A 144,179-nucleotide genomic window follows, 5' to 3' on the forward strand; every position below is an offset into this window, starting at 1 on the left:
GTGGCACTCAAAGGAAATTAAAAACCAAAAAGCTACCAAAGTACCTTTAGAAAGGTACTGATTTCTTTCTTTTTTAAAAATAGCATTTTCTGATTATAAAATTTGAAGAAGTCAGAGAATTTTTATATACTGGCAGATCTTTTACACTTGAGCCCTCAAAAGTGAAACACTAAGGCCATTATAGCTATGTCACCTTTTAAACCTGAAATACAGAAATCCGATTTATGAAAAGGAAAAGTGCCTACTTTTCTTATAAAGGTGCTTCAATAAGCACATACTACTATTTAAATTTTTAACATGTAAAAAGTGCACCTACATCATTTAAGTGAAAAAAAAAAAAACTCCTAACACAATATCTTAAACAGGATAAAACAAAAGCAGTGTTTGTACAACAATACGTGGCAGTATTGTATATAAAGTAAAAATATAAATATTCATCAGAAGTTAAGGGGCATCCACATAATTAAATACTGTGGTATTTTTGTACTTATATATAACAATTTCCAAAACACACCATTCAGTGCAAGAAGCATAACACTGTGTATACAGAATGTTATACCTTATGTAAACAACAAAAAGTATACAACATATGCATGCTTCTACATGTACAGGTAATTTCCAGGAGGCACAAGTTGAAAAAAATAGTTACCATTGGGGAGAGCAGCAGGGCTAGAGGACAAAGCAAGGAGGCTTACTTCTTTGTGTTACCCTTTTTTTATCTATTGAATTTTGTTTCATGTTCACTTATATTTTTTTAATTTTAATGATTTAACCAAGTTTTTAAAAAATTACACTTCAGTCATAAAGTAGCTAAGTATGACCTAAAGCACCTTTAGTATTTGGCAACTTCAACACATAACATGATAATACTGGAAGCCAATGAAAAATATGCTTTTCTTAAAATAGCTATAATACCTAATTTCTAGTTTTTTAAGAACAATTTTCTTTATGCATAGCTGAAAGTTGTTTTTTTAATAAAAAAGGAGGGACTCTGGCAATAACAGTTATTTTAATGCTTAAAATAATCTCCAAAGAAAATAACCAGGTACTTCCCTGGTGGTGCAGTTGGATAAGACTTCACGTTCCCCATGCAGTGGGCCTGGGTTCAATCCCTGGTCAGGGAACTAGATCCCGCATGCATGCTGCAGCTAAGAGTTTGCATGCCGCAACTAAGGAGCTGGCGAGCCGCAACTAAGGAGCCATGGAGCCGCAACTAAGGAGCCTGTCTGACACAACTAAGACCCGGTGCAACCAAATAAATAAATAAATAAATATTTAAAAAAGAAAGAAAGAAAATAACCAAAGGGGAAAAGAACAATCCTTAAATACCCCAGTTTTCTGAAGCTTTGCTATGATACAAACTATTGCTATATACATTTACAAAAATCAACACAGACAACTAACCAGTGTCTGAGAAGGAAATTCTACCTGTACTGTTTGAGGTAATGGGTATCCTGATATTTACTTAAAGTAAAAAAATATGGCAAGTTAAGTAATTAACAAAAGGGTTATAAGAAAACTTTAATATTAAATTACATTTCAATACTGGCTATTCTAATATAAATCACTATTATTAAGGTTGCTTACATTCAATAAATTCTATTATAAGAAAACCAGACACGTTGATATGAAAGAAAATGTAATTCCTTAGTGGCAGAGAACCAAGTTAACATTAGCTAGCCTACCTAGTGATTAATTTATAACTTTGATGCTCCCCAGCAGCTGTAATTTCACAAATGAAGAAAATATTTCCCAGCCTCATTAATCAAGTCAATATCATGCTTCTTTGTATGCTAATTAGCACTTACTAATAACCTCTCATTTTAACTCCTGAATATTTTATCTCAATTTTTCTTTTGGTTTTTACTACTTTTACTTTCTGTACCTTAATTTGAGTCCACGTCCCAAGTCCCTAACTAAAATTTCCTTGACACAGTCACAGGGTCACATCTATCTCCCATAACTCTACCAGTGCTTTGCATAAGTAGCAACTGCTCTGTAAATCACTGGAAGAAGGACTGCATCTATGAATGCATATGTATGTATGTATTAAACATTACTTTATGGAAAAAAATCCATGCCTCCTCATTTCCCATTCAGCTTTCTTTTCATAATATCATTAAACTGAAAACCTCTTAAATTTGTAATGCCTAAGAACTAAGGCATAATTGCTCAAAAATAAGGTAGTGGAGAACATTTTCCTACCTGTATACATCACATCAGTAATCTAGAAGACATATTGGTTTCCAGTCTTCCTAATGCTTGAGAATATTCCTAAAACATTAATGCCAATAATCTCCTCTAAAGATAAAACTATTTCTCCAATGGATATATTTTCTATACATTTTGATTCAAAGCCTTTGATACAGCCTATGTCCCCCCAATTCATTATAAACATTCTTAAAACATCAGCTTATACTGAAATGTAATGTGGACCAGCACATTAAACTAGATTATAAATTATTCAGATGGTTAGGTTCTGGGTTCTAATTTCAGGTTTTATACTGTTTGGTACTCTAATTTTTACAAGATGGAGGTATTCTCTTAAGGTATTTTAAGAATACATATAAACAGCTAAATACGTAGTGATTTGATTTGATTTTTACCCTACCAACAAAAACATTTTTCATCCTTATAATCAACTACTTTTTAAAGATTTTAATATTTCTTGAAAAAAATGATAGTTTAATCAATGTAAAAGTTCTAAGAAACTAAATGTGCTATCATGCAGTACATTTGCAAACATTAATTAAAGAATTTAAAAGAAAGTAAACAGATGTTTGATTATGATTTCCTTTTGCATACACTGATTTTGTCTTTTGATAGAAAGTACTGTTAAAACACACAAATTAAGAAGTTGCAAAATTCTACATTTAATCTACATACCAATGATAAACCACCATATTTTAAAGTTAGTGGGTAGGAAAACCATCCACCTGTAACTTAGATTACCGAAAGATCATATACCTATATTCAAAATTTTTATGGCCTAAAAATTGAGAAGTATATTGTATTAAGAATTGTCTGAGGAAAACAAGCAAAAATAAGGGAAAAAAACCCAAAAACCCTAACATATCATTTGGGCATGTGAATCAAATCTAGCAAGAAAGTTAAGTTGATGAGCATAATCAAATGATTCTCAACTTTTAAAAACCTACAGAAATTTCCAAAGTAATTTGTGCAAAGCTGTCACAGCCAGTGAATAGTTAATTGTGTGTATATATTCTGAGATAATCTTCATTGAGTTGTGTTTTGATGAATATAACCCCTTCATAATGATCTGAAAGAACTTTTTTTCCCTAACCCCTTAAAACCTATTTCAAAAAACCCTTCAAGCTTCTTCCAGTCACTACATTATTAGAATCATCTGAGAGCAAAAGGATGATTGATAGAACTGTTGTAAGCACACACTGCAGTAATAGTTTTTCAACTATAAACAAGTATTAATAATTCAAAACTACATGGATATTAACATTTGATCATTACATTTTAGTGAAACAATGAATCTGGAATCTAAATGTCTGTATCTGATTCCAGAGAAATGCTCTGAAACAGACAATCTAATTCAGAACTATGAAACTGCTTATAAAACTAGAGCACAATAGAGTACAACGACCTGCAATTAGAACTCAGAATCAAATCCATTTGTTCTTGGGTGTCTTTAATTTCTAGTTCTCTTTTTGTGCCACTAAAGAATCCATTCTTAAAAGGTCACGGATAAAACAGAGGTCTTAACTGTCCCCAGAAGAGGTCATTTGGAAAATAAGCAGAAGGAAAAACATTACTACATATAGCGAACATGAGAGCAAAATACATCTACATATTTCCTTTAAATACTCAGAAGGTAGTAATATCATTCCCATGACCACAGCTTTTCTTCAGGCTAATTACATTATAGCACTTTCTAGTATACTTTACATAGCAGCATGAATTTTCCTTTGGAGAAAAGTTTAGTTATTATTCCCTTTCGTAACTGCATTCCCAAAGGCACCAGATGTCTTCAAATCAAACTAAACCACCTCAGCAGAGGATTAAAGACTCCATAAATTCCTGACCCAACCTACTCTAGCTTTATCATCCTGCAGTCAATACACAGGAAACTACATTTTCTATTGTAGTCAAGACAGTGTACTTTTCATCTCTCTAGACTTCAACCATTGTACATAATCTCTCTTCTGTCTCTTCAAAAAACACAAGACTAAAAGCACAGGCAACAAGAGAAAATCAGATAAATTAAACTTCCTCAAAATTAAAAACTTGTGCATCAAAGGATAGTATCAATATAATAAAAAGGCAACTCACAGAATGGAAGAATGTTTGCAACTCACGTATCTGATAAGGGACTAACATCCATAACATACAAAGAACTCCTACAATTCAACAAAAAACAATTTAAAAATGGTCAAAACATGAATATACACTTCAGCAAATAAGATACAAATGGTGAATAAACATATGAAAAGATGTTCAACATCAGAGAGAAATGCATCATAGGGAAATGCAAATCAAAACCAAAATGAGATACCAGTTCACCCACTTGGATGGCTATTATCAAAAACAAACAATAAAGGGATTTCCCTGGTGGTTAGGACTCAGCCACTGCTGTGGCCCAGGTTCAATCCCTGGTCAGGGAACTAAGATCCCACAAGTGGCACAGCCAAAAAACAAACAAGCAAACAAAAAATAAAAATTGTTGGTGAGGGCTTCCCTGGTGGCACAGTGGTTGAGAGTCTGCCTGCCGATGCAGGGGACACGGGTTCGTGCCCTGGTCTGGGACGATCCCACATGCCGCGGAGAGGCTGGGCCCGTGAGCCATGGCCGCTGAGCCTGTGCTCCACAACGGGAGAGGCCACAATGGAGAGGGGCGCATGTAATGCAAAAAAAAAAAAAAAAAAATTGTTGGTGAGGATGTGGAGAAATTGGCACCCTTATGCATTGCTAGTGGGAATAATGAAGTGGCTGAGAAAGACGGTATTGACAGTTCCTCAGAAAATTAAACACAGAATTACCATATGATTCAGCAATTCCATTTCTGGGTATATACTGAAGAACTGAAAGCAGTAACTTGAACAGATACTTGTACACCAATGTACATAATAGCAGCATTGTTCACAATAGTCAAAATGTGGAAATAATCCAAATGGCCATTAACCAATGAATGAATAAAGAAAATGTGGTATATACATACAACTGAATATTATTTAGCCTTAAAAAAAAAAAGAAAAAAAACTCTGATGCATCCTATAATGTGGCTGAACCTGAAAAACATTACGTTATGTGAAATAAGTTTGACACAAAAGGACAGATATAGGAGTCAGTCCACTTATATGAGGTACCTAGAATTGTCAAATTCAAAGGCACAGAAATTAGAATAGTGGTCATGAGAGACTGGGAAGAGGGAGGAATGGGGAGTTAGTATTTAATGGGTAGAGAGAACCTGTTTGGGATGATGAAATGTTCTGGAGATGGATAGTGGTGATGGTTGCACAACAATGTGAATATACTTAATGTCACTGAACACCTGAAAATGGCTAAAATGGTAATGTGAATATACTTAATGTCACTGAACACTTGAAAATGGTTAAAACGGTAAGTCTTACATATATTTTAACACAATATAGTAATGAAGATTCAACTGAAATCTCCCAACTCCACTGAACTTCACAGTACTTAATACAGATTACTAATTACTATATACTGACTGGTTTGTCAATTTGGTATAAAATGAGTCTCTATAAAGTTAGAAACACTTCTAAATTAGGCACTTTATTTTTTAGGATATCTTTAAACATTGATCAGTGTTTAAAATTTGACCTATAAAATGAAAATTAAGCAATTTATCAGAGAACAAGCATACGTGAGAAACTGTGCTGTGTATTCTTATTCTCTACCAGTTGCTTATTTTCTTCTATTGCTCTTTATGTTGTAGTAGTCTCCTTCATGACACAGTGTATCATTTTATCCAAACTAGCTAAAATTTAAAAGCAAATAATTACATAAATGGAATGATGGCATATAAGACTCAAATGCTAGATCTGAATTGCATAGACTTTTCAGTATAAACAAAAGGAAAGGGAGGGAGAAGGTAGTACTGCTTTAAGAGTCTAAGACATACTTGCATTTCTAGGTCTAAAACAAAAGGTAAAAAATTTTAATTTAAGTTGCAAAAAGTTAAGAGCTATCATGGCATACATTGTAACACAGTGCAAGAAGAATTTGATATAACAAATCCACATTTTATCAAAAGGAATTTTTCCAAGGATTATTACATAAATCTCAGAAATTCTGATTCCATGTTACCAAGATGTACATTTAGCTATATAGACTTACTAAAGATAAACTAAAACCAGTAAACTACTTTTAGGAGCAAACTAAATGACATGCATAATTACCAAAGCGAACCTAAATTTTAAAAATGTTCATTAAATATAAGTGAACAATTAAAACAGCGTAATACATTACAAGGATGGAAGCAACTGACTAGATATAAGCACGGAGGAATCTGGGCATACAAATAACATCAGTCAACAAAATGTGTTGCCATCTTAAAAGAAATTTAGTATTGTAAGAGATTATTGCAAATGATCCAAGAAATAAGATAAATATTTGAAGTTTCACATTTTAAGATAGTCCAAAACAAAGGGTCACAGTCATTCTAATCTTGCTTCTATATCCTAGAATATAGCACACACTTAATAAAAGTGTATTGGCTAAATGAAGGTCATTAAATAAGAACCTGGAACCATTACTAGCTAGGGAACTCAAGCCAAATATAAACCTGAATTTAAAAGATGTGCCATGGGGTAATTAATTATCTTAGTCACAATCATTAACCTTAAAATTTTGTGACGAATAATGATGGATAGATACTTCAATTCCTAAAGCAGCATATGTAACCTCAAATCAGAAAACTCTTGTTATCACAGTAGAAGAGAGGTTGAAATATTGAGGCAACAAAGCAAAAAGTCATCATCTTTCCAGAGGGAAAATGTCAGCTCTTAAAATCACTAAAGATGGAGATATTAAGAAATAGGTCCAAGAGGGCAGACAGCAGAAGCAAGAACTACAATCCTGCAGCCTGTGGAACAAAAACCATATTCACAGAAAGATAGACAAGATGAAAAGGCAGAGGGCTATGTACCAGATGAAGGAACAAGATAAAACCCCAGAAAAACAACTAAATGAAGTGGAGATAGGCAACCTTCCAGAAAAAGAATTCAGAATAATGATAGTGAAGATGATCCAGGACCTCGGAAAAAGAATGGAGGCAAAGATCGAGAAGATGCAAGAAATGTTTAACAAAGACCTAGAAAAATTAAAGAACAAACAAACGAGATGAAAAAAACAGTAACTGAAATGAAAACTACAGTAGAAGGAATCAATAGCAGAATAACTGAGGCAGAACAGATAAGTGACCTGGAAGACAGAATGGTGGAATTCATGGCTGCGGAACAGAATAAAGAAAGAAGAATGAAAAGAAATGATGACAGCCTAAGAGACCTCTGGGACAACATTAAACGCAACAACATTCGCATTATAGGGGTCCCAGAAGGAGAAGAGAGAAAGGACCCAAGAAAATATTTGAAGAGATTATAGTCAAAAACTTCCCTAATATGGGAAAGGAAATAGCCACCCAAGTTCAGGAAGCGCAGCGAGTCCTATACAGGATAAACCCAAGGAGAAACACGCCGAGACACATAGTAATCGAACTGTCAAAAATTAAAGACAAAGAAAAATTATTGAAAGCAGCAAGGGAAAAATGACAAATAACATACAAGGGAACTCCCATAAGGTTAACAGCTGATGTCTCAGCAGAAACTCTACAAGCCAGAAGGGAGTGGCATGATATACTTAAAGTGATGAAAGGGAAGAACCTACAACCAATATAACTCTACCCGGCAAGGATATCATTCAGATTCGATGGAGAAATCAAAAGCTTTACAGACAAGCAAAAGCTACGAGAATTCAGCACCACCAAACCAGCTCTACAACAAAGGCTAAAGGAACTTCTCTAAGTGGGAAACAGAAGAGAAGAAAAGGACCTACAAAAACAAACACAAAACAATTAAGAAAGTGGTCATAGGAACATACATATCAATAATTACCTTAAATGTGAATGGATTAAATGCTCCAACCAAAAGACAGAGGCTCACTGAATGGATACAAAAACAAGACCCATATATATGCTGTCTAAAAGAGACCCACTTAGGACCCACTACAGACTGAAAGTGAGGGGATGGAAAAAGATATTCCATGCAAGTGGAAATCAAAAGAAAGCTGGAGTAGCAATACTCATATCAGATAAAACAGACTTTAAAATAAAGAAGTTACAAGAGACAAGGAAGTGCACTACATAATGATCAAAGGGATCAATCCAAGAAGAAAATATAACAATTACAAATATATATGCACCCAATACAGGAGCACCTCAATACATAAGGCAACTGCTAATAGCTCTAAAAGAGGAAATCAACAGTAACACAGTAATAGTGGGGGACATTAACACCTCACTTACACCAAAGGACAGATCATCCAAAATGAAAATAAATAAGGAAACACAAGCTTTAAATGACACAATAGACAAGACAGATTTAATTGATATTTATAGGACATTCCATCCCAAAACAGATTACACTTTCTTCTCAAGTGCACATGGAACATTCTCCAAGATCGATCACATATTGCATCACAAATCAAGCCTCAGTAAATTTAAGAATTTTGAAATCTTATCAAGCATCTTTCTGACCACAACTCTATGAGATTAGAAATCAATTACACGGAAAATAACGTAAAAAACACAAACACATGGAGGCTAAACCATATGTTACTAAATAACCAAGAGATCACTGAAGAAATCAAAGAGGAAATCAAAAAATACCTAGAGGGCTTCCCTGGTGGCGCAGTGGTTGAGAGTCCGCCTGCCAATGCAGAGGACACGGGTTCGTGCCCCGGTCTGGGAGGATCCCACATGCCGCGGAGCGGCTGGGCCCGTGAGCCATGGCCGCTGGGCCTGCGCTCCGCAACAGGAGAGGCCACAACAGTGAGAGGCCCGCATACAGCTAAAAAAAAAAAAAAAAATACCTAGAGACAAATGACAATGAAAACACGACCATCCAAAACCTATGGGATGCAGCAAAAGAGGGAAGTTTATGGCTATACAAGCCTACCTCAGAAATAAGAAAAATCTCAAATGAACAATCTAACATTGCACCTAAAGGAACTAGAGAAAGAAGAACAAACAAAACCCAAAGTTAGCAGAAAGAAAGAAGTCATAAAGATCAGAGCAGAAATAAATCAAATAGAAACAAAGAAAACAATAGCAAAGATCAATAAAACTAAAAGCTGGTTCTTTGAGAAGCTAAACAAAATTGATAAACCATTAGCAATACTCATCAAGAAAAAGAGGGAGAGGACTCAAATCAATAAAATTAGAAATGAAAAAGGAGAAATTACAACAGACACCGCAGAAATACAAAGCATCCTAAGAGACTACTACAAGCAACTCTATGCCAATAAAATGGACAACCTGGAAGAAATGGACAAATTCGTAGAAAGGTATAACCTTCCAAGACTAAACCAGGAAGAAATAGAAAATATGAACAGACCAATCACAAGTAATGAAATTGAAACTGTGATTAAAAATCTTCCAACAAACAAAAGTCCAGGACCAAATGGCTTCACAGGTGAATTCTATCAAACATCTGGACAAGAGCTAAAACCCATCCTTCTCAAACTCTACCAAAAATTGCAGAGGAGGGAACACTCCCAAACTCATCCTATGAGGCCACCATCACCCTGATCCCAAAACCAGACAAAGATATTACAAAAAAAGAAAATTACAGACCAATATCACTGATGAATATAGATGCAAAAATCCTCAAAATAGTAGCAAACCGAATCCAACAACATATTAAAAGGATCATACACCATGATCAAGTGGGATTTATCCCAGGAATGAAAGGATTCTTCAGTATACGCAAATCAATCAATGTGATACACACTAACAAACTGAAGAAGAAAAACCGTATGATCATCTCAATAGATGCAGAAAAAGCTGTAGAGAAAATTCAACACCCATTTATGATAAAAACTCTCCAGAATGTGGGCATAGAGGGAACCTACCTCAAAATAATAAAGGCCATATATGACAAACCCACAGCAAACAGCATTCTCAGTGGTGAAAAACTGAAAGCATCTCCTCTAAGATCAGGAACAAGACAAGGATATCCACTCTCACCACTATTATTCAACACAGTTTTGGAAGTCCTAGCCATGGCAATCAGAGAAGAAAAAGAAATAAAAGGAATACAAATTGGAAAAGAAGAAGTAAAACTGTCACTGTTTGCAGATGACATGATACTATACATAGAGAATCCTAAAGATGCCACCAGAAAACTACTAGAGCTAATCAATGAATTTGGTAATGTTGCAGGATACAAAATTAATGCACAGAAATCTCTTGCACTCCTATACACTAGTGATGAAAAATGTGAAAGAGAAATTAAGGAAACACTCCCATTTACCATTGCAACAAAAAGAATAAAATACCTAGGAATAAACCTACCTAGGGAGACAAAAGAGCTGTATGCAGAAAAGTATAAGACACTGATGAAAGAAAGTAAAGACAATACCAACAGATGGAGATATATACCATGTTCTTGGATTGGAAGAATCAATATTGTGAAAATGACTATACTACCCAAAGCAATACACAGATTCAATGCAATCCCTATCATATTACCAATGGCATTTTTTACAGAACTAGAACAAAAAATCTTAAAATTTGTATGGAGATACAAAAGACCCTGAATAGCCAAAGCAGTCTTGAGGGGAAAAAACGGAGCTGGAGGAATCACACTCCCTGACTACAGACTATACTACAAAGTTACAGTAATCAAGACAATATGGTACTGGCACAAAAACAGAAACACAGATCAATGGAACAAGATGGAAAGCCCAGAGATAAACCCACACACCTATGGTCAACTAGTCTATGACAAAGGAGGCAAGGATATACAGTGGAGAAAAAGACAGTCTCTTCAGTAAGTGGTGCTGTGAAAACTGGACAGCTACATGTAAAAGAATGAAATTAGAACACTCCCTAACACCATACACAAAAATAAACTCAAAATGGGTTAGAGACCTAAATGTAAGACCAGACACTATAAAACTCTTAGAGGAAAACATAGGAAGAACACTCTTTGACATAAATCACAGCAAGATCTTTTTTGATCCACCTCCTAGAGTAATGGAAATAAAAAATAAATAAATAAACAAATGGGACCTAACAAAACCTCAAAGATCTTGCACAGCAAAGGAAACCATTAACAAGACGAAAAGACAACCCTCAGAATGGGAGAAAATATTTGCAAACGAATCAACGGACAAAGGATTAATCTCCAAGATATATAAACAGCTCATGCAGCTCAATATTAAAAAAACAAACCCAATCCAAAAATGGACAGAAGACCTAAATAGACGTTTCTCCTAAGACATACAGATGGCCAGGAAGCACATGAAAAGCTGCTCAACATCACTAATTATTAGAGAAATGCAAATCAAAACTACAGTGAGGTATCACCTCACACCAGTTAGAATGGGCATCATCAGAAAATCTACAAACAACAAATGCTGGAGAGGGTGTGGAGAAAAGGAAACCCTCTTGCACTGTTGGTGGGAATGTAAATTGATACAGCCACTATGGAGAACAGTATGGAGGTTCCTTTAAAAACTAAAACTAGGATTACCATATGATCCATCAATCCCACTACTGGGCATATACCCAGAGAAAACCATAATTCAAAAAGACACATGCACCCCAATGTTCACTGCAGCAGTGTTTACAATAGCCAGGTCATGGAAGCAACCTAAATGCCCATCGACAGACAAATGGATAAAGAATTTGTGGTACATATATACAATGGAATATTACTCAGCCATAAAAAGGAACACAATTGGGTCATTTGTTGAGACGTGGATGGATCTAGAGGCTGTCATACAGAGTGAAGTAAGTCAGAAAGAGAAAAACAAATATTGTATATTAACACATGTATGTGGAACCTAGAAAAATGGTACAGATGAACCGGTTTTCGGAGCAGAAGTTGAGACACAGATATAGAGAACAAACCTACGGACACCAATGTGGGAAAGCCACAGGGGAGTGGGGATTGTGGTGTGATGAATTGGGCTATTGGGATTGACATGTATACACAGATGTGTATAAAATTGATGACTAATAGAACCTGCTGTATAAAAAAATAAAATTAAATTTAAAAAAAGAAATAGGTCCAGTAGGAAAAAAAGGGAATTAAGATTATTTAATTGGAAAGGCCACGGATGGGAAGGTGATAAGCTTTAATACATGAAACACGATCGTGAGCCAAGTTTTCCTTGCGAACAGTGTAGAATGTGAGGAGTCATGCTGCCTTGACATTTTATGAAGTTATCGTATCTGCTGAATCACTGTGCTTTTGAAATGTACTAGAATATTGTCATTCTACATGATAAACCACACTAGAATATTTAAGATTATCTCCTAGTTAAAAAAAGAATGAAGTACAGAATAAGAAAAGCTAAAGTTCTGTTCATTTAGAACAAACTTAAAGAAAAGAGGTCTACCAGTGTAGTTCCATATTTAAATGTTTCCCCTTATTCTTATTAAATATATCTAAGCTTGGGTTTACTAATCAGTTCACTAAATTAATTCTAAAGGCAGTAATTCCTATACTTCAGTTTTAAGTTTTAGATTTTAAAAGACTATTTTCATTATGCACACATAAAATGGGATACTGTGGGATCTAAAAAATCTTTTATCTTCAATTCTAAAAATATCACCAATCAACAGGTAATAAGAACTGAGACAGAAAGTGATGTGCATCTTTTATTTTTAATCACAGCACTAACATTGGAACTCTTTCCAATGATAACCAGGAGTGAGTTCCAATACAGTGTAAGGTATAACTTTCTAAGTGCTAATTCTAGTTCTTAAAAAAAGAACTCTAATTAGACATAAAGCAAAATCTTATACTACAGAATTCCCTTTTCTTTTCTAAGAGGACCAGAATAAAGAGATCACCACCTGTCTTTGAGAACAGAAATAATAAAGTGACAGCTAAATATTCCTATAAACTGAGAAGACAACTGGCTTTTATTATGCTTAGAACAGATTTATCACTTGTTATTTAAGAAGAATAATCTTTATGATAAAAATTAGTAAGAAGCACTTAGTATACAGTTCTTTGAAGAACATTAGCATTTTAATGGTGAGATTAATCAAGGACAGTGAAACTGCTTCTTCCTTAGGAAAAGTAAACACTCACTATACAAGAAAAGCAATGACTAGAAATCTTAAATGATTTTCTATTATGAAGAGAGTCGATTTAATTTAATGATTTAACTTTTCCGGAGAATTATCACTATGACTTCCATATCAAAAGAGATATATAATTTGGGGGAACGAGTAAATGTATGAGAATTCTGAACTTTTTCCTATCCACTTCTCGTTTTTAAGATATAATGATTTATGGATCTAATAGAGATTACAATATTCAGGAAATATATAAGAAATCCATGTTAAATAACAACAGTGAAGCATGAAGACATGAGCTTTTGTCACTTTATTGTTAATCAATGAATGTTATCCAAAATTATAGATGTAACTTAATTGTACAACACAAAATTATGCTAATAGTATAAGCCTGTTGGAATTTACCAAATACTCATTAATATATTTTTACATTGCTATATGAACATGTGCTTCTCAAATGCTAATAATAAAAGTTATAATTGGTTTAATGAAAACCCATATTGCAAATAGTTGTTCCTGTTTAGAAAAATTCACACAGCTTTAAAAATGGATTAAATCCATTTTAATTCTAATCTACAAATAGATTATAAACAGCAAATATAACTGGTAATTTTTCAACACTGATATCAAACTGATGTAGGAATGGTAGTGCACACAATTCAAAATGAAGCAAATTAACAAAAATCCAATAAAAATCCAAGTTTTCACCTATTATGGCAATTACTTTAATGTTTTGGAAGAGTGAACACATGCTTTAAACCATGAATAGTAGGGCTTATCATCTGTTCCTCTAATGTGCTGCAAGGAGAAATGTCCTCTTCCACAGTGCTTTGAAGCATGTGCACAACCACCATACAACAGTCACTTCAAGGTTAACCAGTTATCTTTTGTCCTACTAAATCCAAAAAATATATTAAATGCAACCTTTCCTTTTCATAATGTCTGCCCAGATTAATCCTTTTAAAGTCAGCAAAATCAAAAAAGCACAGAGATATTTTCAGACACAACTTGAATCTATTGTGCATGAAAAATGTCTAACAAAATGGCAATTTTAATAGATAAATGTAAATTTGAATGCATAATACCAAATGGAAAGTAGCTGAACCACACAGAGAAAACAAGGCTTTCCTTATTCCCAAATCTAAATGTTTTATAATAAAGAAAATGTTAGAACCTGTGAATATTGAACATCTTTCAAACTGGAAAGATTTCTTTGTAAAACATAACTGAAATTAATATAACCTATAAAATTACAATTTCTAAAATAGAACTAACCAAATTTAAGTATTTTTAGTTAGATTGAAAAAAATAAGCACAATGATTTAGAAACCAAATATGTTAAAATGATTATGTAATAATTACATCAAGAAATGAAGGTACAAACATTCATCGTCATATGCTACAAGGGCAATCTCTCTCTCTCAAACACACACACACACACACACACACACACACACACACACACACACACACACTTCCTTAGACATACAACACCCCTCCAGGAAGACAGTATACCAGTGAGCGCTAACAATTTTAATACAAATCAGAGTCCCACAGTTCAGTTCAACAAAAAGGCAGTTAAAATTTAGCACTCTAAGATATTCTGAAGGAAAAGGAAATCTCAAAAATATTCCTTCATGATTGACAGTATCACTATGTATTATAAAACATATAGCTTACACACTTCACTGTGTTTGAACGACCAGTCATCGCAGGTATAGTAGTGAGGTAGTATTACTGTCCCCTCCTCGGGACTGCTGTTTTCATATGCTGCCTTTCTAGCAAGGTCCAGGGTTTTATTAATGATGATAATCAATTACCAACAAATGTGCTTTTTCTTTAATCAAACATCTGTTTTTCTAAATCAATCTATGAAAGAATCTTTCAGAGACAACTGTTATTTGCAGTAGTGTTTCATCAGTAAACTTTCCTAGAGAACTACTTACTACCTGCTGTCTATACCTTCGTAAGATCAGTGGGCAAAGAAAACCAAATGATGACAGGAGATGAAACACCAATCAATTCAGCTGTCAAAGATGACCATAATTAAGTAAGCAAATAACAAATATCCAATAATGTTATTAAATTGGGATTTAAAAAATTAACCACTAGCTGTACACTACACTATTAAACATTCTAATCCTTTTCATGATTCATAGCCATCTTCTACACAATGATGAAAGACTGTCCACCCTGCCACCTATGCTCATTTTAATCACTGCCAATGATCTGTATAGTGGCAGTGCTATGGTTACAGGGCATATCAAGGTATGAGAAGTACACACTGAGAAAACATGAATGAGAGAGAATGTGGAAATACATGCAGGTAAAATATGGAAGAAGAAAAAACAGAGTGTCCTACCGAAACACTCATTAAGTCACCACCATCCTTTAAAATGTACAAAGTGCTTAAATCATACATACACATTTGTCAGACATGATAATTAGTGTTAATTTTCAACAGAAAAAAAAAATGGAAAATGAAAAATGTGAAAAAGGAGGTGATGGAACACTGTTCTCCATTCCCTGGCCCAAAAGAAAAAGAAAACCAAGCATGATATCACACTGCCTTAATGTTGAAAAGCTCCCCTTAAATGTCTTTTAGCTACCACAGTCAAACTGGTGTAAGTGCTTTGGCAAGGTGAGATGCATTCCATCACATCTGCAAAGGCCTGCTTTTCTCTGTTGGTGGTTCAGCTTATGAAGAACATGTATGCAAAATAACAGCTCTCACATTGCTTCAAACTCATCAATACGTTGCTTTGTATTGCCTTGCCGAATCTGTCGCAGAGTCTTGTACTTATCACGGCCTGCTTTAACATTCTCAGCATGAAGAACATCATTTTGTGTTTTCTTGGTTTCATCTCTGGCTTGGGCTAATTCTGAACTTAATGCCTATGTTTAAAAAATAAAAAGTATGACCATTATTAACTTTTTTTTTTAGATTTTAAAAACCTATGGAAGAGGTTTAAAGACACAAAATACATATATAACAAATCTCTGACTTTTTAGTATATTAAAATTTCCACTGTGAAATCTTTTTCTTTAAAGTGTTTACGTTTGTTGTACTTTTAGTAATGATGGGGTGTAGTGGTTAGAGAGGAATACCCATGGCCTTTCATTTCTACACTCTGCAACCGTGATGAGTTTGTGTATTATTCTAAATTTCCTTGAACTTTCTCATCTAATACTTGAAATGACTTACAAAAGGTTCAATATAGCTGTTATTGAATGTTACTGTAAGTTCTAAATTCTACACCATGAGAGAAGCTTTCTCCAAAAGTCTTAATACATTTATTACAACTATCACCCCATTTTCTTTTATTAATATTTAAAGATTTCACAAATTTAAAAATTAGAGAACTGATTCTATTAAGTTCTCTAATAGGTGTAATATTAAAATTTACTATTTTAATCTAATTATGTACATTTAATATACTGACCTTTTGCCATTACAGAATTTCAACAAAAAAATTCAGATTATGTAATGTCATACAGGTAGTCTATTAAATTATCATTTCTTTTAAATGTATACTGTTTAAAAAAGAAATTTGTTTTTTAAACACAGTATTTTATGTTTTACTTTTAACATGGCTCAAGTTATAATTAAATAATAGCTTACTAATTAAGGCCTCATTACAACAAACTAACAAACATCTGGTAACAAGGACATACAACAGAAAAATGAAGTAACGTGACTGTAGGCCAAGTACTTACAAACCAATCACAAGGCCAGCTAGAGGTAAAGGCTTCCAAAAATCAAATGTTCCTTTTTTAATAAGTTTGTCTTAACAAATGGGGAAAATGCAAACTATATTTAAATGTGCATACAACTGCAAATTTTAAATACCTGGAGTTGTTTTTTAACACGCTCATTTTTCTGTGTTTCTGTTACACGTTCCTCCTCACTTCTATGGTTCATTACCCCGTCATTTGATAACTCAGCACTAGCCTCAGCATTATTCTCATCATGTTCATCATGTTCATTTTCTGTCGGAGGAATGACTGGTGGTGGTGGAGGTGGAGGAGGGGCAGACATCACAGTCTTTAACTCTTCTTTGGTCTTTTCCAAGTCTTCCTGGGCTGCAAAAGCCTGAACATAAAAAATAAGTTTATCAGCAACTTACTTTGAAAATTGGTAATTAAAAGAATCAAGTTATCCTGGGACTTCCCTGGCGGTCCAGTGGTTAAGACTTCGCCTTCCAATACAGGAGGTGCGGGTTCGATCCCTGGTCAGGGAGCTAAGATCCCACATGCCTCGCTGCCAAAAAACCAAAACAGAAGCAATATTGTAACAAATTCAATAAAGACTTTAAAAATGGTCCACATCAAAAAAAAATCAAGTTATTATTCTTTCTTTCTAATATAAACTATATTTCAGGGTAATGAAAACAGGCCCTATTGATAAAAGCTTACTTTTATAGAAGAATGCCAGCAGGTACATGACAGAATTAAAGACACCACTGTGCAAAACCCTAATAAAATTATTAATTCTGGCAAGGATTATCAACTGTTGCTAAAATTGTTATAAAAATGGTTGATGAGAAAATGGATATAAGTATAATGCCAAAGAATTCCACATTGAATAGATTACATTTTAGCAACGATAAAATATAACCAGACAATGGAGAAAACAGACTGTTATTACTCTAGTCCAATGATCAATTAAAATAACTAATGGTGGGTTAATCAGATATTAAATGTCTTCTGATATAATACAACAGGAAGTATCCAACATCACCAATTATTTGAGTAATTATATTGTGCTGGTTTGTCTAGAAAAGTACTGCTTTACACTGTTGTCCTGGTGTAATTATTAACAACACCCGCTTTCACTCTCAAAACTGTTCTAGTTTGGATGATAAATTATCTGAAAGTCTCACCTATGAGGCATCATAGCCAGAAATTTTTAACTTGAATCCTTCAAACTTTTAGGTTTATCTTCCAGCTTACAAGAAATATTGATGATAAAAAGACAAGCTGAATGACACCATAAGAAAGGAATTAGACAAATACAGGAGGAGGGACAATCTGTGGGTCGTTTTAATAAACCAATATCATAAAAAGAAGAACTGTCCTACTTTAAAAGAGACTTAGAGCAAACAGATGCAATGCAAAGTCCTACTCTGGACACTGGCCTGGCAAATTAGCTATAAAACACTTTTTGGTTCAATTCTGAATATAGTCTGCCCAGAAATAAACCCACACATATATGGCTAATTAATTTACAACAAAGCAGCCAAGAATAGGGGTTGGGGAAAGGACAGTCTCTGCAATAAGTGGTGCTAGGAAAACTAGAGAGCCACATGCAAAAGAATGAAACCAGGCCCCTATCGTACACCATACAGAAAAATCAACTCAAAATGGATCAAAGATTTGAACGTAGGACCTGAAACCATAAAACTTTTGAAGAAAATACATGCAGTAAGCTCCTTGATATAGGTCTTGGTGATAAATTTTTGGATTTGACACTGAAAGCAAAAGCAACAAAAGCAAAAATAAACAAGTGGGATTACTTCAAACCAAAAGGCTTCTGAAAGCAAAAAATATATATATCAAGAAAATGAAAATGCAACATACAGAATGGGAGAAAATATATGGAAATCATGTATCTGATAAGGGGTTAATACTCAAAATATATAAAGAATTCATACAACCCAACAGGAAAAAAAAAACAAAAATCCTAATTCTATTTTAAAAACTGAGCAGATGATGTGAAAGGACATTCTTCTAAAGACAACAGAGGGATGGCCAGCAGGCACATGGAAAGGTGCTCAACATCACTAATCATCGAGGAAATGCAAATCAAAACCACAATGAGGTAACACCTCATACCTGTTAGAATGGCTATTATCAAAAAGACAAGAAATAACAAGTGTTGGTAAGGATGTGGAGAAAAGGGACCGCTTGTTCACTTTCACTGGGAATGTAAATTGGTACAGCCACTGTGGAAAACAGTATGAAGATTCCTCCTTAAAAAACTCAAAAATAGAACTACCATATAATCCAGCAATTCTACTTCTGGGTATTTATCAAACAAAAACACTAACCTGAAAAGATATATGCATCCCCCCACGTTCACTGCAGCATTATTTACAATAGCCAAGATACATATGGAAGCACCCTAAGTGTCCATCAGTAGATGAACAGATTTAAAAAATGTGGTATAAATATTAGTATATAGTGAAATACTATTCCGCTATAAAAAAGGAATTTTTTTAAGATTTTTTTTTGATGTGGACCATTTTTAAATTCTTTATTGAATATGTTACAATATTGCTTCTGTTTTTTTTATGTTTTAGTTTTTTGGCCCCAAGGCATGTGGGACCTTAGCTCCCCAACCAGGGATTGAATCTGCACCTCCTGCATTGGAAGGCGAAGTCTTAACCACTGGACCACCAGGGAAGTCCCAGGAAATCTTGCCATTTGCAACAACATGGATGGACCTTGAGGGTATCATGCCAAGTGAAATAAGTCAGACAGAGAAAGACAAATTACCAAATGATCTCGCTTATATATGGAATCTAAAAATAAACCAACCAACCAAACAAACAAACAAACAAACAAAATAACCGAGCTTATGGATACAGAGAACAGACTGATGGTTACCAGAGGCATAAATGAAGAGGAATGGGAGAAGGGAGTTAAAAAGTACAAACTCCCAGCTATAAAATAAATGAATCATGGGGACATAATGTACAGCATATGGACTACAGTTAATAATACTATATTCTATATTTCAAAGTTGCTAAGAAAGTAAATCTGAAAAGTTTACATAACAAGAAAAAAATTTCTGTAGCTATATATGGTGATGGAAGTTAACTACACTTACTGTGATGATCGCTTCACAATAGATACAAATATTGAATCATCATGCTGTACACCTAAAAATACGTTATATGTCAATTATATCTAAATGAAAAAATTTTGAATATAGTCTAATATTAGATGAGATGAAAACTGACTAAAACAGAATAGTATGTACAGTATGATCTCACTCTGTATATAGATCCCTATATAAAGGGATATAGATTGTATAGATCCCTATATAAAGGGATCTATACAATTCTAATAAAGAAAGTAGTGTTAAAAAAAGTTAAGTGTTTTTCCTTTTGTAGAGTTCTATTGATATATACATATATACATAACTCCCAACACCAAAAACTTCCCTATGAAATCCGAAGTGCTACAAAGAAAATTTAAGAGGGAAACAAAACTGCTTTCTGTAATAAGTACATTTTGTCGTAGAAAAATCAGAGAACTATATACCTTTGAGTGTAAAAAATTGTCATTATTATAGTTCCATTTAAGAGTTAAAATTAAAGTTTGAATTAAATTCTCATTATCTTATATTCCCTCCCTACCCCTCCAAATAAAGCCTAATTTTTCACTTTTACGCCATTTCGGACAACAGTGGTTTCATCTACTTAGGAACTCAGAAATCTCAGTATCATCTTCATTGCATTCTTATAATTCAACTTTACATCCAGTCATTTGGTTGTCATGCCCCTTTGAGTCTACCACAAAATGTCCTTCAATAATTCTTGTTCCTCTTTTTTCTCAATGCCACATCCTTAGTGAGTCATTAGCTCTTAAGTAATCCTGCCCACTATCCCAATCCATCCTTCATGATGATTATTAAGCTGTTTTTATAAAACCATGCTTGATCATGTTACAATCCTGTTTTGAAATCTTCAGAGCCCAACGTCTACAGATATTTCCCAGCATCTTGCCTTAGCAGGGCATTTATTTAAAGCCTTTCACAACTTAATTCCCTCTCTAACTTTCTAGCCACAACTCTCAAAATTTCTGAAAACAGACTCTAAGTTTTGCTCACTTACTAGTTGACCTCAAATCTGTCGTGTGCTTTTATACTTGTTATGCTCATTCACTTCCCTCCATCTGGAATGACTTCCTCTTCAGTCCCCATCTTTTCTACCCCCAAATTGAATGTATTATTCAAGAGCCGGCTTAAATTTATAAGGGTTTCCCCAACACCTGCCTCATTCCCTCAGAAATTAAACATTTCTTCTGTGTTCCCAAAGTACTTAGCTTATTATCACTAGATTAGTATTTACTACAGTACATACAAATTCATACAGAGGTACCTCTTCCCCTCTAAATCATGACAGCAACTTATGTTTATCTCTATAAATTCCACATACGGCTGGGTACAAAATAGATGTTCAATAATTTATAGTGATGAACAAATGATTACTTTGTGTTGCCACTCAGTAGCTTCCTCCTCCTTTTTTTTCTTGGCTTCTTCTAGAAGCGCAATCTTGGCAGTGAATTCGGCAAGTTCTGCTGCCTAAAATAAACAAAACAATTACCAATACTAAAAAGTAATATATTTTCAGTCATTTATATTAAGTCAAAAAAGCTTTAATGTACATGGACTGTTTTTTTTTTTTTTTTTGGTCATGTCGTGCAGCTTCCGAGATCTTAGTTCCCCGACCAGGGATCAAACCTGTGCCCCCTGCAGTGGAAGCTCAGAGTCCTAACCACTGGACCGCCAGGGAATTCCCACATGGACTGTATTATATGTTTTTCATAGACAGTCTTCTGTTTAAAAAAAGGAACTATTTCTTTAAGAGCATAAATATCTTACTTGTACTAGGTATAATGAGCTAATGAGACAAAGTGAAAAAAATTTTATTATTCTATATACATGTAGTTATTCCTGTTTTCATAGCAGGAACCTAGGAGCTATTTTTAAACTTTCATCAATAAACTATCTGTTAAAGCCTACAGAAGGAAAAAGAATTCTATTTACATAACACTTTATAATTTAAACAGCACTTTGTCAAATAATCTCATTTGATTCCCCAACAATACTATTAGGTGGCATTATTCCTTTTTTCAAAGGGAGGGATCTGAGGCTCAGAAAGACCCAGACACATAGCAAGGAAATGCCTAAACCAATATTTAAATCCCAAATCTTCTAGGTGTCATGCCTACTCCTCATTACTTGCAAGCCCACTAAATACACAAAAAACCCCAATCAATTATGATCTATCTTATAGTTAACCTACGGCTATCTTACAGGGATTAGAATATACGTAATTGTCAACTTATCTAAAGCAAAACATGCCAGTGACTTATACAAAATCTAAGCAAATCAGAACCTTTTGTTAGCAACAGGCTCCAGGTATCTTTTATGGTTTTATTTTTAGGTTTCCTTTTAAAAGAAGAAATAAACATTTTAGGTTTATTTCCACACTTTGTTATTTCCACACTTGTCTCTTTGGTTTGCTTTCCAGAAGGTATAATATACTTAATTTTACAAAGGTGCTTTTTTTTTAAGTTTCCATTATTTGAACTTATTTTATTATTTTATTGGTACTCATTGGCAAACAAAATTTTACTGTTGATTTTGGATACATTACAACACACTTTTGGTAGTGGCTGCACAATACTGATCATTTATTTACTGTACTAAATACTGCAACCTCCAAATTGTCTATTTTTACACTGGTATTTCATTTGTGATGATGGGTATTCCTCTGTCTGAATACAGAAAATGATCCATGTGGTCTATGGTTTTCATAATTGTTATTCTACTTACTGCTTTAAAATACATTCGAATAAAAAGATATGAAGTTCCTTGCAGTGAGTGCACACATCCCACAGTGAGGGGATTTGAAAACATAATTAACCAACACCTTTGTGCTCAGAAAATAAACACTCTGAAATTGCAGGACCGATTTCGTCCATGCTTTTGTCTGAATTTTTCTTTTCCCCTAACAGAACCCAGGTTCCCTACCAGCTGCTCCTGATTCTTCATCTGGTCGGCAGCCTGTTTTGCTATAGCAGATTTGGCCTCTTCAGCAGCTCGACGCTCCTTTTCAAGCCTTTCGGCTTCTTCTTTTGCTCGTTTTCGTTCCTGGTCCAGTTCTAGAGCTTTTCGAGTCTGTTCTTCTAGTTCTGTCAAATATATGTATCCCCCAAAACAATGATTAATTCTAATTTTCTCACTATCAAAAGAAGTCAAAATAGTAGCAAGGAATCTAATCTGTACAGTTTCTTAAAATTAGCACATACACAAATGAACATTACCTCGTTTTAACTTGGCAAAAGCCTAATAACTTTTAAAACTCTATTACACAATTCAAAAATGCAAAGAAATGAAAATTCTCTGTAATTCAAGTTATGTCATAAAGCTAGAAGCACATCCGTTATTTTATTTTTTAAAAATACTCTCCAAAAGGGAACCCTCCTACACTGTTGGTGGGACTGTAAGTTGGTACAGCCACTAGGGGGAACGGTATGGAGGTTCCTTAAAAAACTAAAAATAGAACTACTATATGACCCAGCAATCCCACTCCTGGGGATATACCCAGAGAAAACCATAATTCAAAAAGATACATTACCCCAATGTTCATTGCAGCACTATTTACAACAGCCAGGACATGGAAGCAACCTAAGTGTCCACTGACAGATGAATGGTAAAGATGTGATACCTACATACAATGGAATATACAATGGTACCTATATACTCAGGCATAAAAGAGAACAAAATAATGCCATTTGCAGCAACAGGGATGGACCTAGAGCTTGTCATACTGAGTGAAGTAAGTCAAACAGAGAAAGACAAATATCATATGATATTGCTTATATGTGGAATCTAAAAAAAGGTACAAATGAACTTATTTACAAAATAGAAGCAGAGTCACAGATGTAGAAAACAAACTTATGTTTACCAGGGGATTGGGGGGAGCGGGGAGAAGGGATAAACTGGGAGATTGGGACTGACACGTACACAATACTATATATTAAATAGATAACTAATAAGAACCTGCTGTATAGCACAGGGACCTCTACTCAATATTCTGTAATGGCCTATATGGGAAAAGAATCTAAAAAAAAAAAGAGGGGATATATGTATATGTATAACTGATTCGCTTTGCTGAACACGTGAAACTAATACAACATTGTAAATCAACTATACACCAATGAAAATTTAAAAAAAAACCTCTCTCTGAAGTTTTGACCTAAACAAACTGCCATCTGTTTCAAAAGTCTATAAAATAACACACTTTAAAACTTAAATAAGTTTTTACTTACCTAAACTAAGTATTAGATAAGTAAACCCAAGACATTAAGACTGAAAACAATACTTACTGACTAAAATAGGAATTTTGATATGAATTATATGAATTACTGAAAATTTTCAGTTATTAGTACATATCCATTCCTCAAGCATGAAGACAAGTAATATTTGGAGATAAATGAGGTGAATTTTTATCCATAAGTGTACAGATCATAAAGTTAATTCTCCTTTCTTATTCTAATGAGTTGAGAAAGGAAAATATTACTAGCACAAAGCCAAAAGATTTGAAATCACTTTGAAAGTACTAATTTTAAATATTATTCTGACAATCTTTGTTCAATAGCAAGGACATTTGTGACAGAAGACAAGAGAATGTCATCTATTAAGATGGGTGCAATGTCCTACAAAGAATGACTCTCCCTTTCTGTATACTTTAGAAAAAAAGAAAAACTGAAAATCTATATGTCAAAAGATTTAAAAGCTAACTGTAATGTACAAATCACCTTACTGTTCTTCATTTTGTTGTTCTTGGTCAGAACTAATTTAAGTAACTGCAGTTAAGACTTGGGAGGTTTTGAGAAGACTGGGAAGAAAAATGACTTTAAATTCTAGATAAAATGTAAAACTTCTATGAGACTATTTGGCTATAAAGATGAAATGTATATAACGAAGGATGTTACTGAAGCTAAATTCTAGGATTATTCATTTTAGTATACGTCTTCTAAAACTTGGACATCAGAGCTAGCCCATCCAACTTTTTTTATGATCATTCTTTCCATCTGGCTTACTAATAAATAAAATAAAGCTCACAAAGTTCACAGCTGTATCCTGCTTCTAAACAAGCAAACAAATAAGAGAAGTTTACAAATGAAAACAATGCCTTATTTTCTCTCATAATAAAAATTCTTTCTGTACTATGAGCCAATAAAGAAAAATAAGTCTGGGTTACAAAGTTAAATTTCAAAATATTATTTATTTTCTAACAGTTTTTTTGTACTAAGTATTAATTTGAGGAATAGTAGACAGAGCAATGGTTGTTTTGTGGTATATTAAGAATTACACAAAACTCTAATTTTTTTTTAATGTTGAAAATGAACTGAAAGCTTCAAATCTACTCTAGTCTCTAGTCTAGAAAGGAACGTTTTGAAGTGTCATATATCCCACAATGATCTCTTTCTTTCCTCTCCAGTTAACTATGATTGGCAAACTATGGCTCAGTGACCAAACCCAACCCAATGCCGTATTTTTGTAAATAAAGTTTTACTGGAACACAATCTCATTCGTTCAGGTATTGCACATGACTGCTTTCATGCTGCAATGGGAGAGTTGATAGCTGTAACAGACCATGTAGCCTGCAAAGCCTGAAATATTTACTATCCAGTCTTTTACAGAAAAAGTTTGTGAACCCACAAATTAGAATATTTCAGGAGTTCCCTGGAGGTCCAGTGGTTAGAACTCGGCACTTTCACTGCTGTGGCCCTGGGTTGAATCCCTGGTCAGGGGAACTAAGACGGAAATAAGACCCCTCAAGGTCCGCGGCATGGCCAAAAAATATATATATATTTAGATGAAACAAACATCCCTCCAGACCTTGGATCCAGTTAGAAGCCCTTGAGGAGAAGAATTAGATGAGAAATGTGAATAGTATCAATGTTTTGCCTATCTGGGTCAAAAAAATCGAGAACCTACAATTTTTGAGGTCTGGCATGTGAGAAGAGAGTATGAAGGAAATCTGGCTTCTTTTAGAATCTCAGCTCTTTCAGGACAAAGGTGAAAGGTTACAAGAATAAACTGTTTCTCTCATTAACAGTACACAGTATATTGATGTAGATGGTTATGGAAGTTAATTAGGTGTAGACCAGGGAAGTTATTCTAAGTTCAAGCTAATAAAATTTGTGAAAGCTTCCCTTTCTCAATCAGGTTTGAACACAAGCATCACTTGATTTTGACAGGTCTAAGACTTGGCAAGCCAAATCAACTCTTATGTCACCCCCAAGGGCAAAGATTGGAAGCTATAAAAATTATAACGGGGGCTTCCCTGGTGGCGCAGTGGTTGCGAGTCCGCCTGCCGATGCAGGGGGACACGGGTTCGTGCCCCGGTCCGGGAAGATCCCACATGCCGCGGAGCGGCTGGGCCCGTGAGCCATGGCCGCTGAGCCTGCGCGTCCGGAGCCTGTTCTCCGCAACGGGAGAGGCCACAACAGTGAGAGGCCCGCGTAACGCAAAATAAATAAATAAATAAATAACAGTATTAGTAAAAAAATAATAATAATAAAAAATATCTCAAGATTATAGATTTTTTTATTCCTCTTTCCAGTCTAGGGTAATAGTTTATTTTTACCCTGGGAAAAGCACTATTATATATAAAAAAAAAGCAAATAAAAGTTATAATATCAAGATTCTTAGAAATCATAGAATTAAGAATATGATTACAAATTACTTACTGAAAAAGCAATTTTAGAATACCTGTACTACATCTAAGCAATGGTAACTGAAAACAGCAAGGTGCAAAAGGATATATGTACCTTTTGTTTAAGAAAGAAGTGGAAGTGGAGAATTCTGAGCCAGATTAAAACCCTATAAGCCCTCAGGCATTGAAAAATTGTATCTAGTGCCTTAGTCCCAGCAATCAAACTAAAAACAAAACAAAGTCATAAAAAGACATAAGGAAGGCCAAAAATGTTTTGCTTTTTCTAATAATGACCATTTTGGTACTTTTAAAAAACATTACCCAAAATGAAGATTTTAAAAATATGTATTATATTTATATAAAAATCTATATTTATATAAGTGTACTTATTTATATAAATATATTTATATTTGTTTTTTCTGCCCCTGCTTGGCAGATGACAGAAACATGTGCGTAGACAGACTGCATATTGGGTAATGCAGCCTGGGAGATGATTAGGAGGAAATGGTCAATCCTACTTCTTTCTCTACAGTGTCCATATGCTGAAGAATTTACAGATCTGCCCAAGACAAATGTACTTGGGGTTTTACACTAACGTAAGCCCATGGAAATCAAGCAGAAGAGAGGGGCAGTTCATATGTATCTGAATAGAACCAGTGTATGAGTCTCATTCATGGCTATTCTTGTTCTGTACCCATTTAGAGTCAAAGCACTTAGGCCACTACTTATTTTCTTATTTGATATATTCCCTCACTTCCATGTCTGCCTGTCCATTAAGTAAATAGCACATGTTTCTCATATGCCACTGTTTCTCAAATGGTTTCTATCAGAATCTCCTGGATGACTTGTTAAACCAGATTGTTGGGTACCACCCCTACGGGTTCTGATTCAATAGATGTGAGATGGAGCCAGAGACTTTACTTTTCTAACAAGTTTATAGGGGATCTTCTGGTTGCTGGTCCAGGCAGTGCAATCTAATATGCCAATTTTCCACAGCCAAACAATTAGAAGAGAATTGAGACAATAAATTAATTTTTAAATTTACTGAAGTAGACACAAGGAAAAATTTTTTAGAAGTAGGATATGTTCATTATGAAGGGATAACCAGAGGAATTGGGGTGGGTGGTCTTGCTTTTGAATAATATCTGAGATTATTGCCAACAAAAAAAAAAAAGAAGAAAGAAGTGGAAAGAAAAACATATCTTTGTGTGTATATCATGTATTTGCTTATTTTATATGCAAAAAAATAGGTATATAATATTCCCAGTGGAGTGGAATAGAGGCAGAGCCTGTAGTATTCTATCAGGCTAAGAAGACAGAGATTTAGACTTTGGGGCTGCCAAAGCATCCAAGGCTTGAAAGGACAAGATCCTGAAAAGGAGTAAACAGAAAAGTCTCAAAATCTATGTGTATTTCTCCTCAAGATATTTGCCAACTCCTAAAATGTACACATAGGGAAACAAGCAAAAAGCAGCTGTAAGAGGGTAAAGAGGTGATCAGAGAGATTAACACTCTCTTGCAGCTTGGGAGTCAAAGGTTGGAGTTCAAGGCCCTCTAAGACAGAAGGGCCCCAGTAAATATGCAGTCTTTCAGATGACACCCCAAAGGGCTAGACTAGCAATGGGAAAACCAGAAAGAGACCAACGTTAACAAAGCCTGAAACCCAGGTTAACTCTATCCAGGTGATCTGCACATATTCTGCCTGTCAAAAGCAAATTAAATCCTCTCTAAAGGAAAATAACACCATCCAAAGTCTCTATAACTTTTCACATACAATGTTGGGCATTCAATCAAAATTACCAGGTATACCAGATAGGACCAAATGAGCCCCTGACACCCTCCCCCAACCCCAAAAAGAGAAAACAGACTACAGAATAGGCCCATAGATTATCCAGACATTGGAGTTTGCAAGCAAGGTCATTAAAAAAAACTATGATTGACACTGCTCATCTAGGAGAGGTGGAAAAAAAGCAAAGCACGGGGAAAGAATCAAAGGCCAGAGGAACACTGACAATAACGTAGAAACAGATTGTCAGGGGTCCTACAAACCCTCTGCAAAGATGCCAAGGGCCAGAGTCCCCTTTATAATTATAAAAGTTCAATTTATCAATCTTTTCCTTATGGTTATGAACACATTCTCTCCTTTACTAACTTCTAGCAACTTCATTCTACCTACATTTAGGTTCACAATCCACAGGCCCTCTATAAAGAAAAACCAGCTAAAAATTCAGGACCTCTTTGACAGGGACCCAAATACACTACTAATTTTATTTTAGCAAAACAGTAAGCCACTGCACTAGAATCATGCATTGAAGGAAAAAAAAAAAGCCCCCTCCCCACGTCAAAAAAGATAAAACATTTATAACCACCAAATAAACAGCAATACTGCAAATGTGAAGAGCATGTGAAGCTCCTCCTGTGGCTGAGAATGAAAGATTAAAGGAAGAAAATCTGAAAAGACCAGACTTGGGCAGCGGTGGGAAACCCAACAGAAAAGCTGTATTATAAATGCCAACTTAGAAGATAAATCAGAGTTACAGAGCTTGTCATTACACTGAGAAACTGTTATCACATCCTCAACCCATAGAGGTTTGCAGCAAAGACATTTCAACAGCTGATCTTCCTCTCTTGGATTTTCCATCTCCAGAACTTCCTCTCCAGGAGCTCTCTATTAAGAAAAGGATTGTGAATAAGTAGAAAAGGAAGCTACCAGAGATGAGAGGAAAGGAAAAGTATAGTTAATACAGCAAACAAAGAGAAAACTACCAACACAGGGATGATCCAGGAGGTGCATCACCTAGCAATACCATGGGAGGAGAGGGTTTATTCTGTGAAATATGCAGAATATTCAGTCCGTTGACTTAAATGGAGAAGTCCAGTCTTGGCAGATATTAAACTCTTCTGGAGACTTAGTTTGTCCTGTTATAAACTAAATGGCTCTCTGTATTAACTTTTTCAAGTAATTATTTTCCTTTTCTCAATTTCAGGATTATAATTTATGAAAGTATATAATGTGTAATAATTAACAACTAATACCATAAAAGATTAAAGATAAAAGATAAAGTTAAGTAACATGGGAGCCCAAAAGTTGCCTTGTCTTTGAAACATGCTTCCTACCATTTTATTATATACCTATGACTTATTTATGACACGTCAGTTAAAAATCTTTTTAGGTACAACTAGTAACTGAACACTGTGGCATTGGCAATAGGATAGATAAATAAATAAGTGGAACAGAACAGAGTCTAGAAACAGATCCATACATATAGACTTCTGGATTTGTGACAAAGGTGATGCTATGTATGGTACTAAGTCTTTGCAATAAATGGGTCTGGGTCAGTTAGAAATATGTAAGGGAAAAAATAAACCTTGACTCTTATAAAAATCACTTACATATGGACTGTGGACCTAAATGTGAAAGGTAAAACAAAGTTTCTAGGAGGTAGTAAACAATAATACATTCACAACCATAAGGAAAAAGAGTGATAAATGGAGCTTAAAGTTAAGACTGTCTTTTCATTAAATGACACCACTAAGAGAGTAAAAAGGTAAACCACGGAGAGATGTTTTTACAATACATGTAAAGAACTCCTACAGATCAATAAGAAAAAGAAGAAAATCCAATTTGTTTTTTGAATGGGCAAAATAAGTGAAAAGGCACTTCACAGACAGCTATAAGCATTTGCTAAGGTGCTCAAAATCATCAGTCATCAAGAAAATGCACTGTACTCATTGTATATTCACCAGAATGACTAAACAAACAAAACAAAAAAGAAACCCTGATAATAATGAGTGGTGAATGTAATGATGAAGATGCAGAGTAGTGGTAGGAATGAAATTTGATACAACCACTTTGGGAAACTGTTGGCAGTATCTACTACAGCTCTATACAGCTGTGATCCCGAAATTCCACTCCTAGATGTGTACATCCCACAAACTAGTAGGTATGTATACCAAGTGCTATGTTCAAGAATGCTCATAGCAGCCTTATTTTATAACAGCCCCAAACTGGAAATATTACAAATGTCCATCACCAGTAGAATGCATGAACTGCGGTAAATACATGCAATAGACTATTACACAACGATGTGAAAAAAACAAACCACAGCTACCTGCATAAGTTTGAGCAAAAAGAAGCCATAAGTAAGTACACATGAATTCATTTCTATGTAACTCAAACATAGGCAAGATGATTCTAAGGCATTACACTGAAAGCATAAGCAATAAAAGCAAAAATAAATAAATGAATAAATTGGACTTCATCCAAATTTAAAACCAAATTTAACACCATCAACAAAGTGAAAAGATTACCCATGGAACAGGGGAAAATATTTGCATATCATATATCTGATATATGATAAGGGATTTACACACAAATATTAAAAAAAACTCTTATACCTCAACAAAAACAAAAAAAAAATGATGGAGAAATGGGCAGAAAATTTGAAAATACATTTTTCCAAAGAAGATATATAAATGGCCAATAAGGATATGGAAAGATACTCAACATCATTAGCCATTAGGAAAATGCAAATCAAAACCACAATGAGATACCACTTCGCACCCATTATCATGACTATAATCCAAAAGATAAATATTAGCAAGTGTTGGTGAGGATGTGGAGAAAACATGCCTTGCTGGTAGGAATGTTAAATGACATATAATTGTTTAAGAAATCAGATGCACATGTCCTCAAAAAGTTAAACATATGACCCAGCAATTCCACTCCCAGGCTTATACCCAAAAGAAATGAAAACGCACATATACACAATAGCTTGTACACAAATGTTCATAGCAGCATATTCACAACAGCCAAACAGTGGAAACAACTGATGAAAAAGTAAAATGTAGCATTATACGCATAAAGTCCTTGATACACGCTAAAACGTGATGGACCCTGAAAACATTATGCTCAGCGCAAGTCACAACAGATCACATTTTGCATGACTGCATTCACATGAAATGTCCAGAAGGCAAGTCTATAGAGATAAAAAGTAAATTAGTAGCTGCCTAAGGCTGAGGGAGGGAGAATTGGGAATAAATGGGAGCAACTGCTAACAGGTATGGGACTTCTTTCTGGGGTGATGAAATTGTTCTAAAACTGTGATGGCGGCTGCACAACTATGCAAACATACTAAAAGCTATTAAATTGTACACTTCAAATTGTTGTGTGGTATGTAAATTATATCTCAACAGAGCTATTAGAAAAAAGGTAAGACTAAACCTCATGACGATATAAATCAGAATGGTATGTCACATCTGGGGTGAAAAAATGACTGCAAAGGGACACAAGGTGGGGTTCCCTGAGGGCAGGTAATGTTCTCTATCCTGTTCTGGGTAGTTACAAAAATAAATTCACTTTGTAAAAATTCATTGAGCCTTACACCTAAGAGGTATGCACATTAATATACCTATGAAAAAATTTCAGCAACAAAAAACTTTAATATAACTTTATATATCAAAAAATCTCAAAAAGCTAAATTAGGGATTATTTACCTCCATTTTAGAAATTAGGAACATAAGGAAATCTAGAGGCTAATATGACTTGCTTATGGTCATAAGTTAATGACAGAATTAAAGCTTGGCTCCTATTTGTAAACAATGCATACCTAAACCCCCTCCTACTTACTATTACTACTTTTATCACATTATCCTGTTTATCTCCTTCACAGCACTTAGAACTATATAAAATGATTTTTATTATCTGTTAATTTTATTACTGTCTTTCCTCAATAAACTGTAAGCTACATGAGAGTAGGAAAGTTATCTGTTCAATACTATATCCCCAATACCTAGAACAATGCCTAGAACAGTACTGGGTGTACTTATTAAGTACTAGGTGCTTAACAAGTATCCAGAATGAATGAAATCACTATACCGCCAACTCTTTCCTGTGGTTTGTCTTTGTGAAGGTGGAAATTCACTTTGATATTTGTTGGAATAGTGACTAAATGCAAGTTTGGCTGTATTGTATCTCAAAGATAGTCACCAATATATTTTAAAGATGGTTAAAAGAATGATAAAGGAAGCTAAATAATTTAACAATGATGAATTATGACAATGCAAAATGTCAGAATGGTTCTATTTAATGATTTATGACATTTCAAATAATGACTTCAATAAAACTTTTTTTCAAGAAAATGACAATAATGAAGTATGGAAGTTTCTTTTCAAACAAAAACTTACAGGTTTATCTACTAAATATCATGATTTAGATATGACCAGAGTTACTGCATTTGAATGAGAATTTAGCATAAATTACAAGACAACCATGCAGAGTTTAGAGTTTACAGCCTGGAAAAGCTGTATTATGAGAAAAACAAAACAAAACAAACAAAAAAACAAACTGGATGTCCTTTGCCTTAGAATGACTGATTTGAAACTGTCTTGACAGGCATGCTCTGTATGCTTTCTTATGTTTTATCTTCCTTATATTCTTTGGTGCTTCTTTACTTGAGCACTTTTCTGTATGTAAACCATTAATATTTTTATTATACATCCTAAATAAATAAGATTGAAAGATTCAGTAAATAGCTATTATCTAAGAAAATGTATTATGTAAATGAAAAAGTGCTATCTTTCAATCTTCTCTTTAAAATCAGAGCAGTATCATACATTTCTTTAAACTTTCCTTTTTTTTAAAAAAATTATTTTATTTATTTATTTTTGGCTGCATTGGGTCTTCGTTGCTATGCACGGGCTTTCTCTAGCTGCGTTGAGCAGGGGGTTATTCTTCGTTGCAGTGCGCGGGCTTCTCACTGAGGTAGCTTCTCTTGTTGCAGAGCACGGGCTCTAGGTGTGCGGGCTTCAGTAGCTGTGGCACGTGGGCTCAGTAGTTGTGGCTCACGGGCTCTAGAGCACAGGCTCAGTAGTTGTGGTGCATGGGCTTAGTTGCTCCAAGGCATGTGGGATCTTCCCGGACCAGGGCTCGAACCTGTGTCCCCTGCATTGGCAGGCGGATTCTTAACTACTGCGCCACCAGGGAAGCCCTAAACTTACCTTTTTTAAAAAACACACTTTAGTATATTCCAGATTTTTTTTTTTACAGTATTCTTCCTCTAAGAGTATTGCTCGTACTCTTCACATGGTGCTTAGTACGTTACCTCACTTTATTAATATTTTTAATGTATACATCTCATTTCTGTCAACCACACAGGCTTCACTCCCATGCATGCTATGTATCTATCTTTCGAAAACACAGCACAAAGTAGGCGCATCACAAATGTCTGCTTTTTTAACTGATGAAAAAGCACCTAGAGTGGGAGAAACAGCATCAAGTTGGAATTCAGGAAGCAAGTTCTACCCTTGTGTTATGGTCTGCAAATAAGTCTCTTTACTACCTCTGGGCTTTAAACTAAATACTTTCTAGGTCTTTTCTAGCTCTGAGAAATAAGGCTTCTAATGAGTCAGAATAAAATCCAGGTTTTTTTTTTTTTTCTATTTCTTCTCTTAGAAATATTATTTCCAATCATCTTGCAATTGGAATGATCAGTTTGTGGATTTATAAGTCTCTGTTACTTCCTCCTCTAGCTACCCATCTCTAAGTTATTCTACCCACTTCTCAACAGCATCTCCCCACCACGGTAGGTTGATGTAAGGAATGAAAATAAACCTTAAATAAGACCATTAGCTATTTCCAACAGAAGTGAATGGCTGGTCCTACTAGTTGTCAGGAAAGCAGGTATTAATTTAATTTTATAAATAATGTAGATTTTTATGTTATCCCCTAGATCCTACTGCTTAGGAAGGAGCATAACATCTTATTTTGCTCAATATCTTTTTTCTTTTGTTCTCCCCACTATTTCTTGTTTGAAATTAGTATATTCTAGAGTTACTTTATATAAACCACACTCTCTAAATCCAATGTATCCTTTCTATATATACACTGTAGCATTTTGGTTACCTACTGCCTAGGTTGTAGGTTCTTCCAAACATGTTACCAAAAACAAACAAACAAAGCACTTCTACTATGTGTTGTGCATTTTTTTAATATACTGAAATTAAATTTAGAGACAGTTCTAGAAGAGTTTAAATAGTCAGAATAGCTTAAAATGCCTTTAATTACCTAGATGCCTTGAAGTTCTTACATATCCATAAAATACTTTTGTTTAAATACCAGAAAGTATTGAAAACATGTTTTTGTTTATGGAACCCTGAATAGTGACAGGAATAAATTACTACATACAGGCATTCGTAATATATAATAAGGGTACACATAAAAATATTTGAGTGCTTAAGTAAATGAAAGACAAAGAATATATGAGCCTTGTATAGTTGAATGTGCCTTAAATGTGTTTATGATGTAATTCCACAAGTATTAAATTGGCAATTAAATGTAATTATTCTAGATAAGACAGATAAGATTTAACAGTAGTAAAAAATATTATTAGCTGATGACAGAGCAACAATTTTGAATCCAGTGTCAAAAAGAAACTTTTACCTTTCTGGGCTTTCATTGTCTGTTCTTCAATTTGCCTCAGACGTTCCATTAGCTCTTCCTTTTCACGTTCTATTCTTTCCTTTTCCTTTTCTGCTATTTCTCTTTTCTTCTTTTCATTCTCTAATTGCGCCCTTAAAAGGAATTACAATTGTGCTTTTACAAATTAATATATGCAAATATTCATATGAAGCCTAAGAAGAAACTACAGCATAAATATTTTAACAGAGTCCTCATTATACTTAGATTTGTTCAAAACTCATATAGTTAAGAATATAGGACTACACTGTTACATACACAGTTGTGAGGCTGCAAAAAGTTTAGTCAATGACTGTTTAAAATGAACTCTTGACAGTAAATTATATGTCAGCACAAAAGGAGTTAACTGCACAGCTGCTATACCCAAGGACATGTCTTCTTTAGATTAGCAGGAGCCCTCCACTGGGGGAAGTAACAAAGGCTTGAAGGGAGTAAACAAGGCTGTTTCACTTTAAACAGCAAAATAACCTGGGAGGGCAACAATTTTCAACCATTAACAATTAATAGAAGTTTAATTTCTAAGGTAGTACCAACTTATGCTTAGATACAAGATGACAAACCAGTTTAATCTCCTTTGACAAATCCCTTAGAATGATAGTACATATCTAAATATAGCCAAATTCATTCATCAAACATCTACCAAGGGCCTACTGTGTGTCGGACTCTATGTTGAGGGCCAGAAGTATAATGATGAAAAAGAGACCCTATGTTAATTATCAGATAATACTGTCTACTTTAATGGGAATAATTTTCTCTCATTAAAAAAAAATTGATTATGATTTCATCTGACACTTATCTGAATATACCTAAATATTTCTAAAAGACATTGCTGCCATTTGATGTCAATTCTGAATTTCAGGCCCAAACCATGTAGTTTCTCAACCTGCAGTCTCTGATAAGCTTACCAGCAAAGTTCTGTTATCAATTCCTTACTCAATAAACCTAAACTTAAAAGTTCCTACAGCTCCTAGTACCTATATGCCTCTAACATGAAAAGAGAATCAACCCAGTTTTGGGATAAACAGGCACAGTTGTGGCAACTCAGCAAGAGATAGACCCTTAAGTGTAAGGGTGACCATACCTGTCCAGCTGGTTTTAATGAATCCTCACAGCATTTAATAATCTAGGGCTTGGAGTTCATTCATGCGAGGGGAGCTCCACCTCTGTTCTAGAATTCCCTACAAGGTACTTTCTCAACAGCCAGGAGTCAGTAACTAAGCACCCCTCTGCTGCCAAGACTTGGACTCACTCTGCAGCACATTCACCTCTTTCTTCCTATCCTATTCAACCCATAAGAGTATACACAGATAAAGAGACGTAAGAATTTGGGAGCCCCCACCCCTCTAGAAGACAGGGGTGCTTGAGGTTTAAGGACATGTTTGAGTTTCCCAACTTCCTTGAGCAAAGCAAGGGCCTGGTGGCCTCTGCAGAGGCTGCTGACCTTTCTGTATTCTTTAGAAAGCTGAAAAGGCAGGCTTGTCTGTGAAAGCAAGAGCACAGTACTTTTCAAGGAATTGCTAGTATAGCCAAGAGCTACTTTTTTCCGTGCCAGGCTGTCTGCTACTCTAAGATGCTGAATAGCCTACCCCCAACATTCCCCAGCCTCTGCTCAATCAAATCCAGTGTTGCCACAGTTCTCCAAGACAGTTAGTTACCTTCCTCCCTCCCTCCCTGAGGCCCTGAGACACTTTATGAGGACTTACACAACAAAACAGATCTCAAGACAAAGGCTGTAATAATATTCCATGAACTCAGAACCTTTCAGGTCCAGCTCTGGCACACAGATGGCCCCTTCTGGAGATAGGCACTGGTGTTATTTAGCTTTTCCCTATTGATGTTTCATTTGTTCACCCTCAAGGACAGAGGTAAAGGAGATATGGAAGCAGGAAATAAGACAGAAGGTAACAAACAAGTTGGGGGGAAAATTCAGTCTTTGTACTGAAAAAGAGAATAAATGTATAGCCGATATTTAACTTGACTATAATATTTAAAGCATTTTGCAAAGTTTACTCTGCTGCGCTCTTATGAGGCTTGTGTCTCATATCTTCCGTTGCGGAGCACAGGCTCCGGACGTGCAGGTTTAGCGGCCATGGCTCACCAGCCCAGCCGCTCCGCAGCATGTGAGATCTTCCTAGACCAGGGCACTAACCCGCGTCCCCTGCATCGGCAGGCGGACTCTCAATCACTACGCCACCAGGGAAGCCCGTGTCTCATATCTTAATAAGAATTCTCACCTGACTACAGCCATCACCAACTAACATCCCATTCAATTAATACAAATGCCTTTGGCTCTCCACATTTCTTAGTGACACCTAGTTTTTGCAGGCCTGTCGTCTCCCTTATGAAACTGAAAAAGCTTGCTTCTCCCCTAAACCTTGTTAGAGGACCAAACTGGTCCATTCACAGGCCACTAGGCATGCCGTGCATATCCTTATCTTTACACATTTGCTTAGGTTGGCTTCATCTACTGAAAATATCGTATCCCTGTCTCTTAACTCTCAAAATGAAGTCCCACTTTTCCCATGAAGCAAGCCTCTTGTGATTACTCTAAACCACAGATGTAAATATTTTTACTTAGAGTTTGGATTTGGAAATACTCATTTGACCAAGCTGTTCTATTTTAAGAAATAAATAACACATTAATAAACTATCAATTCTCTGTACTAATATGCAAAAAAATATTTTAAAATATACTACTTTTTAAAGAATATCAGATGGCCTCAATTACATTTTTCTTAACGTGAAGATTAAAACATATTCAGACTAACTTCTCAAACTAACTTCTATTCAGACTATGTATTCATAATATTAAGAATTATTTACTGCTACTATTTATTAAAAACATCAGGTACTTTGTGAAATGTTTCTATACTGACACTAGTATTTCTCACAAAAACTCCTGAAACTAGGACTATTATTTTCATAGTAAGGGCAAGAGAACAGTGGGTCAGAAGTTACTTTTTCAACAAGTGTCAGAAGAGAATTCAAACCCAGATTTATTTAATTCCAAAGCCTGTATTCTTTGCATGGCACCAGCTGAGTCCTAGTGATACAGGCAGCCAGCCATGACACAGAATATCCCATAGCTAACCTACAACTGACATGTAGGTACCTGGCTCTAAACTGTAAACTCAATTCAATTTGGATGCAAATAACTTAAGAACACAGACTACAGGGACCAATAACCCTGTAAGATCATTTTCACTATAAGAAAAAAAGTTATCAGAGTTATGGGGAGAGAATATGGCCACATATGCCAACGTACTGTAGGGAAAGAGGCCTCTTGCTGCCCCTTCCCAGCTACTGTTCTTGCCCAAGAGATTCCAGCAGCACAGGCAGCATACCTCTGAGCATTCCCCAAGTATGTCTGCTGGCTACTTTGTCATTGGGCTTGACCAAAATTGTTTCCACAAACACAGCTGTCATTTTTCTCTGACCTGTAAAGCAGGGAATAAATGAAGACTTGGAATGCCATTTCTGAAAGACTGCCAATCCCTATGTGGCTGGACTAATAAAAAACATCCTCTAGGCATTCAAATGAATTAAACAATTACTGAATTCCCACTATGTACAAAGCAGTCAATAAATGCTTGCTAATGAAATGCTGGAACCTTTCATGGAATCCAAGAAAGGAACCATGGGGTTGTTACCGTTTAAAAAAAAAAAAAAAGAAAGAAACTTAAAATCTTCCATTTTCATCTAGGCCTTAGAGTAACTAAAATATAGCACCATCACCAAATGGTATTTATTAATTATACTACACTCCTCTCTATGTGTGAGAAACAAAAGACAAATATATTTACGTTAAGAATGTAAATAATACATCAACATCATAGACAAGCAGATTGGTCAGGGCATATTACAGCTTGATGAGTATGAGATATAATTTCTCATATATCTCATGAGATATAATTTCTCCTATCTCCAGATAGGAGACCTTAGAGGGATGGGAAGGGAAGCAAGGAAGAAAGAGAGGGGGAGGGGGAGAGAGAGAACGAGAGAAAGAAAAAGTTTTGTCTTTTGAGAGAGAGAGGGAAAGGCTATGCTGGATAAGAAAAGAGAGAAAGTAAAGCCCAATACAGAACTATTTTAAAAAGTAGGTAAGACTAGAACTACAATGTGATTCTAAGCTACATGAGAGCAGTGAAAAATGATAGAGCCCAAAGTAACATTCCAACTTAGCATCTTTAATGGTGGGGTCAGGAATTACTGGAAAGTTTCATGCCTGTACAAAAAATGTTTTGTGAAGCAGTAAACTTCTCTAAGGCAGACAAATTGAGGGGAGCAATATGAATTACTAAAATATTTGAAATACACAGAACATTTAAGAAAAAATATATCTAATACAAACACTGAAAATATAGGTAGCAAAGTTATATCTGGGAGAGGGCCAATTTAATTGCTGGATTCAAATAATGTTATTGACAACATGACACATGTTTTTATATATATGGTTAGGGGTCATCAATTTTTTTTTCTTTAGGACCTACTCTATTCTTAGATTATTGTGTTATTCTCCAAAGATTTCCTCGATAGAGGTTAACTTTAATTCGGTCTCTAAATGTTTTCAAATAAAGCATAGAGTCTGAATTAATATAGAATCAGATTTAGGAATTATGTTGCTGGACCCAGTAATGTGGTTCCAGGGTCGACAAGGATTTTATTCAGTATTTTTACATTTCAAAAATCTCAATTTAATATATTTAACACCCTTTTCAAAAGTCTAAGTGAACCATGGTTAAAAATATCAGTGTCATTGGTAGGGAGTGCTATTGTTATTCAGCTCTGTATAGTGTGACTGTTCACTTCAGTTCTACAATGTCACTGACACTGTTTCAAAGCAAATACTCAGCACATTCTTACCCTGAAAAATTAAGACACACAAATCACAAGCAAAACAAACTTGAAAATTTCAAACTACTACATCCATACCGAAGTCTGTCAGTAAAAAGCAAGCACAATAAAAGAAAAGCACATCCTTGGAGTCATGAAAAGCCATTTTCTCAGAAATATTTGTCAAAGATTTCTAACTTGAAAATTATACATACTCATTTTAAAAGAGGATAGTGATAATACATGCTACCATTCCATTTTTTAAAAAATATTTATTTATTTGGCTGTGCTGGATGGTAGTTGCAGCACACAGAATATTTACTTGAAGTATGCGGGATCTAGTTCCCCAACCAGGGATCGAACCCTGGCCCTCTGCATTGGGAGCAGGGAGTCCCAACCACTGGACCACCAGGTAAGTCCCTGTCATTCAATTTTAATAACAATGAATCTAATGTAAAAATGTCAATTTAAAGTATGTTAAAGAAACTGATGAGGGTTCTTAACTTTTAGATAACCTATTCCTATCAATTAAAAATGAAAGGCTATAAATTCCATACCTTTCCAACTGCTTCTGATGTTTCTCCTCCCTAGCCTGAGCCTTCATCTGCTGTACCTCAATAGTATCAGGCTTCCTTCTTCGCATGTATAGTTCATGGTTTCCCATGCATAAGGCCAAAATCCGCTTATTGATTCTCAGACGAGGCGCATAAAAAACAAAATCCTAAACATAAAGGAGCCCAAATTTAAAATCTTCATGAAGGACAGTCACTCACAATAATCTGTACTAAATTTCAACCTGTGCTATGACTTCTAATGTCATATTCCATATAGTTTAGAAATCATAAAATTTCTTCACTCCTCATGTATATGCCATACTTTCACTAACTGGTTCCTCACCTTTTCATTCCCTACCAGTTTCGTGGAGAAGCTAATGTTCTTACCCTCTCAGTGTATTAAATGTCATTTATTCTTTTTTCTTCTCCAAAGAAACTATGAGCATCAGTTCCTTCACGTCAGAGGAGGATTTTTTGTTTGTTTTGCCTCTTGCCATTAATCTCAAAACTGGACCTTTGTTCAAGGCTGTTAAGCTTTTTAACCTAGAAATGTTCTTCATATCTTTGTCTTTCCAATACCTGAGTTAAAATACTGGAGTATACTTGACACTAGAGGAATCAAAAAATCTATTTAAATATAAAGATTTCTTAAGTTCAAGGCTTCAAGTTATGAAAATACAAAGTTCATAATGCAAAGCTCTATAAACAAGTTAATTTAAGAGTAGGGCAACCTCTACTAATTCTAGCCACCAACATGTTCTTTTAAAATAGGAATGCTGATTGTTTTCAACCACCTCCTAATAAATATTACCTACCTTATAGTTAAATCTCAGTTAAAATAAAACTCTAGTAATTTACATGTTGTAAAAAGATTAAAACCTTGTATTCTTAATGTTATTTCATCATTGGGAAAGTTAAACTATGAAAAGAGAATATTCCTCAGAAGCAATTCAATAAATGAACAATGCCATTCTTCAAGTGGTACCATAGCAAAGTGGCAGAAATTTAGAGTTAATACATAAAATGAAAGAATTTTACTTACAGGTGCCTTTTTGTCAATCGGCTTTATAACAAATTTTTTGTCATTAAATGAAATATTTCTTATCTCACTCCAGGGAAAACCAATTTTAGGTGTTAACCTTAAAAAATGAAAGCATCCCTTAAGATGAATGTATTCGCATTATAAAAAGAAACTGAACCATTCCAGTTAAGTCCAAAGTCCCCTTTGTCCATAATCCCCACTCCCAATCCCTCCCATCTTGAGCTAACCCCTCTTTCACATTCCCCATCTTTATCTGTAGTCATAACTATAATAGGTACTCTTACAGAAACTCATTCAAAAATTTTCCAAAGGAAGAAAAAGAAGAAAAGATTTCATCCACAAAAATTACTCTTGAAGTCATTTTTGCTTTTCATTCAAAAATTTCAAAATTTTCTCTTCTGAATGATATAGCATTTTAACTTGCTTTGTAATATATGAAAAAATATATCAGAGTAAAATTAGTAAAATCCTCTCTTTTGGAGTTATTCTATTTGCTTAGGAATGTGTATTTTATTAGATACTTGTAAATAATGAAAATAAAATTCTGGAGCCAACCCAGAATAAAAAGAAACATCTTAGGAGAAGGCATTACTGGCACAGACTTGGACGCTTATGTGATACAGTAAATTAAAGAAAGGAATAGGGGGCCTCCCTGGTGGCGCAGTGGTTGAGAATCCGCCTGCCGATGCAGGGGACACGGGTTCGGGCCCCAGTCTGGGAAGATCCCACATGCCGCAGAGCAGCTGGGCCTGTGAGCCATGGCCGCTGAGCCTGTGCGTCCAGAGCCTGTGCTCCGCAACGGGAAAGGCCACAACAGTGAGAGGCCCGCGTACCGCAAAAAATAAATAAATAAATAAAAATAAATAAAAAGAAAGGAATAAAGCAATTGTAACTATCATTACTGAAAAGTGCTCTAAGAGCCTGACATATATATTCCTGGTCAATTTCAAAGTAAAATTACACTGTCCATTATGCATGATACAGGAGGAATATTCTACTTCATTGATGTCTAAAAATATTCAAAACAATTCCTATAAGATAAATGTTCCAAAAAAAGTGTTACAAAATACAGTAAATTATACACCTATTAATTCATTGTCTCACGGCTCCTGATGTATACATGTTAATTTCAATTTCAACCTACATGCCAGGCATAACATTTAAGGAATCACTCTTTATCTACGCAAGAACAAATTTTAATTAAGTTACTAGACATAATTCACAAGACATCAAGAAGCACACTTCAAATAAAAGTCAATCATTCTATTTAAAAAATACACTTGAGAACTCTGAAACTGCAAGATGTTGAGAAAACAGATATATGTTATCTGAGAGCCTATGTGGCACTAATAAATTTTTTAATTTGGGAGGGAAAAAGCAGTTAAGAGTGATTTAGCCCAAAAAGAACTTTACAAACATAAGAGCAAAGCCATATAGACCAATGAATAATGACTAGTTCACTATGCAACTAATTTACTTACTTGTCATCATGTTCATAAATATTCAGACCCAAAGCATCAACGCCTAGCCACAATTCAGTTCCCTTTTTATTTTTTATTTCAAAATAGTTGACTCCATACATTTCTAGATCCTGTGCAATCTTCAGGTATTCCATCATAGAATCTTCCCTATTGAAATAAAGCTAATTTTAATATATATAAGTAAAAGTAATACCAAACAAATTACAAAAACAATCTGGATTAAAATTTAGTGCTTTATATTTATTTATATGTCAATAATCTGTTGGGGATAATCTGATGTAATAATAAACGCTATGGAAAAAAAAAACTTAATTTGAGAAAAAATACTAAGAAAATAACCACCCATATACCTTAGCATTCCTCTATGTTCTTCATGCCAGTTCTGTATTCTTTCTTCCCACTGTTCTTTTGTCAGTTTGTGTTGTTCCAAAACACTGCAAGGGAAAAAAAAAATCTATGAAAATGCCTCTAAGGTTCAAATATTCTTTTTATTTTTATTTATTTATTTATTTATTTTCCCATTCACGGATGGGTTTTTTAAACCCACTTTTATTCATTAATTGTAAGTAGTACAAATATTCCAAAAATATAAACAGACACTTAATGGCGTCCTACATTTCAAGTTTTTGAATACAACAAGTTTATCAAACCATGAACCTGTAAGCAAGGTAGTCAGAACCCCACAGCCCAGTCACAGTGGGAAGCAGATCTCCCCCACCCTCCGAACGGTATCTTGAAGGGGGTTACGTGGCACGACATGGAACATGTAAAATCTGAGATACTACAAGCAAAGAAGCTCACGGGGCGCAAAGAGGAGGGTCTGCTCCAGGGGCAAGCCCCACAGCAGTAAAGGAATGGGGCAGGGGGCCAGACCCCTGCCTTCCCTCCCCTGCTTGAATGCAAGTATTTACCAGTATTAAAATAAAAGGACAAAACTAAAAACCCCATTTTACAAAAAAGGCGACTGAGGGACAGTAGTGGCAAGTAACCGACTGAAGACCTGAAGGGGAAAACAAGCTTACTTTCCGCAGACGCCTGACGTGTCTGGGACATGGGATACAGGACAGCCTTACGCGGGGGTTGCCTTACTGAATGAGGCCTCATGAACAGGGTAGGGGTAGCAAAACAGAACGGGATCCATTTCCCAGGGAATGACTGCCTTTAGACTTCCCATGCTTTTCGCACAGAGAAGTTTCTGGGCCACTGTTAACGGAGGGGAATTTATAAAATGGTCAAAATCTTTGGGAGGCAGGAGGGAATTAAACAGAAGGTCCCAGGTTAACTGAAGGCAAATTCACTCAACCTCGCTATAGTAAGGGACCCATGGACCTACAGAGTGTCCCCTCTACAATGTGCAGAGTGGAAACTCTTACCTGACCCTTTCCAAACCGGTCCTGTGTCCAAAGCTCCCCCTATGAGAGGGACACGAACATCAGGCTTTTGATTTAGAAGCCCAATCAGAGACACACTGTGTCCCTGAAGAGGCACCTTAAAGAACTGAACCTGGCAGGTGGGCAGATTCCTGGCACGGCGTGAACTGGGGTCGACCAGGCCTGGTGGCCTATTGCTTCCCGAAGACCAGCCTCAAACAGGAAGGGCTGGTAGGAAACCCCGGAAGAGATCCTGGGGTGAACTGGCTCCCTCTCAATCTTGCCTTCCTCCCAAACTGAGTCTGGCCTGATTCCTCTAAGGAGCAAGTCTTGCAGTCATCTCTTGCCCCTAACACACTGTGAAACTGGAGACCAGAAGGTGCATAATGACTTCAGGCTGGCTCTGGTCCACACCGATGGACCCTGCTTAGACCTATTTGGCTGAGCTGCCTCTCCAGCAAAGGGAGGAGAGGGTGAGTGGGGGGTGCGGCATTTCCGGTGAGGAACTGCATGGGGGCAGGGCAGGGTTCTGGCGAGAATGAGGCCTCTGGAGCCGGGCTTCATGCAGAAGCAGCGGGGACACTCCCACCGAGCCATCCTGGGCTCTGGTCACGAGTCCCTTGGAACACTTGGACAAGTCTGATAGGAAAGCGGGTGGCGCCAGCTCTTCCTTCACCTGGAGGCAAGGAGACCCAAGGCAGGGCAGAAAGGGGCCTCAGAACTGGATCAGCTTAGAGCCTCTTATTGCTTATTTAGTCAGAAAAGCATGGCCGGACCCCATGGCAGATGTGGCCCAAGGGCTAACCCTTAGGATGGGGCTTGGGAGAGAGGCCCCTCCTGCAATATTAGGATAGAGGCCTAGGCCAGGGCCTTAGAATCAGAAGCTCCCATTTTCCTTCAGGAGGTGTCACTCCTGGCCAGCCCTGGAGCCCTCTTCCCCTACCTGCTTGAAGCAGAATCACACAGGCACCAGGGAATGATGCCTGGGAAATGATCACATGGGCTTTGGGGACCCTGTTCTACTCATGTGACACCAAAGGGAAAGACAAAGCCTCACAACCTTGGGACAAGGAGGGGAGGTGGCATCACAATGCTAGAGAAGGATGCTAGGCAGTCAGAACACCAAGCTGCTACTCCACCACCTGGTCCCGGCTAGCTCCTCAGACTGCACTAGTGTGTGGCCAGTCTGAAAAGGATAATGGGGCTAAGTCCTGAGTGGGCGGTGTTCTTGCACCTGAAGCAACTTACAAATGCTTTGTGACATCTGCCTCCAGGGAAAACAGAGAGGGAGATAGGAACCCCCTCCCACCCGAGGGAGGGAGCGGAGGCCATGGCTAAGGCAGTGATGCTGAAGTGGGGCTCCCTCTGGGGGATCCCTTGTGCTCCCAATTACAGCAGCACTTCCCCTTTTGTTTTCCATTCTGGGGAAACTTCCTTTTTGTGACTTATTTTTTAAAGCATTCACTATTAAGAAACTTTGAAAGCAAAGAGACACGCAAAGCGCAGGTGTGTGAAGAGCTCACTCACACCTGTTACCATTGGCAGGAGGCACGTGCGTTACGTTGGCAAACTAAACGGTGAGAACACCCAGCCCCTCAGCCCAGGAAACGCAAGAGTGCCTGAGACCCTGGAGAGAAAAAGCAACAGCCAGGAAGGATGAAGACACCTGGCCCTGGGGGAAGACACGAGAGAAAAGAGCCCTGCCCAAGAAACAGGTGGGTGGGACCCAGAGCGCCCTTCCCAGACTTGGGGACAAAGTCCTTGCAGCAGCACCAGCAGAGAATGCCTGAAGAGCAGACTTAGGGACACATCCCGAGCCCAGCTGACCTACAAGCCAAGGGGACACACACACTCATGCCCTTGGGATTTTCCTCTTCCCTGCACCCCCAGGGCCTCCCACACTCACCTCAGGCCCAGGACTGCAGCTCTGTCAGAAACAAAACAGCCCCAACACTCCACATTTTGAAAGAGAATTTTAAAACAGAGTCAAAATAACAGAAATCAGTTATCTGTCCTCTTCAAGGGCAGGGAGAAGACCTCCTTCCCCACAGGTTCAAGACTATGGCTAGGTGGTGAGGAGGGCAGGCCCGGCACCCAAGCCTTGGGGAGACACAGAAAGGGCCCGAGCCAGGCACTCGGCCAGAGGCTAGTGCAGCCCTTGGGCCACAGGACCTGATGGCCACTGGGGCTACCAGTTCTGGATACAAGCTTTCATCTTCCCAGAAATGTCGTCATTCTGTCTGCAGCAGTTGGCTAGAGCAAGGCTTCAGGGAGATGTGTGCCTGGGGCACCCGAAGGCAGCCTCTGACCCTACCTTTCTCCGTGGCATAAGCCTTACAACACTGAGGAAAGGCCATAGGTTTGGCGACGGAGCCTTCAATGGTCTTCACCCCTATAGAGCTCGGTGGCTCTCAGGGGGACAGGAGAGGAGACAGACTAACTTGGGGAGAGTCTTGATCATCCGCTTTCTCCCCCAGCCTGAAACACTTATATCCCAGGACCACAGTTCAAGGCAAGACACACTCATACACACACACACACACACACAAATACACGCACTTACTCACATCTCAGGAACCCAACTCAGGGAGCAGGCAGCTCTGGGTATCGCTGGTCTGATATCTGCCCACTCAGCATCTAACCTGTCCTAAAGCTCTTTCCGATCACTTCTAGTTCCAGGTCTCATTTGGTGAGATACTCCAGATTCCACTCTGTCAGGCTGATCATAAAGGCACAGTGTAGGAAAGTCCCCAACTGGGATGTCCATTGCTTGGCAGCAGGGAAGGCTAAGGGGCCTGCAGCTGCCCAAGGCTGGTGTAGACATCCTCTGCCGCACTCAGCTCCTCAAAGACTGGGATCAGGTTCAGCAACTCAGTGTCTGCCATGTCGTCAAACCAAGACTGCACGGGCACTGCATTCTCCGGGTGGAAGATGTAAGAAGCAGGCGAGTTGTCCAGAATGAGGGTTTTCCTCAGGTCCCTTCCCACGCGGCTGAGGTCCTTGACATAGCAGCCCTGGTGAAACACACAGGACTCACGGAACAGGCGGGCCCGGAATACCCCGCACCTGTCCAGCAGATCCGTCACAGGGTCAGCATACTTAGCTAGGCTGGCAGTGAAGAGAACACATTCAAAGAGTTCCCCCATTCGTCTCAGGAACTCATCCACGTAAGGCCTCTTGAGCACGTACACCTGCTGAGTGGTCCCTTCGATCTCTACAGGCACTATGAAGTCAGCATTGTTGATTGGCTTAAGGGAACTATGCACAAGGGTTTCATCCAAGTCAATGAGCACGCAGATTCTTCCTTGATCTTCCTCTGTCACCTCCGGGAGCAGACAGGTCCCTGGAATCTGATAAAACTGGTACTGGAGACACTGGAGCAGATCCGACTTAGCAATGGTGTTGGCTTCCTCCTTGTATGCGGAGAGCTCAGTGGAGGAGCTTGACTGGCCAACATGCTGGGCGCGAAAACAGCAGAAAAGGGCCTTGAAGATGTTACGTCCACGAGGCTTCTTAGGAGAGGACTTGGAGACCAGGCCTTGCTTGGTGAGCACCAGGGCGTCTTCCCTCCACGCCTGGGTGATGATGGAGCCGTGTTCCATCTAACAATCCCGCGGGCCCGGGCTCGCTGGGCGGGAGGACGCGCGGGCGCACAGACTGGGCTGGGCTGGGCTGGGGGGCCTGGGCGGGGGCCCGCTCCGGCTCCGGCTCCGGCTCCCGAGACTCCGACTCCCACTGCTGTTCACATCCCTGCTCTTGTTCCTCCCCTGGGCCGGGAAGGGAGGCGGCCTGTACGGAGAGCGGGAGGCCCGGGCAACGGCTCCCCCGGTTGCCCCCGGCCCCGATCCCCCGGCGGCAGCTCCGGGCTCCTCAGTTTGGGTCCAACATGGAGAATCCAAATATTCTTTTTAAAAGTCTAGAATCATTCAGTACCTTAACTGTGGTGGTCACACAAAGCTATACACATGATAAAACTGCACAGAATTAACAAATATATATATACACACAAATGACTGCAGTAACACTGATGAAACCTGAATGGGGTCAGTGGATTGCATCAATGTCAACATCCTAGTTGTGATACTGTACTAAAGTCATGCGAGATGTTACCATTACGGAAGGCTGGGAGAAGGATACTCAAGACCCAGACCTCCCTATCGTTTTTTACCAGTGTGTGCGAATCTACAACTATCTCAAAATAAAAAGATTCTATGATCCTGAAACTATTTTACATAATATATGTTTTTAAGATAGTTATATGGCTAGTTTATGGGAATTCAAATATTTGAAATGAATAAAATATTGGGCCAAAAAAAGGGAAAATGACTTCCTCATGATTAATAAAAAAAATTAGACAAGAACAGACTGAAAATCAGAATTCTTGGGTCTTAATTCTTCTATGACTCTATGTATTTACTTTCTTTGCTGCTAAATTTAATTTTGTTATTTTCTATCGGTAATACTTTTATATAAGAAGTACACAAGTGAAAAGGCATTTTTTTTCACCACCCCCCAACACTTCAAATAATTTATTAGTTTCTTTTGTATCCTTCCAGTGTTCCTTCTGCAAATGTAAGCAAACACAAACATTCTCATTTTCAACGACAAATATTTTAACACCAAATGAGCAAATTCAGCATGCATATAATTTACCTGCTGTGTTTACTATCCTGCTATGTGTTTCTATTCTCCTTGGGAATTATGATGACAATTATCCAACTTTATTGATGAATACTCAGATCCTATTTTACTGATAGCAAAAGCTGTGGTATTAAAATATTATTTTTTTACTATGTAAAAATTTTAAGGTAAACCCACGGATTTCTTAGCAGCATAAAGGAATCTTGGAATATAATCTTCCCTTGGACAAGTTACTCACTATTTAGAGTGAATTCCTTAATGAGGCCTCAGACAGACCATGATGTTTTTACTACACACCATTTTCTCTATGTATCCTTTTAAGCTCTTGCTTTTGAGGAGATTTTTGTCTTCCTCTTTACAGCATTTAAGTTTCCACATTTTTCTTGTCTTTATACTCTCTTGCCATCTGGCCTCTGTGCTCACCAAGAGGCAAGGCTTGAGGGCATAATCAGTGCAGCCAATTGCAGATATTACAATGTTAACTAAATCTGAAGGTATGGATTAATTAAATTAAATGTCACTAAGATTTATGTTCTAGCTTTTTATATTCTGAATTTCAAATCTCATTCGTTTGCATTTTGTATAATGTGCTTGTATTATTAATCTGCATGACTGGTTTGCAGGTATCCAAAAATTCCCACTTTGGAAAAGAATCTGAAGAAGAATGGATATATATATTTGTATAACTGAACCACTTTGCAGTACACCTGAAACTAACACAACATTGTAAATCAACTATACCCCACTATAAAATAAAAATTAAATTTAAAAAAAAGAGATAATAACTAAAAAAAAAGAGGAAAAAATTCCCACTTTTTCTTTTCTTCTGTCCAGGAAAAAGGAGATCTTCTTCACGGTAAGGCTAATCTGTCCCACCTGGCTTTAAATCTGTCTATTTGAGACTTTAAAAGACTTATCCCTCTATTTTCTCAGGATCTTCACTCCATCATTTATTGTCCTCTGCCTACATATATTACCAGATACAGGCATACCACAGAGATATTTTCGGTTCATTTCCAGACCACAATAAGAAAGCAAGTCACACAAATTTTTTGGTTTCCCAGTGCATATATGGTTATGGTTATACTATACTGTAGTCTATTAAGTGTGCAATAGCATTATATCCATAGAGACAATGTACATACCTTAATTTAAAAATATTTTATTGCTAAAAAATGCTAACCACCATCTGAGGCTTCAGGGAGTCATAATCGTTTTGCTAGTGGAGGGTTTGAAATATTGCGAGAGCTACCAAATGTGACACAGAGACATGAAGTGAGCTAAAGCTGCTGGAAAAAACAGTGCTAAAAGACTTGCTTGATGCAGGGTTGCCACGAACCTTCAATTTGTAAAAAACACAATACCTAAAGCACACAATAAAGCAAAGTGAGAAAAAAGGAGGTATGCCTATATACTTATTTGTGTTAAGAGGGCAAAGATCACATCCATGTTGCTCACCACTTATGCCCAGTGCCAGAACAAAAGAGGCAAAAATCTGTAAAGTGAATAAAGGAATTAATTCTTTTCCATCTTTTAAAGAACATGTCTATAAACTCATGCTTCCCTCCTCTTAGTATTTTTCTTTGTCACAGCCAAATTTCTTTCGTGAACTGTTCATATTCACCACCCTTCATTTCCATACCTCACATCATCACCCCCAGTCCACCACAATCTGGCTTCAACCCCCAACAATCTACTGAAACTGCTCTTATACTAGAGATATTTCAAACTCAATAGGTTCAAAACTGAAATCTTCCTCCTCTGAAATGTGTTCCTTCTCCTCTTACCTTGAAAAGGTATTACAAACCACCCAAATGCCCAAGTCAGAAACCTGGTACACAAAAATTTATGCATATCTAGCTCTTTTTAAAAGAGAGGGATACTATCTGGTGGAGCTGATTATTCCTATCAGCAGATTGCTAAACTCTACTGTGGGAGAACAGATTGCTTATCTGGGTTTTTCAATACAAGAATTATAAACATCCAACAAAATCAAATTATTGTGTTTGATTTAGGTTCACCAAATAAGCTGATTACTAATTTTCCCCCAGATACTTAGTGATAAAAGTTTGTTATATACTATACATGGAATAAATCAACGACTGAAGGTTTCTTCTCCATTCTAAACCAACAACTTAGTATTCTGACTTTATGAGTCTCTTTTAAACTTAGATAACTTGAATTAGTCCTCCTTAGACTAACAACTTGAAGGACACCTGACTGGACCTTCAAAGTTAAAGACCAAATCTTGAACAGCCTGTGCTATCTTCCTTCTTCTAAATAGAATGGGTTACAGCACATATGCATGTAAAAGAAGTTAAATTAATTGTGTTTAAGTGATTCCAGTATCAAAAAAAATTTTTTTAATCACATGACTATTAAATGTAAGCCAATTACTTCATCTGGTACTCACCCAAACAGCAATCTGATCTAACACTGAAAGAACAACTATCTATGTTATACTTGTTGAGATGAAACATGACTATTTTATGAACAATTAAGAATTTTAAGGGTAATTTTGATTATATATAACCATTACCTTATGTTCTGATTTAAAAGCTAACCTGCTGGCGTTTTACTATATATAAATTATACCTCAATTAAAATAAAAACTTTTAACTGAAATGAAATTCTACTGTACCAGTAATCAGTTACTCAATTTAGTGCTTAAAAAATCTGAGAAAAGGAACTTTGGGCTGGAATAATCATCAAAAAGAAACAGAGACTAATAAGTATTTCATATTCCTGATTCTTTCAGTGAACAACATGCATTATTTTACCTTCTAAGATAACTATTATTGTTGTAATATTAAAGAGCAGAACAGTATAACATTTAATAATCAATTATTAAAGCTACTGTACTTAAGGGTACCTATAAAGCATATAACAACAGAATATAATTTATTAGCCAAAAATAATCTTTAATGCTTACAACCAAAGGAAATTAATAAAAAGTAGACAAAGTAGTTTTGTCTTTCTTCATATTTAGTACCTATGAAAAAGAAATTATACCTAAGGGCTTAAATACTATGAGGAGGTGATAGAGAACTGAAATTTTAGGTTAATATACAGTTTTGCCTTTAAATAGAAATTTTGAAATTCAGGAATCTGAGCTAAGAATTGTAATAACTTCTCTGGATTCTAAAGAAGAATCCCCATGTACATTCTAGGATCAAGGTCATGTACACTACTATAATTAAGAACTGAGATATTTAAAAGTAACATTTGATGTACTTTCTAGATTTTATAACTAACACTACTAACTAACACTTGTATTCACAATTAAAACTGTAAAGCATACAGTTCATGAACTATAATCATAAACAGAAAGGTTGACAGAGCACAACTGTTATCCCCTGTTTGCAGATTCAGACATTGAGGCTTAGAGAGTTTAAGTTATGTACTAAGGCCCCATAATTAGCAAAGGGTAGAATCAGCATTCAAAATCTAGGTCTTCTGCTAATGATGTTTTCCTATGCCATACTATTTTAAAATAACTGTTATACTGAAACCGAGTCCCCCTAAACCAAGTTCTCTTACTGAGTTTTTGATTAATCTCTCTATCCAAAACTTTATTCCCTTTCCTTGTCCCCTCTGACCTCAATCCTGTGCTAAGTGAACACTAATCAACCAAGTCAGATGACTAAAGTTGCTACTGTCCTACTGTCGCTAACATTGTTAATGTACTAAAGTTGTTATTATAGATATCATCATTAATGTACAAACTCAGGTTGTTTCTCCAGGGCAAGATGAGCTAACAGACCCTCAAGCCACAGACCACTGGCCAGAGAATCTTAAACCAGACTTCTGACTCCCAAACTGTCACAAGACAATGATCAATTCTAGCCTCTTTGTTCTTCCCCTTTAAAAAGCCCCTGACTCAAAGACCAAGTGGCAGTGGATCTGAGGCTTGTCTCCCACTCCCTTGCTTGGCACCTGCAATAAATGCTACACTTTCCTTCACCACAACCAGGTGTCAGTAGACTGGCTTTCCTGCCTGGTCTGGTGAGCAGACCCGAGTTCAGTAGAGACAGCAATATGCTGCAGATGAGAACAGAGCCCTAGACTAGGAGTCTGAAAACCGAGTTTAAAAAGCCTTTTGAAAAGTTAGAAACTTAATTTTAATTCTACGGAGGAAATATAGCCTGGCACTTATTATTTTCAAAAGCATTTATTAAGCATCTGCCTGTGTGAGAATTTTTACTAATGAGCAACAATAGTCATGTCTTCCTCCAGCCCAAATTATCACTGCCTCCATTTATTGCTTATCTTGTGGGAATGAGAAGAGGCAGAAACTTTAAGTAATTATAGAGTACATAAATCTATGTAGCTTCTGGGTCATAACTTTTAAAACTATACTCTCTGATCCAGCTGGCAACTTAAAAATCTAAAACGAACGAACAAAAAACACAACCATTTACAAACTTCTAAAATATGATTTTTCAGAGACTATTAACATAAAAGCACGTTTCACTTACCGCTGGGGTAGGAGTCTATCATTAGCCAGGTAGCCTGGCTTATGAATCTCTTTATTAAAATCTCCATACTTGGCTTGGACAGCATAGGAAGCCAAAAGAACTGCAGTTTCTGGTGGACAATATATCTCATCATTTAAGATAGCTTCTTTAACTTGCAAGAAGAAAAGTCTCTGGGTTATTTCTTGAATTAATTCCTCAGAAACATCTTCAGGAAAGAATTTAGCTCTAAATTTGAACTGCAGAGGATTCTCTTTTTTAACATCTTGCTGTGTCACCTGAAACAGTTATTTCAAGTACTGTCAAAAATATTAAGTTCACAATAACTGACCACAGTCACATAAACTTCTCTTTGGAACAAAGTAGGATGTAAAACATAAGTAAGATTCTAAATCCATTAAGATTCTAAACCTGTAAAAAATGTATGTGTGAAAAAGATTCTATGCTCATGAATGTGACCGGTAGTTCACAGATCCTAACTAATAACTAAATTGAAATTTCTCTTGAGAAGCTTATCCTTAAGATGTTTAAATTAAGGTCAAAGTACTAAGTAACACCTCATAATATTTTTTACTTCTGAGTTTTCAAATAGCAAAAATGAACATTTCTGTTTTCGAAGATGATAAGTTGATGGTACCTTACTAAATTAAAAGACATGATACCTCTAATGATTCAGAGATAACTGTAAAAGAAAGCTTGAACTCAGTCAGATTCTGAGCTTTTCTGGCACAAATTCATGACCATGATAACTTCAAAGAAGCTTAATTATTAGCTGGATGTTATCATACATGCTTTACCTTTTTATTTAGTTTAAGCCACGTAGAATAGCCCTTGCTGTCCACATACTGCAGCCCAAAAAACCAGACTTCACGCAAACCAACCGTTTTCACCACCTTAAAAAAAAAAAAAGCCAATTTCAGTTCAACACTCACATTATAACTGGATGGCACTATACTTCAAAAGAACAAAACTACATAGAAATTATAGGTTTATTCTTTTGCTACAGAAAAGATCTTTCCTAAATTTAACACAGTAATTAAAGGAACGTTTCTGAAAATTTAAATTCAGGTTTTGGTTATTAAATTTTGTAGTTTCATTTCAATCTTATTTGATCCACTTTTTTGTATGTCCTTTTCCTTCTCATCTCCCATCATGACCCAAACAGATAAAAAGAAGAATCTGGGGAACAGACACAGAGCTGTCATAATCCCACTTTTCCTATTTCAGCTTAGCACTCCACCCCCAAAACTATACTATTAGGTAGCCCAGACAATAGTATCATTTTGGCAATAAGAGTCTCTGAGGACATGTAAATGCCATGCCTCAGGGTATCCAGCTGCTGATTTCACCCCCATTCCTACTTCCCTTCATTCACCATCGTAAATGCTATGTTCTACCCGCACTGAGCAAAAAAACATCCTTGGCACATGCCATAAATTTTACACTTCTACGCCTCTGGTCATGCTTCTTCCCCTGTCTAGAATGTTTCTTCTGTACTTTTACCACCTGTTAAATAATGTATTCCTCAAGGCCCAGCTCAACTAACATGCTTCCATGAATGAAGCTTTCCTATCATCTAGATAAAATTAATCACTTGATCACTGATAATCCCATAGTACTTTACCGATACTGCTATTTGAACATTTATTTTATCATAATTAACTATTCTTAGTAGAGTGTCTATTTACCCTCCTTGGCTGTTTAAAACTAAGGACAGAGATTACTGCCTTATTCATCTTAATATCCACGTCATCTCCAAGAATGATTAGCCTATGGTAGGTACTCAGGAGTATTAGGGTAAAAAAAGTGGTAAACTAGGATTATTAATCCACACCTAGCATGAGGCCAACAAAAGCATATTTTTAATTCTATATTTAAAATAAAATGAGGGAGGTGAGAGTTTATTAAGATTTCAAAAGCTTTACAAAAAGATTCAACATTAGTTCTTAAGTAATAAACATTCTTGGTTTAAAATAAACAATAAATATTTCTTTTTACTTTTTTTGGCTTTAAAAACCTTTTTATTATTGAAAACTTCAAACATATACAAATAAGCAGTTAGAATAGTACAATAGTGCAAATGTACTCATTAGTCAGCTTTAATAGATAGAAACTCATGGCCAGTTTTGCTTCATCTACAGCACCTCTCCCCTCTCAGATTGTTTTGAAGCATATCCCAGATACACCATTTTATTTGTAAATACTTTATTTTAAAATTCTTAAACATAAGGAGTCTTATAAAAACAAAAATAAAACATTACAATACCATTATCACACCAGAAAGACTTACCAGTAGATCCCTAATATGTTTAAATTTCTGTGGATATTTTTAAAATATGTATTTTTTTACAGTTTATTTGTTCCACTTAGGATCCAAATGAGATTTACAAATTGCATTTGTTTATCATTTTAAGTCATTTTTTAAAATTGTTTTATGTTGTGGTAAATTTGTATTATAACAATTTTAAAACATGTTTTGTTCATTCATACCCTCAGAGAGTTGTAGAATCTTTCATTTTTTAAACCATAGTTAAAATACCATTATTCACACCTAAAAAAATTAGCAGTTATTTCTTGCTATCAAATATCTAGAGCACAAGTTTTTCTTACGGTCTTATGAATTTTTCTTAACAGTTGGCTTCTTGAGCCACAATCCAAACTCCACACTTTTTATTTGATTGGTATATCTTTTTTTTTTTTCGGTAGGCGGGCCTCTCACTGTTGTGGCCTCTCCCGTTGCAGAGCACAGGCTCCAGACGCGCAGGCTCAGCGGCCACAGCTCACGGGCCTAGCCACTCCGCAGCATGTGGGATCTTCCCGGACCGGGGCACGAACCCGTGTCCCCTGCATCGGCAGGCGGACTCTCAACCACTGCGCCACCAGGGAAGCCCCGGTATATCTCTCTTAATGTTAACTCTCTCTTACAGTTTTCTCTTTCGTTTTTTCCCTTTCTATCTTATTTCTGTATTTATTTTTTCACATCTTTATTGGAGTATAAATGCTTTACAATGTGTGTTAGTTTCTGTTGTACAACAAAGTGAATCAGCTATATGTATACATATATCCCCATATCCCCTCCCTCTTGAGCCTCCCTCCCACCCTCCCTATCCCACCCCTCTAGGTCGTCACAAGGCATCGAGTTGATCTCCTTGTGCTATGTGCTTCCTACTAGCCATCCATTTTACATCAGGTAGCATATATATGTCAGTGCTACTCTCTCATCTCATCCCAGCTTCCCCCCACCAACTCCTGCCGTGCCCTGAAGTCCATTCTCTATGTCTGCGTCTTTATTCCTGACCTGCTACGAGGTTCATCAGTACCGCTTTTTAAAATTCCATATATATGCATATGGTATTTGTTTCTCTCTTTCTGACTTACTTCACTTTGTAAGACAGACTCGAGGTCCATCCACCTCACAACAAATAACTCAATTTCGTTCTTTTGATGGCTGAGTAATATTCCACTGTATATATGTGCCACACCTTTATCCATCCGTTGATGGACATTTAGGTTGCTTCCATGTCCTGGCTATTGTAAACAGTGCTGCAATGAACATTGTGGTACACGACTCTTTTTGAATTTTGGTTTTCTCAGGGTATATGTGGGATTGCTACATAGTGGGATTGCTGAGTCATAGAGTAGCTCCATTTTTAGCATTTTAAGGAACCTCCATACTGTTCTCCATAGTGGCTGTATCAATTTACTTTCCCACCAACAGGGCAGGAGGGTTCCCTTTTCTCCACACCCTCTCCAGCATTTACTGTTTCTACATTTTTTGATGATGGCCATTCTGACTGGTGTGAGGTGGTACCTCATTGTGGTTTTGATTTGCATCTCTCTAGTAATAAGAGATGTTGAGCATTTTTTCATGTATTTGTTGGCCATTTGTATGTCTTCTATGGAGATATGTCTATTTAGGTCTTTTGCCCATTTTTTAATTGTGTTGTTTGTTTTTGTGATATTGAGCTGCATGAGCACCTTCTATATTTTAGAAATTAATCCTTTGTCAGTTACTTCATTTGCAAATATTTTTTCCCATTCTGAGGGTTGTCTTTGAGTCTTGTTTATGGTTTCCTTTGCTGTGCATAAGCTTTTAAGTTTCATTAGGTCCCATTTGTTTATCTTTTTTTCTTATTTCCCTTACTCTAGGAGGTGGGTCAAAAAGGATCTTGCTGTGATTTACGTCATACAGTGTTCTGCCTATATTTTCCTCTAAGAGTTTTACAGTGTCTGGCCTTACATTTAGGTCTTTAATCCATTTTGAGTTAATTTAGTGTGTTCTAACTTCATTCTTTTACATGCAGCTGCCCATTTTTCCCAGCACCACTTATTGAATAGACTGTCTTTTCTCCATTGTATATTCTTGCCTCCTTTATCAAAGATAAGGTGACCATATGTGCATGGGTTTATCTCTGGGCTATCTATCCTGTTCCATTAATCTATATTTCTGTTTTTGTGCTGGTACCATACTCTCTTGATTACTGTACCTTTGTAGTACAGCCTGAAGTCAGGGAGCCTGATTCCTCCAGCTCCTTTTTTATTTCTCAACATCGTTTTGGCTATTTGGGGTCATTTGTGTTTCCACACGAAATGTAAAATTTTTTGTTCTAATTCTGTGAAAAATGCCATTGGTAATTTGATAGGGATTGCACTGAATCTGTAGACTGCTTTGGGTACTATAGTCATTTTCAAAATACTGATTCTTCCAATCCAGAAGCATGGTATATCTCTCCATCTGTTTATGTCATCTTTGATTTCTTTCATCAGTGTTTTAATAGTTTTCTGAGTACAGGTCTTTTGCCTCCTTAGGTAGGTTTATTCCTAGGCATTTTATTATTTTTGTTGCGATGGTAAGTGGGATTGTTTCCTTAATTTCCCTTTCTGATCTTTCGTTGTTGGTGCATAGGAATGCAAGAGATTTCTGTGCATTAATTTTGTATCCTGCAACTTTACCAAATTCACTGATTAGTTCTAGTAGTTTTCTGGTGGCACCTTTAGGGTTTTCTATGTATAGTATCATGTCATTGGCAAACAGTGACAGTTTTACTTCTTCTTTTCCAATTTGGATTCATCTTATTTATTTTTCTTCTCTGACTGCCATGGCTAGGAATTCCAATACTATGTTGAATAACAGTGTTGAGAGTGGACATCCTTGTCTTGTTCCTGACCTTAGAGGAAATGCTTTCAGTTTTTCATGACTGAGAATGATGTTTGCTGTGGGTTTTTCATATATGGATTTTATTATGCTGAGGTAGGTTCCCTCTATGCCCACTTTCTGGAGAGTTTTTATCATTAAATGGGTGTTGAATTTTGTCAAAAGCTTTTTTTGCATTTTATTCTTTAATTTGTTAATATGGTGTATCACACTGATGTTTTTTTGCCTATACTGAAGAATCCTTGCATCCCTGGGATAAATCCCACTTGATCATGATGTATGATCCTTTTAATGTGTTGTTGGATTCTGTTTGCTACTATTTTGTTGAGGATTCTTGTGTCTATGTTCATCAGTGGTACTGGTCTATCATTTTCTCTTTTTCTGATATCTTTGTCTGGTTTTGGTATCAGGGCAATGGTGGCCTCACAGAACGAGTTTGGGAGTGTTCCTTCCTCTGCAGTTTTTTGGAAGAGTTTGAGAAGGACAGGTGTTAACTCTTCTCTAAATGTCTGATAGAATTTGCCTGTGAAGCCATCTGGTCCTGGACTTTCGTTTGTTGGAAGATTTTTAATTACAGCTTCAACTTCATTACCCGTGATTGGTCGGTTTATATTTTCTAATGCTTCCTGGTTCATTCTTGGAAGGTTGTACTTTTCCAAGAATTTGTTCCTTTCTTCCAGGTTGTCCATTTTATTGGCATATAGTTGCTTGCAGTACTCTCTTATGATCTTTTGTATTTCTGCGGTGTCAGGTGTAATCTCTCCTTTGTCATTTCTAATTTTATTGATTTGAGTCCTCTCCCTTTTTTTCTTGATGAGTCTGGCTAATGGTTTATCAATTTCAGTTATCTTCTCAAAGAAACAACTTTTAGTTTTATTAATCTTTGCTATTGTTTTGTTTCTATTTCATTTATCTCTGCTCTGATTTTTATGATTTCTTTCCTTCTAGTAACTTTGGGTTTTATTTTTTCTTCTTTTTCTAGCTGCTTTAGGTGTGAGGTTAGATTGTTTATTTGAGATTTTTCTTGTTACTTGAGTTTGAATTGCTATGAACTTCTCTTTTAGAACTGCTTTTGCTGCGTCCCATAGGTTTTGGATCGTCGTGTTTTCATTGTCATTTGTTTCTAGGTGTTTTTTTTTTATTTCTTTTGATTTCTTCAGTGATCTCGTTATTTAGCAGCACACTGTTTAGCCTCCATGTATTTTTGTTTTTTACTGTTTTTTCCTGTAATTGATTTCTAATCTCATAGCATTGTGGTTGGAAAAGATGCTTGATACAATTTCAACTTTCTTAAATTTTCCAAGGCTTGATTTGTGACCCAAGATGTGATCTATTCTGGAGCACATTCCATGTGCACTTGAGAAGAAAGTGTATTCTTCCGTTTTCCGGTGGAATGTCCTAAAAATATCAATTAAGTCTATCTGGTCTATTGTGTCATTTAAAGCTGTGTTTCCTTATTTATTTTCTGTCTAGATGATCTAATGGCGTAAGTAGGGTGTTAAAGTCCCCCACTATTGTTGTGTTACTGTTGATTTCTCCTTTTATGGCTGTTAGCATTTGCCTTATGCACTGACATGCTCCTATATTGGGTGCATAAATATTTATAATTGTTAAGTTTTCCTCTTGGATTGATCCCTTGATCATTATGTAGTGTCCTTTCTTATCTATCTCTTGTAATAGGCTTCACTTTAAAGTCGATTTTATCTGATATGAGCATTGCTAATCCAGCTTTCTTGTGATATCCATTTGCATGGAATATCTTTTTCCATCCCCTTACTTTCCGTCTGTATGTGTCCCTAGGTCTGAAGAGGGTTTCTTGTAGACAACATATATAAGGATCTTGTTTTTGTATCCTTTCAGCCAGGCTGTGTCTTTTGTTTGGAGCATTTGTTCCATTTACATTCAAGGCGATTATCTATATGTGTGTTCCTACTACCATTTTCTTAATTGACTTGGGTTTGTTTTTGTGGGTCTTTTTCTTCTCTTTTGTTTTCCGCTTAGAGAAGTTCCTTTAGCATTTGTTGTAAAGCTGCTTTGCTGGTGCTGAATTCTCATAGCTTTTGCTTGTCTGTAAAGCTTTTGATTTCTCCATCAAATCTGAATGAGATCCTTGTCAGGCAGAGTAATCTGGGGTGTAGGTTTTTCCCTTTCATCACTTTAAATATGTCCTGCCACTCCCTTCTGGCTTGCAGAGTTTCTGCTGAAAGATCAGCTGTTAACCTTATGGAGATTCCATTGTATGTTATTTGTTGCTTTTGCTGCTTTTAACATTTTTTTTAATTTAATTTTTGATAGTTTGAGTAATATGTGTCTCAGCGTTTTTCTTCTGGGTTTATCCTGTATGGGACTCTGCACTTCCTGGACTTGACTATTTCCTTTCCCATGTTAGGGAAGTTTTTGACTATAATCTCTTCTAATATTTTCTCAGACCCTTTCTTTTTCTCTTCTTCTTTTGGAAACCCTATAATTCCAATGTTGGTGGGTGCATTAAATGTTGTCCCAGAAGTCTGAGACTGTCCTCTATTCTTTTCATTATTTTTTCTTTATTCTGCTCCCCGCCAGTTATTTCCACCATTTTATCTTCCAGCTCACTTATCCGTTCTTCTGCCTCAGTTATTCTATTGATTCCTTCTAGAGTATTTTTAATTTCAGTTATTGTGTTGTTCAGCACTGTTTGCTCTTTAGTTCTTCTAGATCCTTATTAAACATTTCTTGTATTTTCTCCATTCTGTTTCCAAGATTTTGGATCATCTTTACTATCATTACTCTGAATTCTTTTTCAGGTAGGTTGCCTATTTTGTCTTCATTTATTGGTCTTGTAGGTTTTTACCCTGCTCCTTTCATTTGTAACATATTTTTTGTCATTTCATTTTTTTTTTTTTTGATGAGTAGGGCTGTATTCCTGTCTTACTGGTTGTTTGGCCTGAGGCGTCCAGCACTGGCATTTGCAGGCAGTTGGGTAGAGCTGGGTCTTGGTGCTGAGATGAGAACCTCCAGGAGGCCTCACTCTAATTAATTTCCCTGGGGTCTGAGGTTCTCTGTTAGTCCAGTGGTTTGGACTCGGCGCTCTCACTGCAAGAAGTCGGGCCCAACCTCCGGCCTGGGAACCAAGATCCCACAAGCTGGGTGGCATGGCCAAAAAAAAAGAGAGAGAGAGAGAGAGAGAGAGGGAAAGGAGCAGTACAATAACAAAGAATAAAAAAATAAAGATAAAAATATATTAGGAAAAATAAAAATATAATTGAAACAACTGCAACAAGGTAAAACTAAACCACAACAGCAAAAAAAAAAAAAAGGGGGGGGGGGAACAAGCCAAAAGGAGCAGAATAACAAAGTATAAAGAATAAGATAAAATTAGAAAAATAAAAGATTAGAAAAAATAAAAATATAAATGAATCAACAACAAGGTAAAACAGAACCCCAATCTAAAAGAAAAAAGAAAAAAGAAGAAAAAAAAGTCTTGGTTATGGGCAGCAGAGTTTAGGTGGGGGGTGGAACTTAGGCAGGGGCGGGGTATAGGGTGGAGCAGGGTCCTAGTTGGGGTGGGGGTGTGACGTTTGAGCGTGGGGCGGGGTCTAGGCTCAAAATATATATATTTTTTTAATTTCATTTTTTATGTAGCAGGTTCTTATTAGTTATCTATTTTATACATATTAATGTATATATGTCAAAAATCTAAAAACATGTCAGGCTTTTGGTTTCAAGAGAGCAAACTGAACCCTTCAGTTTACTTTCCCTGTTTAAAAATTTCACGGACATGACATACGCAAAAAATTAAAAATAAGAAAAAACATTTAGCTGTGCTAGGAAAGGTTACATTAAAAAAAAAAACTGAGAAATTTCTGAATGGTATAGGATATAAAGACCCATACTGATGGCAAATGCTGATCAATGGCAAACAACCAAAACTTTTCTTTTCCTTTTTTTTTTTTTTTTTTTATTGGCTGCATCGGGTTTTCGTTGCTTCATGTGGGCTTTCTCTAGGTGCTGCGAGCGGGGGCTACTTTTCATTGCAGTACACAGGCTTCTCATTGCCGTGGCTTCTCTTGTTGCGGAGCACAGGCTCTAGGCCCGTGGGCTTCAGCATTTGCAGCACGCGAGCTCAGTAGTTGCGGCACGTGGACCGTAGAGAGTGTGGACTTCAGTAGTTGTGGCACACAGGCTCAGCAGCTGTGGTGCACAGGCTTAGTTGCTCCATGGCATGTGGGATCTTCCCAGACCAGGGATCCCACCTGTGTCCCCTGCATTGGCAGGTGGATTCTTAACCACAGCACCACCAGGGAAGTCACAACCAAAACTTTAATGTGGACAAAAGAGACCCCAGATAATTCAACTTTGGCAAAAGACAGGTTGTCCCAACAGCTCCACAGAAAACACTCCAGCTCAGAGTGGCAGGAGTAGGAAATGTCAAGAGCAGCAGAGAGAAGTGTACCAAAGCACAGGCCTCAGCTTCTGTTTCCAGGCTTTTTGTGATTCACAATGCTGCTAAGTAAAAGGGGGATTTGCCACAGCGGGGCACAAGGGACAGTCTCTTAACTAACTTCAGACTATCACACACACACCAGGAAAAATGAGAGCACAGTTGTGAAATTCCTTAAGAGGCCCCATCTTTCCCTACTTCTAAAAGTGTTCTAGGAAACTTTAAATCATGAACTTACAAGTAAAAACATACTTGGGCACATAACTACATTATATGTATATTTATTTAGAAGTTATACAATGCTATCACACTAATATATTAGCATATTTTAAAAAAATAATTTGAAAGAGGAAAGACAAAAATATAGACAAACATTTTAATATTTTTTCTTGCATCCTAACAGATCATGTTGAGTACTCCTTGGGGGTATTACTATTCTAATCCCACAAGCAGAAGCTGGAAGAGGAGGCCAGTGAAGAAAGAGTCAGCAGGGAGCAAACCAAAGGACCTCAAGCACTCAACTAGAGTCCTCCACAGGGCAGATGGCCTCAAGCTGACATCCTAATCAGAAGTGAGGTTTTGTTACAGGTGGATTCATTTGAGAGAACTCCTAACCCTAGGTCTGCTCCTGCCCTGACCCTGAACCTACTGACCTGACTGACAGCCCACCCATATGCTCACTACACCCAAGGTAAACGCCTGCTTTTAGATCCTAGCATTTTGGCTCTCGTTATCAGGAAATAGAACAGGGACTACAAGAATTAATTGCTGAGAGAGCCTATAAGAGATAACAATACTCTTTAATTTAGACCTCTTCATTTACAATATGAAATGTGTATAGCAAATACTGTTCCACATACTTTACACGGAGTCTCAATTAGTTCTCACAAAAACCTTCTGAAGGAGTAATGTTATCATCATCCTAATTGTACAAATGAGAAAAATGAGGCAAAGAAAAGTATTTGTTTGTGTGAAGTCAAAGAGCTACAGCTGGGATTCTACTACAGGTAGTGTGGTTCCAGAGCCCACACTTTCATCTACTACATATTACTGCATTATAATATATGTAATTTTATTTTCCCTCGTGTCCAAACTAAAGCAATTCTGCTTAGTAAAAAACAAGTATTTTATTTCTCACTATCCAATACCAAAAAGGCCCACTTGCTGATTAGTTTTTGAGTAACGCAAAACATTTTGCTCACTATAAATAACATTTCAATATGCTATGAAGTAGTAAATGCTAACTGCATCTACATTTTTATTCAAATAAGATAGACTATGTATTTACAAAACAGGAGACCTAGAGAAATCAACAGAAGTGAATATTAGTTCACAAAAGTAAAATATCTATAATGTATGGTGCATGCAGCTGTTTATGTTGTTGTCTTAAAAATTTGCTCACTCACACCAAAAAAAGCCTTTCATCTTCCAAACAGACTTTATCAGGGCGTTCAAGTTCATTAATTATCTAATCAAGAGATTAAGTTTACTACTTTGTCAAGAGAAGAAACAACTTCCCAGGGGTTTTTAAATTCTATTTCATCATATTTTGGATCAGCAGCTATCTAATATGTTATTTATTGCTGTTATGCCAGAAACTCTCTCTCCCATATTCTAAGGTCAATAGTAAGCTTGATCACAGACTATTGCTCTCCTGCTCATATGTATCAATAAAAGTTTATGTAAAAGTTACCTTCCTCCTTTTTGCAATCAATTCACTTCTTAACCACTTGACCTCTGGTCACCAATCTCTTTCCTCCTTTTCTCAGTGAAACTTGATTACTTACAGCATTACCTAGGGAGCCTAAATAAAAATACTAATAGTTTAGAGCAGGTCCCAGACTAACAGAATCTCTAGAGGTGGTTTCCAAGCACTGCTTTTTTTTTTCCTCTTGAAAGCTCCCCAGGGTGCCTCAAATGTGCTCTCAAGAGTGAGAAAAAAAAAAGACAATATCAGTAGTCCAAGTTCTTTAACATGTTCTAACTCCAGGCTAGCATATTATGAGCCGACAACATCAAACTGCTGTCAGGTGCCTGTTTATAGCCTGTGCCTTTGCTCCTGCCATCCCCTTGAAACCAAGTCCCCCTAAAACCGAGTTTAGGATTAACCTCTCTATCCAACTTTATTCCCTTTCTTGTCTCCTCTGACCTTAATCCTGTGCTAAATGAATACTAATCAACCAGAGTCAGGTGACCAAAACTGCTGTTGTTGATAATATCATTAATGTACTAAAATTGTTATTGTATCATCAGATATCATCATTAATGTACAGCTTACTTCTCCAGGGCAAGATAAGCTAACAGACCACCAAGTGATGGACCACCTGGCTAGTGAATCATAAACCAGAGACATCCTTTCTTCTACGATTAAGAAATGTCACAGAAAATGTCACAAGATGATGATTAACCCCAGCTTCTTTGTTCTTTCCCTTTTAAAAAAAACCTCTAACTCAAAGACCAGGTTGGACTGTATCTGAGACTTGTCTCCCACTCCCTTGCTTGGTGCCCTGAAATAAACCCTTACTTTGCTGCAAACTCTCACTGTCAAGAGTTTGGCTTTCTGTGCTGAGGGAACACAAGCCCATTGCTTGGTTACACCCACTGTCTAGGATCTCCACCTATTCCACTCATGGACTATGGAGAATATCTTTTTTTTTCTTTTTTTTTTTTGGCAGTACGTGGGCCTCTCACTGTTGTGGTCTCTCCTGTTGCGGAGCACAGGCTCCGGACGTGCAGGCTCAGCGGCCATGGCTCACGGGCCCAGCCCCTCCGCAGCATGTGGGATCTTCGCGTACCGGGGCACAAACCTGTGTCCCCTGCATCAGCAGGCGGACTCTCAACCACTGCGTCACCAGGGAAGCCCTGGAGAATATTTTTGAACTCCTTTTAGTTCTCCTTACAATGATTTGCATAACAGATGTTAAATAAATACCTGCTAATAATTATTTTTAAAAAGTCCTATCTCTCAAAATCTAGGAATGAGAAAGACTATCCCCAAGACATTTGAACAGGTACTGTGAAATATTCCAAGTGCTACATTGGTGCATTATAAGTAAAGGTATAGAAAAACACAGAAAGAAGTATGCAGTAGCATCCACACTATGGTGTCAAAATGACATACTTCATTTGGTAAATGATACCTGGTCAAAAAGCTGTTTGCCAGTTGTGTTGGGCTGAATGGCAAATTCCAGCTCAGCATCCATTGTTGTTACTCTTACATTGATCTGCAATAAAAACAAAGGGAAAATCAGTAGAAAAGAGAAAATACTTTTATCTGATTTATAAAATAAAGTGGTATCATATGTAGGCAGTAAAACGCAACTCTATAATGTACCTAATATTTTCTTTATTAAAGTGATAGTTTGATTTATTTATATTTGTTTTTGATTTATTGAATACTTAACATACAGTAGGCACGAGGACCTGCGCTTTTCATTTTCTTATTTAGCCTCTGCAACAATACTAGGAGATATGTGCATTTCTATAGAAAAGTTCATTTCTATAGAAAAGTTTCCATCACTTGCCCAAGGACACATGGATATCAAATGGCAGGGCAGAGGTATAACTCCAAACTCTTTGAATGTCATTCACTATTCCATATTTCTTTCAATACAAAAATCAAATATTTAGTTTTATTTATACTGCAAATGTATTATTCTTCACTTTATAAAAACCATACATCTATTGCCTTTTATTTGCTAGCCGTTTTTAAATTCCAATTTTGGGGTGTAAATACCTTTCTAGTTGGATATCTCACCAAAAACGTAACATGCCTTAACCAAAATAATTTTTACTCCAGAATAGCATTTTCACCTAGAATGCACCATGATATGGTAAAAACCTATCTTTTTAACTTTTAACTCACACTATTAGAACTCTAAATCAGACTTATTTCCCTTTACATTTTACTCATGCTAACAACCACATGTACCTCCACACATGTACTTTTATCTGAAATACCTTCTCTAATCAAAAAAATCTTATAGAGCTCCTTCTTAAAATAATCTTTTAGGAAATATTAATACACATAAAATACTTGCAACATATACAGACAATGAAGCATAACAAAATAAAACCCACTGTAACATAACAATAAATATATATTTGGTCTTCATCCTGGTTCCTGGCAGAGCTCCTAAAATCGCTGGAATTTCCTGAGTGATAGATGTGAGAGGAGGATCTTTTGTTATTCATAATAAGCTCCTTTCAACCATAAAGGAGTTTATGCTAATGAGGTGACTCCAGATGGGCCCTAATAGCTTCAGAATGGAGGCTGGTAGCCAGAGAAACCAATCACATGATTAGAGGATTGAACCTTTTAGACACCCACCCCGACTGCCCAGGAGGGGAAAGGCTGGGGAATGAGCTGATCATCAATGTCCAATGATTTAATCAATCACACCTATGAACTGGAACCTCCACAAAACCCTAAACAAAAGGGTTCAGAGAGCTTCCCTGCTTCTTCCTGCCGAGAGGGTGGTGCACTGCAAACTCCACAAAGACAGAAAGAAACTCCTTCACTCAGGACCCTTCTGGACCTCACCTTCTTCATCTGTTTCATTTGTATCCTTTATAGTACCCTTCATATTAACTAGTAATAGTAAGTAAGTAAAGTGTCTCCCTGAGTTCTGTGAGCTATTATATATAGCAAATTAGAGAATCTGAAGAGGGGATCGTGGGAATCCCCAAACTTTAGCCAAGTTAGAAGTGTGAGTCACTTGCACTACCTGTGATTAGCTTCAGAAGTCCAGAGCAGTCCAGTGGGTCTGCGTTAATTTTGGGTAGTTGTGTCAGAACAAATTAAATTGCAGGACACACAACTAGTATCCACATAGAATTGGAGAACTGCTTGGTATGGAAAACCCACATATTTGGTATCAGAACATTCTGAATAAAGGAAATGTTTTCCTTTTTGGTGTCAGAACATTTTGAACAAAGAAAACGTTCTCCTTTACCCATAAATCTACCATTCAACTTAAAAACTAGAAATGACAAAAAATGTCACCAGTGTATTTCTTCTTTGTGAATTTCCCTGACCCCAATGCCCACAGGTAAGTACTAACCTAAATTTTGTGTTTGTCATCCCCTTAGCTTTTTAAAAAACAATAGTTCTGTCACAAATGTAGGTATGTATATGTAAAATATTGTTTAGTTTTTGATTTTTAGCAATATAGCTGTACTAAAATTGTATAATACTTGCTAATAAAGTCTTTCTTGATGTGGGCAATGATTACATATGTATATTTTATGAAAATTCATCAACTACACACTTATATATTCTTTTGCATATGTATATTCTATGTCAATAAAAGGTTTAAACAAAAAGTTTGCTACACTATAGTTTGCCTTTTCACAATTATATTTCTAAGATTCATTGATGTTTTTCTGAGTAGTTGCAATTCATTCATCTTTATGTGACTACACAGTAATTCATTTACCATTTTCCTATCGATTGACATTAAACTGTTTCCAATTTTTTGGTTATTAAGAACAATACTGGTATGAACATTCTTGTACATGTCTCCTAGTGCATGTGTCTGAGTTTCTCTAGAAGTATAACTCAGAATTCCTGGGTGATAAAGTATACATAGCTTCAACTTTACAATGTAATGCTGAATTGTCTTCCAACATGATTGTATCAATTTATACTCCCATAAATAATAATTCCTGCTGCTCTATATTTTCACTAATAGTGGATATAATCAGATTTTTTAATGTTTAACAATCTAGTGGGTACAAAATGATATCACAGTATGGTGTAAATATGCAGGTTCTTGATCCCTAATGAAATTGGGAACATTTTCTTATGTGTGATATGCAGAATTATAAGACAGCCCCCATGATCTCCTCCCCGCCACCCCCACTTTACTCCCATGATTATGTTAACATTACAAGACAAAAGGGATTTTTCAGATGTACTTAAGGTTACTAATCAGTTGACCTTAGGATAGGAAAATCATTGTGGGTGGGCCTGAGCTAATCACATGATTCCTTTAAAAGCAAAGAGTTTTCTCTGACTGTTGCAGAAGTCAGAGAGATTTAAAGTGTGAGAGGACTGACATTAAAGAGGTTCTCCACTGCTGAATTGGAGGGGGCATGAGCAAAGGACTTGTCACACACACCACACTCTAGGACTAAGAGAGACCCCTGGCCAACAGCTGGCAAGAAAATGGGGACTTCATTCACCAGTAAAGGATAGATCATTCTGCAAGGAAATGGATTCTGCCAATGACAGAGAACCCCAAATTCCAGATGAGAATGCAGTTGAGCTACACCTTGATTTCAGAGTAGTGAGACCCTGAGCAGAGAACCCATTCATATCATCCCATATTTCTAGTGTATAAAACTGTGAGATAATAGATGTGTGTTGTTTCAAGCTTCCAAATTTGTGATAATTTGTTATAGAGCAATAGAAAAGTAATATAATATGCTTATTGACCACTCAGTCTCCTCATCTTTCACAATGTCTGTTCACATGTATTGCTTATTTTTCTATTGGGTTGTCTTTTTCTTACTCATATGTGGGAGATCTTTATACATTCTAGATATTAGTCCTTTGTCAGTTAGTTTGTAGCTTGCCCTTCTATTTTATGAAGAGTCCCTCTCTATGATAAACATTTTTAAAATATTAATGTTGAATTTATCAGTTTTACATGGAGATATCAATTTTTTGCCATATTTAAGAAAACCTTTAACACAATATTGTAAATCAACTATACCCGAATATAAAATAAAAAAATTTTTTAAAGAAGAAAAGAAATCCTTCCCTAGTCTGGAGTCATAAAGATATTCCTATATTTCCTATCAAAGTTTTGTTTTTCATAGTTTGTCTTCAATGATTTTTGCTTATGATTTAAGGTAGAAATCCAATTTCATTTCCTAATCCCCAGAGGGATAATAATACAGTGATTTTAAACATCCAAACATGATGTATATTGATTACCTCATTCACTCTCCAAAGACTGCACTGTCACAAATCTAATGTCCATAGGTATGGGTCTTATTTTGTGCTATTCTGTTGCACTGTTCAATTGAACTATTCTGCCAATACCATACTGTCTGAATTACTGTATCTTTAAATAAGTCTTGATATCTGGTATGGCAAGTCATCCCTTATTATTTTCATAGCTGTTTTGGCTATTCTTGTCTCTTTGTTCTTGCTCTTGACTCCACATATAATTATAAATTTTTCAAAACACCACATTATGATTTAAATTGGAACTACACTAAATTCATCAGCCTCTTGGGGTAAAAAATGACATCTTTTCAATATTGACTCTTACTATCCAAGTGTATGGTTCTTTCTATGCATTGATTTAGGTCTTCTTTAAGATCTTTTTAAAAAATGTTTATAAATTCCTCCAGAAAAATCATATTAATCATTTAAGATATCTTTCTCCTATGGTTTTATAGCTATTATAAGTTCATAATCCCATGACATCCTAAATGCACTGAAAACTCTAGTTTATTAGCTAATTTCTAGCAAAAAGAATTGAAATAAGTCCAACTGGGGAATTAATTTATCCCACCTCAAATGGATATTCACACACCGATCTATAGAAATACTGATGTGATGCAACAGACCTTGCTGGAAATTTCATAATACTACATATGCACATAATACATTGTATATTCACCTTTCTAAAATCCAAAGAATTCCAAATACTGAAACTCATCTAGCCTAAAGCGTTTCAAACACAGGGTCATAAATATGATGAAGCATCTTTCCAAAATTTTTTCTGGTTTTACTTCTGTAGAAATGCAATTGATTTTTATATTGATCATTTTATCAGCTCCCTTGCCAACTGTTAAAATGAGTCTGTGTAAATTCTTGTATCTATATAAACCAGGGGTCAGAAAACTTTTTCTGTAAAGGTACAGATAGTAAATATTTCAGGCTTTGCAGACCATACTGTCTGCTGCATCTACTCAATTCTCCTGCTATAGCAGAAAAGCAGTTATAGATAATAAACAATAAGCATACTGTGTTCCAACAAAACTTTATGGACATTGAAATGTGAATTTCATGTAATTTTCAAGTCATGAAATATTACTATTCTTTTTATTTTTTTCCAACCATTGAAAATGTAAGAATCATTCTTAGCTTGAAGGTTGTACAAAAACAAGTGGTGGGCTGGCTTTGGCCTATGGGCCATAATTTGCCAACCCCTGATATAAATAAATACCTTAACATCTTCAAAGTGTTTCCTCCTTTCCAGTCCTAGAGTTTTTAATTTTTCTGCACAGGCTTTCTGTTCAATGTTGAACAGCGGCAGTGATAGTCGGTACATTTTGTCTTGTTCCCGATCTTAAAAGAAAAGCTTCCACTGTTAACACATTAAGAACTATTTTTGCTATAGGTTTTCTTCTACACGTAGCTTAAGAAGTCTTGGTTTTTATTTTTAAATCATAAATAGTTGTTCAATTTTAGCAACTGCTCTGAATTTATTATATGATTTTTCTCCTTAAAACTAACGATATGATTGTAGCAGAGACTACCTGTTGTTTGACCACCAAAATCTAACAGAATTACATGGCTACTGAGCTACAAGAACATTTCTCAATGTCTCTTGCAATTAGGTATGGCTATGTGACTAAGGTCTCACCAACAGAATATGAGCAGAAGAGACAGATATAAGGTTACTTTTCAGCCTAGGCATAAATAGTGAGCATGCTTCAGTAGTTGCTCACGGGCTCTAGAGCAGAGGCTCAGCACTTGTGGCGCAAGGGCTTAGCTGCTCCGCACCATGTGGGATCTTCCTGGACCAGGGCTCGAACCTGTGTCCCCTGCATTGGCAGGCAGATTCCTAACCACTGTGCCACCAGGGAAGCCTTATATATAATTTTGAATCCTTACTCTTAGGAATAAAAAATGTTCTCCACTCAATTATTCAGACAGTTTTCCAAACTACTTTTAACTTTCACATTCCTACTAGAAATAAGAGTTCTAGTTGATCCACATCCTTACAGGCAAGGTATTATCAGTCTAATTATAGCTCCTCTAGTAAATATAAAGTGGTATCTCACTGTAGTTTTAATTTATGTTTCCCTGATAACCAAAGATATTGAGGATATTCTCAAGTGCTTATTGGCTATTAATATATTTTCTTTTGTGAGGTATCTGTTCAAAGTTTTCGCCCACTTTTTAAAAACTGGGTTGTCTTATTGAGTTCTAAAAGAATGCTATACTGCAATTATTTTCTCCCATTCTGCCTTGCCTTTTTACTTTCTTACTTTTGTCTTTCCAACGGCAAATTTTTTTTTTCAATTAACCCATTTTATTTTTTTAATCTTTTTCTTTCTTTTAGGTTCAATGCCTTTATTGAGGTATAATTTTTTTTACACCTTTATAGGAGAATAATTGCTTTACAATGATGTGTTAGTTTCTGCTTTATAACAAAGTGAATCAGTTATACATATACATATGTTCCCATATCTCTACCCTCTTGCGTCTCCCACCCTCCCACCCTCCCTATCCCACCCCTCTAGGTGGTCACAAAGCACTGAGTTGATCTCCCTGTGCTATGCGGCTGCTTCCCACTAGCTATCTGTTTTACGTTTGGTAGTGTATATACGTACATGCCACTCTCTCACTGTCATAACTTAACCTTCCCCCTCCCCATATCCTCAAGTCCATTCTCTAGTAGGGCTGTGTCTCTTTTACTGTCTTACCCCTAGGTTCTTCATGACATTTTTTTTTCTTAGATTCCATATATGTGTTAGCATACGGTATTTGTCTTTCTCTTTCTGACTTACTTCACTCTCTATGACAGACTCTAGGACCATACACCTCAATACAAATAACTCAATTTCGTTTCTTTTTATGGCTGAGTAATATTTCATTGTATATATGTGCCACATCTTCTTTATCCATCCATCCAATGATGGACACTTAGGTTGTTTCCATCTCTTGGCTATTGTAAATAGAGCTACAATGAACATTTTGGTACATGACTCTTTATGAATTATGGCTTAATCAGGGTATATGCCCAGTAGTGGGATTGCTGGGTCATATGGTAGTTCTATTTGTAGTTTTTTAAGGAACCTCCATACTGTTCTCCGTAATGGCTGTAACAATTCACATTCCCACCAGCAGTGCATGAGTGCCCCCTTTCCTCCACACCCTCTCCATCATTTATTGTTTCTAGATTATTTGATGATGGCCATTCTGACTGGTGTGAGATGATATCTCATTGTAGTTTTGATTTGCATTTCTCTAATGATTAAACATGTTGAGCATTCTTTCATGTGTTTGTTGGCACTCTGTATATCTTCTTTGGAGAAATGTCTATTTAGGTCTTATGCCCATTTTTGGATTGGGTTGTTTGTTTTTTTGTTATTGAGCTACATGAGCTGCTTGTAAATTGTGGAGATTAATCCTTTGTCAGTTGCTTCATTTGCAAATATTTTCTCCCATTCTGAGGGTTGTCTTTTGGTCTTGTTTATGGTTTCCTTTGCTGTTCAAAAGCTTTTAAGTTTCATTAGGTCCCATTTGCTTATTTTTGTTTTGATTTCCATTTCTCTAGGAGGTGGGTCAAAAAGGATCTTGCTGTGATTTATGTCATAGAGTGTTCTTTCTGCCCATGTTTTCCTCTAAGAGTTTGATAGTTTCTGGCCTTACATTTAGGACTTGAATCCATTTTGAGCTTATTTTTGTGTATGGTGTTCGGAAGTGTTCTAATCTCATACTTTTACTTGTACCTGTCCAGTTTTCCCAGCACCACTTATTAAAGAGGCTGTCCTTTCTCCACTGTACATTCCTGCCTCCTTTATCAAAGATAAGGTGACCATATGGGTGTGGGTTTATCTCTGGCCTTTCTATCCTGTTCCATTAATCTATATTTCTGTTTTTGTGCCAGAAACATACTGTCTTGATTACTATAGCTTTGTAGTATAGTCTGAAATCAGGGAGCCTGATTCCTCCAGCTCCATTTTTCGTTCTCAACATTGCTTTGGCTATTCGGGGTCTTTTGTGTTTCCATACAAATTGTGAAATGTTTTGTTCTAGTTCTGTGAAAAATGCCAGTGGTAGTTTGATAGCGATTGCATTGAATCTGTAGATTGCTTTCGGTAGTAGAGTCATTTTCACAATGTTGATTCTTCCAATCCAAGAACATGGTACATCTCTCCATCTATTTGTATCATCTTTAATTTCTTTCATCAGTGTCTTATAATTTTCTGCATACAGGTCTTTTGTCTCCTTAGGTAGGTTTATTCCTAGATATTTTATTCTTTTTGTTGCAGTGGTAAATGGGAGTGTTTTCTTGATTTCACTTTCAGATTTTTCATCATTAGTGTATAGGAATACCAGAGATTTCTGTGCATTAATTTTGCATCCTGCTACTTTACCAAATTCACTGATTAGTTCTAGTAGTTTTCTGGTAGCATCTTTAGGATTCTCTATGTATAGTATCATGTCATCTGCAAACAGTGACAGCTTTACTTCTTCTTTTCCAATTTGGATTCCTTTTATTTCCTTTTCTTCTCTGATTGCTGTGGCTAAAACTTCCAAAACTAGGTTGAATAAGAGTGGTGAGAGTGGGCAACCTTGTCTTGTTCCTGATCTTAGTGGAAATGCTTTCAGTTTTTCACCATTGAGGACAATGTTGGCTGTGGGTTTGTCATATATGGCCTTTACTATGTTGAGGAAAGTTCCCTCTATGCCTACTTTCTGCAGGGTTTTTATCATAAATGGGTGTTGAATTTTGTCAAAAGTTTTCTCTGCATCTGTTGAGATGACCATATGGTTTTTCTCTTTCAGTTTGTTAATATGGTGTATCACATTGATTGATTTGCGTATATTGAAGAATCCTTGCATTCCTGGAATAAACCCCACTTGATCATGGTGTATGATCTTCTTAATGTGCTGTTGGATTCTGTTTGCTAGTATTTTGTTGAGGACTTTTGCATCTATGTTCATCAGTGATATTGGCCTGTAGTTTTCTTTTTTTGTGACATCCTTGTCTGTTTTTGGTATCAGGGTGATGGTGGCCTCGGAGAATGAGTTTGGGAGTGTTCCTCCCTCTGCTATATTTTGGAACAGTTTGAGAAGGATAGGTGTTAGCTCTTCTCTACGTTTCATAGAATTCGCCTGTGAAGCTATCTGGTCCTGGGCTTTTGTTTCTTGGAAGATTTTTAACCACAGTTTCAATTTCAGTGCTTGTGATTGGTCTGTTCATATTTTCTATTTCTTCCTGATTCAGTCTTGGCAGGTTGTGAATTTCTAAAAATCTGTCCATTTATTGCAGGTTGTCCATTTTATTGGTATATAGTTGCTTGTAGTAATCTCTCATGATCTTTTGTATTTCTGCAGTGTCAGTTGTTACTTCTCCTTTGTCATTTCTCATTCTATTGATTTGAGTCTTCTCCCTTTTTTTCTTGATGAGTATTGCTAATGGTTTATCAATTTTGTTTATCTTCTCAAAGAACCAGCTTTTAGTTTTATGGATCTTTGCTATCATTTCCTTCATTTCTTTTTCATTTATTTCTGATCTGCTTTTTATGATTTCTTTCCTTCTGCTAACTCTGGGGGTTTTTTGTTCTTCTTTCTCTAATTGCTTTAGGTGCAAGGTTAGGTTGTTTATTCGAGATATTTCCTGTTTCTTAAGGTGGGATTGTATTGCCATAAACTTCCCTCTTAGAACTGCTTTTGCTGCATCCCATAGGTTTTGGGTCGTCGTGTCTCCATTGTCATTTGTTTCTAGGTATTTTTGAATTTCCTCTTTGATTTCTTCAGTGATCACTTCGTTATTAAGTAATGTATTGTTTAGCCTAGACTGTATGTATTTGTTTACAGATCTTTTCCAGTAATTGATATCTAGTCTCATAGCGTTGTGGTCGGAAAAGATATTTGATACAATTCCAATTTTCTTAAATTTACCAAGGCTTGATTTGTGACCCAAGATATGATCTATCCTACAGAATGTTCCATGAGAAACATTGTGTATTCTGTTGTTTTTGGATGGAATATCCTATAAATATCAATTAAGTCCATCTTGTTTGATGTATCATTTAAAGCTTGTGTTTCCTTATTTATTTTCATTTTGGATGATCTGTCCATTGATGAAACTGGGGTATTAAAGTCCCCTACTATGAATGTGTTACTGTCACTTTCCCATTTTATGGCTGTTTCTATTTGCCATATGTATTGAGGTGCTCCTAGTTTGGGGGCATACATATTTACAATTGTTATATCTTCTTCTTGGATCGATCCCTTGATCATTATGTAGTGTCCTTCTTTGTCTCTTCTAGTAGTCTTTATTTTAAAGTCTATTTTGTCTTGATATGAGAATTGCTACTCCAGCTTTCTTTTGGTTTCCATTTGCATGGAATATATTTTTCCATCCCCTCACTTTCAGTCTTTATGTGTCTCTAGGTCTGAAGCGGGTCTCTTGTAGACAACATATATATGGGTCTTGTTTTTGTATCCATTCAGCCAGTCTGTGTCTTTTGGTGGGAGTATTTAATCCATTTACATTTAAGGTCATTATTGATATGTATGTTCCTATTCCCATTTTCTTAATTGTTTTGAGTTTGTCATTGTAGGACTTTCCTTCTCTTGTGTTTCTTGCCTAGAGAAGATCCTTTAGCATTTGTTGTAAAGCTGGTTTGCTGGTGCTGAACTCTCTCAGCTTTTGCTTGTCTGTAAAGGTTTTAATTTCTCCATCAAGTCTGAATGAGATCCTTGCTGGGTAGAGTAATCTTGGTTGTAGGTTTTCCTCCTTCATCACTTTAAATGTGTCCTGCCAGTCCCTTCTGGCTTGCAGTTTCTGCTGAAAGATCAGCTGTTAACCTTATGCGGATTCCCTTGTGTGTTATTTGTTGTTTTTGCCTTGCTGCTTTTAATATGTTTTCTTTTTATTTAATTTTTGACAGTTTGATTAATATGTGTCTTGGCGTATTTCTCCTTGGATTTATCCTGTATGGGACTCTCTGTGCTTCCTGGACTAGGTTGACTATTTGCTTTCCAATATTAGGGAAGTTTTTAACTATAATCTCTTCAAATATTTTCTCAGTCCCTTTCTTTTTCTCTTCTTCTTCTGGAACCCCTATGATTTGAATGCTGGTGTGTTTAATATTGTCCCAGTGGTCTCTGAGACTGTCCTCGGTTCTTTTCATTCTTTTTTCTTTAATCTGCTCTGCAGTAGTTATTTCCACTATTTTATCTTCCACGTCACTTATCCGTTCTTCTGCCTCAGTGATTCTGCTATTGATCCTTTCTAGAGTATTTTTAATTTCATTTATTGTGTTGTTCATCATTGCTTGTTTCATCTTTAGTTCTTCTAGGTCCTTGTTAAATGTTTCTTGCATTTTCTCTATTCTATTTCCAAGATTTTGGATCATCATTACTATCATTATTCTGAATTCTTTTTCATGTAGACTGCCTATTTCCTCTTCATTTGTTAGGTCTGGTGGGTTTTTATCTTGCTCCTTCATCTGCTGTTTTTCTGTCTTCTTGTTTTGCATATCTTACTGTGTTTGGGGTCTCCTTTTTGCAGGCTGCAGGTTCATGGTTCCCGTTATTTTTGGTGTCTGTCCCCAGTGGCTAAAGTTGGTTCAGTGGGTTGTGTAGGCTTCCTGGTGGAGGGGTAGTGCCTGTGTTCTGCTGTATGAGGCTGGATCTTGGCTTTCTGGTGGGCAGGTCCACGCCTGGTGGTGTGTTTTGGGGTGTCTGTGGACTTATGATTTTAGGCAGCCTCTCTGCTAATGGGTGGGGTTGTGTTCCTGTCTTGCTAGTTGTTTGGCATAGGGTGTCCAGCACTGTAGCTTGCTGGTCATTGAGTGAAGCTGGGTGTTGGTGGTGAGATGGAGATCTCTGGGAGATTTTCGCCGTTTGATATTACGTGGAGCTGGGAGGTCTCTTGTGGACCAGTGTCCTGAAGTTGGCTCCCCAACCTCAGGGGCACAGCACTGACTCCTGGCTGCAGCACCAAGAGCCTTTCATCCACACGGCCGGCCCGCAGTCCCTTGTCACAGCTGTTGCGGCTTCGGCCGCCGGGGCCCCTCCAGAGCCGGCAGCCTCAGGGAGGCCGCCTCCCCTCGGGCTCCAGGGCAGTTCCGTGGCGGCAGAGGGAAGAGACCCCAAACCGGGAGTTCTCACTCTGCAGAAACACGGGCTCCGTTCTCCAAATAGTGAACTTTTTAATTTTGAGGTTTAATTTTTTTTTTAATGCTTCCAACTTTCTTTGTACTATCAAAGAAATCTTTGCCTACCCCATGACTGCAAAAGTGTTTTCTATTTTCTTCTAGAAGTCTATAGTTTTGGCCTTTTAATTTAGGCCTGTGATCCATTCAGAGTTAGTTTTTTGTGTAAACTGAGATATAAGAGTCAAGATTCGTATTTTTCTGTATGGATAACTCTTTGTTCCAACATCATTGCTTGAAAAGAATTTAATTTCCCCATTGAATTGTGTGACAACCTTGTGTGTGGAGATGTATATTTGTTCCACTGATCCTATTATCTAATATTTTAATACCACACTGCCTTATTTTTGTTGCCTGAAAATAAGCGTTGAAATCCAGGAGTATAAGTGCTCCACCCTTGTTCTTTTTTATTTATTTTATTTATTTTTTTAAAATAAATTTATTTATTTATTTTTGGCTGTGTTGGGTCTTCGTTGCTGTGTGAGGGCTTTGCTTTTCTCTGGTTGCAGCGAGCGGGGGCTACTCTTTGTTGCAGTGTGTGGCCCTCTCACTATGGTGGTCTCTCTTGTTGTGGAGCACGGGCCCTAGGCATGCGGGCTTCAGTAGTTGTGGCTCACGGGCTCTAGAGCTCAGCCTCAGTAGTTGTGGTGCACCGGCTTGGTTCCTCCGCAGCATGGGGGATCTTCCCGGACTAGGGCTAGAACCTGTGTCCCCTGCACTGCCAGGCAGACTGCTAACCATTGTGCCACCAGGGAAGCCCCACCCTTGTTTTTTTTTTTTAACATCTTTATTGGAGTATAATTGCTTTACAATGCTTTCTTAGTTTCTGCTGTTCAACAAAGTGAATCAGCTATACTATAAATATATCCCCATATCCCCTCCCTCTTGTGTCTCCCTCCCACCCTCCTTATCCCACCCCTCTAGGTGGTCACAAAGCACTGAGCTAATCTCCCTGTGCTATGCGGCTGCTTCCCACTAGCTATTACTTTAGCTATTCCACATAAGTTTTGGCTCTTCCATAAACATTTTATCATCAGCTAGTCAATTTTTACCAAAGGGATTCAACTGGTTAGAATTACATTCAATCTACCAATATATTTGGGGAGAACACATTGTAGTAATATTTTCTAGACATATCTATGACCAATGTTTATTTTTGTATATATTTTGTTGTTTTTAAGTACTTATAAGTTTTCAGTGTAGAGATCTTGTACAGCCTCTGTAAAGTTATTCCTAAATACTTTGTTTTCGATGTTATTACAAATGGAATTTTTACTTCATTTTTTGAATTTTGCTGCGAGTATATAAAACAGAAAACTGATTTTTAAAAAATATAACCTTATGTCCAACAATCTTGCTAAATTTTGTTATTAGTTCTAATAGTTGTTTTGTAAATTCCAGGTTATTTACATAATTATATCATCTGCAAATAGAAAAATTTAATTCTTGCTTTGTATTGATTATGCCTTTTACTTCTTTCTGTTCTTCACTCCCTCCAACAATGCACTTTTTTACCTGCTAAATCTTTAAAAGTAATTCAAAAGTGACATTCATGCCAGAAAATTCAAATAACCACAACCAATGATTTTCTTAAAAAGATAACTGGCCAAAAAATTCTTGAAAAAAATCCCCCGATTTTGTTAGGTGAAGAAAAGTACATTTATCCTAAGATAAAAGGATAAACTTTAGTCACAAATTATATAATTATAAAACTTAATAAAATGATCACATATAATATACCATTAAATCAAAAACCTAGGACTATATATAGTATCAGCACTGGTATCACTAGCATCAAAGCTAGAATTATGAGACAATTAATACTGCATGGATCCTTCTGACCTCTCATTATTTTCTCCTGTTTAACACTAAGTTACTTTTTACTGAGCACTGAATGTATATGTACCAGGATCTTCTAATCCTCACCAGAATCTCCAATAAGTAACTAATTATATCTCCAATTTTTTTTTTTTTTTTTTTTTTGTGGTATGTGGGCCTCTCATTGTTGTGGCCTCTCCTGTTGTGGAGCACAGGCTCCGAACACGCAGGCTCAACGGCCATGGCTCACGGGCCTAGCCGCTCCACAGCATGTGGGATCTTCCCGGACCGGGGCACAAACCCGTGTCCCCTGCATCGGCAGGCGGACTCTCAACCACTGTGCCACCAGGGAAGCCCTCCATTTTATATGTGAAGATATTAAGAATTGGAGAGACTGAACTAATCTAACAAAGGTCAGTCGGGTTAAGTGGCAGGGCGAGGATAAGAACTAAGTTTGACCCCATATCCTGTAGTAATCTTAATTACAGTGTCACCTAAACCTCTTCATCACTGGCCCACATAACACCGTACTCTAGCCACATTAATCTAAAACAAACAACAGTAATATCAGTGCTTTTTTTCCCCCCAAAACTCTACCATAATACTTTGCCTTGTTCCGAAAGGAACTTAATGCCACTGATATTTATTAAGTAAGCAGTGTCAAAAGTAATAAAATACACTTACTGGTTTCGGCATTTTCCTTCTCTTTTTGTCACCCTCTTTAAAAATTCTTCACTTTTATGAATTCTGTTGTTCTTCTGTTAAAGAAAAGAAAGCATAATTGATCTATTATCTTTTTATATAGTAATGTTTTTGCTTAACAATATAATTTGTATAAAGAAAACTTAAAACTAACATTTTAAAATGTTACAATTAACATGGAGCTCTCATTTTATTCTAATTTTCAATGTCTTCTATTATTTCACATTCTTTAAAATACTTATATCTGTGATTTAAAACAGCACACATCTCAAATAACATAGTATAAAGCATCTCAATCATCAACTAAAAGTTTTCGTTTAAGTACAGACAACACATAGCAAAGGAAAGATTACTAAGGGCCAAATGCTTTCTCTTTCTGAATCAAGTTCGCCCCTATACCCAGACTGGTAGAGAAGAGGGACGGCAAAGAAGAGAACAGATAGATTCAGATTCTAAAGAAATGAATTTAGGAACACTTCTCAACCTTTCTTCTGTACTGCCAAAGACAAAGAAGTAAATACTGATTAATGTAAACTACAAAAAGGTAACTTTTTAAAGAAAATTTTTTTTCTTCCTTGAAAGTTTAAAAGTCCAAGTAGAGACAAATAACATAAGAGTAACTTTTTCACCTAAGGTGGATAAAACAGCCATAGTCTGCACACCAGTAATCTGCATGCTACTCATCAGCAAGCTAATGGCCTTCACGGAAATACAGAATTGTCCTGAACACCAATGTTAAATTATATCTTCTCCGGCTCAGGCAAAAGAAGTAAATCTTAATCCAGGAAAAACAATGGGCTATTTTAGGGTAAATGTTCTCACAAACATTTAACAGAAGTAGATTTTCCCCCTACAAACCTACCAAAAGATGTAACATTTTTAACCATTTAGCTGTCCAGAAAGAAATGATTATCATTCCAATTTGAAAACCTATAGTAAGAAATATATTATTTACCTGAAAATCAGCTTATATAAGTAATATCTTTGCCAAGAAATGTTATTCATTACACTATCAACTAAATTAATATAGAATTACTTTTGTATTTAAGATACTATTATTAATAAAACTGAAAATTCTCCAAATTGAAATAAAAGCAAAGGATCGAAGTAAGGTCATTTCTCTAAATTTTAGCCAATCACATGTCAATGAACCTCTCCCTATACAGGGAACTTCATCAAGAGAAATTTCTTACCTAATACAATGGGCTATGGAATTCAGTTAGAAGTATTAAATTCCTCATTTCCTAACTCTTAGCTATGAAATGATAAATATTCCCTACCTACAATCACCTACCTTCATGAACCTAACTGTACTTCAGTCCTATCTTCCACTTCTAAATCCTCTTTTCACCCCTACTATCAAATTCATCTCAGGTCTTAAAACAGTCTCAAAAACCAACCTTTTACATCATTTATAAACTAGTAACACCCAAAACTGTATCTCCAGACTTGCTTGGCTAACTTGGCTTGCTAAATATCTCAATGATACCTCAAATACAACATGGCTAAAACATGACTTAAATCCCTACACCCCACAGTGTAGGGAAAAAATCTGCTTTTTCCACAAGTCTTAGTGACATATTTCTATAAAGTTATTCATAGTATTCTCTCATGATTTTTTATATCTCTACTACATCTACAGTTATGATCCCCTTTCCATTCCTAATACTGTTAATTTTTGCCTTCGTTTTTGCTTGATTAATCTTGCCAGAAGTTTGCTTCATTTATTGGTCTAAAAACCAGCTTTCAGTTTTGTTGATCTTCTTGTTTCTTTTATTTTTCTGTTTTGTTAATTTCTGTCCTTTTTCTCATCATTTTTCTTCTCATTAATTGGCTTTTACTCTGAGGCTCATATTCTAATCCCTGAAATTGAAAGTTTACCTAAGTAATTTCCAAACTTTTTTTCTAATAACATGCATTAAGGTCACAAACTAAGTATGTCCCACCATAAGGCAATTCCAAACATGAAATGATCTCCCTATTTTGCCAGTGAGACTATTTTCAAGTAATTATCATCTGATTATGTAAAATAATCTAAATTCCTCACACACCAGACATGAGCATCTATATCAAACTTCTGAATCACAGTAAGTTTTCCAGATTACATAAAGTACTTTTTGTTTTTGTTTTTGTTTTTTTGCGGTACGCAAGCCTCTCACTGTTGTGGCCTCTCCCATTGCAGAGCACAGGCTCCAGACGCGCAGGCTCAGCGGTCATGGCTCACAGGCGTAGCCGCTCTGCGGCATGTGGGATCTTCCCGGACCGGGGCACAAATCCATGTCCCCTGCATTGGCAGGCGGACTCTCAACCACTGCACCACCAGGGAAGCCCCATAAAGTACTTTCTGAATCTATCACTAAAATTAACATTTTTATCCCAAGCCACAATTACCCATTTATAGAAAACATTAGTAGGATGTTGTTTTTTCCTATTTGTATTGTTGGAATATATTTTAATATCCACAGTATAATTAGATGTGTTATTTTTAAGTGACTTTTAAAACCAGATCTCCTCTAGACTTCTTAGCCTCTTTTTTACATTTAAATCACTTATCAGATGAGCTCCATGAGCTTTCCAAACTGACATGTAGTAAAGGTATTTCAGGTCAATGCACCTTTCTAAAACAGTACTTCCATGCTCAAGAAAAAGAGAACATCTTGCAATGCGACAGTTCCTATGAAACAAATATAAATCTTCTTTTGGAGGGAATAATTTTGGGGAAAATACCTTATATTTAAAACTCCACTATTTTTCTAAGTATCACTTTAGTGGCTTCCCACATAGGTTTTTATATATGTTTTTTTCTTTTTTTTTTTTTTACAGTACACAGGCCTCTCACTGTTGTGGCCTCTCCTGTTGCGGAGCACAGGCTCCGGGCGCGCAGGCTCAGCGGCCATGGCTCACGGGCCCAGCCGCTCCGCGGCATGTGGGATCTTCCCAGACCGGGGCACGAACCCGCGTCCCCTGCATCGGCAGGCAGACTCCCAACCACTGCGCCACCAGGGAAGCCCTATAGTTTTTTCATTATTGTTTAGCTCTAGGTGTTTCAGGTTTCCAATTATGATTTCTACTAATAGTAAGTTTTAAATTTTCAAATAGAATGGTCAGAGGCCTGGGGGCAGAGTGCTGTCTTTTTATTATTTATTTCTAAGTTTACTATATACTCTAGTCAAAAAATTCATTAAGATTTCCTTTATGTTTAGTGCTTGGTCAGTTTCATTTCTTTTTTTTTTTTTGCAGTACACGGGCCTCTCACTGTTGTGGCCTCTCCCACTGCGGAGCACAGCCTCCGGACGCACAGGCTCAGCGGCCATGGCTCACGGGCCCAGCCACTCCGCTGCATGTGGGATCTTCCCAGACCGGGGCACGAACCCGTGTCCCCTGCATCAGTAGCTGGACTCTCAACCACTGCGCCAGCAGGGAAGCCCTCATTTCTTTTTTGATTGTTCCAGGTATAAATGAAAATAATGTATGTTTTGCATCTGATAAGTTAGATCAAGCCAGAGTAAGTATTTAATGTTTTCTTTATAGTCTCTCTACTCTCAAAGTTTAGGCTAGTTAATCAAATTGAGAAAAAAAATGTATTGAATTTTCCCAACTCAGATTGTGGAAGTTAATTTCTTCTTATAAATTGCCCGTTTTTAATTTATATGCTTTTAGGCTATGTTATTGGGTAAAGGTTTAGAATTATTATATCTAATGAATATTTCTTTTCATTAAGTAATAATTTAATTGCATATAGAATTATAAAGTAACTTATTCCTTCAGCATTTGGAAGATATTAGTTTTCTTCTGGCATCTGTTACTGATGAGGAGAAGTCTGCTGGCAATTTAACTCATTTCTCTGAGGTAATATGCCTTTTTTCTCTGCTTTCCTTTAAGATTTTGTGTGTGTGTATGTGTGTGTGTGTTCTTCAGATTTGCTTTTATTTATCTTGATCAAGATTTGGTAAGCTTCCTTATTCTGAAGACTCATGCTTTCCTTAAATTCTGGAAAATTATTAGCCATTGTCTCTCCCATTCAGCAATTCTTATTAGATACATACTGGATATCTTATTCTCTAATCCATGCCTACTCTTTCACACTTTCCACCTATTTACCTCTCTTCAACATTCCTCCACACACTAATTCTCTGCAGGTGTTCTTAATGGTTTACCTGTCCACTAGTTTAAATTTTCAGTGATTATATATTTTAATTTCTAGAAATTCACTTCTGGCCTTTCAAAAAAACTTTAATGCTATACTATTTTATAATTTGTATTGAATCCTCCTTTTACTCCTATAATATTTTATAATTTGTACTGAATCCTCCTTTTACCCCTATAATGTTTATTTTATGTCACTATATAATTTTCTATTTCCAGTTCATTATGACTTGTTCCTTTATGGAGTTTGTAATTTTGGACAGAAAGCTCATGTCCCTGTCCCACTCCCCAGTGTGGGATTCCTGCAAGCCCTGAGCTGTCTATGTCTCCCTATAGAGGTATTTCAGGTTTGTTCCTACCAGCGTACAGTACCAGGAATTTTAATTGTCCTAGATCAATTTTTACATTACCTTCTTGATTTAGCATTCCATTACCATATCAGGCCCCATGGCCACACCCTAGAGAAGTTAGCAGATACTCAAGAGAGCTTGCTCATGTACTGATCATTCTTGTTTGCTAAACCATTTGGCTGCTCTGCCCTTCCTGTGCCATTTCTCACTGGTAAGGAAGAACAAAGGGAAAAAGTGAACACTGACTGGATGCCAGACTATAAACTAAGTTACAGCACTCTAATTACAGAAAGAGTACTCATCAAACATAGGACCAGCTAGGCAGGTAAATAAACATCACGTATGTCAGGTTTTGCCGACTTTCTTAAGTTTTGTATTACTCAAATACTGGAACTAAATAAAGGTAGAGTTTTTTCCTTCTCCTTTAAGAAATAATTTATCCCAGTTTTCTATATTAGAGTTACTTCAAATTATACTCTATAGAAAAGGACCTTTCAAGCAAAATAATCCATATTAAAGTTTCAGGTTTAATATGAGTGCTCTGGTGACATAAAAGTACAAATATATCACAGGCCAACATATACAAAACCAAGTTTATACACATTAAGCTTTTAAAATCTCCAACAAGCCTAAATGATCTATATGAACTGTGGGGAAGTGAGGGGCCTAACAAAAAGCCTTTGCAAATAAGGATACAGTTGACTTCTAAAAGAAGCTTCTAAAAATGTGTATTTTCAGACCAGTGTTCTCTCCTAAATATACCACAAATAAATAAATATAAAACAAAGTAATCTGTACCAAGATGTTCTCAGCAGTACAAAGATATTATAACAGCCAATGATTAAAATCAAAATCACAATTAATGTTGAAATTATGTAATAACAAGGGGGACAAACTGTCAACATTTACATAAGGATAAGTGACAAGGCAGAATACGTAGCCATCTATTATAACTAAGTAAAAAAACAGGGACCCTTACAAAGGATATATGGATATACAGAACTGAGCACTAATACTAATCAGGGTCTTATTTTTGTTAAGTTACTAATTTTAAAAATCAGGTAAGAATTTTAAAAATATATTTCACTAAATTGTCTATATACCAGTTTATTCATAAGATATCATGACATACATAAGAATTCTACCTTAAATTTTTTAGGATGAAGCTGTGTATAAATGTAGTTAAAACCTAAGTTTTTAGCCAACTTAGTGATCATAAAAAATACTTATATCGCGATAATATTATTTAACCTCAATAGTACATTTCTAGTCCTCCTTTGATTGTATTAGCCTATTTTTTTCCTTGAAAATGGCATCTGTTAGTAGTAGAATGGACAATTTAATAAAATGTCACATGAAAAGCCAAGGTACCTAGATATATGTCCTGAGTTTGTACCTCTAACTGGTTCATCTTGAAAACTGTGTTTCGGTGCCTTCTTTTCTTCTCTAAAAAAATGACACCATGTAATCACCTAAACCACTGTATACCAAAGATATATAATAAAAATCAACTCTTCTCCCCTCTACCCTCATAATAAATAATTACTGAAACAAAATTTACTCCTTCCTCCCCACTCTTCCTAAATTTCTTAAAGTGGTCTTACCCTACCTCTTTTCCACTCTGACTCCCACAGAACCAATGAAGCACAGTCATGGCAAGCAGTATTAAGAGATGCCACCAGCATATATATATATATATATATATATATATATCCCATTTCCAGAAAACGTATGAATACGTACTAAAACACAGTGCCACATTTCTCAGATGAAACATTCACATAAAACATTCTCTTTGTCCTTTAACTCTGAGGGTGACCCTAAAACAGCCTCTTTTCTGCAGTACAATGGAAAAAACAGCCTCACGCTTAACACCTTGAGCTCTATTAGTCAGTGACACAACAGACTCTCCCCACCTGTCAGGTGGTAAAACAGGTGTTAAGTCTGTCCATACTGGGCCTACAGTGATGCTTCAATAATTTATACCAGGCTGCCTAATTTTACTCTTAAGAATTTCTTTTCCCCAAGCCTAACTGTACTTATTTTTCTGTCTTTTGAGACACCTTCTCTGAACCTAATTGTGGTCTCTCTGCAGTCCTCTGCCAACTTACTGTGGGTTTGGAAAGCAGGGTAACAAAGAGAAGTATAAACTGAATTAATAAGGTCATTCTGGCAGTCAAATTAACACAATAATGGCATCTACAAAAAAAAGTTCTTAATCATTATTTTCCCCAACATGGGCCCCTCTGGTAAAGCCTATGAACCCCTTCCTAGAAAAGTATTTTTAAATGCACAAAATAAAATACACAATATTACATTTAAAAAAAATCAATCATACTGAATTATAATACCAAAAATATAAAAAGCACGAATATATGATACAGTAATATATATGCTTCTTTGTTAACCTTTAAATCACAATATCTACCAGTGTAGCTAATAATTAAACTTTAAGTAATAATGGGTATTAAATGTCATTTTGAGATCTGCAATAACAGTTATGCATCATGAAAATATCTGCAATTTCTATTAGAAACAGTCTCTGCTACTGCTGCCCACATTCGTAATGGAAGAAAATGTGTAAATAAAGATGCAACTTTTTCACTATTCAAGTTCACAGACCCACAGGTTTAAAACCTCGAACATACAAAGAACTATGCTTATTAAACTTTTTAGCTCTGTTAAGTACTGAATTTAATAGCAATAATAATGTACTTTTACCTATATAATGCCATGTGACTCCACAAGTGAAGGAGAGGACAAGAATTTTTAGTTCCATTTTGCAAAAAAGAAATAAGGCCAAAAGCAAGGATAAGGGTAGTAAATGGAATTATGTGTAGAATGCTCACTCTTCAGCCACTTCACCTACATTATCTGATCTTCCTAATAACTGCCCTTCCTCCCTCGGCCCAAGATAAGTATCACAATCCCTTGTTCTTCTAATTAAGGAAATTAAGATTCAGATAAGTCACTTGCCCAAAGTAATAAGGCTAGTCAACAAAGTCATAGGTCCTTCTAAATTCAAGTCCTGTGCTCTTTTGGCTATCTTATTCTGCCTTCCTCTGACATCATTTTAGACAAGCTCATCCCAATTACCAGAGCTTTTCAAGAAGTTAAAGCTCTATGCTCTGTTGTTTTCAGGTCAAAAAGACTACCTCTAAAGACTTGTTGTAAGTGCACATTAATACTGGTATAGTCACCTCTGTAAATTAATATCCTGTAAGGGTGACATGCAGGTCTAAATAAGGTATTAAGTGCTTGCTTTTGTAGGAACTGACTTTTGTTCAAGGAAATAAAATATTCAACATTTTAAAGCAATACACACGTTACTGGAAATGCAAAGCAAATTTCCAGCACTTAAAACAAATATAAGGCACAAAGCAAAGTTTTACACTGAAGTTAAATTCTTTTCTAAATGAATTTTCTAAATTTCAAAGAAACCCCATACCTGTATTGCTTCCTAGGAGGGTGGAAAAACAATACATTACCATTTGCAAAAATTAAGTTTAAATGTTAAAAGGTAAGAAAACTAAATCCAGTCCAATTTCTTCATCTTACAGTTAAGGAAACATCAAAAATTCATATAATAAATGCTTAAAAATGGAAAAACAAAGATAGGTTCATATAAGTCACCTAGGTAGAAGGAAAGAAGAAGTCTCAAACTGACCTGAGGAATTCTCACAATTCTATATATGTTTTGAAACACTAGATATTACAGTAGTTTATTTTCAAAACAGAATAAAGTTAATGTTTCTTAACTATCTTTAAAATTAGATAGTATTTGCTCACGCAGTCAATAAAGCTATATGGCAGTTCTATCATTAAGTTTCTAACTTTTGAGATATTCAATCCCCCTTTTGAGAAACTGGAATGGTGTCTGGCTCACAGTAAGGCCTCAGATGTTTGTTGATTTTGTAGGTAAATTAAGTTCATATATAATACTCACTTGATTATTATCAAGGGTAATACTTTCCTCTCATCTTATACATTGTAAAGTAAACGAACTAGAAAGCAATAGGCTATAGACAGCAACCATGAACGTGGTAGGAAAAATAAAAAAACTTCTCCCAATGAGGTCTCCCAAATTCAGGACTTCATCATCTCTACCTAAGTCTCTTTCAATAATCTCATTTAATTTGACAATCAAATTAAATTTAAAGGCCACCTAATTAGACACATTTAATAATATCTATAATTATCATGCTGCTTGATGATTAGATGTAAATAGTAAGCACTTTAGGTATACAGTCATCCCTTGGTATCCACAGGGGATTGGTTCCAGGACCCCTCTGCAGATACTAAAATCTAGGGATGCTCAAATCCCTTACACAAAATATATGCACATTTATATACATACATAAATACATATATATAAATATAAAATATTATATTTGCATATAACCTACACATATCCTCTCATATACTTTAAATTATATCTAGATTATTTACAATACCTAATACAATATAAATGCTATGTAAACAATCGTAAATACAATGTAAATGCTATGTAAATACTTGCCAGCATGTGGCAAATTCAAGTTTTACTTTTCAGAACTTTCTGGAATTTTTTTTCCAAATATTTTCAATCCAAGGTTGGCAGAACCCACAGATATGGAGTGTCAACTGTATATACCAACTTTGCTTAATAACCAAACTAGGTTTTTATAGTTTCCTTAAGTCTAGAATCTAGAGACAGCTTAAATATCAAGAGCTCTCATGATGTCTAACAAAAGTTTAGTCCATCCCACACGCTCAATAGAAGCCAAAGGGTGATTAGATTCAATTAACCATGGCTGAGCTTTCCTATGTCCCCATTCTCCCTTTTATTAATGGTCCCTCTATTATACTCGCACCCACATCATTCTGAGTACTAACAGGATTTTCAGTTACAAACAACTACTCTGGTTAATTTATCAAAAGGTTATTAGTTAATTTACAGAAACAACAAGAAGTTTTGGGGTTTTTTTTTAAGTACAAAACAAGAAACACCCAGAATTCACATCACAGAAGACTATGCTTACAACACTGTTACACTGAATATGAACTCCAGTTTATACACACAAAGAGCACTTAAGCAAAAACTTTATGGTATACATAATGGCACAAGTATATCCCCATTAGAGTGTGACATTCTCATTATCTTACTGAACAAATGCAAAGAATATTTGGCATATGATTATAAATATCTGAATGTATGAATAATACCTTAAAGCAGGGGTCAGCAAACTTTTTCTGTAAAGGGACAGGTTAAGTAAACGTTTTAGGTTTTGTGGCCCATACAGCCTCTGTTGCAACTACTCTGTTGTTGTAGCACAATAGCAACCACAGATAATATGTAAGCCAATGAGCCATAATGTGTTCACATAAAACTTTGTTTACAGAAAAGGTAGTAGGCTGAATGTGGCCTTCAAACCAGTTTGCTGACCTCTTCTCTAAATGGTTAACAGTAAAGAAAATATCATTTTCAAATAAATCAACTTTACTAGAACCCAAAAGTTTCTTATTTCAAATGTATGTAAATTATGTAGAAAAGCAGAAGAGGAAGCAGTGTTACTAGAGCATCCTATTCATATGCATACCGTATTTACATATATAACTAGCCTCTATAAAATGTACTTTAGAATTCTTCTAAAAGGTAACTGATACTGCAATAGGAAAAAAATAACTTTGTGAATTTGCAAGAGTTTCTATACATACTGGTTATTCAAAGAAAAAAAAAAAAAAAAAAAACCTATACAACTACTAATAACCTGAAAGAACCCCTCTCTTCCAGGAAGTTAAAGCTAGGATTCACCATTAAATGGAACAAAGAAACAAAGAATTGAATCATATGGACCGTATTTCCTTTCCAAACAGTTCCCAGGTAAAAAGCTACATATATAATAGGGACATTTCACTACTCAAAACCATAAACCCTTTTTTAAAGGACACCACCTTTCAGTGTCAGTTATATACTATACCCTAGAAGAAAAAAAAAAAAAAAAAGTGAATTCACCTTCAATCATTAATCAAGAAAATTTGCACATGTATATGAACACTTTTGAGATTACCAGAAATTCCATTTTTATTTCATTCAAATGATGAAAATCTGAGAAATACTAATTACTTAAGCTCAACACAGTAATAAACACCCTTTCAGTGTTTGTTACAAAATAACCTTATTTTTAAAGACTTTAAAATCGCAAATAAGGAATATATATAAAGTATATGTTTACCCTTGCATAAATATTGGCATTTTCTATATACTATAAGGAATAGTTAATAGCAATTACCTCTGAAAAAGAGACCGGGACTGGGAGAGGTGGGGGGGTGGGTTCTGGGAAGCTGGGGAGAACTTTTACTTTTTCCTCAACATCTTTTTGGGTTTTTAAAACTTTGTCATAAAATTTATTAATTTTATAGTCTTTAAAAATGATTTAAAATATGTTCATTATAAGTTAATATTGAAAAATATACCAGGAACTAATATGAACAGTAAAGGCAGGATTCTTCTGAAAGAGGCTAGAAATTCAGGAACTCTCTGGGGTCAGACTGGCCATTTCTATCACGCAACAGGTGAGGATATATTTGCTGCATAAGTTAGGGAAGTTCCCTGAAGGGCTTTTAACACCATGAGGTTTAAAATAACCTTGTAAAGCTGGAGTCTACAGCAACCCAATCCAGTTCCACTAAATCCAGTACCCCAAGGATAATATCAGGGTCGTGAGAAGTGCCCACTAGCTCCTGGTCTGCAGAAGGTCCAAGCCATCCAAGAAAGGGTGACTTCCTCAACTTCCCAGATTCACAGCAATAGCACGATATGATATTAACTCTACCCTATCAAGTATGTTCACCAACATGCCTGGTGAATCTTAATAGAACACATATTAATAGAACACATATTTTTAGGCTTTGGTCTTTGGGAAATATTGGTTAAAATTTGCCATTTTAAAATTGTACAAGTTGAACTGAATCAAGTTAAAAATGGAAGAAAAAACAAGACTCCCATCATCATTCAAGATTTTAGGCTCCATTGTATTAGACTATACACAGATTACATTAGAAGATTGAGAACTGAAATTAAGATAAAAGTACATAAAGACTTTCATTTCAACTGCCTGCCAAAGATAAAAATGAATAATAAAATCCAATTCTGCTCTTGGGAATAGTGAAGCAAAAAAAAAGAAATAAGCCTTGTTCTCTCCCTGAGACTGAGAGTTAACAAAAAGAGAGAAAGAACAGCAGAATCTGTCATTTCTCACCGCCACAGAAAAAAGGATATCAGTTTAATTTCCAGTTAATACAAATGTCCAAAACAAAGGACAGACTAAACATACTTTCCCCCACGCTGAAATTAATTACATTTAACTTCTGAGCCCCTCCTACATGCTCTGCCATGCTTGGGAATACAGGAGTGAACAAAACAATGTATAATCCACTAGGGCAAGAATTTAACGTTCCAAAATGCCACAAATTTTGTCTCATTTAAATAAAACTGTAAAGAATTTCAATGCATGTCTATTCATTCCTCACTAATAATGTATTGTTTATTAAATCCCATCATATATAAAAAAAGTGGTTTAGCAAAAGAAACAAAGTCAGTGCAATCAACTTTACAGGATACCATTAACTTCAAAAGAAATGTTTTATTCAATACATTTTACCACATTTGAGGTAATTAGTCTCTGGAAGATAAAGCCCACTGGTTAAAGTAATGTAATACTGAATTTTTTTTAAAAAAATGCAATCCTGAATATTAGTCACTCTTCTTAAATCCATAGATAATAATGCTGTTATGGCAAATGGATTAAGCCATTATTTATCCAGCAAAATGAACGGGGCAATTGTTCATTCAGATCTCCGTCCGAAATATAAAAGAGTATTTAGTGTTCTAAAAAATGTATGCTCCATAAACAATAGATTGCAATGTCTAAGTCCAAGTGCTCGTTTATCAAATAAACCCTTATTATCTTGGGTTTTTACATTTACATCATGCCCGTCTTAGTGCCACAGAACTCATTAAAATGTCTTCTACACAAATCTCAACTGTATTTTAAAATGTATCTTTGATGAAGTTGACTTTTAACCTATTTCCAGCCTCATTAATAACCACTCCTTAATGGTAAAGAACGCTAAATACATGTTGTGAATGGTTAAAGAACCATGCCACATCTGTATAAAAAGTAAAGTGCTCTATTTAAACTGCAATAATGCAGTGCCCCCCCCTCTTTCAAAGTTAGCCCGGGAATTAAGTTTACAACCCTTTAAAGGAAGGGGGGACTGTAATGTACTCAACTTGTCTACTGGGGTCTAAGATACTAAACTGGGCTGCCTCAAAGGCCGAAGAAAGTTATGGGGCTCGGAGGCCGCCTTCAGCAGTAGAAGCAGCAGGTAGAGCCGGGGCCAGAACGGCGGCCCTCGCCGCGCGAGTGCGGGTGGCTGAGGGCGGTTCGCGCCCCAAACCCCGTAATGCAACATCCCTTTGCCACCAGGGCGGAACACACGTTCTCTAGTAATTCAACACCCTTACTTTCAAACTGGAGGCCGGGGAGAAGAAGTTGTAATAAATTCCTTCCCTACATGGCAAAACGTAATTTTTCCTAGGCTTAAATCTGTATTCTCAAACTGCCTAGAAGGGCCGAGCCAGGCCGAGCCCGGGGCCGCAACCGATCGGCGGGAACCCGACCGAGCTCGAGGCGGAGGGGGTCCGGGGCGGACGCTGAAGGCGGACCCACGCCCGAAGGGAGGAGAAGCGCGCACCGGCGTGTTCAGGCCGCAGCCACGACTCGGGCAGAGCCTCGCGGCTCCCGCGGCCCCGGATGCGGCCTGGCCAGCCGGGCTGTTAGGGCAGCGACACCGCGGCCCTCGCGGCGCGGCCGCCGGGCAACACTGGGCCCCGAAACTTCTCGCCGCCACCTCTGCGTCTCCGGCGAACCCCGGGAACGGGAGTGGGGGAAGGTAGGGCGCCGGCGGCTTACCCCGAGAGCGGGCGGCTCCTTCCCGCCCTGAGTGTGGCCGGGGCGCTGCGCGGCGTCGCCGGGTGTCGCGGCTGCGGCAGGAAGGGAGAGGCGGTGGAGGGAGCGATGGGCCGCGAGAGACGAGAGGCGCCGCCGCCACCGCAGACAGCTCCGCAATATGGCTGCCTGGCGGCTCCTCGGGGGAAAGGCGGGGCTGCCCCACGCCCCCCGCCTCCCCCTGCCGGCCGGCCGGCCTAGCGCCGCGTCCCGAGCAGCAACGCCGCAGTCGCCGCCGCCGCCGCCACTGCCGCTGCCAGACCTCCCGCGCCCCGCCCCTCCCAGCCCCGCGGGCTCGCGGCCGCCCGCCGCGCGGGGCGTCGCCTGGGGTTCCCGTCCCGGGCGGGGACGCGCGAGGGCAAGGCTGCGGCTCCGGAGCCCCGAGGGAAAGAGAGAGAGCGCGGAGGTGGGGGACTCCTTCCGGGGAGGACTGGACTTGAGCTAAGCCCTGTGCTCAGGGAAGAGGAGCCGCCCAACCCGGAGCTGGGAGTGGGCCCGCCGCCTCCCTTCGTCGGGTGGTAACTTGAAACTCCCGCTGGTGCCAGAAAACTCACCGAGGGCGTTTCTATCGCCCCCAAGGAGGAATTCTTCCCCGAGGGAATCCAGAACCGAGTCGAGCGTGTTACTTGGCTGTTCAGCTTGAAAATCCTGGACCTGGAGAGAGAAAAAGACCTGCCTTAGAGGAATTTATGCATGCAGTAAAGAACTTTACATTATTTTGGCAGAATTTACCCAACTAGAAAAACTTGCTTTTTCAGGGGCAATTTTTAAACCGCCACCGAAACCTCAATGGATATGGCCCCAATCGAGAGTGCAGATTTTTATCCAGGCAAGGATATTTGATAAATTTTTATTATCTCTGGCATTCTCCGGCAGTTGGAAGAAGTCGGTTAAAAGGAAAATGTTGGAAGTGGGACCCCAAAGAGCAGCCAAACCTAAATTATCCTAGGCTTTGTGAAAGTTAGGCATTTGATCATGGTGTGACTCTAGACAACTGACTTTAGTGGTCGGGACTAGATAGACTTCTAGTCGATGTTGTGTCATCTACTCCCAAGCCCCTGGTATTTTCTGCTGGGATTCAAAGAGCAAAACTTGCTCTGAGTATAGAAAGAGAAAGTGCACAAAATCAGATTCGCCGAGCTTGCTCTGTTTGCAGTGCTTTATATACTTTTTATTAATAAACTTTAGATTCAAATAAAACCTCACGAGTGTATTTAACTTCTATAGAACAAATAATTCATATCCTTCCTGCCTTAGCATTTGCCTTCCCTGAGACAATAGCTTTTCCAGGAACTCTCTCCCCTGATTACTTTCACTAAATTTACTCTTTAGTGAGTTTCCACCATTGCCCTTTGAGACCTCTCTGAACAATTAAAAGCCCCAAGAGTTAACTCAAAGGCCTTTAGATTCCTCAAGAATGGGAACCAGGTGTGTGCTTTTATTTTTAACTATAAGATTACTCCCTGACCTTCTCCCTGGGGTGCAAGAATTATCCAGGTGATTGTCCAGCCTTCCACAACAAGCTGCGTGGATAAAGATAGTCAAAGTATTGTGTAAATTCCTAGATAGTACACTAATCAAACATACTTTTGCAACAGAAAATGAAGCATTCATTATCGTTTGTCACATGCTAGGCATGGTGTGAAATGCTTTACCTGACTATTTCTTTTAATAATTACAACCCTGAGTTTGGGGTAAATATTATTATTGACCTTTTAAAAAAAAAAAAACGATGAATAAAGAAAGCCTCAAAGGAGTTAAGTAGGGACTTCCCTGTTGGCACACTGGTTAAGAATCTGCCTGCCAGTGCAGAGGACACAGGTTTGAGCCCTGGTCTGGAAAGTGTGCCACGACTACTGAGCCTGAGCTCTAGAGCCCGCGAGCCACAACTACTGAAGCCCACGCGCCTAGAGGCCGTGCTCCGCAACAAAAGAAGCCAACGCAATGAGAAGCCCGGGAACCGCAACGAAAAGTAGCCCCTGCTTGCCGCAACTAGAGAAAGCCCACGGGCAGCAACAAAGACCCATCACAGCCTAAATAAATAAATAAATAAATAAATTCATTTAAAAAAAGGAGTTAAGTAATTTGCTTGATGTATTATAACACAGCTAGGAAGTTGCAGAGCTGTGAGCAAACCAAGTATTATTTGACTTCAGAGCCTTGATTTTATCCTATACTCTTCAACAGCAAGCAGAACAAAAACTGTAATACTTCAGTCAGCTATCATATTAGTAAACATTTAAGTAAAGGATAATATTCAATGCTGGTGAGATTAAAAGGGTGCTCCCAGACATTGTGAGTGGGAGTGTAAACTGAAACAGCCTATTTAGAAACAATTTGGTGCTGTGATTCAACCTAAAAAAATGTTCGTACTCTGTATCTGAGATTTTATCTGAATGAAATAATCTGAAATAGAGCAAAAGTTTTGTTCATAGGCTGTATGTCACAATATTATTTATAAGATGCAAAAATAAAGATTATGGAAACTAAATGTCTTAAAAGTAGCCATAAATACTTTGTAGCATTTTAGATAACAATTTAAAAAGTATAGTATGAAGTGAAAAAAAACCCCACAAGTTATGAAACTAACCATGTAGTATGATCACATCTATGTTAAAAAAAAAAAAAAAAACTATGAAGTGTTAGAAAAAAGGAAAAATTGATAGCCAGAGTTGTCTCAGGATAATGTTTCTATGGGCACCCCTCCCCCGCCCCTTATTCTATTCTTCAGTATTTTCTGTATTACTTTTGCAGTAGAAAAAAAAAAATAAGGCTTAATTGAAAATTTTCTTTCTCAGTTTAATTCCAACACTTCAGATTTTAAGTGGTAAAATCACATTTGCTAAAACTACTTTTTTTTAGAAAACATCTGATGAACAATCTATTGCTAAGTCTTCCATGCTAGAATCCTGCTCTACCCCACCACAATATATTGGCTAATTCTGAATTCTGGGATTCCAATGATTAGTTATAAAGCATTTGTCTCACTAGCACATATAAGTCTTTCTTAAAAATGAAGAAAATTCATTTTTGCAAGTATGGTTTATAAATGGAAGGTGTTTTGTTTTTTTTTTTATCTGGAACTAACATTGAGTTCCAGGCCTTTACTAATTTGAACAACACTTGGTCATCGCCCTCTAGATTCAGTAATACAAAAGGCAAACAAACAATGCTGTGTAATATGCACCATAATAAAGATAAACCCATTATTGTCAAGGAGACAGAAGAGAGGGTAATTAACTCTGCCTAGAGAAGAGAAAGATAAGCAGAGAAGGGGAGAGTAAAGGAATGAGTAGAAGTTCCCTAAGAGAAGTGAGGGGAAAGGCAATTAGCTTGGGAGACACAGTGGAAAGATGGCATTGATGTTTAGACATAAGAATATTTACAACCAGAGACTTCAGAAAGGTAAGTTGAGGTCCGTTCGGGAAGTTCAGAATTTGTCCTTCATCCTTGAGGAAATAGGAGTCCATAACAGGTGTTATTTTTTTGTTTGTTTGTTTTTAGTTTGTTTGTTGGCCACGCCATGCAGCTTGTGGGATCTTTGTTCCTGGACTAGGGATCGAACCTGGGCCCTTGGCAGTGAAAGCACAGAGTCCTAACCACTGGACCACCAGGGAATTCCCATAATAGATATTAAGAAGAGGAATAATGTGACCCGATTTATGTTAGCAAAGTAACTGGCAGCCGTGTGGATTGCTTGGGAGAGAGGTTCCATGACAGTGAAAGTGGATGTTGAGATTCTGAGGGATGCCTTATGTAGACAGTTTTGCCTCTAACACAAGAGGATGAGGGTCTGAACTTGGGAGGTTTGTGAGGATGAAAAAGAGGAAATAGAATCTTTCAAAAGATTTGAGAAGTAAGAGAAAACTAGAAGTGAAAATGTTTTCAGGGTTTCTGATGGGTACCATTAAGATAAATGCGGATTGTAAAAACAGTAGAACTGAGAGATGAAGATAATTAGGCAGGTTAGGAAGATGCTGACTTTTAAGTGTCTACAGGCACTCTAGGACTCAGTAACTGGAAATATATGAACTATAAGTACAGCAAATGAGACATCCAATAAATACTTGTTAGAGAAATGAACATAGATAACACGATAAAATAGGCCTTTCATTTCCCACTATTTCTTTGGAAAATATAGTTTCGTTCCAGCCAAGGATTTTACTACAGTTTAGAATTAAATTAATCTGGAGCACCATAACATACTAAAATATTTTTCCATCAAAAAGTTTTATTCACAGGACTTCCCTGGTGGCGCAGTGGTTAAGAATCCTCGTGCCAAGGCAGGGGACATGGGTTTCCCTGGTCCAGGGAGATCCCACATGCCTTGGAGCAACTAAGCCCGTATGCCACAACTACTGAGCCTGCTCTGTAGAGCCTGCGAGCCACAACTACTGAGCCCACGTGCCACAACTACTGAAGCATGTGTGCCTAGAGCCCATGCTCCACAACAAGAGAAGCCACCTCAATGAGAAGCCCGCACACTGCAAGGAAGAGTAGCCCCCGCTCACCACAACTGGAGAAAGCCCACGTGCAGCAGCAAAGACTGAACACAGCCAAATTAATTAATTAAGTAAGTAAGTAATTGAAAATTTTATTCACTATTTTTAAAAAGCTACAACAATGTAAAATCACTATTTTTAAAACCTATACATAGAAAAAATACAAATAAGAATCTTCTGTTGTAAACTGTGATATTTCATACTATTCACACTATCTTACATATTTAAGTACATATTCACAATGTGTTCACCAATATAACAGACTTCAGTAAAAACAGGCAAAGTAAATAAAACTATCTTATCATCTGCTTTGTATGCCTAGTAAGCCATACAAATTTAACTGCTGATATAAGCTATAAAATTTCAGTACAGTCAATAGAGGTTTGATGTCCAATGTACCTAAACTAAGAGTCAAGAAACCACAGGTGGATTCCTACCTTTATTCTCTCCCTATCTAAGATTAAATTACATAGGTACATAATTCATAATGTGATCACAGATATGAGCATATAGTCTTCAACAAAGACAAGGTAAAAGTTATTGCTTAATCCTCTCTGCTTAGGTAATAAAGCCAATTTAGTTCATGATAAACAGCAGTAACATTTCAGAGGTAAGTAATAAATGGAGTGGAAACGGTCCAAGTGAGGAAATCTATAACCTTGGCTTTATTCCCAATTCCTACCAACTAGTTGCTAAGTGACCTTGAAAGAGCCAATGGACTAGTCTGTAATTTACTTGCAAACAATGTTAAAAGAGGGAGAATGTTACATACACCTTTTGGGCCTGTCCCAGAGATTGTTTTAAGGCATTGTAGATTTTCAGAACTAGACAAGGAGCTCAAAAAGCACTAAATCCCCTCCCCGGTATGACTGTGACATGGCCATCCATTCCATCAGCAGTGGCTTCCTGCCACTGACTATGTGAGACTCTAGGAACATCTTTTTCTTTTTTTCTTTTTTTTTTTTTTAATGGACTCAGTTTTCTCATCTACTAAATAAGGGAGCTGGATTAGACAGACCATCTGTAAGCTTTCTTCAAGCTCTAAAATCCTTCAGTTCTGACTGTGATTCACATATAAAATATTTGATTCTCATACATAACAATGAGTAATTTCTAGAATTCATTATGTATTCTACAACATAAAGCATTTACATGGAGGATCACTTACCATGATATTTCACAATTTTTGACTCAAATATCTATTAGTTTATGACCCATTAAGCTTTGTACATTGTTAGACTTTCCTTGCCTCATTACAGAGCTATAAATAAATAAATGATAAATATTCGCCCTGAACTTAGCATTGAGTATTCTAGGCAGCTGTTTTCTAGTTTATAACACAGTAGTTTTATTTTAATTTAAACCTATACAACAGTGTTATTTACTGTCAAGGAAAGGTACCCAGCACTTCACGAAGTGTCAAGATTTAAACTTTTCTGTGATAGTTTTCAAATATAACCACAAATTATTTGATACCCATCAAGAGATGGGGCCTAATTTCCCTTCCCAGGAATGTGGGCTGGACTTAGTGACTTGCTTCTAACAAAAGAATAAAGTGGAATTGATGGCATGTGACTTCCAAGACTACATCATAAAAGGCACTGCAGCTTCCTTCTGGCTGGTTCTCTGTGGGATCACTTGCTTTGGGGCAAACCAGACACCATGTCATGAGGACACTCAAGCAGCCTTATGGAGAGGCCCATGTGGTGAGAAATGGAGCCTCCTGCCAGGATCCCGTGAGGAAGTAAGGGCTTCTGCTTACAGCCCTGTGAGTGAGCCACTGTGGGAGCATATGAATCTTCGAGCCCCAGTCAAGGCATCAGATGACTGTAGCTACTACCAACATTCTGAATGCCACCACCTGAGAGACCCTGAGCAAGAACCACCAGCTAAGCTGCTTCTGAGTCTCTGACCCACAGAAATTGTGAGATAATGTCTGTTGTTTTAAGTCACTGAAGTTTGGGATAATTTTTTTGATGTAACAACTGATAACTAATACATTTACCTATAAGGAATTTCTACTCTAATTAGGCCACTCCTTATTTTCAAAAAATGATTGAATTACATAACACAATCACACAATTTTACAGTAGAACTGGACAGGACTTTAAAGTTTGCCTCTTATTTTGCAGAAACAGAAATTAAGATCTACAGAGTTTGTCTTGCTCAAGTCTGGTGTGCTTCCATTATTCCCTGTCTCAGCTAGAAATGCAGGAGCCATCCTAACAGTTTCCTTCACCTCCTCATACCCAGCCTGTTACTATTTAATCCTGTTGCTTTTACCTCCTCTTGTGTCTGTCCACCTTTTTATATCTATCCCACTCCCAACCGGGTCACACAACAGTTATCTCTTCTGGACTCCAGCAGTAGCCCCCTAACTGGTCTTCTCACGTCTACTTGTGCCTCCTACAATTAGTTCTCAGTACTGAATCCAGAGTTAATTTGTTGAAAAAAATATGATTATCTCACTTCTTCCCATCTCCCTGCCCCTCCCTACCCCACACTCATTTGTTGATTCCTATTGCCGGTCATTGGTTTGCATTGGTTTCTCTGAGCTCAAGCCACTCTGGCCTATAATTCCTAGAATATGCCTGATGTCCCACCCAGGGTACTGGGACTTTGCATACGCAGTTCCTTCTGCCCCATTCACCTAGTTGACACCTAACCATCTTTTAGATGTCCATCACAATCAAGCCTGTACTGACCACCCTACTACCCTGGTCCAATCTCCACGTAACTTTTCTTCACAGTGTTTAATAGCAGGTACATTGTTAACACATAGATTTTTTTTCAAAACTGACGTCTGTCCTCTTAAACTACCAGTCTAAAAATGCAGATACAATGTCAATTTCTTTTTACTCTTGTATCCTAGCACTTAGCACGATGTCCAGAACATTATAAGGTGGCCAAGAAATATTTGTTGAATGAATGAATGAAATCACTCAAGAAGTTAGTGTGGGACTAAAATCCAGGTTTCCTGACTCCAATTTTAATGTTATTTACAACACCTGCTGCTCTCAATTTGATGTATTCAACTCTAAGTACCAATACAACATATTTATTAAGTGCAAAGAAAATCATTGACATTCTTCAAATATTGTTTTTGGCAACACTAGTGGTATGCAATATCTAGGCATAGTTACTGTATTATAATGACAAAGCTCTCATGTAGGCTTATTTACTTTGTGACTTTGCCACTTATTTCCTGAAATACAACTGTGATGGTTAATTTTATGTGTTAACTTGAAGTCTAGACAGCTGGGAAAAATTGTTTCTAGGTGTGTCTCTGAGCGTGTTTCTGGAAGAGGTTAACATTAGATTGGATAGACTGAGTGAAGAGATCTGCCCCCACCAATGTGGGTGAATCATCCAATCCATTGGGGGTCCAAATAGAACAAAAAGGTGAGAGAAGGGTGAACTCTCTCTCTCTCTCTCTCTCTCTCTCTCTTTCTTTTCTTTTTTTTTTTAGCTGGAGGTGCATCTTCTCCTGCTCTTGGATGTCAGAGCTCCTGGTTCTCAGGCCTTTAGATTCTGGGACTTTTGCCAGCAGTCCCCTGGTCCCCAGGCCTTCAGACTCAGACCATATTACAACACTGGGTTTCCTGGCTCTCCAGGTGGCAGATCGTGGGAATTCTTCATCTCCATAATCACACGTGAGCCAATTCCTATTAAAAAAAAAAAAAACCTCCTCTTATACATATCTCTATATATCCTATTGGTTCTCTTTCTCTGAGAACGTTGAGTGAGCGATACAACAACCATTACTTAAAATAACTAAAACACAACTTGTACTATAAATTGCTTTACACAATATGAGATTTATTAAGTTAGTAATTGAATGTATGAATACTTTTTTTACACAAGAAGCTAACATACAATATAAGTGTAATGATTACAGAAAAGTTGGAGGGACTGTCTGAATCAGAGTTGGCTATTGCTGATAAATATCTAGCTGTTATGATAACTATGTGTGAAGAAAAGGGACAAACTCTAGGCCCTCTGCAAATCCACTTAAGTCCTTGATCTAGTCCAATTATTAGTCTCTGGAGTTCTTTTCAAGTCACTGGGTTGTGCTTCTGTTCCCTTCCTCAAGACTCCTTCTATAGGCATTGTAGTGACCTGATTCCAAAAGAGGGTGCCTAGGGTGGCACTGAAGCATTGAGGTAGTGACCACTCGGCGCTCTGACCGACTCTCAGTTGTAGGGTAAACATGATGGCTTCCAGGGTGCAGGTACAGGGCATTATGTAATTTCTTCATGGGAAACATAACAGAATGACATTCCCAACTAGTGAAGGACCTTTGGTTCAAAAGTATGGTGTAAGTAATTTGGAATTTGAAAAATATCCCCCACCCCACCGCGTGGAAATGATTTTGAAGGGTGGTTCAATTCTGAGGCTAGTCTGCAGAAGCTTATTAAAACATAATGTAGCTGGACCCAGAGTAATGTGCAACCAACTGAGGTTTGTAATCATGTTTCCATTGGAATGTATATTGGAGTTTCAACCTGAGATGGAAAAAACATGTCCCTTTTTTGACAGATTGAAATTCATTCATTCATTTATTTAATCTGTCGCTCAATCACTGAACAAACATTTATTGAGCATTGGCTATGCTGCAGGCTCTGTTCTAGGTGCTGGGAACCCAAGATTAACAAGACTACTTTGCCCCCAAGAAAGTCAGTCTACTGGAAGTGGTAATGTCAAAGCAGAAAATTACAAAATAATTTGAAAATTACTCTAGCTAAGCCCTCTTCCCAGTCTTATATATTCATTTACTGCTTAACATCTCTACTTGGTACTCAGGAATCTCTCAAACTCAACATGCCCAGAGCTGAACCCATCATCTTCTTCATTAAACTTCCCTTTCCCCTTTCCCTTCCCCCTCCTCCTCCCTCTTTTCCTCTTCCTCCTTCTGTATATGTTCATCTCAATTTCCGAAACCATCTTCCGATGAGACATGCCTGAGAATAATCCTGAATTCATTCAACCCCCACATTCCATCAGTCATCAAGTCTTACTAACATTATCTCTTAGAGAGTCTTCTAACCCACTCCTCCTCTCTAACTGCTACCTACCACTGTCTGAATCCAGGATACTGGCAAGCCTCCCAACTAAAATCCCAGACTAGGGTTCTTTCTCAAACATATCCTTCATAGAGTGCTATTTCTTAGGTTTTCTAACTGGAGAGCTTAGCACATGGCCTGACCCACAGTAAGTACTATAGTAATTAATGCCATATATTCAAGCAGATGAGAAGCATTGACAGGCCAGGTTTCTGAATGGGTAATATTTTATTTGTTTTATGTTAGTCTGGAATGTCAACATTCTGGTAACTCAAAGGTGATCAGGTCACTGGATATCTGGCTTATATAATCTAAATTTGTGAGAGGTAGTATAATGTAACGGTAAAAATTTTGGCCTTTGAATCCAGTGCTGCCATGTAAGGAATATAAAATGACACTTGATGCTATCTTTTCTTCCTTTTTCTTTTTTTTATTCCAAAGAAAGTCAATTTTCTACTGGACCAGTTGGGATTAAGCTCAGCAGAAACTGACTAAAAGCCCCAAATAACAGTGGTTTTGAAAAGATAGAAACTTCTCTCTTAAAATGATATCCAGGTAGGCATTCTAAAGCTGATGTGTGGTGTCTGCCCAATCACCAGGAGCCCCAACCCCAGCCTTGTTATCTTCATGCTCCATCATCTTCAACATATGGCTTCCAACTCATGGCAAAAGACGGCTGCCCCAGCTCCAGCCATCGTATTTACATTAAAGCCACTCCCATTCTTTTAAAGGCATTTTCCAAAGTGTATGTGTGTGTGCATCTTATTAGATCTTATTATATACATTACATATTATAATGTAATATATGTTATTATTATTATATTTATATATAAATAATAATATTCATTAGTCAGAACTTAGTCATATGACCAAGTATAGCTGCAAGAGAAGTTGCATATTACAGGGTTTACTCTGGGCAACCATGTATTTAGCTACACATTAAAAATACTATCTTATATAAAGGAAGTAACAATGGATATGATAAGTGTCTTAACATGGGTTCCCCAGAAAGCAGAGGCTGAGACAAAGTGAATGGGCTCCCATTTACCATGGAAGACAAAGTCGGGAGAGGAGTGAAAAGAGGGTGAGTGAAGCAGGGAAGGAGGGAGAGCCAATGTCAGAGTCCTTATTGTATTGGCCATCACTTTGTATCAAGCACAACTAACCCCTTGATCTTATATGGTAGCCCTCAGAGAGGAGTGTGACTGACCACATCTCAGAACAGTCTGTCCAGGTGAGAAAGAAGGAGAAATTCAACCTCCGGTTCCTATCTCCTGTCATCTGAGATTCACCCCATCAGGTATTAACCTCCTTGCAATTCCAGCTGTTTGCCTGGGTGCTGTATGGGTCCCACGACATCTCATGCTTCAGCATCAATAGTGGAGCTTCAGCAAGAGAGTCAGTAGGCGTGTGCATGGGCATGAGGGGAGTCACTATCACACGGCATCTGCATGGAGTCAGAGTACATGCAGAGCTGGTACTGCAGCAAGAACTGGGGTCAAACAAGAAGTCGAAACCCTGGAGACAAGTGAGGCTGACAGATCTCAAGGGGCATCTGATGCAACAAACATCCAACAGTCTCTCTGCTGCACTATTTTAAATTGGGGTTAACCTCTCACTGTCAAAGCCTGTAAGTCCCTGGTACATATGCCCAAAAATGAGATACTTATACAACTGAATTTGTAACAACAGTAACATTTAGCAACCACCTGCTGTAGACCAGGTAGTCTGCTAAGAGGTTTGTATGTACTATTTCATTGAATCCTCACAACAAACCCAGATGGAAAGTATTATTCTTTTTCTTTTATATTTTTTTTTGCTCTTAATTTTCTATATGAGGAAATGAATGGACATATTAACATAGCTAGTAATTGGTGGGGCCAGGATTTATATTCAGGAAATCACCCAAGGTTTATTTGGGTGATTTCCTGAGGCAGGTCATTAATAATGAGAAAGTTGCAAAATCGGTGTGGGATTAAAAGAAGATATTTTCAGGAAAGGAAACTTTATGATCTTAAAACACATGTCAGTATCTGATAGAAAAACAAAAAACTAATGATTTTTTCTTCTGTGCTGTAGAGTACATCCATCTATTCCTACCCAGAAACTAGCAGTGCCTTTGGTAGCAAAAGTTCCCTGCTAGTGATAATTCCTGAGGACATGTCTCCTTGCCAGGCCTGGCCGTTTATTCATCCTTTTCTCCCAGATGATCCAAGTCTGACCCTAGCTTTCTTCTGGCATCACCCCTCATTCCCCAGCCTGAATTTTCTTCCCTCTTTGACTCTGAAAACAATATCATTGTTTATTTCCTCCCTTCCTTGTCTATATGCCAGCAAATGACTCAGAAGAGTGTTTCTAAGGAGTTTTACAGCTTTCAAAAGAAGAAAAGCATTTGGGGGGGAGGTGGTTAAAATAGCATCACAGAGAAATTTCAAACTTATAAGCAGCCTTAAAACTTGATAGTTATACTACTCACTCATTTTTCCTTAGAAGGTAAACCTAACTAGGTCAGACTGTCTAAGGTTTCTTCTCTTTTCTGGCCCAACATTTTGGTAAAAATTGGATCTAGACACTCCAGTTCCTTGATCTCTTATCTCCCCTCAGCACTGGAGCCTCTGAGGCCTCCTTCCTTGGCTAAGGAAGACATCATTTTTCCACTCAACCAAATCTCCTCTATAAATCTGTATGGAAAAGAACAGAAATGCTGAGGAAGGGATGAGGTTGACAAAGGCTCAAGTGTGATTTATTTAAACTTCAAAGAAAATTCAGACTGCTCATCTTCACATTCCTCTCTTCTTTCTTCACACAGAAAATCATCTAGGGCTATTCTGAGCAGAACATCCAAACCCAAGGTGTCAATCTCCTTTCTTGTTGTTATATTCTCCACCTATTTTCTTGACTCCGAGATAACAATCATTTGTTCATCCAGCAAACTTTTGTAAAGAACCTGCAAAACACCAAACACCATGAAAGGCAGCAGGGGTAAGTTACTTGCACCTATCATTTCAATACTGCCTTTCATCATTTCAACACATTTTTATAACATACTGCAATTTCTAATGAATATACACATTATTTACTTTTAAATCACATTTTAGTAATTTCTCTAAGCAAGTTTCTGTAGACCTCATTCATAGTATATTTATTCATTCTTTGGCCTCAAATAGTATAACTTTTTGTCTGCTTCTTTACCATTTTTCTTTCCGAATACCCCACCAAAAACTGACACGGGAGCCATGGACCTTGGCCCAGCCTGGATTCTCTCTGTACTGCTTGCCCACCAGCACCACAGACTGAGCCTGCACCATTTGCTGAGTGCTGGACCAGCAAGGACAATCACTTGGGTGAAGGTCAGAGCTGTCAAAGACCCAAAAGACTCAGCATTCTATAGGATGCACAAAAATGAAAACGCCCGAGCACTCGATCTTTGTCTTAGTTTTCTTCCTGATATAACACAGTTTAAGAAAAAAACAGGAAATATATCTAGATTGTAGATCCTAGAATGACTCTTCATGGCTTTACCTATTCATAGTCTATATTCATATTCATAGTCCATAAAATTTATACTTGAGGGCTTCCCTGGTGGCGCAGTGGTTGAGAGTCCGCCTGCCGATGCAGGGGACACGGGTTCGTGCCCCGGTCCAGGAGGATCCCACATGCCGCGGAGCGGCTGGGTGCGTGAGCCATGGCCACTGAGCCTGCGCGTCCGGAGCCTGTGCTCCACAGCGGGAGAGGCCACAACGGTGAGAGGCCCACGTACCGCAAAAAAAAATTAATAAATAAAATTTATACTTGATATCTATAGCTTAGTAATTGTTACTTCTCGCCAAGTGACAATTCTCTGCTGGAAAATAATAAAACATTAAGAAAAAAATAAATTTATCATTTCACAAATTATGCCTTAAATTTTTACTTGTTTGTGTATCCGAATCAGAAACTATAGATATATGAGTTACAATGCAATGCAGTGTTGATGAATTTGACACTACTTGTCTCATAAATGTAATGCTTTGGTTTTTACTTTTCTGCAAAACTGACTCATGTCTTTTAAGTAGGATGTCATATCAAAATAATAATTTCCTTGAAGGAATTTCCTTGTTTCCTTAGACAATGGGTAGGGGGTGGATAGTGTTAAAATTTAAAAGCTCTGTAAGATTCAGTACTTTGGAGAATGTTGTAAGATCAGCTCTTTCATATACTTTTATATACTTCCAGTGGGATGTGAGTTGGTACAATATTCCTGAAAAACATTTTGGCACCATGGGTCAGGAGTCCTAAAAATATTCATGCACTTTGATCATTAATCCATTTCTAAGAATCTATACTTAAAAATAAGGACGAGGCTTAACACACACACATACAAAGATGTTCAACACAGCATTATATAAATAAGTGCAAATTTGAGAACAACCTAAATGTCCCTATGCAAGAAAAGTTAAATAAGTCATGGTATATCATACAATGTAACATTTATTATACAATAGAAAAATTGCATTTTTGGAAATTATATAATTACATGTAAAATGCTTTTAATATAATGTTAAATTAAATTCAAGATACAAAACATTATGTATAACATAATCCCAATTTTTTAAAAATTATTTTCATATATGCATGAAAAAGTCTGAAAACAAAATAACAGCTGTTATTCCTGAGTGGTCAGAAATATATTTACTATATTTTTCTATTTCCCACATTTTCTAAAGTAACTTTTAGTAATAAAATGTTATTAAACCATGTTTAGACACTTAAATATTACTTTAGCTTAACTATGTAAATATAACAAAGACTATAAGTATGAATTTTGAAATGTTGGGTCAAGCACATGCGCTTGGATTGCTAACACTACATAATTCACAAACAAAGGGGTAAAAAGAGCAATGTTTACAAAGCATTTTCCCCCCAGCTTTATTGAGCTATACTTTCTGTACAATAAATTGCACACATTTAATGTATAAAATTTGATGAGTTTTGACATATTGAGCCTCACAATCCATCATCATCACCACAGTCCAGATAATGAATACATACCATCCCAAAAGTTTCATGTGCCCTTTTTTCCATCCATTCCTCTCTCTTCCCAACCCAGACCCAGGCAACCACTGAATCAGATCTTTGTTGCTATAGATTAGTTTGCATTTCCTAGAAGTTTATATAAATGGAATCATTCAGTGTGTGTTTTTTTTGGTCGCGTTTCTTTCACCTTAGAATAATTATTTTGAGACTTATTGATGCCATTGCATGTATCAATGGTTTGTTGCTTTTCATTATTGAATAGTATTTCATTGTATGGATGTATTGTAATTTGTTTTTCCATTCAATTGTTGATGAGCATTTGAGTTGTTTCCAGTTTGGAGCTGTTACAGATAAAGCTGCCATAAACATTTGTATATAAGTTTTATATGGAATATATTTTCATTTCTCTTGAGTAAATACCCAGGAGTGGAATGACTGGGTCAAATTGTAGGTATATGTATATAACTTTTTAAGAAACTGCCAAACTAGTCTCAAAGTGGTGGCACCACTTCACATTTCCACCAGCAGTGTATGAGAATTCCAGTTGCTTTATATTTTCACCAACATTTGATATTGTCAGTCTTTTTAATTTTAGCCATTTTAGTGGATATGTAGTGATACTGCATTGTGATTTTAATTTGTATTTCTCTAATGACTCATGATGAGCTTTTCATGTTCTCATAACTCATATATTTTCTATGCTAAAGTGTCTGTTCAATTATTTTGCCCATTTTTAACAAAGGTTTCCATTTGATTGGTTTATGAGGTATTTTAAAATTCTAAAGTCCCATGCATGATAAAAGTTTTGCAACGATTTTCTCCCAGTCTGTGGCCTGCTGTTTCATTTTCATAGCAGTGTCTAAAGACCAAAAGCTTTTGATTTTGAAGAAGTCCATTTACTAATTTTTTTCTTTTCCGGTTCATGCTTTTTGTGTCATATTTAAGAGTTCTTTAATAAACTAAATGTCATTAAGATTTTTCTCCTGTTTTCTTCTAGAACTATTATAGTTTTAACATTTATATTTAAGTCTGTAACACATTTCAAGTTAATTTTTGCACATGATGTGAAGTAGGTTTTGAGGTTCATTTTAGGGGTTATTTTTTTAGTACTATTTATTGAAAAGATTTTCCCTTCCTCATTAAATTGCCTTGGTACCTTTGTGGAAAACCAGTTGAATCTATTCCTGGACTCTCTCTTTCATTACATTGATCTAAATGTCTGTTTTATGACAATTCCTCACAATTTTGATTGCTGTAGATTTACAGTAATTTTGAAACCAGGTAGTGTATATCTATTAACTTTATCCTTTGTTTTTAAAATTGTTTTGACTATTCCAGGTGTGTTGCATTTTCATACAGAATTTAGAATCAGTTTATGAATTACTGTAGAAAAAATAATGCTGATATTTTGATTGGAATTTCACTGAATCTACAGATCAATTTGGGAAGAATTGATATTTTAACAGTCTTCCAGTTTAGGAATGCACTGCACATCTCCATTAATTTGAGTCTCAGAAATGTTTTATAGTTTTCAATGTATAGGTCTTAACATGTTTGGTCAAATTTATTCCTAAATATTTTTTGGTGCTATTATAAATGGTATTGATTTTATAAATTTCTTTTTTTTCAAAGTAAATTTATTTATTTCTTGCTGCAGTGGGTCTGTGTTGCTGCACGCAGGCTTCCTATAGTTGCGGTGAGCCGGGGCTACTCTTCGTTGCAGTGCGTGGGCTTCTCATTGCAGTGGCTTGTCTTGTTGCAGAGCACGGGCTCTAGGTGCACAGGCTTCAGTAGTTGTGGCACGCTGGCTCAGTAGTTGTGGCTCACAGGCTCTAGAGCACAGGTCAGTAGTTGTGGTGCCTAGGCTTAGTTGCTCCGAGGCATGTGGGATCTTCCCAGACCAGGGCTCGAACCTGTGTCCCCTGCATTGGCAGGCAGATTCTTAACCACTGCACCACCAGGGAAGCCCACTTTTATAAATTTCAAGATGAGATTGTTCTTCACTAGAATGTAGAAATATAATTGATTTTTATATTGGTCTTGTATCTTACAATATTACTACATTCAATAATCAGTTCTGGTGGCTTTTTTGTAATTCTGTAGGATTTCCTATAGGTGATCGTGTTTCCTGCAAATAAAAACAGCTTTACTTCTTCCTTTCCAATCAATGTGCCTTTTATTTCTTGTTTTGGCTTTATTGCACAGCCAAAGACCTTCAGTACAATCTTGAATAGAAGTAGTAATAACAGATATCCTTGCCTCACTCCCAATGTTAGGGGAAAAGCATTCAATATTTACTATTAAGTATGATGTTAGCTGTAGGTTTTTCATAGTTGCCCTTTATAAGATTGAGGAAGTTCCTTCCTATTCATATTTTGCTGAGAGTTTTGTTAATGATGTTGGATTTTTAAACATTTTGAGCATTATTTGAACTTTGAGCAATTACTTTAATATTCATTTTAAATTTTGCACCAAATACACCCAAGAGTGAGTCATGTTTAATATTATTTATAAAATTTGCAATGGATTTATAGTATCTCCAATTTACAAAAAGAAGAATTTTCTCATTAATATTAAAAATAAAATTTTTGACTTCTTTATGGCAGCTTTAGTAATAAATAGAATGTTAAGTGATTTGAGGTTGAGGTTTTCTTTTCACAGTCAACAATTTAAATTTTAGTTCCATATGTTGTGACAATGAGGAAAGTTAATTACTCAGCAGTTACTCCAATGTGCTAATAAATACAGATATTTGGTTTCAAAAACACATGTGTGACCTTAGAATTATATGTTGCAGGTGATGCCTGGGTAGCAGTGCTGTCTTTGCTTCACTGTCCTCTTGATTGTGTGGAGACCAGGGTGCAGTATAGGCAAATCGACTCTCCTTACTTATTGCAATGGGGCATCACAAGTCACATATTTTAAGGGATTTAGACTCAGGTAAAGTTAGCCTTGATGTAGACTAAGACAGCCAAGAGAGAACCATTGAAAATAAAATTCCCCAAACATCCAGACTCAAAAAGCTGATACCAAAGTCCCATTGTTTATCATAGGTGCATGATGTACCATTTTATGAAAATATGTAAAGATATTATCATAACTTCTAGACAGATTGTCAGGAAATCCTCTTTTCAAAAAAAGAAAGAAAAGAGCCACACCTAATTTACTATTCTTTGGAAAAATCCATTGGTTTGTATAATAAACACTAAAATAGACTTATTATACACCTGGCTAGGTGCCAAGCCATTCTTCTGTGAACACTGAGATAACGGACCTTCATTGTTCTGTGTGTTATCGCTGCCAGTTCCTGTCAGACTGGTCCTCAGCAGTTACATGGGCTTCTGCCATTTATCAAAAGTCTGAGGCTTAGAAGTCTTTCTCTACTTGTCTGAAACAACAATTCATTTGTTTAACAAACAGACATTTGATAAAATTTGCAAGGTTCACATGTGACTGGTAAACTGTAAACAGAGAAAATGTGTAAAACCATATTGCTTTAGGAAAAATTATAGAATTGGCTACATTTATCTTTGGTAGAGGCATTTTCTCCTTTCTTTGATTTGACAATGATTTGACAATGCATTTTAAATTTCACTAAAGTAAGAACTTTCTATTGTTTAAAGGCAGTCTTATTTGGTAAAACATAAGGTAGCAAACTCCAGCACACAGAGTTAGTGACAGTGTTACAAAATTATATAACCTTAAAGCAAAAAGGGACCTGATTTCATTTAGGAATAAATTTCCATGTTAGCTTTCTTCTTCTAGAGATGAAGATTTCACTGTGTCCTTTGGTCTTCTTTCTGCCATTTAACTTCTATACTACCAGGATCATAATGTTATTTTGCTGAATTTTTTTTCTATTTTAAGCACAAAATCCTCCAGTTCTGCCCTTTTTAGAAATAAGAACTATTTAGTCAATTAGACTCTGAACCTGCTAAACTGCATTTTTACAAATCCCTAAATGTGCGTTTATAAATCAGTGATAACATCAGCTCAGTAATTATCCTATGTAAACTTATAAGTGTGTTTTCTTTTGGTTTGGGTGTGTGAGTATATTGCAGACTAGACTGCAAAGGAGGACAATGAAAATAGGAAGACAAAGACATAAGTCTTGCATTCAGTTCCTAAATTCACTTTGCAAAGCTATTTTTGAAAAGTGAGCATCAGAAATAGAAAGTGAAAAAGAAAAAGTAGGGAATTTCCTGGTAGTCCAGTGGTTAGGACTCTGTACTTCTACTGTAGGGGGCATGGATTTGATCCCTGGTCAGGGAACTAAGATCCTGCATGCCGCATGGCATGGCCAAAAAAAAAAAAAAAAAAAAGTAAAAAAGGAAGTAGGATTGTAAGATATTTATATATTAGTTACAGAAAATGATAATGGGTTTTTGTTAATGTCACATTTTATTTGCTTAGATCCTGCAGAAGAGATTAAGAAAAAAATGTATAAAATTCTAACAAAGGAGGAAAAGGTTTTTGCTTTTAAACTAGGAATAGATTTTTTAAAAGTCTCTCACTCTCTGGGCAATTTTGGAATCGTGAAAGCAGCTGTGTGTCCCTTACAGGGTATCAGGCACTCACTCTCTTTCAGCAAGACACGGTGAGCTGGAAGGCAAGCTGGGGTTGCCTGCACTTTTCCTGGCTTCCTTCAAGTTCTTAAACATACTAAGAGTTCACAGCAATTTTTGTCAATGAGTTACATTTCTCATTTCTAGGGTTGAGCCCTGATGCTCTGCTCAAGACCATAGCCTCCCAGATCCTGTTCCCTGGGAAGGGAGAAGGAAGAAAGGACAGGGCAGAAACGTGCTGGGATCAGGTGAGAGGGTTTAGTTTCATGGTCATTTTTGACCTGAGCAGCTGTGGGGGGTTGCTTTTGAGCTTAGCCACCGTCTATAGATGGGTGCCCACAGATAGGTCACCAAACCTTCCTGTTTTGGTTTTCTCTTGTATTAAAGGCACTAACTTTATTGTGGTCACAACACACACTTATATCAAATCATCCTGTGGTACACCTTAAGCTGACACAATGTCAATTATATCTCAATAAGGCTGGAAAAAGGTAAGTCAGGGCACTGAAGACTACTTATTTCAGAGGAAGTTCTGAGATAAGATGACAGGATTTCCCTGTGAGAGAAGATAAATGCTTTTCTTTAGGATAATAAACATTCCACAATTCCATAGAGGCAATCCTTTATTTGTTCTTCCTGCCCTGACAATGGGAAGTCACAAAGCCTCATTCACCTTTTACCCAAGGTCATGCAAGCACAAACTTCAAGGAAAAGGATAAAGATAAGGTAAAAACCCCTAGGAAGGAGGTAGTAGTATAACCTACTGTTCAGAACTTTTCCACATCCTTCTTCCTTAGTTTTTGCTCCGCCTCAGATTCCCGGGCTCTGCCGCCACTGTATCTGCCTCTGGAGCATTTCCATTATTTATCTTGATTTAGGTATGGGAGATCAGTTTTTCTCTGGGTTCAGCTGGGACTTAGTTGGAATTGGTGGGGGGTGGGGTGGGGCGGTGGCGGGAAGAACTGAAGGAAAAGAAAGCAAATATGAGAGCAGAGAAATGGATAGGTTTACAAATCCCAGATTTTTTATCCTAATCTCACCAAGGTTCAGCTATAGCCTGGTTAGATTGGCACTGTTTGAGGAGCTTACCCAGCTTCAGTTCTTTTTCCTGGCCTCCACGCTGTCTGGCCAGATAGGGTGGAGGCTAGATTGAGCTCCTTGGATTTCTGGCCCAACGTCACTTTGGAACAAACGATCTCTGGTGGAATCTCAGGAAGGATTTTTGGTTCCTCCGGAGCTTGCCTCTGTGTCTGTTCTCTAGGATCAGCTCTCTGGCTGTCTGTTCCAGCTTGGGGCTCAAGTGATTTTCCTTCACACAAATCCCAGAATTTGGGGCTCAGCTTTGTTTCTCTGTCTTTCTAAGTAGAAAAAACATCTTCCTCCCTGATTTGCAAGGATTCTGCCTCTAATCTTCAGGCATTCGGAATCAGCTCCAGCATTCCCGTTCATGTTTACGGCTCTGGCCCTTGGAAATTCTACTTTTGCTCTAATCCCTTCCTTTCTGCTTGGCTTGTCTCAAGTGAGTAGTTAGGGCTAGGTTTACCTTTGGGTGTGATATAGTACAATTTCTTCATTTTACACTAAGTCAATATCTGAGCTTCTCTCATGTAGCTTGGGTGGCCACAGTCCCCTAGACCTTTGTCTTCCTCAAATGATGAGAAGCAGACATCTTCTCTATTTCTGCTTGAAAATATACACATCACTCATGGACCTCACCACTTTGTGGGAGCAAGCTTACTGGATGTGACCCTTTAGTTGTACCATTTAAACATACACACACACACACACACACACACACACACACACACACACACACACACACAGTCCTGCTCACCAGTGAGGAAAGAGGAGTTTTCCCACCTCCAAGATTTTTTTCTGCAAAGGTTTAAAATCCCTGAACAAACAGTTTGGGAGCCCTGGCTATAGTTTTTACACAAAACAACTGAGCTTCTGGAGGCTTACATGGGGGTCAAGCACATAGGCTCTGGAAGCAGGCCATTGGATTTGAATATTAGCTTTGCTACTTACTAGTTAGTTAGCTATTGTCAAATTACTATCCACTTTGTGCCTTAGTTTTCCATCTGGAATATGGAAAGAAATAATAGCAACTACTACTATGGTTATTGCAACCATTACTTAATACCTGTAAAGCATATAGAACAGGGCCTGGTACATCATAAGTACTTGGTAACTGTTAGCCCCCATTATTACCACTGTACAGGTCTCTTGAATAGATAAAATTTTTAAAAAGTAATGGTTGGTATAGTGGTTCTAGCAGTAGGACTTTAACTAAAATTTAGAGATTAGTTAAAGGTAGCTCCAATGAACAAAAATGGACTGTGAGAGAAGATCCTTACTTGAAATGTTGAATAACTGTATTTCAGTTGTAGGTACAGGAACCACCCAACATTTCTGCCACATTTTGTATTTGTGCTAGTATTCTCCTGTCCAGGAAAGTATCCACCAAAGTTATTTCTGTTTATGACTGGTTCTGCAGTTCAACTAGCTCACTACAAACTCAGATTCCATCTAACATGGGGCTGGCCTAGTCCCTTGCTTAGTGTCAACAGGCATGCATATCCAAGGGATTCCAAGAAAACCTGTTACAAAAGACCTAACAGTCCTTCTTATGGGATAGATCAAGTGGTCTCACCCTCTTCCAAAACAAATCCAAATACATCTTTCATCAAAGCCAAAACTCAGATGAGAAGGTTCACTTCCTTAGTATGAATAGATTCTAATGTAATAGCATCAATAACAGTGCTGAGCATGTTCCAATACAAATATACCAACCAAAATGTGAAAAACAGACACTTATCAGCACAGAATCGGCATAATTTCTCATTATAACATCGACTGGGGACTTCCCTGGTGGCACAGTGATTAAGAATCCACCTGCCAATGCAGGGGACACAGGTTCGAGCCCTAGTCTGGGAAGATCCCACATGCCGCAGAGCAACTAAGCCCACACGCCACAACTACTGAACCTGAGCTCTAGAGCCCACCTGCCACAACTACTGAGGCCCACATGACTAGAACCCGTGCTCCGCAACAAGAGAAGCCACCTCAATGAGGAACCTGCGTACCGCAACGAAAAGTAACCCCTCTCGCTGGAACTAGAGAAAGCCCATGTGCAGCAACGAAGACCCAATGTAACCAAAAATAAATATATGTATATATAAAAATATATAAAACAAAAAAACAGCGACTGTACATATGCAAACAAATATGGAGTCATGCTTCCACATGGAAAAGAATGAATATACATATGAGAATTTCTTTGAATCATTTACCCATCACTTCCTTTCTCACTTTTCCCCTTCAGATCTACTATGCTCTTTCCCGGAGCACCAGCACAGAACTTTTGGTTACAAAGATTATAGATTTCTTCCCTCTCAAACCCCCTTATCCACCACTATTTCAAGGAAGGTCATTAGATTAGTCTAAAAGGAATTCCTTTTTAACCTTTCTATTTTTCTTTTTTCCTTCCTTTTAATAAACCTATGGATTTTAGGGTGAAAACATTCAGACTTTCACCATTAAGTATATGTTAGCCATAGGTATTTTATAAATGTTGTTCATCAAATTAAGGAAGTTCCCTTTTAGTCGTAGTTTGTTGGCATTTCTATCATGAAAGGGTGTTGGATTTTGTCAATTGCTTTTTCAGTGTCTAGTGAAATGATTACATAGATTTTGTCCTTTATTCTACTAATATAATGTATTTCATTAATTGACTTTTGAATGTTAAAGCAATTTTACTTGCTTGAGGTAAACTCTACTTGGTTGTGATGCATAATCTTTTCTATACATTGCTGAGTTCTGTTTACTAATATTCTATTAAGAATTTTATGTCTATGTTCATGAGAGATATTAGTCTGTAGTTTTCTTTTCTTGTGATGTATCTTTAGTATCAGGAAAATGCTGCTTCATAATATGGTTTTGGGAAATGTTCCCTCTTCCTCTACTTTATGAGAGTTCCTATAAGACTGATATTATTTCTACTGTAATGTTTGATAGAATCCAACAGGGAAGCCTTCTGGGTCTGTGATTTTCTTTGTGGAAAGGTTCTTAATTAAAATTCCATTTATTTACATGATATAGATCTTCAAATTTTCTATTTCTTCTTGAGACAGTTCAGTTGGCATGAAGTAGTTTGTAGTATTCCTTTTAATTTCTGTTGGGTCTTTCTCACTTTTGATTTAGGTAATTTGTGTCTTCTCTCTCTCTCTTTTTTTTTTAATTTTTTTTATTTAATTTTTTTTTATTTTACAAATTTAATCAGTTATACATATACATATGTTCCCATATCCCCTCCCTTTTGCGTCTCCCTCCCACCCTCCCTATCCCACCCCTCCAGGCAGTCACAAAGAACCGAGCTGATCTCCCTGTGCTATGCGGCTGCTTCCCACTAGCTATCTACCTTATGTTTGGTAGTGTATATATGTCCATGCCGCTCTTTCACTTTGTCACAGCTTACCCTTCCCCCTCCCCATATCCTCAAGTCCATGCTCTAGTAGGTCTGTGTCTTTATTCCTGTCTTACTCCTATGTTCTTGATGACATTTTTTTTCTTAAATTCCATATATATGTGTCAGCATACAGTATTTGTCTTTCTCTTTCTGACTTACTTCACTCTGTATGACAGACTCTAGGTCCATCCACCTCATTACAAATAGCTCTATTTCATTTCTTTTTATGGCTGAGTAATATTCCATTGTATATATGTGCCACATCTTCTTTACCCATTCATCCGATGATGGACACTTAGGTTGTTTCCATCTCTGGGCTATTGTAAATAGGGCTGCTATGAACATTTTGGTACATGTCTCTTTTTGAATTATGGTTTTCTCAGGGTATATGCCCAGTAGTGGGATTGCTGGGTCATATGGTAGTTCTATTTGTAGTTTTTTAAGGAACCTCCATACCGTTCTCCATAGTGGCTGTACCAATTCACATTCCCACCAGCAGTGCAAGAGTGTTCCCTTTTTTCCACACCCTCTCCAGCATTTATTGTTTCTACATTTTTTGATGATGGCCATTCTGACTGGTGTGAGATGATATCTCATTGTAGTTTTGATTTGCATTTCTCTAATGAGTAAAGATGTTGAGCATCCTTTCATGTGTTTGTTGGCTGTCTGTATATCTTTTGTGGAGAAATGTCTATTTAGGTCTTCTGCCCATTTTTGGATTGGGTTGTTTGTTTTTTTGCTATTGAGCTGCATGAGCTGCTTATAAATTTTGGAGATTAATCCTTTGTCAGTTGCTTCATTTGCAAATATTTTCTCCCATTCTGAGGGTTGTCTTTTCGTCTTGTTTATGGTTTCCTTTGCTGTGCAAAAGCTTTTAAGTTTCATTAGGTCCCATGTGTTTATTTTTGTCTTTATTTCCATTTCTCTAGGAGGTGGGTCAAAAAGGATCTTGCTGTGATTTATGTCATAGAGTGTTCTGCCTATGTTTTCCTCTAGGAGTTTGATAGTGTCTGGCCTTACATTTAGGTCTTTAATCCATTTTGAGCTTATTTTTGTGTATGGTGTTAGGGAGTGATCTAATCTCATACTTTTACATGTCCTGGTCCAGTTTTCCCAGCACCACTTATTGAAGAGACTGTCCTTTCTCCACTGTACATTCCTGCCTCCTTTATCAAAGATAAGGTGACCATATGTCCGTGGGTTTATCTCTGGGCTTTCTATCCTGTTCCATTGATCTATCTTTCTGTTTTTGTGCCAGTACCATACTGTCTTGATTACTGTAGCCTTGTAGTATAGTCTGAAGTCAGGGAGCCTGATTCCTCCAGCTCCATTTTTCGTTCTCAAGATTGCTTTGGCTATTCGGGGTCTTTTGTGTTTCCATACAAATTGTGAAATTTTTTGTTCTAGTTCTGTGAAAAATGCCAGTGGTAGTTTGATAGCGATTGCATTGAATCTGTAGATTGCTTTGGGTAGTAGAGTCATTTTCACAATGTTGATTCTTCCAATCCAAGAACATGGTACATCTCTCCATCTATTTGTATCATCTTTAATTTCTTTCATCAGTGTCTTATAATTTTCTGCATACAGGTCTTTTGTCTCCTTAGGTAGGTTTATTCCTAGATATTTTATTCTTTTTGTTGCGATGGTAAATGGGAGTGTTTCCTTGATTTCACTTTCAGATTTTTCATCATTAGTATATAGGAATGCCAGAGATTTCTGTGCATTAATTTTGTATCCTGCAACTTTACCAAATTCATTGATTAGCTCTAGTAGTTTTCTGGTAGCATCTTTAGGATTCTCTATGTATAGTATCATGTCATCTGCAAACAGTGACAGCTTTACTTCTTCTTTTCCCATTTGGATTCCTTTTATTTCCTTTTCTTCTCTGATTGCTGTGGCTAAAACTTCCAAAACTATGTTGAATAAGAGTGGTGAGAGTGGGCAACCTTGTCTTGTTCCTGATCTTAGTGGAAATGGTTTCAGTTTTTCACCATTGAGGACGATGCTGGCTGTGGGTTTGTCATATATGGCCTTTATTATGTTGAGGAAAGTTCCCTCTATGCCTACTTTCTGCAGGGTTTTTATCATAAATGGGTGTTGAATTTTGTCAAAAGCTTTCTCTGCATCTATTGAGATGATCATATGGTTTTTCTCCTTCAGTTTGTTAATATGGTGTATCACGTTGATTGATTTGCGTATATTGAAGGATCCTTGCATTCCTGGAATAAACCCCACTTGATCATGGTGTATGATCCTTTTAATGTGCTGTTGGATTCTGTTTGCTAGTATTTTGTTGAGGATTTTTGCATCTATGTTCATCAGTGATATTGGCCTGTAGTTTTCTTTCTTTGTGACATCCTTGTCTGGTTTTGGTATCAAGGTGATGGTGGCTTCATAGAATGAGTTTGGGAGTGTTCCTCCCTCTGCTATATTTTGGAAGAGTTTGAGAAGGATAGGTGTTAGCTCTTCTCTAAATGCTTGATAGAATTCGCCTGTGAAGCCATCTGGTCCTGGGCTTTTGTTTGTTGGAAGATTTTTAATCACAGTTTCAATTTCAGTGCTTGTGATTGGTCTGTTCATATTTTCTATTTCTTCCTGATTCAGTCTTGGCAGGTTGTGCATTTCTAAGAATTTGTCCATTTCTTCCAGATTATCCATTTTATTGGCATAGAGTTGCTTATAGTAATCTCTCATGATCTTTTGTATTTCTGCAGTGTCAGTTGTTACTTCTCCTTTTTCATTTCTAATTCTATTGATTTGAGTCTTCTCCCTTTTTTTCTTGATGAGTCTGGCTAATGGTTTATCAATTTTGTTTATCTTCTCAAAGAACCAGCTTTTAGTTTTATTGATCTTTGCTATCGTTTCCTTCATTTCTTTTTCATTTATTTCTGATCTGATTTTTATGATTTCTTTCCTTCTGCTAACTTTGGGATGTTTTTGTTCTTCTTTCTCTAATTGCTTTAGGTGCAAGGTTAGGTTGTTTATTCGAGATGTTTCCTGTTTCTTAAGGTGGGATTGTATTGCCATAAACTTCCCTCTTAGAACTGCTTTTGCTGCATCCCATAGGTTTTGGGTCGTCGTGTCTCCATTGTCATTTGTTTCTAGGTATTTTTTAATTTCCTCTTTGATTTCTTCAGTGATCACTTCGTTATTAAGTAGTGTATTGTTTAGCCTCCATGTGTTTGTATGTTTTACAGCTCTTTTCCTGTAATTGATATCTAGTCTCATAGCATTGTGGTCGGAAAAGATACTTGATACAATTTCAATTTTCTTAAATTTACCAAGGCTTGATTTGTGACCCAAGATATGATCTATCCTGGAGAATGTTCCATGAGCACTTGAGAAAAATGTGTATTCTGTTGTTTTTGGATGGAATGTCCTATAAATATCAATTAAGTCCATCTTGTTTAATGCATCATTTAAAGCTTGTGTTTCCTTATTTATTTTCATTTTGGATGACCTGTCCATTGGTGAAAGTGGGGTGTTAAAGTCCCCTACTATGATTGTGTTACTGTCGATTTCTCCTTTTATGGCTGTTAATATTTCCCTTATGTATTGAGGTGCTCCTATGTTTGGTGCATAAATATTTACAATTGTTATATCTTCTTCTTGGATTGATCCCTTGATCATTATGTAGTGTCCTTCTTTGTCTCTTCTAGTAGTCTTTATTTTAAAGTCTATTTTGTCTGATATGAGAATTGCTACTCCAGCTTTCTTTTGGTTTCCATTTGCATGGAATATCTTTTTCCATCCCCTTACTTTCAGTCTGTATGTGTCTCTAGGTCTGAAGTGGGTCTCTTGTAGACAGCATATATATGGGTCTTGTTTTTGTATCCATTCAGCCAGTCTGTGTCTTTTGGTGGGAGCATTTAGTCCATTTACATTTAAGGTAATTATTGATATGTATGTTCCTATTCCCATTTTCTTAATTGTTTTGGGTTCGTTATTGTAGTTCTTTTCCTTCTGTTGTGTTTCTTGCCTAGAGAAGTTCCTTTAGCATTTGTTGTAAAGCTGGTTTGGTGGTGCTGAACTCTCTCAGCTTTTGCTTGTCTGTAAAGGTTTTAATTTCTCCATCAAATCTGAATGAGATCCTTGCTGGGTAGAGTAATCTTGGTTGCAGGTTTTTCTCCTTCATCACTTTAAGTATGTCCTGCTACTCCCTTCTGGCTTGTAGAGTTTCTGCTGAGAGATCAGCTGTTATCCTGATGGGGATTCCCTTGTGTGTTATTTGTTGTTTTTGCCTTGCTGCTTTTAATAGGATTTCTTTGTGTTTAATTTTTGACAGTTTGATTAATATGTGTCTTGGTGTATTTCTCCTTGGATTTATTCTGTATGGGACTCTCTGTGCCTCCTGGACTTGATGAACTATTTCCTTTCCCATATTAGGGAAGTTTTCAACTATAATCTCTTCAAATATTTTCTCAGTCCCTTTCTTTTTCTCTTCTTCTTCTGGAACCCCTATAATTCGAATGTTGGTGCGTTTAATGTTGTCCCAGAGGTCTCTGAGACTGTCCTCTGTTCTTTTCATTCTTTTTTCTTTATTTTGCTGTGCAGCAGTTATTTCCACTATTTTATCTTCCAACTCACTTATCCGTTCTTCTGCCTCAGTTATTCTGCTATTGATCCCATCTAGAGTATTTTTTATTTCATTTATTGTGTTTTTAATCGATGCTTGATTCGTCTTTAGTTCTTCTAGGTCCTTGTTAACTGTTTCTTGCATTTTGTCTATTCTATTTCCAAGATTTTGGATCATCTTTACCATCATTATTCTGAATTCTTTTTCAGGTAGACTGCCTATTACCTCTTCATTTGTTAGGTCTGGTGGGTTTTTATCTTGCTCCTTCTCCTGCTGTGTGTTTTTCTGTCTTCTCATTTTGCTTATGTTACTGTGTTTGGGGTCTCCTTTTTGCAGGCTGCAGGTTCGTAGTTCCCGTTGTTTTTGGTGTCTGTCCCCAGTGGCTAAGGTTGGTTTAGTGGGTTGTGTAGGCTTCTTGGTGGAGGGGACTACTGCCTGTGTTCTGGTGGATGAGGCTGGATCTTGTCTTTCTGGTGGGCAGGTCCACGTCTGGTGGTGTGTTTTGGGGTGTCTGCGGACTTTTTATGATTTTAGGCCACCTCTCTGCTAATGGGTGGCGTTGTGTTCCTGTCTTGCTAGTTGTTTGGCATAGGGTGTCCAGCACTATAGCTTGCTGGTCGTTGAGTGAAGCTGGGTGCTGCTGTTGAGATGGAGATCTCTGGAAGATTTTCGCCGTTTGATATTGTGTGGAGCTGGGAGGTCTCTTGTGGACCAGTGTCCTGAAGTTGGCTCTCCCACCTCAGAGGCACAGCACTGACTCCTGGCTCCTCAATTTGGGATGATTTGTTGTCTATTTCTGTATTCCACAGATGCAGGGTACATCAAGTTGATTGTGGAGCTTTAATCCGCTGCTTCTGAGGCTGCTGGGAGAGGTTTCCCTTTCTCTTCTTTGTTCTCACAGCTCCTCGGTCTCAGCTTTGGATTTGGCCCCGCCTCTGCGTGTAGGTCGCCGGAGGGCGTCTGTTCTTCGCTCAGACAGGACAGGGTTAAAGGAGCAGCCTCTTCGGGGACTCTGGCTCACTCAGGCCGGGCTGGAGGGAGGGGCACGGAGTGCGGGGCGAGCCTGCAGCGGCAGAGGTCGACGTGACGTTGCAGCAGCCCGAGGCGCGCCGTGCGTTCTCCCAGGGAAGCCGCTCCTGGATCCCGGGACCCCGGCAGTGGCGGGCTGCACAGGCTCCCGGAAGGGCGGTGTGGACAGTGACCTGAGGTCGCACACAGGCTTCTTGGCGGCGGCAGCAGCAGCCCCAGCGTCCCACGCCCGTCTCTGGGCTCCGTGCTTTCAGCCGCGACTCGCGCCCGTCTCTGGAGCTCCTTTACGTGGCACTCTTAATCCCCTCTCCTCGCGCACCAGGAAACCAAGAGGGAAGAAAAAGTCTCCTGCCTCTTCGGCAGCTCCAGAGTTTTCCCGGATTCCCTCCCGGCTAGCTGTGGCACATTAGCCCCCTTCAGGCTGAGTTCTCGCCGCCAGCCCCAGTCCTCTCCCTGCGCTCTGACCGAAGCCCGAGCCTCATCTCCAGCACCGCCCGCCCCGGCGGGGGAGCAGACAAGCCTCTCGGGCTGGTGAGTGCCGCTCGGCACCGCTCCTCTGTGCGGGAATCTCTCCGCTTTGCCCTACCCAGGTATGTGGGGAGTTTCTTGCCTTTTGGGAGGTCTGGGGTCTTCTGCCAGCGTTCAGTAGGTGTTCTGTAGGAGTTGTTCCACGTGTAGCTGTATTTCTGGTGTATCCGTGGGGAGGAAGGTGATCTCCGCGTCTTACTCTTCCGCCATCTTACCCGGAAGTCTCTCTCTTTTTTTTTTTTTGCGGTACGCGGGCCTCTCACTGTTGTGGCCTCTCCCGTTGCCGAGCACAGGCTCCGGATGCGCAGGCTCAGCAGCCATGGCTCATGGGCCTATCCGCTCCGCAGCATGTGGGATCTTCCCAGACCAGGACACGAACCTGTATCCCCTGCTTCGGCAGGCGGACTCTCAACCACTGCATCAACAGGGAAGCCCTTCTCTTTTTTTTTACTTTGTCAGTCTAACTGAAAGTTTATCAATTTCGTTGACTGTGTTAAAAAGTCTACTTTTGGTTTTACTGCTTTTTTTTCTATTGTATCCTTATTTTCTATTTCATTTCTTCCTTTTTTTTTTTTTCTGTGTTGGGTCTTCGTTACTGCATGCGGGCTTTCTCTAGTTGTGGTGCGTGGGGCATACTCTTCAGTGCGGTGTGCAGGATTCTCATCACCGTGGCTTCTCTTGTTGTGGAGTGTGGGCTCTAGGTGCGCAGGCTTCAGTAGTTGTGGCGTGTGGGCTCAGTAGTTGTGGTTTGCGGGCTCTAGAGCACAGGCTCAGTAGTTGTAGTGCATGGGCTTAGTTGCTCCGTGGCATGTGGGATCTTCCTGGACCAGGGATTGAACCCATGACCCCTGCACTGGCAGGCAGATTCTTAACCACTGAGCCACCAGGGAAGTCCCTATTTCATTTATTTCTTCTCTGACTCTTTATTTTTTTAATTCCATCTATTTGCTATAGATTTGATTTGCTCTTTTTCCAGCTTCTTAAGGTGAAAACTTACATTATACATTTTAGATCTTTTTTCCTTTTTAATAGCAGCATATAAAGCTATCAATTTCCCTTAGTTGTACTCCATAAATTTTGACATGTTGTGCTTTCATGTTTATTCAGTTCAATATGTTTTCTAAGTTTCTTTGTGATTTCTTCTTTCACTCATGATTACTTAAAAGTATGCTGCTTAATTTCCAAATATTGGAGAGTCTCCGAATTTCTTTCTGTTGTTGATTTATAATTTGATTCCATTGAGGTCAGAGAACATAGTTTGTATGATTTCAATAATTTTTAATCAATTGAAACTTGTCTTATATCCTAGCATATGATCTCTACTAGAGAATGTTCCATGTCTTTGAAAAAAACATGTATTCTGCTGTTTGAGTAGAGAGTCCTCTATATATCAATAAGACCAAGTTGGTTGGTGGTTCTGTTCATGTCTTCTATATCTTTACTAATTTTCTGTCTACTTGCTCTATCAATTACTTTGAGAGGAATATTGAAATCTCAAACTACAATTGTTGAATTGTCTATTTCTCCTTTCCATTCTGTCAGTTTTTGCTTTATGTATTTTGTGGCTGTTTGTAGGTGTTATCTATTTACAATTGTTAACTACTCCTGGTGTATTGACCCTGTTACCATTATGAAATGTCCCTCTTGGTCTCCAGAAATACTTTTCTAAAGTATATTTTGACTGACATATCCAGTCCAGCTACCATATAGTTTCTGTTTGCATTATCACCCTTTTCCATACTTTACATTTTATTTTACCATTGAGTCTTTGACTCTAAAGTGTGTCACACCTAGACAAAGAAAGAGAAAATCTTATCCATTTTTTCTCTTTGTTCGGATATAGATATCTTTGTGTTTATCTTACTTAGGATTATTTGTGTTTCTTGGATCTATAAATATTCATTTTTCATCAAATTAGAGTTTTTGGCCATTATTTTTTCAAATATGTTTTTCTGTACCATTTGATCTTTCTTTTTTGGGGGGGATTCCTATTATATGTTTGATGTTCTCCCACAGGTCTTTGAGACTGTGTTCATTTTTCCCATCTTTTTTTCTTTTACTCTGTTGTTTAGATCGAACAATTTCTTTTTTTTAAATTTATTTATTTATTTATTTATTTTTGGCTGCATTGGGTCTTCGTTGCTATGTGTGTGGGCTTTCTCTTGTTGCAGTGAGCAGGGACTACTCTTCATTGTGGTGTGCAGGCTTCTCATTACAGTGGCTTCTCTTGTTGTGGAGCACGGGCTCTAGGAACGTAGGCTTCAGTAGTTGTGGCTTGAGGGCTCTAGAGCGCAGGCTCAGTAGTTGTGGCATGCGGGCTTAGTTGCTCTGCAGCATGTGGGGTCTTCCTGGACCAGAGCTTGAACCTGTGTCCCCTGAATTGGCAGGCAGATTCTTAACCACCGCACCACCAGGGAAGTCCCCAGACTGAACAATTTCTATTGCCCTATTTTGAGTTCACTGATGCCTCCTTCTGACATCTCAGATCTACTGTTGAGCCAATATAGCAATTTAAAAAATTTTTTTAGTGTGGCATTTTTCAACTCTAGAATCTCATTTTTAAAAATAGTCTATATTTGTCCATTGTTATTCTCAATTTGTTGAGGATATATATATTATATATATATATATAATATTGTCACAATATTTTTAAAAATTATTTGAACTTATTTATAATAATATATTTGAAGTTTCTTTGTGATAAATCCAACATCTGAGCCCACTAAAAGTCAGTTTCTGCTGATTACTTTTTACTTTCCTGTTTCTTTGCATATCTCATTTCCTTTTTTTTTTTTTTTTTTTGTAAAACTAGACATTTTATCTAATATGTTGTAGCAACTATGGATTTTGAGATTTGTCGTGGCGGGGTATCTCTCCTGGACTTGAACTGCTGATTTTGTCTTCTCTGCAGTATGCAGCTGTTGATATGTCTGCTGACATTTTCATTGCAATTTTTATTTCTTTCAGCCTAACCTCCTAGGGTTTACTTTTGTATTTTCATGACTTAGTAGTCAGCCAGTGATTTGGACAATGTTGTTTCCAGGTACCCCAAGCCTATAAGGCTTTCACACTCTGCTGATCAATTTGTGTGGTGATTGGGTAGGGCATTCAAAGCTTAGCCAATTGTCAAGTGTCCCTTGGCTTTTGCTTTCTACTGAGCTCTCTTGTGTCTCCTTTGTGTGTATGTAGAGTTTCCCAGTCATCCAGAGATGTGTGAAGAATTTATTTAGCAGATATGAGATGAGTACTTCTTCAGTGGTGTCACAAGCAGATGCGGAAAGAAGTAAAAATCATAAAGGCATAAGGCATTGATGGACTCATAAAGAAGCATGCTTGGGAGAGTAAAAGATGAAAAAATTACTAGTTAATATAACTGAAAAGGGACCACGATTAAGTCACTTAATCAACTGGTAAGGAGATGGTTTGTGTGTATCTCTTTTTTTTTTTTTTTTTTTTTTTTGCGGTACGCGGGCCTCTCACTGTTGTGGCCTCCCCCGTTGCGGAGCACAGGCTCCGGACGCGCAGGCTCCGGACGCGCAGGCTCAGCGGCCATGGCTCACGGGCCCAGCCGCTCCGCGGCATATGGGATCCTTCCCAGACCGGGGCACGAACCCGTATCCCCTGCATCGGCAGGCGGACTCCCAACCACTTGCGCCACCAGGGAGGCCCGGTTTGTGTGTATCTCTTAAAGTGTTAGGCTTAGCTTAGCATATTATGACCTAGTGGGTCCTATACACAGAGTTTAATTTTTTATGTGGTATAAAATGTCCTTCAAGATCTGGCCCAATGTCTTCTTATCAGCCTCATTTTTCATGTCCCATCATTTTCACTTCTGCATGCAGTCCCACACATCATTTCATATGCCTCAATTACTTCACATGTCTCTATTTGTCTCATCATTTAAGACCCAGAGAAAATATTATAAATTTTTGATACCATTTCTGATTTCTGAAAGCCAAGTATACTCTTCTCTGTGTGTTACAAACAAGAGGGAAGGAAAGAATTTTCAATAAATGATGGGGTTTTGGCTTGTTCTGGTACAGAGTAAGACTCAACTTATATCCTCATCTCCTTTCACACACCAAAATAAATATCTGATAGACATTTTTTAAGTGAAGTATAAAAAAAGATAAGAGGGATTTTGGTTAAATATGATAGACTGAACAAAAGAAAGGACTTCTGACTTTTCTCTTCAAAACTCACTAAAATCACCTAAGTGCCTACTTAGGTGAGAAGGTAACAAGTGAAATAGTCTCAGCCTTTGAGCCTTTGGGCTCCAGAAAGATTCAAGCATGTAGTCTTCAGCAACCTTTGAAGACAAAGGTACAGGGTTGGCCTGAAGACAGAAGGATTGGTTGAAAGGAGAAGTTAGTACACCCAGTTCTCCTCCTCTATTCTATGACCCTCTCCCTTGCTTGTGCAGAAAACTGGAGCAAAATTCGTTCTCTGGAGGAACTGAACCAGAGGCTTTGAACTCTGGAAAATGAGGCATAGATGAAAGTAGGGGTGAGCCACCAATATATTGAAAAGGGCAGGTTTTGGAGGTGTCAAATTAAAGTTTTAATAATAATTAGTCCTCTGTCTATAGACCAGCTATTCAACTATCTATTCTGGAAATGGTGAACCACTTCTGCAGACCAGCTCTGGTCCAGACCCTCTGGCAACTTACACACCATGGACAGGCTGTGTCTTTCGGTGGTAGCCATGCTCTCTTTGAAGAGGTCTCATGTCTCTGCTCAATCTCTTGTTTCTACATTGTTCACTCTTTCTTAGACTACAGCTTCTTTTTTGTACTTGCTACTTATGGGTATTTGAGTCATCTTTACCCTTTTTAATAGTTAACTACCTTTTGTTAGTTAACAATTCTTTATTTTAAATTTCCCTTGCTCTAATTACTGGCATGGTTTCTGTCTCCTAACTGAACTCTGACTGCTATAGAATTCATATCTGGGGTGGTCCCAGGAGACAGACCCGAAAAGATGAATTTGTGGATTGGGTAACGTGTTGGGCTTCTTGCCAATGGGAAACAAGATGCTAGTAACCCATGGAATGCAGCAACATTATAATTAACTTATCACCTATGGTTAATTAAGTGCCAGTGAAATAAGTGTCGTGGGAGTCCACGCAGCTGTATTTGACTATTATAGACTCTTCTGAGTGCATTGGAGTGCTTACAGAATGAAAATGAAAATCTCAGGTTCTATAACACTTAGTTAAAATCATGGTCTTAGAACAACAGAACTATGACATCTTTAAAAGAAGCTCAGTTCTTGTCGCTACAGAGCTGATGTTGAAAATCAAACATAAAACTTAATAATGTGGGTTGCAGAATTATAACATTGGTTAAATTTACTGCCTCACTAAGTAACTCATGTGAAAATTAGGGCATTGATTGGGACATTATGGCACCCTGAAACTTGATGTGAGAACATCTAGTTAGACTTATATGAAACTGAGAATCTAAGCCTCCCTTAACCCCAATCATAGCTTTCTATCTTATGTCTGAGATTACTAGTCTTCCTGTGATAATCTCACTTCAGACATATGCTTTACAAGGGGATATTCTTTCTTCTCAATACCCACCACAATCACTTTCTGTTTTCATTATACCTGTAACTATGGCCAAATTTCATCATATTTCGAAGGGCCAAAACATTTATGGGGGATAACATATTGCACACCAAACCAATTGCAAGATTTTATGAATACGTTTCAGCAGAAACTGGGAAATGTGTGTGGAAGTGGATGCCAAAGGTGTTAGACTAAAGAGGGAAGATATAAAAATAGGCTAATTAAATTAATGTGGATGCACTTACTGGAGATTTCAGATTTAATATATTAATTCATGCAGCTGTAGTTGCCTCTAGTAACTTACCTGGTGGATTTACTGAAACTTGGACTGATTGGTGACAATGAGATTGAGATGCCAGAGCTTCCCAGCATGATGTGCAGAAGGGAACCCAAAGGTTTAGGGAGATAGGAAGGTTGGAGTGGATTTATTATGTGTGACCTGCACACCTACTATTAAACTACAGTCCCTTCTAAGTCTTGGTACACTTCCAGGGGTACCTGTCCCCCAGTTTGAGGTCCCTGATGTAGAGATTATTTCAAGACACTGTCTCTAAAGGGAAAAAAATAAAATAGTAACTCGAGAGGGATGTAAAGTCAAGAGAGTTTATTTTATTTGTTTTTTTTTTTAAACCAACATTCTTAAATACGTTAAAGAGGCAGGTAGAGGAGACAAGAGGGAGAGAAAATGAAAATCCAGGCAAGAGGTTATATAAATACATCATAGCATGTGTCAAAAAAATATAGTCCTGAGGATCATATTTGAACATGGCAAGATTATAACTCCAGGAATTAATCTGTTGCTTTCTGGTTTTCCTCCCTTCCTTTCCATACTCTCATTGGTATTGGAGGACACTTTATTTTTCTTCCCCAGAGCACTATGATAGCCATGAGTTACCCAATTAGTGAGACGAAACAAAAGGTCAAAGAAGGAAGCTGTGGAAGCTTTATCTTCTAGGGCTTACATGAGACTCTGGTTGGGGAAGGCAGGGGAAAGAGTGTAGAAACTAGGTTTAGAAAGATGAGCAAAGGACACTTTCAGCCTGTGAAAACAGACTGGGTACAGAGCAGCTTGCTACCAACAACCCGCCCGTGCCCCAGCCAGCCAGTGCTGCAACCTCCTACCCAGTCCTCCTTGCCTGTGGTCAGCCTACCCTGTAGTGTTCTTATACATTAGTGAGCCTCCTCCTCTGGACACCTTGTGATAGTAGTAGAGGTGGTGTATCTCCCTCCCAAGGTAGGATGGAAAGAACCAATTGGAAATTTCCTTATGCACTGGGCTAGAGTGGATATTGGGCCCTGTTATTTGTGTAGGTCATAGCTGTGTTTTGGACAGTGTTATGGTGCTGCTAATCTTTTATACAGAAACCAGTTAATTGTTTCTTGAGCTCCTATCTGTAGGTTTTCAGTTGTTTTTATTTGTTATGGACTGAATGTTTGTGTCCTCCTGCCCCAAAATTCATATGTTGAAACCCTACCCCCTGATGTGATGGTCCTTTGGGAGGTAATTAGAATTAGATGAGGTCAAGACTGTGCAGCCCTCATGAATGGGATTAGTGTCCTTATAAGAGTCACAAGAGAGCTTGCTTTCTCTCTTGGCTCTCCCATGTGAGGGCACAGTGAGAAGGCAGCCACCTACAACCCAGAAGAGTGCTCTCTCCAAAACCATGCTGTTACTCTGATCTTAGACTTCTAGTCTCCAGAACCGTGAGAAATAAATGTTTGCTGTTTATAAGCCACACAGTCTATGGTGTACTGTTATACCAACCTGAACTAACTAAGACATTTTTAGAAGTAGTGATTGTATAAGCCTGGTGACTGGGCTCAGGAGTTAAAACTTGGAACATCTACCTTATGAGAATTATGACTTTGGTCTCATTGACACATAACCCTGTAATGGACATAAACAAACAAATAAAAATTTACTTAAATCTTGGAGGCTTATAGAGCTATAAATTAAGGACACAGATATTTAAAAATGTATAAATAATTTTTTTGATATGTATTACCTTTGAAGTATGACTGATGACCTATATGGAGACATAGAAAAGCAACTGAAAAACAAACAAATACAAGCAAAGATGTGTGAATTATATATTTGCAAACACTGTACCATTTCGAACAAGGTCTGTGAAGACCTATTCACTTTCTATCTCAAATATATTCCAAAAAAATGAATCTGTCATCTGCCTGAGAATTGAGGAACACATACATTGATTACAATATACCTTTGGGACTCTGTTGGAAGTATGGCTACATTCTCCTCATATTGTACTTTTTACTGTCAGTTCAAAAAATAAGTGCCATAAATTTGGAAATAATATTGGAATATATAAGTTGTTAAATGTCTAATAGTAGATCTTAGGCTTTCAGGACTCTTAAAATGCTTCTGCTCTGTTTTACTGAAGTTTAGTTTAATACATAGGCCATTTTTACAAAATTTGGTACCAACATGTAAATAAGCTTCAAATGAAGAGCTAAACAATAAAGTCAAAATACATGTTTTGAATCATTTTTATATTCATTAGTAGTACTAATGATGATATATAGTCCAAAGAGGAAGGAACACTCCCAAACTCATTCTATGAGGCCAACATCACCCTGCAACAAAAACTAGACAAGGATTCACACACACACACAGAAAGAAATTATAGGCCAATATCACTGATAAACATAGATGCAAAAATTCTCAATAAAATATTAGCAAACTGAGTTCAATAATACATTAAAAGGATCATACACCATAATCAAGTGGGATTTATGCAGGGATGCAAGGATGGCTCCATATCCACAAGTCAATCAGTGTGATACACTACATCAACAAATTGAAGAATAAAAGATCCATTTCAATAGATGCAGAAAAAGGTTTTGGCAAAATTCAACATCCATTTATGGTAAAAACTCTTCACTAAGTGGATATAGCAGAACATATCTCAAAATAAAAGAGGCCATATATGACAAGCCCACAGCTAACATCATACTCAATGTTGAAGCATTTCCTCTAAGATGAGGAACAAGATCAGGATGCCTACTCTTGTCACTTTTCTTCAACATAGTGTTGGAAGTTCTAGCCACAGCAGACAAGAAAATGAAATAAAAGGAATCCAAATTGGAAAAAAAGAAGTAAACCTGTCACTGTTTGCAGATTACATGATACTATACATAAAAAATCCTAGACACTACTAGAACTCATCAATGAATTTGGTAAGGTTGCAGGATACAAAATTGATATGCAGGATACAAAATTGATATACAGAAATCTATTGCATTTCTATACATTAACAACAAACTATCAGAAAGAGAAATTCAGAAAACAATGCCATTCACAATCTCATCAAAAAGAATAAAATACCTGGAAATAAATCTAACTAAGGAGGTAAAAGACCTGTACTAAGAAAACTATAAGACACTGATGAAAGAAATTGAAAATGACACAAAGGGAAAGATATACTGTGCTCATGGATTGGAAAAAATTAATATTGTTAAAATGACCATAATAACCTAAGCAATCTGGCTATTAAAATACCAATGGCATTTCCCACAGAACTATAACAAATAATTGTAACAAATAATTCTGTATGGAAACACAAAAGACCCCAATTAGACAAAACAATCTTAAGAAAGAAGAACAAAACAGGAGGTATCATGCCCCCTGATTTCAAACTATACTACAAAGCTAAAGTAATTAAAACAGTATGTTACTGGCACAAAAACAGATACAGAGATAGAACCTAATAGAGAGACTAGAAATGAACCCACACTTACATGGACAATTAATTTATGACAAAGGAGGCAAGAATATACAATGGGGAAAAGACAGCCTCTTGAATAAGTGATGTTGGGAAAACTGGACAGCTACATGTGAAACAATCTAACTGGACTATTTTCTCATGCTATATACAAATAAACTCAAAATGAATTAAAGACTTAATTTGAAGACCTGAAACCATAATACTTCTAGGAGAAAATATAGGCAGTACACTTTTTGACATCAATCTTAGCAATATTTTTTTGATATATCTCCTCAGGCAAGGGAAACAAAAGCAAAAATAAGTAAATAGGGCTACATCAAACTAAGAAAGTTTTGCACATCCCTTCCCCATTCATAGTTATATTGCACAAAAATATAAGAGCCTGAAAGTAAACAGGAGGCCTGGTCCTTAATCTACATAGTTGCTGGAGGCTACACTTGATCTTTCAGTACCACATGATGACATTTTCAATTGCTCCTCAGTATTGCTTCACTGGGAAAGTAAAGAGATACAATGATCTTCTCTACTGACCACAGACTCAGCTACAGAGGACCCTACCTCTGCTCTCAGAACTGTAGTAGTTGGTGACACAGGTAACACACACCTGAGGTCCTACCCCTCTAAGGCACTGGGTAGTAGCCATTCAAGGACATTTGTAGAATCTGTTTCCCATCCTTCCCAGTCTTGCGACTCTCTCTCTTCCCCAGACTAGATCCCTCTCTTCTCTTAAATAAATCAATTCTGTCCTCCAATTAGCCTACATTAAAAAATAAAAACATCTTCCACGAGCTCTTCCGTGGTGACCAAGAAGCCCTATTCTCAATTTACAATGGCCTGGGTTCTTTCTTTAGAGGGGACTATGGTATGGTGGTGAGGAAGTCCCTGTGTTATCACTTAAACTTGCATTCACCCACAAATAACAGGAAAACCACCCACAGTTGCTTAAAAGATAGAGGTTCATTTTTCTCACTTATCAAGAAGTTAAATGCTGGTCTTGGTTCTCTAAGTCAGTTATGTCACAGTGGACACACCTATGATTTTCCTGACTTTTTCTTTCAAGGTTACAAATGGCACTGCAGATCCAGCCATCAATTCTGCATGAGAAAGAGAAAGAATGGGGTAAAGGGAAAGAGGCAACAACACTGGTCTCATCAGTTTTCTTTTTGCAGGAAAGTAGAAATTTTCTCAGAATCCCCTCTCCCTTGACCAGTAGGCTCCAGTTGCATCCCATGGGCCAGCACTGGGTCCTAGGGCCATGTCTAAATGCAAAGAAAGATGGAAAAGAATGTATCTTGCTTTTCAGGCTGTATAGTAGGAGGCATAAATGGATGGGTGAGAGGTTTGGGAATGGCTTGGTAGGAGCCATTTAACATTATCTTCCACAACCCCTCATTCTTTCCTGCTGATTAGGAAACAAGGCAGTCAATTTCTCAAATACAATATGCTAACACTTGTACCAGAGCAGTTTATTACATAAATGTGATGCCCAGACACTGCAGATAAGAGTCACTGTACTCCAGTAGGTCACAGAAAAGGAGGAGCAGAGCATATTGTGCATCAGAAATGAGGAAAAAGTGGCCAGAGGACAGCCAAGTGTTGGAAGAGTTAAGAGTGAAATGGGAAAGAAGCACAGAGACATTGATATAGAGAAGCACACAGAAAATGACAGCCTGAGGCCCAGCACCCATAAGGCCCAGGTCAGGAGCAGAAAGGGAAGAAATGTAGATGCTGCAGACCAGGCATCACACTTGAGCACACACTGAAGAGCATGCACTTGGTTGGAAGGGATTAAGGGATTCTGAGGGCCAAGTCAAGTTGATACTGTTTGTTACTATCATTTTGATCTTACCATATACCTGGACTGGAGTGGGAAAACGTATTACACAATTAAATTTGATATATCAATAAAGTTGCACTTGACAAATATAGTTCTTTTATCATTTTGAAAAGAAGATACTTTGTCATAAATAAGAACTATCTGGTGGTTGAGAGGTCACTGAGACTATAAACACAGAGGTCAGAGAAATGAAGATAAATTCTCCATTCAATTCCATAAATTACAATTCTTTTTATGCTATTAATTAAATTCCTTTTCTTCACATAGGCTCAAACCATTAGGAATCGTACCTGTGTGCGTGTACATGAGAATTCACATGTATTCACATACAACAAAATCTTCTTTCTTGTTCCCTTTTCTCTTACCAACTAATTTATCAATTCAACAGTTATTTTTAGAACACCCACTCTTTCCTTCTACGCCTTTTCTACTTCTTGCACTGCAAACCTAAAGGGAGTCATGATGGGAATTACAGGTGGTGGTTTGGGTTGAGAAGATATAACAGAAAACATATCCACTCTGGATTGATATGTAGAAATTTCTCTCCCCCATCTCCCCCACCTCCTCCCCACCCCGCATCTCAGGTCCTAGAAGCAGAGATCAATAATAAGCTAGAAGGATTCATTACATGTCTAGCTCTACCGCTATCATGCTGGGTATGTCACAAGACTTCTCTCAGTTTCATTGCCTTTTTATTAAGACAAAACTGGTATTATTCCTTTCTTTCCCCTTTTCCTTTCATCTCTCTTGTCTGACTACGTAACAGATCTGTTACACAGATAAATGAGATATTGCTGGTCACATTTCTCTGGGAAAAAGCAAAAGCAAACTATACATGAAAAACATTTTTCTTCAATAGAGCTTTTATGCCTACCACTAATGGGTCAGCTCAGAAGGAGGGATGTGCAACTGTCTTGAGAGTATTAGAGAACTCTGTTATGCACATTTGTGAGCTGCCTTTTCTATTTATAGATGTTAACCAGAACACATGATTGCTTCCTTTACTGACTTCCCTGATACCTCAATCTAAGTTGTATAACTATGTATGATATCTTGACATCCCCTGTAATTTTCCTTTTTACTATCATCACATTCACTTATGTAACCTACATTTGAAGAGTACTTAGAATGTGTCAGACACTCATTGTTCTAGGCATTGGGATACAAGAATGAATGAGGCAAAATTTACTGTGCTCTTGAATCTTGAATCTCTTGGAGAGACACACAATAGACACACACACACACGCACACACAATGTCAGGGAGTGATAAGAACTAGAAAGAAAATAAAGCAGGTCAAGAGGATCAAGAGAAGGAGATGGAGAGGTTGTGCTGTTTTCGTAATTTAGTTTAGTAGTAAGGGAAGTCCTCTCTGAAAAGTTAACATTTGAATAGAGACACATATGAACTGAAGAATAGAGCCTTGTAATATCTAGGTGAACAATATTCTAGGCAGAGGGGCACAAATGCCAAGGCCTCAGAGTGGGAAGGTACAGAGCAAACTCCAGGAATAGCAAGAAGAGTAGGAGGGAAGGTGAGTGAAGAGTCAGGCAAAGACCAGATCGTAGAGTCTTATACGTCATGGTAAGGATTTTACTCTAAATGTCACGGGGAGCCATGGAAAGGATATAAACAAGGAAGTGACATGATAAGACTTTCAAAAGTCTCATTCTCACTGCTGTGTGGAGAATAGAACAAAAGAGTGGAATCAAAGAGATGAGTAGGGAATCTACTGGAATAATCCAGATGATAGAAAATGTTGTCTTGAACTAAGATAATACTGATGAAGGTGGTTGGAGGCAGTAATATTGTGATATAAATTGAAAATAAATCCAATAGTGTTTTCTGGTCAGTTAAATAAGGAGTATGAAAGAAAGAAAAATTACGGCCAGTTCCAAGATCTTTAACCCGATGAACTGAATGAATACAGTTTCCATTTAATAAAATGGTGAACAGGAGGGGAGAAGTAGATTTTTGTGGAGTGGAGAAGGGAACAAAGTTCCCTATAGGAGTTCCATTCAGGACGGGTTTAGTTTAAGATGCTATTAGATCTCTGAGAAGGGGCATTGGGTAGGAAGATAGACATATAAACGTGTCAAATTTAGAAAATCTGAATGTAGAAGTCATACCAAGAAATTGGGGACTTCCTTGGATGTCCAGTGATTAAGACTTTGCCTTCCAATGCAGGGAGTGTGGGTTCGATTCCTGGTCAGGGAGCTAAGATCCCACATGCCTCCTGGCCAAAAAACCAAAACATAAAACAGAAGCAATATTGTAACAAATTCAACAAAGACTTTAAAAATGGTCCATCAAAAAATATTCAGGTCTTCCCTGGCTGTCCAGTGGTTAAGACTTTGCCTTCCAATGCAGGGAGCCCTGTTTCGATCCCTGGTCAGTGAACAAGAGCTTGCATGCCGCAACTAAAAGATCCCGCATGTCGCAACTAAAGATCCCGCATGCCACAACGAAGATCCCACGTGTGGCAATGAAGATCCCGTGTGACTGGCACAGCCAAATAAATAAATAAATAAATATTTTAAGAAAAAAAAAAAGAAATTGGACATCTATTAAAGAAATGTTTAGAAAAGGAGGGTGTGATCAACTGCATCAAATGTTTTGAGAAGCTGAGTAAGTTTGACTGAGAATGAACAATTTGATTTAGATCACCATATGAAGATCAGTGGCGATCTTGACCAGATGAATTCAATATATTATTGGGATCAAAATCCTGAGAGTTTTGATTAGACATGAAGACCTGTATAGCAATCTCCCCAACTAGTTTGTAAATTTCATGAAAGTAAGGATGATGTCTCTTTTAGTCACTGTTTTGTCTCCATTGTTTGGCCCAGTGCCTGGATCTTAGTAAACACTCCACAGATATTTGTGGAATATTCCAGTCTGTTCATACTATTTCAAAGGAATTTATCATCAGGAATTCCCTTGAGGATGTAGACTATTTGGGGACTTAGTGGTGATTATAATGGAGTGGAAAGGGTAATTTATAAAGTCATTAAAGGACCACTTTTTAATTTTCATAAATATTGACTTTCTAAGTTTAAAATGGTGAATGTAAACAAGAAATTCCTGATATATGGTAACCTGAGATTTAAAAATACATACATGTTGTCATACCTTACCCTTACCCCTCCCCATATCCTCAAGTCCATTCTCTAGTAGGTTTGTGTCTTTATTCCTGTCTTACCCTTAGGGTCTTCATGACATTTTTTTTTTCTTAAATTCCATGTGTGACAAAGCGAGACAGTGGCATGGAAATATATACACTACCAAACGTAAAATAGATAGCTAGTGGGAAGCAGCCGCATAGCACAGGGAGATCAGCTCGGTGCTTTGTGACCACCTAGAGGGGTGGGATACGAAGGGTGGGAGGGAGGGAGATGCAAGAGGGAAGAGATATGGGAACATATGTATATGTATAACTGATTCACTTTGTTATAAAGCAGAAACTAACACACCATTGTAAAGCAATTATACTCCAATAAAGATGTAAAAAAAATACATGCGTGTTTTTACCATTATTTGGTGCACAAAGTAAAAAATTAACTTTGAGAGAAGTCATGAGGGAGAAACAGAATTTCTCCTATAGTTATTTTCCTGAGAAAGGAAGGTAAGCATTTCAGTGTTCAGAGAGCTGGGCCTGTATCTTTGAGCACATTTCCTATACATGCTCACTCAATTAGGCAACGGTATTGATTTTAGGACAGGTAACACCTAAGATTACCCAGTTGTTCATATTAGCTGAGATTCTCCTTTTCCCTAAATTCCTGGAAGCAAATTAAATACCATGGAAAACTCAGCATTTTTTTTCTCAGATCACCAGGTAACATTTGGCAAATTACTGCTTTAGTGCATAAAATAGCTTCTACTATCCCCAAAGCTTAAATATGTCTTCCCAATGGTAGCTAATTTGCTCTGAGCTTGTGGATTTAAAAATCTGGCTCAATGAGTAACTACATAGAACAGAAAGCTGGATGTGAGTAGCCCCATGACCAGTGGAATCATAATTAAAATTAGGTCAACCAGAAACAAAAATGATTGAAATATTCTCAGGAGGAAATAGAGACCATTTGGAGAGGTTACAAGACTCCTGTCATGTAAAATATACTTCTGAAAATGATGTTGGATAAAAATGAAAAACAGTGTTTTTGAGAAAAAAAGAAGGAAATGGAAATTTCCCAGAATTTCACTTGCTATTAATATACAGTGTGTTTACCAAGAAACTTATCAGACCTAGGGAAATCTTAGGGAAAGGAAGAAGAATTCGTCAGTGAGTGACTGAAGTTTGTAACAAAAATGCAAACTGTGAAATACAGCAATAGTACTAAACTCCTCCTAGCCTTAATTTTCACTGAAACTGAAAATGCACTACAGACTATCCTGTGCTTGTACAACTTCCTCTTGCCCTTTGAACAGAAAAGGGAGAGGAGAGTCACAAGTTCAGGTCCAAAGGTAGAAAAAGGCTCATTGGTTATTACTAGGATCTTTTTGGACACACAGACCTGGTAGCTTTCCCCCTTAAGTGTTGAACCTGAAAAACAGCTGTATTTTACATGTTCTAGAGGACAGAATTAATTCTGGCTCTTTCCAAGTGCTTGTGGGTATAAGCTTTAGTTATTTAGGGCAGAGAAAACCTAGAGGAATATTTGTTCCCTTGAAAGTCTATGTACAACCAGAGATTATCACAGTAAGTGAAGTAAGTCAGAAAGAAAAAGACAAATACTATATGATATCACTTATATGTGGAATCTAAAATATGGCACAAATAAACCTATCTACAAAACAGAAACAGTCTCATAGACATAAAGAACAGATTTGTAGTTGCCAAGGGGGAGGCGGGGAGGGAGAGGAATGGACTGGGAGTTTGGGGTTGGTAGATGCAAACTATTACATTTAGAATGGATAAACAGCAAGGTCCTACTGTATAGAAAACTATATACAGGAAACTATACTCAATATCCTGTGATAAACCATAATGGAAAAGAATATAAAAAAGAATGTCTATACGTGTATAACTGAGTCACTTTGCTGTAGAGCAGAGATTGCCACAACATTGTAAATCAACTATACTTCAATTAAAAAAAAAGTTTATGGCTGAGAGTCTATTCATTCTCAACCTGCCTCTAAAACTGGCGATTCAATAGTTTAGTCCACAGGCATTATTGAGCACCTACTCTGAGCTATTCTCAGTGCCAAGCCTTGGAGTTAAAAAAAATTTTTTAATAGCTCTTTATTGGAGTATAATTGATTCACAATACTGTGTTAGTTTCGTTGTACAACAAAGTGAATAAGCCACATTCATACATATATCCCCATATCCCCTCCTTCTTGAGCCTCCCTCCCACCCTCCCTATCCCACCACTCTAGGTGGTCATAAAGCACCAAGCTGATCTCCCTGTGCTATGTGGCTGCTCCCCCTTAGCTAACTATTTTACATTAGGTAGTGTATATATGTCAATGCTACTCTCACTTCGCCCCAACTTCCCCCACCCACCCCGTGTCCTTAAGTCCATTCTCTATGTCTACATCTTTATTCCTGTACTGCTACTAGGTTCATCAGTACCATTATTTTTGTTTTTAATTTTTTTTTTTAGATTCCATATATAAGTGTTAGCATACGGTATTTGTTTTTCTCTTTCTGACTTACTTCACTCTGTATGACAGACTCTAGGTCCATCCACCTCACTACAAATAACTCAGTTTCGTTTCTTTTTATGGCTGAGTAATATTCCATTGTATATATGTGCCACATCTTCTTTATCCATTCATCTGTCGATGGACATTTAGGTTGCTACCATGTCCTGGCTATTGTAAACAGTGCTGCAATGAACATTGTGGTACATGTCTCTCTTTGAATTATGGTTTTCTCAGAGTATATGCCCAGTAGTGGGATTGCTGAGTCATATGGTGGTTCTATTTTTAGTTTTTTAAGGAACCTGCATACTGCTCTCCATATTGGTTGTATCAATTTACATTCCCACGAACAGTGCAGGAGGGTTCCCTTTTCTTTCTTTTCTTTTTAATAAATTTATTTATTTATTTATGGCTTCATTGGGTCTTTGTTGCTGCGTGTGGGCTTTCTCTAGTTGAGACGAGCGGGGGGTACTCTTCATTGTGGTGCACAGGCTTCTCACTGTGGTGGCTTCTCTTGTTGCAGAGCATGGGCCCTAGGCGCACGAGCTTTAGTAGCTGTGGCACGTGGGCTCAGTAGTTGTGGCTCGTGGGCTCTACAGCACAGGCTCAGTAGTTGTGGCACACAGGCTTAGTTGCTCCGCAGCATGTGAGATCTTCCCAGACCAGGGCTCGAACCCGTGTCCCCTGCATTGACAGGCGGATTCTTTTTTTTTTTTTTTTTTTTTTGCGGTATGCGGGCCTCTCACTGTTGTGGCCTCTCCCGTTGCGGAGCACAGGCTCCAGACGCGCAGGCTCAGCAGCCACGGCTCACGGGCCCAGCCTCTCCACGGCACGTGAGATCTTCCCGGACCAGGGCACGAACCCATGTCCCCTGCATCGGCAGGCGGACTCTCAACCACTGCGCCACCAGGGAAGCCCTGACAGGGGGATTCTTAACCACTGTGCCATGAGGGTTCCCTTTTCACCACACCCTTTCCAGCATTTATTATTTCTAGAATTTTTTTTTTTACAAAGCACAAGCCCAATTGTTCTATTATTAAACAGACATAAAATTATTGTTACATTTCTCTAAACATTTCTAAATGTTCATTCTCAACTTTTATACTTATCTTACCACTTATCAGTAATAGTTTACAGATCAGCCTGGGCCCATGGACTATACTTTTGAGTAGCACTAATCTCAAAATCACATTTCCCCAGTAGGTGACCACTGTGTTCTTTAGTATTTTTAATCCAGGATCCAATCAAGGATCACACATTGCATTTGGTTGCCATTTCTCTTTGATCTTTAATCCACAGCAGTTTCATGGCCTTTTGGTGGGGAGAGGGGGAAAGGGGTGGAGGTTCATTAGTTGAAATTTTTGAACAGTCCAAACCAGTTGCAGTGCTGAATGTCCTTCAGTTTTGATTTATCTGATTTGGTTCCTCATGAGTAAATCCACATTAAACATTTTTGGTTTAAGAATACTACTTAGAGTACTTCGTGCCTTCATCACAGGAGGGCACAACATGACCATTTGCCCTGTTATCAGTGACATTAAGTTCGATGATTGGTTGAGGTAGTTTCTGTTTAGTTAGTTTTTTAAGTGCTGTAGGTCTGCATTCTAGATGATAGAATCATATAATTATTCTATTCAGTTTTTTTTCCAGTAGTTTTTTTTTTAATTAGTTTCTGCTTTATAACAAAGTGAATCAGTCATACATATACATCTGTTCCCACATCCCTTCCCTCATGCATCTCCCTCCCTCCCACCCTCCCCATCCCACCCCTCCAGGCGGTCACAAAGCACTGAGCTGATCTCCCTGTGCTCTGCGGCTGCTTCCCACTAGCTATCTACCTTACGTTTGGTAGTGTATATATGTCCATGCCTCTCTTTCGCTTTGTCACAGCTTACCCTTCCCCCTCCCCATATCCTCAAGTCCATTCTCAAGTAGGTCAGTGTCTTTATTCCCGTTTTACCCCTAGGTTCTTCATGACATTTTTTTCTTAAATTCCATATATATGTGTCAGCATACGGTATTTGTCTTTCTCTTTCTGACTTACTTCACTCTGTATGACAGACTCTAGGTCTATCCACCTCATTACAAATAGCTCAGTTTCGTTTCTTTTTATGGCTGAGTAATATTCCATTGTATATATGTGCCACATCTTCTTTATCCATTCATCCGATGATGGACACTTAGGTTGTTTCCATCTCCGGGGTATTGTGAATAGAGCTACAATGAACATTTTGGTACATGTCTCTTTTTGAATTATGGTTTTCTCAGGGTATATGCCTAGTAGTGGGATTGCTGGGTCATATGGTAGTTCTATTTTTAGTTTTTTAAGGAACCTCCATACTATTCTCCATAGTGGCTGTACCAACTCACATTCCCACCAGCAGTGCAAGAGTGTTCCCTTTCCTCCACACCCTTTCCAGCATTTAATGTTTCTAGATTTCTTGATGATGGCCATTCTGACTGGTGTGAGATGATATCTCATTGTAGTTTTGATTTGCATTTCTCTAATGATTAATGATGTTGAGCATTCTTTCATGTGTTTGTTGGCAGTCTGTATATCTTCTTTGGAGAAATGCCTATTTAAGTCTTCTGCCCATTTTTGGATTGGGTTGTTTGTTTTTTTGCTATTGAGCAGCATGAGCTGCTTGTAAATTTTGGAGATTAATCCTTTGTCAGTTGCTTCATTTGCAAAAATTTTCTTCCATTCTGAGGGTTGCCTTTTGGTCTTGTTTATGGTTTCCTTTGCTGTGCAAAAACTTTGAAGTTTCATTAGGTCCCATTTGTTTATCTTTGTTTTTATTTCCATTTCTCTAGGAGGTGGGTCCAAAAGGATCTTGCTGTGATTTATGTCATAGCGTGTTCTGCCTATGTTTTCCTCTAAGAGTTTGATAGTGTCTGGCCTTACATTTAGGTCTTTAATCCATTTTGAGCTTATTTTTGTGTATGGTGTTAGGGAATGATCTAATCTCATACTTTACATGTCCCTGTCCAGTTTTCCCAGCACCACTTATTGAAGAGGCTGTCCTTTCTCCACTGTACATTCCTGCCTCCTTTATCAAAGATAAGTTGACAATATGTGCGTGGGTTTATCTCTGGGCTTTCTATCTTGTTCCATTGATCTATCTTTCTGTTTTTGTGCCAGTACCACACTGTCTTGATTACTGTAGCTTTGTAGTATAGTCTGAAGTCAGGGACCCTGATTCCTCCAGCTCCGTGTTTCGTTCTCAAGATTGCTTTGGCTATTCGGGGTCTTTTGTT

General features: G+C 37.4%; 2 protein-coding genes across 2 annotated transcripts; both read right to left on the minus strand.

The window, feature by feature from the left end:
* Window positions 1-13,641: 13,641 nt before the first annotated feature.
* On the minus strand, window positions 13,642-94,580 carry RDX (radixin). Its single transcript, XM_060105117.1, has 14 exons — window positions 94,334-94,580; window positions 80,863-80,936; window positions 66,357-66,440; window positions 54,439-54,534; window positions 53,645-53,919; window positions 43,506-43,589; window positions 43,156-43,302; window positions 41,675-41,771; window positions 40,636-40,799; window positions 35,210-35,340; window positions 23,073-23,233; window positions 21,525-21,617; window positions 17,157-17,399; window positions 13,642-16,201 (listed from the first exon to the last, which is right to left on the minus strand). Exons 2-14 carry the CDS (start codon window positions 80,872-80,874, stop codon window positions 16,037-16,039), a joined length of 1,752 nt encoding a protein of 583 aa, XP_059961100.1. The 5' UTR covers window positions 80,875-80,936; window positions 94,334-94,580; the 3' UTR covers window positions 13,642-16,036.
* Window positions 47,300-48,431, minus strand: LOC132494077 (carboxy-terminal domain RNA polymerase II polypeptide A small phosphatase 2-like). The gene has a single exon (XM_060105118.1). It carries the CDS (start codon window positions 48,125-48,127, stop codon window positions 47,312-47,314), a length of 816 nt encoding a protein of 271 aa, XP_059961101.1. The 5' UTR covers window positions 48,128-48,431; the 3' UTR covers window positions 47,300-47,311.
* Window positions 94,581-144,179: the final 49,599 nt, after the last annotated feature.

The sequence above is a fragment of the Mesoplodon densirostris genome, chromosome 7 (assembly GCF_025265405.1).
Source record: "Mesoplodon densirostris isolate mMesDen1 chromosome 7, mMesDen1 primary haplotype, whole genome shotgun sequence".
Classification (NCBI taxonomy): domain Eukaryota; kingdom Metazoa; phylum Chordata; class Mammalia; order Artiodactyla; family Ziphiidae; genus Mesoplodon; species Mesoplodon densirostris.

Excerpts from the sequence above, each read along its gene's own strand:
- LOC132494077 (XM_060105118.1), bottom strand. The coding sequence starts at position 48,127 with ATGGAACACGGCTCCATCATCACCCAGGCGTGGAGGGAAGACGCCCTG.
- RDX (XM_060105117.1), bottom strand. Across the intron at positions 53,920-54,438 it reads GGCTTAAACTAAATAAAAAG|GTGACACAGCAAGATGTTAA; the intron begins GTAAAGCATGTA and ends TAACTGTTTCAG. Across the intron at positions 43,303-43,505 it reads GAACATAGAGGAATGCTAAG|GGAAGATTCTATGATGGAAT; the intron begins GTATATGGGTGG and ends TTATTTCAATAG.